The 144,179-nt window shown below is 39.3% G+C and overlaps 6 protein-coding genes across 10 annotated transcripts; 3 read left to right on the forward strand and 3 right to left on the reverse strand.

Moving 5' to 3' along the window:
* Positions 1 to 12,454: 12,454 nt before the first annotated feature.
* LOC117301020 (melatonin receptor type 1B-B-like) lies at positions 12,455 to 13,546 on the forward strand. The gene has a single exon (XM_033784903.1). It carries the CDS (start codon positions 12,455 to 12,457, stop codon positions 13,544 to 13,546), a length of 1,092 nt encoding a protein of 363 aa, XP_033640794.1.
* Positions 13,547 to 18,249: 4,703 nt separating this feature from the next.
* Positions 18,250 to 19,335, forward strand: LOC117301021 (melatonin receptor type 1B-B-like). The gene has a single exon (XM_033784904.1). The coding sequence runs from the start codon at positions 18,250 to 18,252 to the stop codon at positions 19,333 to 19,335; it is 1,086 nt and encodes a 361-aa protein (XP_033640795.1).
* A 5,236-nt stretch (positions 19,336 to 24,571) lies between these two features.
* Positions 24,572 to 29,772, reverse strand: LOC117301139 (slit homolog 1 protein-like). 4 transcript variants are annotated; one of them, XM_033785032.1, is made up of 3 exons: positions 29,443 to 29,772; positions 27,978 to 28,147; positions 24,572 to 26,734 (listed from the first exon to the last, which is right to left on the reverse strand). In XM_033785032.1, the coding sequence occupies exon 3, from the start codon at positions 26,570 to 26,572 to the stop codon at positions 25,046 to 25,048; it is 1,527 nt and encodes a 508-aa protein (XP_033640923.1). In that variant the 5' UTR covers positions 26,573 to 26,734; positions 27,978 to 28,147; positions 29,443 to 29,772; the 3' UTR covers positions 24,572 to 25,045. The 4 variants fall into 4 exon arrangements, with proteins under 4 accessions (XP_033640923.1, XP_033640925.1, XP_033640924.1 ...); XM_033785034.1 differs by lacking the exon at positions 27,978 to 28,147; XM_033785033.1 differs by lacking the exon at positions 29,443 to 29,772 and having other exon boundaries at positions 27,995 to 28,166.
* Positions 29,773 to 31,242: 1,470 nt separating this feature from the next.
* On the reverse strand, positions 31,243 to 43,188 carry LOC117300903 (androgen-induced gene 1 protein-like). 2 transcript variants are annotated; one of them, XM_033784765.1, is made up of 6 exons: positions 42,955 to 43,188; positions 38,688 to 38,825; positions 37,655 to 37,756; positions 36,482 to 36,597; positions 34,714 to 34,865; positions 31,243 to 33,666 (listed from the first exon to the last, which is right to left on the reverse strand). In XM_033784765.1, the coding sequence occupies exons 1-6, from the start codon at positions 43,141 to 43,143 to the stop codon at positions 33,623 to 33,625; spliced, it is 741 nt and encodes a 246-aa protein (XP_033640656.1). In that variant the 5' UTR covers positions 43,144 to 43,188; the 3' UTR covers positions 31,243 to 33,622. The 2 variants fall into 2 exon arrangements, with proteins under 2 accessions (XP_033640656.1, XP_033640655.1); XM_033784764.1 differs by lacking the exon at positions 42,955 to 43,188 and adding an exon at positions 40,088 to 40,289.
* Positions 43,189 to 49,010: 5,822 nt separating this feature from the next.
* On the forward strand, positions 49,011 to 77,231 carry LOC117301167 (zinc finger protein 40-like). The gene is made up of 3 exons (XM_033785067.1): positions 49,011 to 49,306; positions 63,706 to 63,768; positions 67,895 to 77,231. Exons 1-3 carry the CDS (start codon positions 49,267 to 49,269, stop codon positions 76,192 to 76,194), a joined length of 8,403 nt encoding a protein of 2,800 aa, XP_033640958.1. The 5' UTR covers positions 49,011 to 49,266; the 3' UTR covers positions 76,195 to 77,231.
* Positions 77,232 to 95,647: 18,416 nt separating this feature from the next.
* Positions 95,648 to 120,536, reverse strand: LOC117300821. Its single transcript, XM_033784658.1, has 2 exons — positions 120,324 to 120,536; positions 95,648 to 101,586 (listed from the first exon to the last, which is right to left on the reverse strand). The coding sequence occupies exon 2, from the start codon at positions 101,507 to 101,509 to the stop codon at positions 100,703 to 100,705; it is 807 nt and encodes a 268-aa protein (XP_033640549.1). The 5' UTR covers positions 101,510 to 101,586; positions 120,324 to 120,536; the 3' UTR covers positions 95,648 to 100,702.
* Between the last annotated feature and the right edge of the window lie 23,643 nt (positions 120,537 to 144,179).

Here is a 144,179-nt window from a genome sequence, read left to right on the forward strand (position 1 = left end):
TTTGCATGCAAACGTTTGTTGTGACTGATTTGGCGATTGCTTCTTGGATAACTCACAATAATTGTAAAATTGCAGATTTACTTAAAGGAACACGTTGCCTTGGATCGGTCGAGTTGTTCTTTGAAAAGCGTTTTGTAACCGTTTGTTATAAAATGCATAAATGGTTAGAAAGATGTTGTAAAAGTAGAATACAATGATCCACACAAACATGCCTCGAAATTGCGTGGTTTTCTTTTTACCTCGTCCAACAACACGGTCGGCCATTTATGGGAGTCCAAATTTTGGCTCCCATAAATGGCCGACCGTGATAGTTCACGACGTAAAAAGAAAACCGTGCAATTTTGAGGGATACTTGTGTGGATCATTATATTCTACTTTTAAAACATCTTTCCAACCATATGCAATGCATTTTAAAACAAATGGTTACAAACGCTTTTTGTAGACCAACTCGTCCGATCCACGGGAACGTGTTCCTTTAAGTTAAGAGCTCTGTTAATTGCAACGGTCACTGAATATAGCCAAATGACTACGACGAAGTTTTCCACTAATGGATGGGAAACTGTACCGTAAAACTATTGTGGCATTGATGAGCTATTTCTACCTATGGGTGTGTAACCTGAAGTGAAAACCAAGCGATTTAAAACGGTGGATTTCTTTGGTCGATGTAAGACAAGAATCACCGACTTGGGACTCCCAAATGATCCCTTGTCATAATATTATCGGTAGTATAATGCCAATACAAAGTCTATATGTGCATTGTTATACTGCAACATCAAGAACATTTTTACCAGAAAGTTAAATTTACAACCTGTTGTTTCTATACTTGTTTTCCCTCTTAAACTTTTAAACGTTTCGTATCAAAGGAAAGCTTGGGTGGACTTGAAACTACACATATATTTTAGAGTAGACATGAAAAAAATCATATCATTGGAGAGTCAGAGGCTTGACGAGAAATTTTCGTATAGGGTAAGACACAAATCTTGTTGAGGGGGGGGGGCGGTAATTAAAATTGTCACTAATCCAAGTGCAATTTTCTTGGTGGTGGTGGTTGGGGAGGGTATTCTGAAAAAAAGTTGTTTTATTCAGATGTGTTTTCGAGGATGTTTTGAAGGTGTCTGTTAAGTGCTTTTTAAAGTAACTTCAGATTGAAAGTTCTATGTTGCGACACTGTCAATAGCCCTGCGTCAATGGACGACTCGTCCTCGGATGGTAATGGGGAGCATCCCTTGGGGTCACTGCCATCAACTGTTCTCTTTCAATTGCCACTATAAGCACCTTTTTCACGTTTTAACATTATCTACCCGGCGCCTTATAAAAAGTAAATGAAAATCACTTGGAGCAAGGACATGAAGTTGCAGTAATGGGCCTTTAAACATCGACTTTAGCCTCCAGAAGCGAAATAACCATTAATGGAGTTGCAAGTATTAATTGAGTACAGGGGTCCCTCGGAATACTGACAGATGTTATGTCATACGAGAGGTCACTCTGCCAATTCATGTATTACGCATCGTCCTCCGATCGTATCATGAAGACGATGGAGCATCGATGGTGAAACGTCGAGTTGTTAACCACGGTGGTTAACAACTCGACGTGCACCGGGCCAAATATTAATATTCATGGCTCTGCTTGCAGTAAGCAAATAATCCGTATTTGCGAAGTATTTTTCACATAATCTATGAAACCAAACTGGAATCGTAGGGGGACAGTTTAGATGCCTTTCTGATATCTGAGATTCAAAATTTGTATTGGAGACAAAGAAGAGGCGATCTGTCCGTTAGGCGAGATTATAGACCAATCCGACGAAACAAAATTGGTAGCGCCCTCTATTGAAAAATTACCAACTGTGGTGTCTTTTTGTGCACAAATTAGGCGTTGAAGACACCGCAGCAGTGGCGTGCGGTGCTCAATACCTGTGCGCCCGGTGCGCGCCTGGATTTGTCTATTATGCATGAACTGGGCAAGGTTGATTACTATTGACAATAAATGGTATCATCCAGTAAGGACAATGAACATTATACTGTTGCTTTTCAATTGACAGAAAGGCAGAGCAGGTACCGGGATAATTGCCTCATGTTGCCTCCGTAAAATATTATTCTTCCCGTGTGAATGATTACCACTCCAGATTAACGGTGACACATCAAAAAACTATTACCACCTTTCAAAATTCACAAAGTGTTGTTGTTTAATAAAAAACAATTAAAACACTCATTATGACTAAAACAATCGAACGGTTAAAAAAAAAGGTTTACCCTACTTTGTACTTTGCCTCCCAACCCCCCTACTATTTGATAGAGTACTATGTTGTCCCAAAGGAATTCATTTCTTATTGCGATTATGAGATGTGCGAACGTGCACAGAGCCTTAAGCAATATCCTTGCAATCTGAATACCTAAACAATAAAATAGTAACTTAGGTGTACACAACGGTTGGTAGGATTGAAAAAATTATAAAAACGAAGGCAAAAACTTCTGTCTGCGGTTTTAAACAAAAAATCGATTTGCTCCTGTTTTAGACTTTTGTCTTTATATCATCAATTGTCTTGGGAAATATTTCTAAAATAAAGCGAGAGACGAACGTGCATGACGACAAAAACAAACTAATAAAATCGTTTTAAACTGTTTTATTTTTTGGAAATCGGTTTATAATTTGATGAAATTTCGAGATTTAATGCATTTTCATGAAGACTGGAATTTACTCTTCAAAGATGATCGTGTTTAAAACGGTATCTTTGTTTGGACAAAATTGAAAATCGCTTAAAATAGGCTGACCACGTGCTTAAAATGGGCTGACCACGGCTTAATAATGAAGGACAGACAAATCTGGACTTAATGAAGGACAGAAAGAAGGACACGAAGCCAGGCCGCAATTTCTTTTTGCTGCACACTAGTTGTCATCCTCAAAAAGTTTCCGGTTTTTGTTTATTAAGGATGGCTTTTTCTAAATTGATTTATAGAAACAAAAATCCCAATTAAAAAGCACTACGATGGCAAAACGAGGTTTAATGGATGACCGCTTGATTCTAAAATGAGTTATTACCAATGTTTGTTGCATCATCTAACTAGGGTAACACGTTAGGGAGGCTCAAGGGGGGGGGGAACCGTTTTTTTTAACTTTTTTACAATTTCTTTTTACATAGGGGTACTTCTGACCAAGTTCACTTTGCATTTTTCTTCAACAAGCCCTTGCTATGTAATTTTGTCTGTTTTTTGATAATACCAGTTTTAAATAGCTTTGAAAACACCACATTGTCACATTAAAGCGTATAGAATGTGTTTTACTCTGGAAATGTTCGGTTCATAACGTCCAGACTTCGCTATATGGCCCTCCTTATGTTAAAGGCACTGCACACTAGATCTGTTGGTAGTATAAAACATTGTGAGAAACGGCTCCCTCTGAAGTAACGTAGTTTTTGAGAAAAAATCAATTTCTCAGTAATATATTTGAATTGAATTCGAGTGCTCAGATTCAAGCAACTGAACACAACTTGTGCGACAGGGGTGTTTTTTCTTTCTCCCATTATTCTCTCGCAACTTCGACTGTTATTGTCTGTTATTTTATGCATTTGTTGACATAAACCAAGTGAGAATACAGATCTTTGACAATAACCAAACGTGCCAAGTGCCTTTATAGGGTTGCAACTTGTTATTTCAAATAATATTAAGTTATACATTACAAGGGAAATGACTTGGTATAAGCGGTTCTTGGATTGTTGATGTTGGCTCTCCATAATTGGGATCAGCAAGACGAATCAGTAGCATACATTTAATTAATTGACATAATATTGCTTTATTATTCCTCGATAGGTATAGAGCGAGATAACTAGTAGACACTACTACAGATGCTGATGTGGTTTATTAAGGAGCTGTGTGTGCATTTGCATCTGCCGTGCTGAGACTAGGCTTCAGGGTAAGTTCAATGTATTTGTTTGCTTAGCACAGAAATAAGCTAAGCAGAGAACTTGCTATGCAGTGTTTTCTGCTTAGCTGCTATATGAAATTTGGCCCAGGGCCCAATTAAACAAAACTGTTAATCGGTAATCTACTTTTGTGGGCTTCATTTTAATACGGTTCAGTCTAGCATGAAGAGCCAGGCAACAAAGTGAGAAATAAGTCATACTTATGGTAACAATACTCATCATTGGGTATTGACACTCGTTCTAACGGCTTCCACTGGGCTTTTGTGATGTCGTTCCAAAATGCTCCTGTCCAGCATACACTTGTCTAATTGTCCTCATATTAGGTTGTAGTCTTCACAGTTGGTTGATGTATGTCTTGACAGACATTCCTCTGCTCATCTTTCCATGTGTTGGTTGCCACATTACCAAATCAGACAGCACTTGAACTGTACCGATGTACACAAACTTTAGGTAGACAGACTGACAAAACTGTATTATTTTTACAAAACTGTACTAGGGATTTAGTCTGTACAGCTCACATCAAGAGCAACCTGACTTACAAAACTGTATTGGGGATTTAGTCTTTACAGCTCACATCAAGAGCAACCTGATGCAGCAACAAATAGGGACTTAAAGAAGTAGACGAGTAGAAAGAAGGAGTAAGATTTTATGAAACTCATTGACAAGTGTTCAATGACCAGACATGTTTCTGATCAGCAGAGTGTGGGTTCGAATCCCCAGTTCGTACCACTAAGTGTCCTTATAAGCAAGACACTTAACCATTGCTTCGTCCTTCGGATGGGACGTAAAGCCGTTGGTCCCATGTGTTGTGTAACGCATGTAAAATAACCCAGTGTGCTTATCGAAAAGAGAAGGGGTTCGCCCCGGTGTTCCTGGCTGTGTTTGCTGAATGCGCCGTAGTAACCCTGGAAACCCTTATAAGATACTACATACTTGGGTCTCAGAATTCATAACTTTCAATAACATAACTTTCTGTAAGTAAAACTAAGCGCCTTGAGTACCTTGTTAGTAGATTATATGTGCGCTACATAAGACTTCGATATAATGTTGATATTATTATTCAGTTTACATTCCATAAAAATGTTTATAAATACTTCAAACACGTAATTTTGACCTGAACTCAACGTTGCGTTTCGCAAAAAGCCCCGTGACGTGCTCCATCCCGGATGAACAACCAATTTGCCAATTTTTTTTCCCCAGAAATAGCATTGATTCGATTTGTTTAACTTGGAAGGGTTTGTCTTCCATTGTGATATTGTAAATACCTTATAAATTATTTAAAAACTGTGGCTCTAAATTTGATGAATACTGTGCCTGCCTTTGCAATCATGGGCTTTGCTGTAGACAGTTATTGTCAAATATGACTTACTTCAGATATAGGTTTGGCTTCAAATAACAAAAAGGGGGGGGGGGGGTTAGTAAAACAGTTTATTTTAAAGGGTAGACAGCTGAGTTTTGTCACAATGAAAAACACACACACACACGCACCCCCTCACACACAGCTGTGTTTATGGTGTAAACCGAGGACTTCTTTTTGTTCTCCCATTGTTTGGACATAGTTTATTTTTCAGACGTCCACATTGGTTTTGTACACGAAATCAAATCGAGGACGTCCTCGGTGTGAATTTTTCCCGGATCCCTTTTGTTATAACCTTCTCCAAGTCCTCGGTTTGAACGCGTAGACATGCCCACATTCACATCACGGACAGTGCACAAAATACCAGTGTAACATGCAAAACTATTTGTACATGATGGTCAATGGGCATGAGATCAAATCAGGATCCTGACGATAAATCATTAAACGTTCCTATTAACTGTCACCTTTCATTGATGAATTTGTTTTATATATTGCCTTAAATGAAAGTTGTTATATTCATTAAAATGAAAATAGCCATTTCAAATTTAACTGCATATACCGGTGTCAAATCGGCCAGAAATTGTACCTATAACATCTTCAAGATATGCATTCTTGCTTTAACAAAATCATCAGGATTTGCTTTTAGAATCCTTCTCTCTCCGAAGAAATTTTCTTTTGAAAAGGCCAAGTTTACGTACTAAACTAAAATATTATGAAAACACGTAATTTTAATTACGTCAGATAGTGATACGACAATTTGAATGCCATGGAAGTATTGATCTCTGCATTGTTTGATTTCATTCCATGGATTATTAAATTATTGGTTTATTTGAGGAAGTAGGGAGAGAGCTCACGAGACGAATTTTCTTGTTTGGCTAAATTTTCAAAAGTTCAAACGTGCCCAGAACTTTGCGCTGTATATTTTGCTTCTTTTGCAAACCATATAGTCCTTCAAGCTATCATATAATTAGATTATTCACTCATGGACGTGGTGCCTGTCGTACAAATCACTCGTCTCCAAGTTCGTCCTTATAGTCAAAAAAAGAAGAATTATAAACACAAGGAAGTTTGATCTCTGAATTATGGTGCGCAGGTAAAAAAAGTTTGGTTCTTTGGCAGAGTCTCTCGTTACGGGAGTAGACAGTCGTTATTTTTTACACCCTTCCATGTTCACCTTTGGGGTAATTTTTTACTGAATAACACAGTAAAGTTAGTTTCAGTTTGCTCTGCTTCAAGTTTGGACAGGCGAAAGAGTAAAATTCTACATACACGTTTTTACATAGCATTTTTGTGTGCATTATACACTGTAATCTCTGTATTTTAAACTCAATTCAGCTTGTGTGGCGGCGATGTTTGAATGTGTTTTAATAAACCAATAATAATAATATTGTATCCACGGATATATCACTGGTTCTAATACCTGTCTTAATCACAGGGGACCAGTGTACTTCGGTTCGAGTCCCGCCTCGGACTGGTGGTTTTCAGATCGATCAGGATTTTACAAACACTTTATTAAAGTTTGTTTTCTCCTATTCGTCGTCACCGCCCAATATTTTGCCATTTCTTCTATACACAGGTACATATCGGCATACTTTTTAACTGATTTAAAAAGTACCAATTGTAAAATAATTTAAACCAACATTTTACGATTTTTTGTGTAGAGAAGCAACCAGAACACAGCTTAATGATCAAAATTACTGACTGCGGGTTCCTCTATAGGTCTTTATAAATGACGCAGTGAGGAAGAGTCAGGCAATTTATAGGCCCAATTAAATCGCTTCGATTTCAACGAATAGAGTTATACGATTAGAATGCAGAATTTCTGTGTCATGAGTGAAGATAGTGTATTGTTTGATACGCAGATGGATTCCTTTTAATGTTTAAATGTTTTGTTTCTTCAATGACCACCCAACAAAAAATAAAATAAAAAAATAAAACAAAAATGTAAAAGTCAATAAATCAATAAACAAATAAATGGTCGATTATCTTATCTAGGATCTTTAGAAGACGCAACGAGAGCCATCTCGTTATGTCATCGACGAATCAGCTTGCTGCAATGAAATCATGCGCACTGTCATTGTGACATCATGGTTTTGGACACTCTGTTCAACCAATCAGAAGACCGAAGCCCTCAATAAAATCAGTGAGCGTTTCACCCCCGGTTTGGAAGCGGATGATTTTGGTTTACCTCAGTACGCAATATCACCAAGTCTCAGTCGGTAGTGGTTTAGCAACTGGGGTGAGCGTCGGTAGTTAAATTGCTCGCTTGGTTTCTCCTGTTGTTGTGTTGCGTTAGCGTCGATCAAAGGTGTTCCTGAAATAGCTTTGATTTTTTGGTAAGTACATGTTGTAAAAGTGTTGCCGTAAAGTAAATAGGGATTTATTTTAACATGTGATCAATACGAATTTATAATAAAATACACAAAATTTAGGGAACTAAATATTAAGGAATTAAATAAAGAAAACAGCCAGATGGCATGGGAATGATAATAGAAATATTTTATTTAATTGAAAGGTAAATACTTAAATACGTAAATAAATGATCAGCCATAAAGACTCTGCAGGGTCGAAACGTAAGGCCGTCATTTTGCTTGTTACGCAGTTTGCGAAAGCTCATTCTGCAACTTTGTAATGAAAAAAAAAACAAAAAAAAAAAAAAGTTTTATTATGGCAATAACATAATTATTTCACAACAGATTTGTTTGCGGTGACACTGCTGCTAAAAGTTATGTTCAATTGCGAGTGGTCTAAAAAAAATCCTTTATAAACTTTCATATAAATGTTGTAACTCCATATTCGTATAAACCATTATTTTGTTTTCTGTTCAAAATAGTTGTCTGATATTGGCAACTGTGATCACTAAAAATTGTTTGTTTTGATCGCGGTGGTCGTGATACTTCCTATCAAATCACTGTAAAATTTGAAACTTCGGCAGCCTCCGATAGTAAAACGCATTTTTAAGAACTATTTCACTTCAAATTCACGTGGTTATGTTAAAAGCTATTAGTTTTTATACCATCAAAGTTGAACACGAAAAGCGCAAACGCGGTAATGCTTGGTATAAGCCTACTTTTGATGCAACAGAGCTCTTCCGACCATTTGAAAGAAACAATACGGTTTGCACGCAGCTGTTATGTATTTGATCCATGAATTAGGGTCACTACGTTGCTAAGGTAACGTGAGATCAGATGATGACTTCAAAGAGGTGTTTCTGAAGCGGTCATGTATTCATGACTTTTATAGACGGCCCATGAGGGATCATCATGTGACATTAAATGTCTGTCACATATCACATACAAACGAAACCCTATTTTATGTCATTATTTATTAGAATTCATTTAGTTTGTTTAAGACGTCGACGTCACAGATGCAAACACAAATGAAATGAAATTTGAATGGCTCTGTTTCGTCATTATTATTGGGCGTTCAAACTATGATTGCTGAGGAATATTGGTCTTTGCTGCTCCGTCTAATCAATTTGTATTGCTTAATGCAAACCGTGGGTGTAAGGTAATAAAAATACAAACAATATTTTCAAGGGACGAGTTATACTTTATTAAATAGTTTATAAAGAGCAGCTGAATGGAAGGGGAAATTAATTGATTGAGTTAAGTCTTGTCGAGGCCGACATCTTGGGATATTAAGTTAATTACTATCAAGAAATAAAAACTACAACAAGATATCTAGGCCACTATGTTCCATCGAGCATGATATTTGACCCTTGGGAAATAATAGAATTGTTGATCACCAGAACTGGCCTACATTATTTGCGATAAAAGGTTTTGACTTTCTTAGGTCGTAACTGTTTTAATTGAGGGACAAGCATAGAGCCATAGATAAAAATTAAATTAAATCAACAAATCTGGAAATCGGAGTAAAATATGAAAATTATCAGGGCCCAATTTCATAAAACTGCTAAAAGAAATAAAATGAGCTATGCAAAACTTAATTAGGCTAACCAGAACAAGGTTATCCCAAATAATAGGTCAAATGTACAACTTGTGAATGGTATCCTGCTAGTTCTTGCTAAGCATGGGATTTTTGAGCAGTATCTTTTTTTTGGAAATTCGGCTCAGGTCAATTGCTTTCAGTTCTGTTGTCAAACTGGAAATCTTGATGAATGGGATACCAGTCACAAATTGAACACGCGGCGTGTTATTTTCATGGTAACCTTTATCTGGGTTGCATATTTTTTGCTCAGCCTTCGAAAAGATAGCGTGCTTGTAAGTTTTTGAATTACTTTTTAGAGTGGAGGGGGGGGGGGGGGGGTCCACGTAAAATCGACATAGGAGGGCAGAAGGACAGCGGGAAGTTCGGTCAATCGTTCCTGATTCCATTTTTATTAAATGTTTGCTTTGTGTTCGTTCACCTTCTTTTGATTGGAAACAAAATGTCAGTATGGAAACAAAAAAGCCAAAATTTAATTGGAACGTGCCTCCCAATTTCACCTTTAGATGCACCATCAGATAAGGCAATAGTAAAATCACAGGGTATTTTTTTTATACTTTCGAAATAGGATTGACAAAATGAGAGAATAATATTCATAATCAGTTCGAATCGGTCTCACATCAGACTTAAATAGCAAGAAAATATTCAGTGAGATTAGTCTATCCTTCGCTCCTGTCACTCGCACAATGGCGATTTAAATTCCTTGCGTACGGAAATAGAGAAAATAATAAGCAAAACATTGTTTCGATCAACTGATACGAATAAGTCATTGCAAATTTGTTTGTGACGTCATGTTCGATCGCACTCGCAGGAAGTATGAACCGAGCTTCACTCGGTTAAAATCGGATTAAAAAATGAAAATGAAACCGTTGTTGTTGCAGTGAACTCTGTCAAAAGTTAATTTATTCTGTACTCTGAATGCCGTGGTAAAACGCCAATTCATAATAATATAAGGGATTTCCCTTTATTTAATTCCATCCAGTGATACCACTCATAAAGAAGTATACCATCAGTTCCAATTATAAATACACTTTGCAGCCAATTCGCAAAGGTTACCAATTCCTCACTTTGCGAACGGTAAATTTCCAATCCGCAAAGGTTCCCACTTCTCGGCGATTTGCCAAAGAAGGTACCAGACCAATTACAATTATTATAATTATAAATGCACTCACATTGACTGGAGAAAACTCCGGGTCAATGAGGTTCCCACTTCCAGCGAGTTGCCAAGAAGGTACCAAATTAATTTACTTCTTTATATACAATCACATCATTTTATTACCACCATAGTTATCCATATCAATTCACATAAATTAATTTACCACTTCCTCACAGGCTGCCATGCCTATTAGCTTCTTTTGTATAGGAACAACCTAAACTTACCGCTTTAAGTGTAAGTTGTAAGATTATTAGTCAACTCAATCTGTATCCCGTACGCCGTAATACCCTGACCCTTCCATTAACCCCAGAGAGGGAGGGAGGGAATTTTGCGCAACTATACAATCTATCTTAACTCCTCGGTGGCAGAATATTCAATGACGGTTCCCAGAAATAAAAGCACCCTTTCCCCGAAATGCATTGCTTTGGTTGGTTGAAAAGAACAATGGAACCACGTCTGAGTGCGCCCTGACAATCCCAATCGCTTAGCCCCGACTGTGCAACGTGACTATTATGCATATTTCCCGGTGTTAAATCGGTTTACTGCGTTACGCATTAAACCCTATTATGACAGAGAAAAGTCTCTATATTATGCGCTTTAAATACACTGGACACTATTGGTAATTGTCAGTGACTAACCTCCACAGTTGGTGTATATGCATAAAATAACTAACCTGTGAAAATTTGAGCTAAATCGGTCATCGAAGTTGCGAGATAATAATGAAAGGATAAAAAACACCCTTGTCACACAAAGTTGTGTGCGTATAGATGGCTGATTTTGAGACCTCAAGTTCTAAATCTGAGGTATCGAAATCAAATTCATGGAAAACTACTTCTTTCTCGAAAACTATGGCACTTCAGAGGGAGCCGTTTTCACAATATTTTATATTATAACACCTCTTACAAGTATTCTGCCTGCTCATTGGTTTAGAGCGCGTCACATGACATGTCTTAGTTTTGCTAGACGACGGCCGTGTGATAGTGCGTCGGTTTGCCGTGCGCTAGTCCGAAGACTAGCACACGGCGTGCAGTACCCAGACGTCCGTTGCGTGTACGAGGATGATAAATTAATAGTCTGTAACTATTTCGGATTGCACGACACTACATGCAGCACAGTAAAAGTTTTTGCAATCTGTATTAGCGTCGTCCGTGGATTGTAGCATTCAGGTCTGTAACTTAATAATAATATAGTTCAGTAATTAGAAATGTTTGGGGTGTTATAAAACAAATATTGACTGCTTTTACTCGTGCAATGGTTAAAACTATGACTCCCTCGGTGATCCCTGTAGCGTTCTATTTCCCCTCGGCTTCGCCTCGGGAAAATAGAACGCTCCGGGGATCACCTCGGGAGTCATAGTTTTAACCATAGCACTCGAAGCAGTAAATATTTGTACACCATCAACCTCTCCCCATTACTCGTCACCAAGAAAGGTTTTATGCTAACAATTATTTTGAGTAATTACCAATAGTGTCCACTGCCTTTAATATGAAAATAGAGAAACTATAAGAAAATGGCGACAAAAGTACATAAAGGAACATTTAGTTGACACCAGAAGAAATATTTAAACGGCTATTGCAAAAATAAATGTGTCAATAGCATTGTTATTAAATAAATTCCACTGTGTGTATTTTAGCTATTTCATAATTCTGCTCAGACTGCAACAACTATGGCGCCACAGAAACAAAGGAAAGTTGAGGGCCATACTATTGCTGTTTTTTCTTAGACCTTGGAGATACTAAACCTTGTACACAGGTATAATCAAGAAATCTTTTTTCAGAACCGGAAACCAGTGTATTTCACGCAAAAGGGAGAATGTGATCATGGTATGCCATGGTACGGATTACAATAATGAGAAAGTCAAAAGTGAATCGCTGTAACACGTCTTCCCGTTAATAATGGAATGTTTGTGAATGTGCCTGGCTCTCATTCTTCTATTTACAGTAATGTTCCTTTCTTGGACCCTGGCAGAGCTAAAAACACATCTTTGTTATCTCCAATGCAATGAAGGCACTTTATACTAATATAATAATACTTTATTGTTTTACAGTGACGTGGAAGTATTTGTACCTTAAGAATAATGAATACTACTGAAGCTGGGGCGTTCTCTATTGGCCACAACATCGACTACACCAAGGATTTCAGTGCCAATGTTGTGTTCCTCATCTGTACAGTCATTATGCTGATCATGGGTTTGGTGGGGAACATTCTTGTGATAGGAGCAGTTTTGGTGCACAAGAGACTTAGGGTTCTCAGCAATGTTTTCGTAATTAACCTCGCCGTTGCGGACCTGTGCGTAACTATCGTTGTAGACAGCTTTGGTATCGTAGGAATAGCGAGCGAGGGGACATTCTTTGACGATAAACGCGTGCTTTGCGACATGGTTGGCGTGTTCTGCGTCACGTCGTGCGCATGCTCAATGTGGAACATCGCCCACATCAGCTTCAATCGTTACGTCCGTATCTGCCACCACACGGTATACCCAAAGATCTACAACGTACAAACTGTGCCGTTCATTGTGGCCGGTACCTGGCTCATATGCTTTTGCATTGATCTGCCCAATCTGCTTGGCTGGGGAGCTCATAATTTTGATGCTAGGATCATGATGTGTACCTATGATTACAAGGAGTCGTACACCTACACTGTGTTTTTCGTGAGCCTTGGGTTTGGCGTACCGCTACTTGTTACATCTTTCTCGTACGTCCGTATCATCTTCATTGTAAAACGGGCCGAGAGTAACGCAAGGCGGTCCGCAGAGGATGACGTACAGACTGTTACTGGTAACGTACAGTGGGCGAGCTCCGTAAAGGGAACGACCAATAAACGCAACAAATTACGAAATACGGATATCCGTTTGCTGCGTTCCGTTTTCACCATATGGGTGGTGTTCACTGTGATGTGGTCGCCGTACGCCCTCACCGTCCTGGGGGATGTGTACCACGTGTGGTCTCGTAATATTTATGTCGTAGCTGTAATTCTGGCCCACACCAACAGCAGCATCAACGGGATCCTGTATGCTGCCACCAACCGTCACTTCCGGGAGGGTTACACCTACCTAATTTTGCGTTGCTTCAGAGGAAGGAGAGTGTCGCCTGAGATGATCGACATGGACACCACAATGGCAGCAAAACCGAGTGGTCGAACCTCCGACGAAGAAAAAGAGACACTGTAGAAAGTTTTGGTAACTGAAATTGAAAGAAAATTACACTTGAAGTGAAGGAGAGAGGCACCCACTGCACTGCACACATTAGAAGCACTTTAGCACAACCAGAGTAAGGACTATTTTGGCACAACAGACAGTGTTCTACAGCAGTGTCTCGTTTAGACTGGTCCCCTGCTTATCCGCAAGGATAAGGACAGGTGTTGGCTTTATATGTATACACATGTACATCGAATTTTAACTGCGAATCTCCAGAAGCATGATGGACGTCTGAAATGATGCAGGGCCAATAGTGATTATGTACGTGGGCTCAACAGCAGAACTCTGCCATAATTCACGAGCCTCGAAGTGTGACGCCAGATGGTCAGGCTATAAATCGTTATCCTAAACACATTTAAATTGCAAAATAAAGGTTTGAAAAAGCCTGGATCAAGATGCTTGCCCTGTCAAGGCAGTCAATCACAGAAACGTACTCAGTTCTGTGTTACAACACTTTGTGCGTTCTGGTACACTTAAATACAGCCTTTAACACTGTATATAAACCACTGTGTGGAACTGTCAAAGTCTACAAAGAGTTTGAAGATCACAAACTTTGTGGATTTCTTTTGTTCCTCAAGTTATTAAATAAACTCACACAAAATGTGTAATTATATTACAACGATATATTGTTGTTTACAAAAAAAAACTATAGGGCTACACTTCTCAGTAAGACAACTTAATTGTTCGATGGTTTTGATTGAACTGTCATCAACTTAAAACCATAAGGAAAAAGGACGGTACAGTCGAATTGTAAAAATAACAAAAGTGTAGATGTAATTTCAACTGTTCGTCAGCGAGACGCAAAAAAAAGTATAGTTGTATTACTCTTTTCATTTCATTCCAGTTGAATTCAGATGCACTGGACGTTTATTTTGATTCGAGAAATTACATAAACCAGCGCCGGTTTACAAGAACAATTAAAAAGACAGAATAAAACAACAATGCAATCGGTATTTTGTATAATAAAATTACAATGCCTTGAAGTTGAAATTGAATTAGTCAATGTGCTTTAACCGACGGTATTGTCTGATCATATTAATGTTATATCTAGTATATTCATCGACTTTTTTGAAAAAAAAAGAGGTCGTACAAAAACCAAAACCCGAAACGATCACGGCCTCGTTGGATATGGGACGCAGAAGCGCTATATTTTTCCGTATTACACTCGCGCTTGTGTGATAACTTATAATAGTGCCCAGTGTCTTTAAACATAGTTCGATCAATTTGTTATAAAACCACCGAATCAACTAATCGTTCGCCCCATCCCTAAGAACCCATCAGATCCAGCCATCCACAAAGACTCTATCTAATCCACTAAGGCACCCAGTCCACTACGGCACTCATTCTCTAATCTCAATTGAACGGGCGTCTAAAGATATTAAATTATGTACATGTATCAGCAGCCGATTTCACGAAACGCTAGGAATAATCCTATGTTAGTTAGGACGAGTAACTCGTTCCAAATAGGATGGGCTCAGTGCGTCCTCAAGTCTATTATGGATACAGAACTTAACTCGTCCCAAGTAATACGATTAATCTGAAGTTGGGAAGAGTTTGGTTAAGTCGCCGAAAGGAGACCTAGTAACTTACCGTATAGTTTTTATTGAAATATTGTAAAATTGGGGTTTTGAAAGTGATTTTCAGTGCACAACCGTCATCTTAAAATTTACCGCGATGCGTCCTGGTAAATCGAGTATACAGTTAAAACAATAAACCAAGCTGCCGTGAACGCCCTGCCGTAGTTTACATGTAACTATCCCTCGGAGATTCTGTCCCCATGGGAAGTTAACATGGACCGAAGAAGGAGGGTTCGCAAGAGGGCGCTATCAGAGTTTGTACGCAGTTCGCCATTATCGGGAAGGGGTGGGGGGGGGGGAACACACAGAATCTACTGCCACAGTGTTGTTGCGTGGACTCTCAGATTTCATCCACAATCCATCGCACTGATCATGCGCATGGCACTTGATGTTGGCTACCGCGGTACAAGTTTTTTTTTCTGTTTTTTTTCTCTCGTTTGACTCAACTTAATATATACGTAATCAAAGTGAAAGTCAATCGAAAGGGTACATCTGTGTGCCTATACAAAACATTTTGTATCAGACACAAAGATCGACTGTGAACTGTTTCCTTATAATAGGCATAGCTTGTGTATAACGTGCGCATCCTTACAGGTGAACACAAGGGGTGAAATTAATGAACAAGCATTCAATAAATTCTGCTACACCCTCGTTACTTTACGGTACACATTAAATAAATGTATTTATTTAATCATGCCCATCATTATGACGTCTAATTTTTGGCGTCCTGTTTAACCAATCAGAAGACAGTCTTCCTCATAAGTGAATGTTCCCCCGTTAAGGATGCGAATGATTTGGTTTACCAGGTACGCAATATCAAGTCCCAGTAGACAGCGGGTTTAAGCAGTCAGTGTTGGTAAAAATTTGCTTGCTTGTTCTCCTTTATTTATGATGCATTGGTTACGACATCGACGTATTTGTGCTTCAAATAGCCCCGTGCTTTTTAGTGGTAAGTCTAACTGCAAGATTCAATTGATAAAAATCAAAATTAATAACACGTACAATTAATTAGTATTGTCTTAATGCAGATAGGAGCATGACACAATTATTGTAACTTGTATAAAATTAGTAAAACGCATGCAGATACTGAAAAGATGACTTCGGGTATTTAAAGAGTATTTCGATCCGTTTTGTTCTTATGTGATCGTCTTTATGAGCCAGAAATTTACCAATTATAAAATAGAAAAGCAATTAACTAATTTATTCAAGAAAAACAGCAAAATTAAATATTTTCAAGGGGAAATTTTCTTATGCATTTATTGCTCGAGAAATTATGTTATGGCGCTGCGACAGTTTCTTTCAATCAGAATTGTACCCAGAAACCATGGTTAAACAGTAGATAGCATGGGATTAATTTTTATATCAACAGTTGAAACAAGACCATCGCATAAAGTAATGCGATGTAGCATCTTGCACGCCTCCTACAATCTATCCTCTGCACAAATCAGCCTTTGGATGCGATATGTGTTAATGTTTTTAAAAACCAATATACTTAGGACCACTGTTTTCTTGTCTAAGGAGAGCAAAAATAAATAGGAGCAAACTTACTGCTCAACAGATGACTACAAGAGAATAATTATTTACAGAACTTGTATTTTATTTGCCATTGATCAGGCCTCAGACCCCTCGCCAGGGAAGGCATCGCAATGCACACTAGCACTCTCCACTTGTCATCATTGAATTACTATAGGACTACGTCCATTTAGTTGAAGGAGCAAATTGGAAAAAAAGATAAGAGTATGCACCATAAAAGGTCTTCATCACGTTTCATGGCCAAATACTATGCCTTTTATTTGCTTCGCTGGGATGCGCATCCACTTTCATAAGCAATCCACCTGTATCAACCATTGACATTTAATGCGCATCCACTTTCATAAGCAATCCACCTGTATCAACCATTGACATTTAAAAACTAATATTGATATTTGCATAGAAAACACAAAGCACATTTTAAGGAAGGCTACAAACTCCGATTAACAGACTCCATGCCTATCAATCACCTTCATAGCTTGGCATTCGCTCACTTAAGCTCAAAAGCACAATTAGTCATTTTCATGTATAGTTGCAAACAATTATGGCAGTCTCCGCATAATTTCATTAGACTATAAGTCGGCGAAACAGACAATGTTGTTATATTTTTTTGCCAAAAATAAAGTGCGGTGGGCGTTTTACAGGCATCTGTAATTGTTCCCTACGGCCTTGGCTGACGATTTTTTTCTTCATGTTAACCCTTTTTAATGTATTTTTGTATTGTATTGAGGGGAAGTATTGCTTAAAGCTTCATAGCACGAGTTTTTAATAAACTTGTGGTTATTTAATTTTGTTTTCCCCTGAATTTTTTTCGACACATGATGATGTTTCTATTTTTAAAGCAATGTGGTATTCAACTATAAAACCTGGCTTATAGTTATCGAAAATAAAATACAACATGACGTTTTGCAGCGCTTAGAAACCTGGTATTAAGCGCTACATAAATGCATTTTACTATTATACGTTATTATGGTGTCCATATATTGGCAGCTTGATAAATTTTGTAACTTTACTTGCTTTCCCAAGATGCACTGCGGTATTTTTTGTTAACGATGGCGCTCGTGTGCAAGTGGACTAAGCGGCTTGTTTCATTGTTTGCAAACAAATATCTGAAAACTACTGCAAGCCCGCTTCGGAAAGTGTAGACGTGTAGCCTAGTTTGTATAGTGGTCCCCTTGACATAACAGGTTTGTATAACCATGTACTTTGGATATAAATGCAAATCTCATAAAGGCCATGTAAAGTGATGGTTGTCAACGTTGATTATGTTTGTTAGTTCAAACGGCAGATCTCCCAGTGCGTAATTCACGAAGCCCCTGTACCTTTCTCCACAGGCATATACAATGAAAGACATTTGAACGCTAGGTGGCAGCACAAATACCAGGTAAATTTCCATCGCTTATACGTAGTTCTGAGCACGCTTACACTTCTAAGGACAGTGGATTTACCTATACTGTTAGTCTAGAGTCCCCAAAGTCTCCCATTTCTCGTTGCATTGCCCCACCCGGCATCTAATATTAACATAATACTTTATTATTTCACAGTGACTGGAATTAATTATCAAGAACTATGAATACTACCAGAGCTCATGTGGATGGGATGGTCCCGATAAGCGCCAACGTTGATTATACAAATGACTTCAACTCCAATGTTGTGTTTCTCATCTGTACCATTATTATGCTGATCATGGGTTTGGTTGGTAACATTCTTGTGATAGGAGCAGTTTTGGTGCACAAAAAACTGCGGGTACTCTGTAATGTTTTCGTGATTAACCTCGCCGTTGCGGACTTGTGCGTAACTATAATCGTAGACAGCTTTGGAATCGTAGGAATAGCGAGCGAGGGGACATTCTTTGACGATAAACGTGTGCTTTGCGACATGGTGGGCGTGTTCTGCGTCACGTCGTGCGTATGCTCAGGGTGGAACATCGCACACATCAGCTTCAATCGTTACGTCCGCATCTGCCACCACACGGTATACCCGAAGATCTACAACGCACACACTGTGCCGTTCATTGTGGCCGGTACGTGGTTGTTTTGCTGTTTACTCGACCTGCCGAATTTGCTGGGCTGGGGAGCTCACACTTTCGATTCGAGGACTATGATGTGTACCTATAACTACACGAAGTCTTATGCTTACAATTTGTTTGTCGTGAGCCTTGGGTTTGGCGTACCGCTACTTGTTACATCTTTCTCGTACGTCCGTATCATCTTCATTGTAAAACGGGCCGAGACTAACGCAAGGCGGTCTGCAGAGGATGACGTACAGACCGTTACTGGTAACGTGCAGTGGGCGAGCTCTGTAAAGGGAACGACCAATAAACGTAACAAATTACGAAATACGGATATCCGTTTGCTGCGTTCCGTTTTCACGATCTGGGTGGTGTTCATTGTGATGTGGTCGCCGTACGCCATTGCTATTCTTGGGGATGTGCACCGCGTATGGCCACGTACTGTTTACGTAGTCGCAGCCATTGTGGTCCACACCAACAGCAGCATCAACGGGATCCTGTATGCTGCCACCAACCGTCATTTCAGGGAGGGTTACTCCTACTTGATCTTACGTTGCTTCAGGCGAAATGTAGTGTCGCCTGAGATGATAAACCTGGACAAAGAAAAGCCGAGCAGTGCTCTAAGAAAAGAAAAAGGGGCATAAACATCGTCTCTTACTGAAATGTCTTTATACATAATGCACACACATTATGTTTACTCTATGAATCGTGAAATCCCCTTTGTTCAACCAATGTTTGGACTTGGTTTTTAGAGTGACGTCCTTACTGGTTTGATACTTCCACACACACAGCTCTGCTTTACATGCACTATATGGGGGTTCTTATGTTCTGTGCACTTCGGTAAAACATATTCTTCAACTTTGGTCAAAACTCTGTGTGGACGTGTAATATTTGACTGTAAAATATATTGACATTTACAGTTAATTAATTTTACCAAGATCATCGTTGTAAACGTTTAAAAATAACACTCTAGTGTTCAGACTGAAAATTGTATTCGTTGTGTCGTAGGCCATGGCCGGCAGTTTGTAAAACAGCTTGGACTCAAAGTATTGTTTTGAGCAATATTGCTTCGTCCTTCGGATGGGACATACAGCTGTAGGTCCCGTGTGTTGTGAAATGCGCGTACAGAACCTTTTACACTGACAGTGGCTGCTGAATGCGCCAATGAACCGTGAACCCCGGCACTAGGGGTTGCATTAAATGAGTCTCGCAATTCATCAATTTCAAATGCATGTTTGTAAATAATAAATGATAAGCGTTTTGAAACGCCCGTAGATAATAAATGTATATGAAAATTATGTATGTTTTTATGTGGGTTTTTATTCAAATATGAAGGGGCACCACCCACGCGCAAAGCCAACCCTGCAGAAAGTATCGGAATACTTTTTTGATTGATTAATGATTAATTGATATTTTTGATCTTATCGCAACGTAATATCTGTAGCTTTACGTAAATCGAGATTAACTCTCCCTTCATGATCATTTTGTATTATATTTATATATTCAAGAAGAAAACATCTTGTGGATGTTTTCTCTATACATCTTGGTGTTACAAAAGACATAGAAACTGTGGTTTTAAAACCGTACATTTGATTGTTGTGATAAATCGGTAGGTTATGTTTTGGTAGCACAACTCCTTGTATATTTCAAAATGCCTATTTATGTTGTCACATAGGCGTGTCATCTATACGTCACCATTCCGGTTGACTCGAAGCTGATTGGTCAACTGCTTTATATATATTACCACAATGAGATACAGTATTTGATAAAACATGTTCAATGAGTGTGACGTGATTTCACTAAACCACGCCGTTTGTACACAAACTGGCTCCACTGATCACGAAGCCCGCCAATACAGAAGTTGATTTAGCTTGTCTTTTTTTAAATAATTTTATGCAACTGAAATTTTACAATTGGAATTGGATTCTACATTCGTTCTTTAGATATTAATTTCCTCAGAATTATAAGTATTATTTCATTAAAAACGTCAGTTGTTAATGCTAGTTTTGGTGTCCTTTTGGTTTACAGCTTAATACGCACGGGTAAGACGCAATGACATTGCAACTGTTTACAGGAACAATCGTACAAAAAGTACTTCCTTGAACCGAAACTAACGAAAGCCAAGAGCAAATAACCTCAACTGATTTGGAGTGAAAAACGCCGAGTTTAATGATTACTGGGAAACGAGGAAATAACACAGACCTGGAAGCTATCTTCCTGTGTTGTGGAGGTTGTCTAAACCATCAAAGGTATGTCAATTTTGTCAACATCTGAAGGCATGGAATATCCGCTACTAAATAAAAGCTATTCAATCATGGTTGACGTAAAGCACGGATATCGAGATCCGTACTTTTTTTAAGTGTCCTTGCCATTGTCATCCGGGATATTAAAGTCATTACAAAGCGCTAGCCCAGAAGTTACAAATATCCTGCTGCAAGATTACGTGTTCATTAATAGGCTGATCAAAAAAGATAAATGGCTTAAGAATACGTTTACAATAATTTGTATTGACCTTTTCATCATCATCATCATTATCATCATCGGTTAGCATCATGCATTTCTGCACCGGCTGCCTGAAAAAGCACATAACGTACAATTAAAAGCAGATAACAGAATAACCTTGACTGTGATCACCTTTATACGTGCACTAGCAAGACTATCTGTATCGTTACCAACGGATTCTGAACGGACCTGTACACAGCGCTCAATTTCACAAAACTCTGCCTAACTTGAGACTAATCTTAGGACTTAGGACGAGTCCCAACCCTGCATTGTAGCATGCAGACCTTAAGATTGTGAAATCGACCCCTGGACTGTTAGTGAGGGTCTTGACATGTGTCCTCTCCCTTTACTTGGTCAATATTGACTCTAAATCTCCTCCCCAGGGTGCTTGACCCATTTGCGGGTCAGACTGACCCGGGAAGTGTTACAAAATGGGATTCTTACATGCATCATTTTGACTTGGCTTTCTGACACTACGGGTCACAACTACTGGGTAAGGCCCAACAGTATTGTCTCCATTGTGGAGAATTCAGTGCGCTTACAGAGATAGAGGAGTCATGATCCAAAACCCGGTTGTAATCCTATTGGTCATGGTAGACAACGCGGTTGGCTTTTGACCCCATACTAAAACATGTGTCAATCACATTAGTGTGTATACTCCTCTTTGGCTTCAGATATTTTTTTTGAGAATTCATGATTTCACTTTAGTACATTCGTATAAAACGGCCTATAATTACACACTATTACAACTCCATTGTTTTAGTGAAATCTGACAATCCGATAACGAAACCAGTGACGACAGGAAATCAGGTTTTGTGCGAGTTTATTTAAGTTGTTGCTTTTTTCCCCAAACTAACGCGAGTTTCACATTCAGAGTGCTTATATTTCCTCGTTTAAAACACCCGTGCAATTGATGGAGACCAATATCTCCATCATTTATCATAGAGAGCTATACCACCTTAGTAGAAGGTACTTGGACCAATACCGGTTTTGAAAAATATTGTAAAAATCAACAAAGTTTATTATTGCAGGTTCTTACTATACAAGCATTAGTAGCAAAAGGTATTACATATAATAACAACAACAACAACAACAACAACAACAACAACAACAACAACAACAACAACAACAACAACAACAACAACAACAACAACAACAACAACAACAACAACAACAACAACATAATAATAATATAAAAAAAACATTTATATAGCGCCAAATCCATTAAAAATGCTCCCAGGCGCTTTACAACAACAACATTTTTAACCACAAAAACTAAATAATTAAAAGGTCCAAAATTAAGATCCATAAAATATGTTTTTAGTTGCCATGGTACATTTTTGCTATTTAACATCCCAATTTATTATTACCAAAAGACATCAATATCTGACCCATTAATATACATCGATGTAACTGACTGTGTACAGTTTTTAATTCGTGGTTCAACCCCACTATACATTAATTGTATAACTTATGATTAGTTGAAAACATGGTTCACCCACGAAACTTTCAATTGTAATAAATCCCAAAGTAGAATCGCATTTGCCACTTATCTGTCTGTGTATACATCGCAACAGGAAACCTCACCATCTTAAACTGTTAAATTAATACTTTCTTAAAAAGACCACTAAAAATAAAACAACATGATTAAAGTTACAATATAAACACATTACTTTGTTGCCTTCAAAGTTTGCACACTAATTTAAAGAGCCATGAACTCTTACAGTTATTTGGAGAGTTGCTTCTGTAGCTCTGGCGACCTATACTTTGAGACAGATTACCACTTCGTAAGAAATTAGACTTTCTTTTCAAGAAAGTGAGATGTCCGTGTAGGTCTACAGAACATCTTAAATCCTTCAAAGTGTATATGTATTCTGTTCTCAAGTCTACACACTTGGTGTGTATTACTTACCTTGTCAATCACAACCATGATTCTTCAGTAACCACTAAAAACTTGGTATTATTTGGGAATGTTTTCACTTTATATGCAAAATAAATCTTATATCATTGATTTGTAAACAAAATCAGTAACCTTTTTACAATTATTAATTTTGGTTTTTACCCATACACCGATGTGTGTTAGCACTGTATACTCAGTACTTTCCCGAGTCCTGTGAAAAAATATCACAGGCATGTTACTCGGGTGGGATTCGAACCCACGACCCCTGCAATTCCAGAGCAGTGTCTTACCAACTATAGACTACCGAGGTTGCCCGGCAGCTAGAGGCAGTTCGAATCCTATGTTTTGGCAGCGGGTACCGCAACGATATAATAGATGTTAAATTTGCATCGGGGATAAAGAATATTAATTTTGGTTTTTACCCATACACCGATGTGTGTTAGCACTGTATACTCAGTACTTTCTCGAGTCCTGTGAAAAAAATATCACAGGCATGTTACTCGGGTGGGATTCGAACCCACGACCCCTGCAATTCCAGAGCAGTGTCTTACCAACTATAGACTACCGAGGTTGCCCGGCAGCTAGAGGCAGTTCGAATCCTATGTTTTGGCAGCGGGTACCGCAACGATATAATAGATGTTAAATTTGCATCGGGGATAAAGAATATTAATTTTGGTTTTTACCCATACACCGATGTGTGTTAGCACTGTATACTCAGTACTTTCCCGACTTTTTACAATTCTTACATATATACATGTTCATTGCTTTTACATTGCTTTCTAAAGAAAAAAGTTTACTCGAGTTTTGAAAGACCGCAGGGAAACTGTGTTTAGGATCGCATCAACACTGTGATTGGCCAAACATTGAGGGAGCCTCTCTCTTCATTCACGATCCCCGTTTCACGCAACAAATTGACGAGTATAGATATCATTACCCAGACTATATGACTCAAATCATTTACTTGTCTAGACTACATGGACCCTTTTGGGGGTAATTTCTGAACAAGCACTTCTGATAGACTATTATGTATTATATAACACCCAAGCAGATCCTTGCCATTTGATTGGAGGATTGTCCGTCACGTGATAGCAAATAAAAGTACCATTGCACGCTGAGTCACTCGCCGTGCTTTTTCGTTCCATCCGAAAAGTACCATTGCACGCTGGCACGCTGCCAGCGTGCAATGGTACTTTTCGGATGGAACGAAAAAGCTGAGTAAAAACATCACTGCGTGCGCGTGTCTTTGGTAACGCAGCAGGTGTGTTACTGCAAGAAGGCATAGTAAAATTACTAGCATTCGGCTTCTACAGTTGAAATTGTTTGTTTTGAAAGTTGTTTCTTTCAATCAAAATGACAAAGTTCTACTTGGATGTTATATAAAACAAATAATGAATGTTTTTCATTCGTGCAATGGTGCGAATATGTTCATTCGTTGAAAGCTGGAATGTTCCATTCAACTCGGCTCCGCCTCGTTGAATAGAACATTCCATCTTTCAACTCATGAACATATTCGCACCATTGCACTCATAAACATTCATTATGTGTATACTATTATGTGTACAGGTATAAGAGTAGAACAGGGCCATGATACTGCCATGTTAGTCAATGACTCCAACTGTTTTGTTTTGTTGAATACTCTATAGTTCAGAATTCTCCGGAAGACGATCAGAGCATACTGATCGAAACGTTGGGTTGTTAACCACCAGTTATTTTCAGAACCAACACTACTCCAAAGAGATGTTCACTTGGTGTTACCGCAAACCTCTATAATTTTACAAATCCAAAGTTTGAAATCCTACTCTATAGTTTATTAACTGGCAGTGGGGAGAACCGTTCGAGGTAGTCAATGAAGCATTTCAGTTTGACGTGTAGACGATTTGTGGCTCTGATTTTGAACTGTCATTTTTTTCGATCCAAATATTGTTTCGAAAGAAGATCGTTCTCTCTGGACTTTACACAAATCTTGGGGGAACTGGGGGGCGAGTGGTGGGCCTCGTCTGTGGTTGCCTAAATCTTGCTGGCCTGAAAGGCACTGGTATGTCCTCATCCGACTGAGGATCATTGACGTCATCAAAAGAGAGGTACTCAGGTGCAGGTGTTTGAGGCTCAGAGGTTTCTTCTATGGACAGCCTGAAAGCATGTCCATCCAGGGAAGGAGGCGGTGGCTCGACCAACTGGTTGGCGCTGTTGCTTGCTGTGTCTCTAGGCAAGAAGGTAGAATAGCTGTCCGGTTGATAACTATCACGTTGATCTATATCCACGCGATGTTCAGATTGCTGCTCCAGGTCGTTATTATTCCGTGATTCTCTTGACGCTGGATGATGGGATGTATGCCGCCGAATGAGCAAATAGATACACAGGGAGAGAACCAGAAGTCCAGCAAATGGTATACTGAGTAGAATTAAGGGTGAGGTTGACTCGGAACCCTCTGCGTTACCCATGCTGTCCATGCTCTGCCCGCCTGATGGCACAGGGCACGCGGGCAGAGGTTCCTCAATACTGGCCAGCGTCATGTTCAAGTATTCAGCCGGGGTTGCACACCGCGCATCGTCCGTGGGGTTCATATTTTCGCGACACCAAATCCGGAGTGTTTCCATCTTACAGGTACAGTCCAGTGGGTTCTCCTTGATGGAGATCTGTAAATCGCCGTCTTGCAACATGTCGAGAAACGGTTCGTCGACCGTTTTGATCATGTTGTCTGCGATGTCTAAAGTCACTAAGTTGTGCAGTACCGCTATGCCTGATACCGTTGTAATGTGGTTCGAAGAGAGTTTCAGCTCTTTCAGGGCGCCCAATCCCTCAAAGGCACCTGATTCGATGACCTCAATGCGATTGTACCGCAGGTCGAGACGTTTGAGCTCGCCCAAGCCTGAAAACACCCCACTGACCAGCCTCACGATACGGTTTTTATTCAGGTAGAGGTAGTCAAGCTCACCCATGCCACTAAACGAGCCTTCCTCTATGGTTTCAATCAAGTTTTTATCAATGGCCAGAATGTGGAGTTTGTGTAAGTTGTCAAACACTCCCTTAGTAATCTGCGTCAGGCGGTTGCATCGAAGCAACAACCGGTCGTCGAGACGTTCAAGACCGTCGAACACGCCACGCTGAAGGCTCGACAGATTGTTAGACTGTAGGAGGAGTTCATTCGGCCGCGTCAGATCACGAAACGCTCCCGTTGGAATGGTCTGGATGATGTTATTGGAGAGAGCTATTGTCTCCAGCGAAGTGAGCCCTGCAAATGCGTCTTGCGGGAGCGTTTTAATCTTGTTGTTGCTGACGTCAATCTCGCTGACTTGATTTCGGCAATCAGGGTCAGGCGGAATATCAGGGAATGTCTGAAGATTTCTGTTGGCACATTGAACATTTACTCCACACGTAGGACTGCATCCTTGCTCTGGGACCGCTCCTGAGGAGTCCAGGTGCGAGACTTGAAGGATAAGCCACCAGACCAACATTAAATGAATTCTGAAGTGCAGCATATTTTACTTTGCAAAATCCTGACCATAAAATGACAGAACTTGTGAAATGTTGGCAATTATAGTTTATGAGAAAAGCCTTCCAATCGGATTGATTCAAAACATTCCATAGACTCGTTAGAAGTCCAATAAGGGCCGATTGTTGAAGGCAGTATGACGGGCAAACTGTAAAAAGAAGAACAAACATCATTTGAATTATTACGTGTGCTAGCTTGGAGGAGAAAAAATACCATCGTGAGTAGTTTAGACTTGAGCGAGTCCTCCTGAGAACTATTTCTGTCTGAAATACTGATACTGTTGAAAGAATAATAGTATTAAAACTTAAAAGACCATCCAACTATTGAACGTAATTCATTTACCATTCATATGAAATGCACATTACATTCCCAAAGAATAGCGTTATATTACAGCTAAACATGCTGCTGCTGCAAATGGGTTTTCTTGTCTCGGTGGTTATCCACAGGAAAGTGTACAATCATTTCGCTTCACTTGTTTATACACTTACTGCTAGTGGTAACGGTTCGCACGCCCACCACTGAACGTCCAAATGTTGCTTTCTGATTTTGGGTTCAATAAAAACGAGCGAAACTCAATTTTTTTTCGCAGTTTAGATACTGACATTTGAACTCATAACCCATTTACTCTATAGTAGATGTATTTACGTACGAGTTTGCAAATAAAAGGGTCGTCGAGTTTCGAATTCCACCTGCTTGAGCCTGTTAGTTTTTCCCTGCAGGACTCGGCAAAGTACTGAGTAAAACTAGACAGTGCTTTGCACACAGTAATGTTATAAAAATAATGTTATTTTGGTATTGCTAGAGCTTTACTTTGAAGCACAGAGTTTTCTTTACTGACACTTTAAACCGTCAAGGTCTGACAAAAATCAACTGGCTCTTATCAGAGCCACCATGCTTCAAAGAAGAGATCGAGTACAATGTCCATCTCATACGACACAAACACCTATTTTTCGGTTTAATTTGCTCCAAGTGTTTCTGGCAGTAAACTAATTGGATTCGTGTTCAACGCCCCCCCCCCCCTTCACCCCAACTGCAGTTCTGTTTAACTGTAAGCTGGCTAACAAACTAGACAACTATAATAGGGTGACAAAAATAAAATATTGTTTTACAGTTATGCAACTTCATTAGTGCTTAAAAATAAGAGATGATTGGAATTCTAAATTTAACATTAACCGCAAACCACAATGGGGTATTACCTATTATTGTAATAGTAGTCACTTTAATATAGATTTAATAATAACCCGATTAAAGTGTTTTAGTGATCAACAATTACTTATCAAATATTGAGATGGCAATGGTAGTAAATAACCTAAACAATTCGTATACGAAACACGCCCATTGATCAATAGAAGATGTTTGAATTATGAGAAACAATTCATGCATGAATCTACCTTTAAAATAGTGTTACCTCTACGATCCAAGACTGGTCAAGATGACTCATAAAAATCACGCAACATTTGAGCTCGTCTGGTCCAAAAAACACCTCACCGCAAGCAAAGATTAACACTGACTGGCCAGCTTGGACCAAAGTGAAAGCAGGAAATCCCGCAGAAAACTTCCCCTTAGTATGAGGTATGAAATACATATAGTTAAAGCGAACCCATAACTTTTATTGTGGTGATTGTAAGCCCGCCCCGCTGAAGGGAATTTCCACTTCGCAGGCAACGTGTACACTGAACATACATGTAGCCTTGTTTTCAAACCTGAGATCGCGGTTATTCATCTGCATCAGCCAATAAAAACTCTAGAGGGCGCTATTTCAGGCAATGATGTGTTGGCTAATGTCGGGTAGGGAGACAAAAAGCCACGATCACAGACTTGGAACCAAGTCTAAAATGCAACGCAGTGCCGTAGACTGGTTTTCCCCGGCATGGTAAACGTTTCCATATATACATTTCAAGGATGACGGTGTCTTACAATAACAGAGCATTTGTAAATAACAATATTGCGGGTGCGTAGTATTCGAGAATCCTGTAATTATGAGTGAGCAACAAAATCCAGCTCGGTCAAGCTGGACAATATTGTTCGTACATTTTTGTATTCATGCAAAGGCCTAAAATTGAAAAATCGAAAAAAACCGCAACACGTCTATGAAAATACAGTATGAAAAAGCAACAATAACAACAAAATTTTATGCTATGCCAGAACGATTGTTAAAATTAAACAGGTGGGTTGGTGGGGGAGGGTACCAATGATCTAGATAATATAGCGGAGGGGTTTACCTTTACTTTGTAGGCATATAGATATTAAGTCGACTTTGGAAGATAAATATCTCGTTATTTGGAGATATTGGGCAGCTCAATATTCTGAGAAAACATGGCCTTTCATATACTCCTCCAAATTACTTCTTGACAGATAATTATGTTTGTTGATAAGACCCGGGTATGCTGATGTCATGGTTCCCGACTAGCAATGTATGATTTTTTTTTGACAGCACCCAGTCATTATGCAAAATTCATTTGTGTCTAAAAAATAAATGCCTACAACGTTAGAGGAAGGGGGAAAACACAGTACAAAACAGACTGTAAACAAATGTGTTGTATTACCATAGGCCAATAGCATTGGTAAAGCAATTTGGTGCTTATCAATTCACTTACTGTTAATAAAACCCATTATGAAACACGGCATTTTGGATGAAACCTTTGTGTTTTAGCTCAGATCTTTGTTGCTGAGAGCATTACTTGTTATAGAATCAGTGCTCTAACGCGTAGCAGGGCCTATCAAACCCGATATTACTTGGGGTATAGAATTTATACACCTCACTGTTTGTAGCTAACAGGTCACTCTGTGCTGGAATAAAATAAGGCAAAGGACAGCTATAAAAATGAATTTGAGAAAAGGCTGTATATAACTTACCGTATAGCACTTAGGAAGAGTCTTGCTCACCTAAAGTATCACACAATACTCCTACTATTGCGTGCTCGGTGAACAGTTCAAGGTACGCACACTTTTAGCGAGCTTTGTTGTCAAGCTCAAGGGCTGAAGTCAAACCAGGGCTACACTGCACATGAACTACAAGAGTTTATATAAACAGGGGAACTGCAAAACATACGTGTCGTGACATTGCCAAGGTTGTGATTTTGTAAACACACTAAAAATAACTTTTGAGGGTCACTATTGTGTGATTGAGTTTCGCATCAGAGAAGTTCTGTGCAATGAACAAGTGAGCTAGCATGCATCAAACTCGTTGAATGTTTATATGGTTTCCTTGTCATCCAAGTTCAGGATAGCCTTATAAATATTTTAAATATTTTAGTTGGTGGATTGAAATAGAAAGACAACTAATATAAAACCCATACACGATCATGGTCACCATATATCGATACTGAATGTGTACTGTAGCGGAAGCGGAACTTGAAGCAAAACGAATGCATTATAATAAAGTGCCTGTTTTATCACATAGAAACTTTCACCGTCAACTGAGATCGATTTTTTACTTTCCTTTCATTGCCTTTTTTCAGAGGTTTTTTAAATACATTTTAGTCATAAACTCCCATGTGAAATGTGAGCAATTTATTTCATGTTCATATGCGCACCGCAGTCTCCGTTTGATTATAGACCGGTCATTTTCGGCAAATAAACGATCACCAACCTCGCATTATTCGGGAGAATCCGACAGATCATTAAAACACTAAGTCGATTCCACTTTTAATAATGTTTCATCAAGCGATGGGGAAAATATATCAATTCAGTTTAAAGGGATAACTTAAAACGGTTTTTGAACCGTTCGATATACAGCAAAAAGTAACCTTACGAAAAATCCATTTCAAAATGAATTTTGAGATATCGCTAAAAGTTGTCCACACGCAGCAAAAAATAATCCGTACAATTAGAATACACAATCTGAGAAATGTTACTGACAGAAACGTTTCTCAGATTCAAATTATTGGGAATGACAACTTGTACTTTTCCCATAGCCACATTACTTCCAAATGCAACGATTCTCAACATGCATTATACCATCGAAAGCTGCAACTATAATGGATAATATTATGTATTGTTTGGAGAATCTTTTTACTTGGAAATACTGCGATAATGGAATAAGATATCGCTTTTAATCTGAAAAAAGAAAAGAAATTAATTACCAAACGTTTCTCAGATTGTGTACTTAAAAAAGTGTCACTTCTTAGAATGTTTTACAGTCTCAACAGCTCTCAAGAGTTCAAGTAGGCCTGTGTGTATGGTCATTAGTTTTTACAGAATTACAAAAGTCATTATACCCTCCTTTTTACGCAACCAGAACTTGCAATAATTTTAAAGTCTCCCGACGCCGTTGACCTTATTGACCAATACAATTTGTATCATCATTTTGCCAACGTTTGAGAATTAAGGAAACACAAAATACATGAATGGAGGAAGTATTGACATAACTATTCCTTTTAACGCAATGGTAACAGAAAGGGAATCAACTGTTTGCCCCATCGATTATTGTTTTGCAATTTTTTTATTTAGCAAGTTTCATTGCCAGCTTCATTGTCATCAGTGTAGCCTCAATATAGTGGGCCAGCTACGGGAAATATAATTGTGCCTATTGGTGGTTCAAGCAGGGAAATAATGTGTGCACAGTCAGAGTATGTCGTGCATATTGGGCTATAAATCCTATCGCAGGTTATATTTTTGGACAAATAATAATTGGGTAGAATAACAAGCAATCACTCAAAATTTCAAAATGGCTGCCATTGTTTATTCAACGGAAATAAAACAATGAGTCAAAGTAAAGGCAGTGCATGAATTGATTGCCCCTGCCTTGGCTCTTACTGGTCTCTGTTATAGCTACATTGCTGTTCAAGTAAAACAGCCCCACCCTAGCCGAACCTCGGCTGACCTGCTGTGTTCATTTGAATAGACTGTGCAAATCTTTCGTATTACTCAAACTTTTTGGGACCTTTAACGCATGAATGAAACAAGCTTGCGCACTTTAACGGGTCCTACTAATGAATACACGCGAGACTTGCACAATCCATACAGATTCACATTTCACAACCTTGTGAGTTACTATTGACTTTACTGTGAAATTACACAACACCATCCCATACACTTTTAGTGTGGTGTAATTTGTGCACATTATTAGTTTGTTATTAACAAGCAAAATCCTGTGAGAAAACTAATTCCAAACTAGTTACATTACAAAGTCTCATACAATATATACAAATTGTAAGACTTATTAGGCAACAGAAAACCACAAGCAATATTGTCAAAACTCCACACACAGTATTATGTTTACAATTATACAAAGATTGCATATAATTATAGCATCTGATGAAGCAGTTGCTGCTGTACGGAAGTTCATGCAGTTTATTTTATTTTATTTCAACTGTATGTTGAAACCTTTCTGTTTAGTACAACCAGTAGTGTTTGTTTCACTATCGAGTACTATAATGCATGTAACTTTTATAGTCCACTGAATCAAGGCAACTTCAGGGCCAAAGATGACAGTAATTTTGTTATCAATTGATAAACCTCAAGGGAAACTGACTGGGTAAACTTTAAAATAATTTAGGTTTGAAGACCGAGCTGGACTTGAACCTGTGACATTAAAACGTGGGTCGCAGGTTCAAGCCTGCTTCTAGTCATTTTTTGTTGTTGTTAAACCCCAAATTGTTAGTTGTACATGATTTGATGCAGTGATATACATTTTAAGGATGTTAGGTCAACTTTTTGGTCGATTTGATCTTAAAATTTAGAATTGAATTCAAATACATATTTTCAATGATTTGAGAAACTTGCTACAAGCTTTCATGTATTGCACGAAAAAATCAGCCAATGATAAGTAGTATTTAGTAACAATTAAAATGAATTATTGTTGGAATCCTGACGCATCTTAAGCCCATCAGCCATGTAAACACAATTTTGCGGTATATCTGAAACTTATATCGTTTTGAAACAGCATCAGCTGCCGACTTTGTTCAGAGAGAATAAACGTAACGTCTTTGACTTTTTAAGTGTCAGTCAAAGCATTACAAAGTTCGCACTGATTGGTGCTGATAAAACCAAACAGATACAGCTGTGGTCAAAGCATTTTGTCATCTATTAGGAAAGAGCATCTTAGGCTGCATGAAACAGTCTCACGGCTACAGTTATGACTGCTAATGTGTTGCTAAGAAAGGACTATACTTTAACGCATGAGTGCAGATTTCTAGCCATGGCATAGCTGTAGCTGCCATATTGTACTTAGGCAGTGCCCGAATTGGCAGCTACACCTAAGACAACGGCTGGATTTCTGCATCATTATGTGTTTAAGTAAAGCGTGTCCTTAGTAACACCCATAGAAAAAAGGGTAGCCCCAGGTTCCCATAGCTGTAAATTCGGATACGACATCAGTAAAAAATGATAGCCAAACAAGGGCTTATGTCTGGGATCAGATATCAATAGAGGGCCTACTTTGATAATGTTATGGTTCTTTTTTAAACCACAACGCTGGCTTCGGTTCCATCAATTATTACAAAAACAAAAACAACGCTTTCGGTATGGTGCTTAATAAAGGTGGAGCTGAACCCTATGCTTCAATCAAAACACCCAAGCACGCTAAATAAAGCGTACCATTTAGGTTATTCTTTAAATACTGGAATGTAAAAATTACTACTTTAGCACCAACATCAAATCTGTGCCAACTTTAAGCATGGTTCAAGGGAGAAAAGTTAAAAAGTATAACAAATTATCAATCAAAAGTTGCATATTTTAAAAAGATTATATTTGTACAATTTCTTACTACTTAAATAATTAACACACTTGATAAGACATTTAGTACAAACTCAGATTTACAAATCATGGGGACTGCTCAATAGTGAAACATTCCAATGTTATGAAGATCCTATGTTCCAATAACCTCCTGTGCTCTACACACTAAGGTTAGGGTGAGGGTTAGGGCTTTTAGGATGAGGGTAAGGAACAATAGGCCTGTTGGATCAAAGGTGTGTAACCAGCGTAACATTATGGGTTCATTCTGAAGCAAGTTTTACGATAATTTTGTTGTTTGATTATTAAGAAAGAGAAGGGTTTACAACTTGGAGGAATGTTGAAAGTGACATCTTAGCACTCAGTCCAGTTTGTCCATCTCAAAGTCATAGTCTGCATAGCCACCTGCATTAAAAACAAACAAATACAAAAATACATAGAAGTTAAATGCCGCAAGAATTATCTGCCATCTTATGTTATGTGGGCGATCGGTCAAGTGCACTGGATTCAAGCTTTGAAGTCTCTGATTGACACTAATGTGTGGACACTCAAGTTCTGGTGTTTCTGATCAGCAGAGTGTGGGTCCGAATCCCGGTCTTGACACTTATGTCAAATGTACTGGACCAGACTCAAGCTCTGGTGTTTCTGATAAGCAGAGTAAGGGTTTGAGTCCCCACTTGACACCTGTGTCCTTTTGATCAATGTTGCTTCATGAAGTTGGATGTGAAGCCATTGGTCCTATGTGTTGTGTAATGCAAGTAAAAGAACCCACTAAGAACCCACTACACTTGACTCGTTAACCCTTATTCTTCCTATGGGATAGTATAATCATGGGTTCTGTGTGTTGTGTAATGCACATAAAAGAACACAGTTACACTTTACGGGATTTCCCTTGTGTTTTTGGCAGTGGCTGATGAATGCGCACGCAGCATCATCTTTTAAACCATTAGAAATGACTACATAAATGGGTCTCAAAATCTAAACAAGGCTCTGCTTATCCTGCTGAAATTTTTTAGCACTTTGATGTGCCCTTAAGAGTGTGATTACGCACTATGTAGTTTTATAAATAACACCGGGATCTTGAACCCAGTTTTATGATTATTGTTATGAAATTGAAACTAATTTAAACGTAAGTACAGTCCTCACTCATATGGCTACATGTGGCTCGCATATTTTTGCACGATTACTCTTGTCAGAGCGAAATTATAGATTCCTTGACTGCGTGTTAGTGGAATGAAATTGGACCCACATACAAGAGATCCAAAATTAGACTCCTTATCAGTAAATATTTAGTGCATTATTTGTAAAATTAGCGCATGCATAGCTTGCACGCCATACTCCTCACTGTGTTTATATCACACGTGACCACACGACAATAAGATCTCCTCCCAACCAATCAGAAGGGATTTTCTGTCCCAGGTATTTATGAATACATTAAATACTTCTACTCACTCCAGAATATTTTGCAGAGTTTCTCCCCGGTGAAGTAGAGTACAAGAAGTAGAAGGGCACAGACCAGGATGAAGGAGCCAAACACTGCACCATTTAGTACCTTCAGGAATGGGTACACCCAGATGTCAACTACAAACCCAAGCCATAATATCCTGTTGGTTAAAAAACAAAGTTAGCATCCAGCATGAGTAATAATAATAATGACTTAGAGTGCCCACATCTCCGGACACCAAACAAGGCGCATACCAACAAAATAAAAAAATGTTCAGAACATGTTAGAAGAAAAACTAGTGAAACAAATGCGACTTCAAGTCTCTCTTGAGAATATTCAAAGATGTTGTTTGACGTAGTGTGGCAGGGAGCTTGTTCCAAATGGGATGTGCAGCATTGGCAAAGGCACACTGACCATAGCGAGAGGTTCTAAATCCTGGTTGAGCTAACATATAAAATAGAATCTGCGTGTAAATGTACGTTGTAGAAAACACAAACAAAACAAATCATAGTTGCTGGGGATACTCAGTAACAGTATACATAAAGATAGCCCCATCCAGTAATCGTCCAGATATGGGGGTGGAATAATGAGCCAATCTACAACCTTCGTTTGTTTGCGTCTTTAAACATTGTGGTTTATTTCTTACAGACTTGGGCAAGTAGTGTTGGTCGCAGTTGTCACCTTTTCAGTTGCTTGTCCAATTAGCTTTAAAGGCAGTGGACACTAAGTTAATTAATCAAAATATTTTTGAGCATAAAAACTTACTTGGTAACGAGTAATGGAGAGAGGTTGATAGTATAAAACATTATGTAGAAACGGCTCCCTCTGAAGCAATGTAATCTTTTAGAAAGAAGTAATTTTCAACGAATTCGATTTCAAGCATCTGAAAGCCCACAACTTTGTGTGACAAGGTTGTTTTTTCTTTCATTATTATCTCGCAACTTTGACGACCAATTGAGCTCAAATTTTCACAGGTTTGTTATTTTATACATATGTTGAGATACACGAAGTGCGAAGACTGGTCTTTGACAATTACCAATAGTGTCTAGTAGGCCTGGGCGAATAATTCAAATATCTGGTTAATGGCGAATAGGTTTTCCTATCCGTAACCGCGAATGCCTTTATTTTCTTAATCGTATCCGCGAGTGGCGCGAATACCTATTTATAAACCGGATAGTCGTGTAATTACAACCAAGTAACCGGATAATCCTATTATTCGCGACCGTCGGGGCGACAACTGATAGGAATGTTTTGTCTGAATTCTTATGAAACTTCTATTAAGACAGCATAACCAGCATAAATTAAGTATTTTACTATGCTCACCTCCATGAAGAGTTTAAACAATGACATTTCTGACGTAATTTGTTCAAATATTACAAAAGTTTTCATTCACGTAGAGTCAATCACTATCAAAAGTAAAAGCAATCGCCATGTTTAAATTAGATCCGGTTATTTTATGAATGAACCGAGTGACACTGTCTAAAACTAATATCAATCTGCCCATAAGATCTCATTCACAAACAAACAGCGCCCTAGATCTAGCGGCCCCCCAAAAAAATTTTTTTTCTTTTTTTAATAGCACCCTCTAGTGGCAGGAAAAAATATTGGAATATCCGGTTAATTTCGGATAGTTGGCCAGCGGTTAACCAATTATCCAAGTTTCACTATTCGCCCAGCACTAGTGTCTAGAATCTTTAATGCATCAGTCGAACTTGGGCAGTTTTCATAGGACAGATTTTTAAGAGGGTTTGGATAGTCCCTACATGTATTACTTACCAACATACATATGACAGCGCCACGAAGGCTAGTCCTAGAATACCAGTTGTTTTGGACGGATACCGATGTCTAATCATGTACATATCCAGTAACAGAATCGGTAGTACAAAAGTGTGCTGGAGAGAGAAAAACAGTGAAAAGATGGATTCAATTCACAATCAGAAGATCTTGATCTCTAGTCTGTTGTCAAACAACAATGTACGATTCAAATTAACATGACCAAAGCAGGGTTGGAAGTACATGTAGCCTGCACATCCGACACAACACTTTGAGGCTCATGAAAAACGCCAGAGACCAGCCCTCCAGCCAGCTCATACATTAACCTTTGACCTACATTTATTTCACATAGAGATTTGCAGTAAAATTCTATACCAACATTATATTCAAGTACATGTGCATGCACTGAATACACACGTGCGTGGACACAGCATGCAGACGACCACAAATAAGCTTTCCATGTCTGTGTTTTAATTGGTCGTCCAAGGTGACCTCAGACCAATCAAAACAATCCAGCTAAGGAAGTTTTTAGTCACTGCATTTATTCAATGATATATCTTTCTATCCAATGGAATCACTGGGTCTGGTGGCAGGGTACCTGTCTTTATCCTTGCGGATAAAGACAGGGGCCCAGTCTAGGTTGGAAGGGGAAAAATAGTTCAATTCCTTCCTAAATTGCAGCATACTAGTGACTAGCCAGCAAGACCATTAGTGCTTTTACTTGTCCACAAGCTTTTTCACATACGTCCATAATTTGTAATAGGGATGTTGGTCAACACTAAATTAGCAAAAACAACTTAAATAGACCACATGTGTCTTTACTGACATTTGACTAACATTTGATGTGCAATTCATTTTGCCAGTTAGAATTTAATATCTGGTTTCTACTATTTGTAAAATCTCAAGTTGCTGCTTAATTTGAATTATATTGACATAGTGGTAAGCTTTTGTGCCGATACGCAAGAGAAACACCCATACACAATTCTGAATGAATGTGTACGGCACAATGGTACAAGGGTTTGCTGATCTAAGGTTGCTATATTTCGGGGCAAGCATTTGTATAAAAAAACCTTATATAGCGCCATAATCATGTAGACATGCTCGAGGGCGCTGAACATGGCATTATGGACAAATTGAAAAAATAAGAAACAGCGATATAATATCAGATAAACATACCATCACATGATTGAGCCACGCTGGAAAAAATTGATCCAGAAACTTTGGGAAGATAAACTCTCTGTCTATTGCCCAGATGGCCCAAAATACAACCACTACCAACTGCGGGAGAGAAAAAAACAGGAAGAAAAATTATATAAATTTATCATAGATTTAGAGGAAAAGAGATCTGCACTGTCCAAACAAGTTTGTACAAAACATAAACAATACACAAAATAAGTTTTTACCGTGTTGACATTCAAGGATGATTTTGTTTGCAGGACCACTTTCCCCTTGAATGATTTTCAAAATTAATAACAATTTTAACAAATTACAGGGTTGACCTGAGATAAACTGAGTACAACATGGTTTGCCCAATTTTCTTTTAGTGACTGGCCAGCAGGACCATTTCGTTTGTCATTTCAATAGTCAGCCAGCTCTTCCAATGGTGCACTCCTTGAAAGATTTTCTATAAAAACACTGCCATTTTGTACAGTACCTCAATTTGAAACCTCTAAACATAAACAACAATCAATGTGGGATGTAGCTTCCATGTAGCGTTTTGGCCACTCAGAGTTGTATCATGATGCAGACTGTGGGGCAGAGCACTTCACCCCCCCCCCCCAAAAAAAAAAATATTTGTGCCCCCTTGAGCAAGGCATTTTGTCCTAACCGCTTATCTCCACCCAGGAGTATGAATGGGTACCGGTGAAAGCTTGGGAAGTAATCTGTGGTGGACTGGCATCCACGCCAGGGGGAATAGAATATTCTCAGTTAGTTTTCTGCCATTAAAACCAGATAATAAACACTGGCCTGATGAGCCATATTGGCTCCGAGCAGACTTTGCTTTACTAACATTCTGTTTGGGAAAATGTCTCTATCGTAGTACCAAAAGGCCAAGTTGCCTGAAAACAATAGCAGTGACAAGTCCCATGTGAAGTACATACAGAGTTAAAAATCACCTACATTTCCCATTAAAATTCTGCATGTTTAATCCCATCACTGTGTGTCCTATGAACTTGTAATTAGCGATAACCCTTTCTGATTCACTCACTGTTCCAATAGGAAAGGCAACTGCTGCTAGAAACCAATCTCTGAATGAAGCAATCTTTCTTGTGATGGGACTGTGGGCTCCAGAGCTGGTCACCAGATCACTGACGCAGCAGATAAAGAAGTAAGTCAGCTGAAACACCTGTTTATTAAAATACCAAACAAGTGATTAATTCAGTATCAATATTATATATGGAAACATAATGTGTATCTACTTTGCTGTGTAGAGATACATGTACACACATGTTTCTCCTGAAGGCGAGCAGAGTACACTGTTTGAACCGTCAAGAACACACCGGCTCTTTTCAGAGCCAACACTCCTTGAAAAGAGATTTTATACATGGTTGTAACCACAAGTTTACTTTTTAGTATTTATAGTTACTTCATCTTATGTGTATATGTAGATTTGTTCTTTGAGAATTTCTCTTCCTAACATTAGTATTCTGCCACTGAGTAGATTTCAGAATTCGGGAGACTTTAGATTCAGTTCTGCCATGCTAATTGTTCCTACCTGTGCGGGAAAATAGGGCCAGGGAAAATTATTGTAATTTCACTTTGGATTGAGGGGACTTCTGAAGTTCACTGCATGCCGCGGAGTGAGATAGCTTTCAACGGAAAAACTTTCCGCACTTTCCGTATCCTGCCGCCGCTTTAATTTTTCACAAAATTTTACAAAAAAGATCATTTCCATTTAATTTTAAACAAATGAACAAGTGGTGGCAGAATACAGAAACTTTTCCGCTGGAAGCTTTTAAACAACTTTGAATCGTTATAATCTGACATCCATTGCTTGGCCATGTTGGTCAGGCAAGCCCTAAACAATGGCGCCCCCTCTCGCGTCAGTTTCAATTTGGTTGGTTGAATTACCTGAATCGATCATTATTGCTGATATTTTAGGAAGAAATTCCTTCCTCCATGCATGCAACGGGCAGCTTGGCTTGCACCTTTGCAGCATTAGCAATAAACAACAACGAGAAAAGTGCAAACCTAGCTAGTTATTTAGTTACAAATACAACGAAACCTTGCCTTATATAAATGTAGGCCTAAAACAAGCCCCTATCATGCCTATCCACTCATTGCTCCATCGCAAGGCCTCGCTGCAGGGTCCAATTTCAGACATAGAGCTGCTTAAGCTAAAAAATTTAAGCACGAAAATAGCTCGGTTATTTTACACATGTTACTGGCCAAAATTTCATGCCATGCTTATGACTAGTATTTAGCTGTTGTTTACTTAATAGCATAACAATTGAGTGGAGTCTTGGCCGGTAATCTGATTTTACTAAGCAATGAATTTTTTGCTTAAGCAAAATGTTGTGCTTAAGCAGCTCTATGAGCTTGGGCCCAGGTGATGATGCGCCCGCCCGCCCCCCGGTGAAAAATACACTCGTTCAAATCGTGACTCACCATATTCCACATTGTAAGGAATTTGTACATGCCGTATACATCTTTTTCATCTATCGAACCAGTTTTAATCAAGTGTGCTCTCATTTCCCTGGTGCAATAAACATTGTTGTAAAAAATACCGTAGGTGTACATCAACACCCCGGTAAAGTGGAGAACAGTCCCCAGAACGAGGGGTAGACCGGTCCCCGCCATCTTGTTAATATAATCGACACTTTTCGATTCTTTGCAGGTTTACTTATGTAGTACACAATGAAGAATCGATTCTTAGTTGATGCAGAGCATACACCATAGGCTTATTCGATAAAACTTATTATACAAAAAAAAAAAACCTTGGGACTGTTGGCTGCGTGAAATTATAAAAGTTGGACTATTAGACAGCCTGGCTGTGGTTCTAAAATTAACCTCATAGAGATAAAACTACCTGCATAGGATGACACAGTGATCAAAGATTATCTACCGAAAATGCATAACCGGAACAATGGACAGAAATTACTTTGAACCCAGTGTAGACAATTCTCGTCAAGGCTTGCAACTCTCAAACGGACAGAGGACAAAGTACGCCCTACATAATAACAACACGGAAACTATTGCATTTAAACTTATTATAGCTAAATACATTATTATATAGACGCCTGCTGTAGGGTTATGCGAAACTTAAAGTAAATGCGCACCAAAAAGAAGTAGAAAAAGGTACTAGAAAATGTGCACAGCCATTACACTTTTGTTACAAACACAAATTTAATGAACATCATAAAAACAGTGAGTTTGTAGGCCTCGACAAGATTACGAACTTTGTAGACAGAATTTTAATTGATCTATACAAAACATTTACTGCTATACAAACCTTCAAACTAATTTATTTTACACCAAATTACAAATGCTACTGAACTAATGATATTCGTTAGGTGTTCCTATAATGGGCCCGCACTTGAACCATAGATCGTGGTTGCTGTATGTTTGACTTTGAACCTCTCCAACATACCATTGAGGAATGAACCAAATAAACCCGGGTGCTGAGCCAACCAGCGCATCAGTGCTCAGTTATGGTTAAACTATTTTTTCTAAGAGGGCTGGGAATTCGACCCCACCCCATTCCCCAGGTCATTGGTGGGGCACCACAATGAAATGAAAAAAATTAAGTAAAACATAAGTCAATAAGTACATAATTATACAAATAAATAAATAAGTAAATAAATCAACAAACGTTTATTTTTTAATTAAGGACAAAATAAATTTTAAATAAAAAACAATAAATAATTAAATCAACCCAACTTACCGCATTCCAAGATGTGAAGTATAAACACTTGTAAAGCAGCGTGTGATTAAACATGGCAACAACTTCTTGGTTTATTAATTTGGTCTTCATGAAGACCCCAGATGCGAAATAGCAATCGTACCACATACTAAAAATATACACGCCGAGAGCGACTACGTGGAACAACCGGGCAAGCATGGAGGGTGCAGAGGGCCATTGGTGGCCCCCTTCCCCGTTGGCTATTAGACCCTGCCTGGACCTTTTATTCATTGTGTGAACACTGAGGTCCAAACGGTATGAAGCTTCGGGGTATTGGTTCCGATTCTTTTTCATTAATTTACCCGAACATTCGCCGTCTCAATCAGTGCAAGTGCGTATTTTATAATGAGTGCCTATATAGGCTGTGTCCTGTAGTGTACGGGAAACAAGTTTGAACTGAATTAGCCCGAGAGTGACATTATTATGACATAATAAGGTCACGTTATCAGCTGCGTTGACCTTTGACCCGGATAAAATTACTGCCTGCTTCTAGTTCTGGACTTTGTTCATGCGGATGGATTATTATTTTATACCTCACCCATATCTTTTTCAGTGTAACAATAATACAAGGTGTTCGCGCTGTTTCACTTAAACAAACACCTTTAAAAATGTATGCGTTTTGAGACTAACTTGCATAATAATACAACTCAGAGTGGACGTTGGCCTTCCGTGTCATCAGCACCTTTATATATCACCTTATGTGCAATTATGTATTATTAAACCGAAAAGAAGAAACAATACTGAACGATGAAATCAGATGAGATTGATCAGTTATCTGGCTGACCTTGCTAATCTTAATTTTACAGAATGTGTTTGATTGAGAAATAATCCGTGACCTTTGACACTAGGGGACGTACCCACGTGGAAGCCCAAACTATGTTTCACTCATGCTCTAATCGATCAGAGTTGTTTGGTTGCAAAACGCACGCTTGAAATGGAACATGCCATGATGGGTCCCACATGAGTCCCCGCGGTGCTCACTCGGGAGCCCCTGACATGAGCTAATCCAGGCCTGGAATGGCGTCAGAGCTATTCGAACCTACCGGGGCAGACCGGGGTCGACCCAGGGAAGCTAATCGAACGCACCCATTCATTCTGCCACCATTATTGGTCATTCACCGTGTCGCATATAACCAAATGGATACCAAAATTCGTTGGAACCAAACTAGTTGCCCTTCCAGCCTCGGTTTGGTTATAACCAACCCGAGGTCACGGATCCCGGCTGCGCATGTTATGGATGTCTGGTTTGCCTGCATTGCACACCTGACACTTGCAAATTATACATAGGAAGCACACGAAGTCAAATTTGAAACAGGAACTAACCATAGAGGTAGAACGAATGAACACCCTACGCGAGAGCGTGCAAAATAATAGTCAACCATAATTGTCTGCATGTTCTCAAAATTCGAGCTAACCCATCACAATATTGTAACCAAAATACAGCACTTTTGAAAGCAATACTTTTTGTTAATTTGGAAGCTTAAAATCACAACAACAAAAATTGAAAAGCAAACCCCCCAAATAGTGGTATTATTTCTACCTCAATCAATGATTATGCTATCTCAAAACTTACCAGATTCCAGTACGTAAGCGCTAGCATTTTATGGTAAACATACACAGTCCCAAACGCGGCAACGACATCTGGGTTGACAAACTTGCTGTACATGAACTTAGGCGTTGAAACATTAATGTCATAGATTAATGTCATGACATAGAAACATATTACACTGAGGTGGAATATAAACATAGTGGACTCCATCATAACAGCAAGTTATGGTGTAAAGTTATGGCTGTGTGTTGTTGGAGATTATTTCCGGGATCCAAGTGTGGGGCGCAACAGTAAACTCGCCACCAACGTTTCTTTTGATAAAAGGTTCCTAAGACCGATACGGTGACTGGGCATTTACACTTTGTTGGATATGGTGCTCTTATTAACTCTCATTGAAGCCCCATCAGAGATAGTCATTTGGTGTTCCCGCAAACTCTTCTATATCTTATTTCCACCATGCAAAGTTTCAAATCCTACTTAAAAGAACATTGTATATATCAGGGGGTTATAGGGCCAACAAGGCTATCCATTGATGGTTCATCAATAATACCCCCCAATCAGATACGCCCAACTTATTGTACTAAGCATAGAATGTTGAAAAACCTTTCCCGGGGCCATTAAGCGGGCTCCCGTAAGCCAATCTGTGTTGACCTTATTTCAAACCTACAATAAGGTAATAATTATTATAATTATGGCTTAATTGGTACATGACATGTGTATGTTAAAGACCAAACTTCTCACTTGGTGTATCTTTCATTTATGCACAAAATATACCAGACAAACCTTTGCAAATTTGAACTCAATTGATCGTCGAAGTTGCGAGATAACAATATGGAAGAAAAAACACCCTTGTCACACAAAGTTGTGTGCTCATGCTTGATTTCGGGACCCTCATTCTGAGTTCTCGAAATCAAATTAAAATATTTTAGTGGAAAATTACTTCTTTCTCGAAAACTATACGTCACTTCAGAGGGAGCCGTTTATCAAAATGTTTTATACTAAACAGCTCTCCATTGCTTGTTACCGAGTAAGTTTTTATGCCACTTATTTTGACTAATTACCAATATATGAGTCGAGTGCCTTTAAAGGCAGTGGACACTATTGGTAATTACACAAAATAATTATTAGCACAGAACCTTTCTTGGTGACGAGTAATGGGGAGAGGTTGATGGTATAAAACATTGTGAGAAACAGCTCCCTCTGAAGTGCCATAGTTTTTGAGAAAGAAGTAATTTTCCACGAATTTGATTTCGAGACCTCAGATTTAGAACTTGAGGTCTCGAAATCAACCATCTAAACGCACGCAACTTCGTGTGACAAGGGTGTTTTTTTTTTCATTATATCTCGCAACTTCGAAGACCGATTGAGCTCAAATTTTCACAGGTTAGTTATTTTATGCATGTTGAGATACACCAACTGTGATGGCTAGTCTTTGACAATTACCAATAGTGTCCACTGCCTATAAGTCTATAAGATTAACTGCCATAAGCTAATCGGAAATTCTGCATCTGGAGAATGTTTTTTTTTTTACTTATTGAAAAAGTATTTATTTGTCCAAGTCTTTTTTTAGATTGACATAAAGGCCTCTTGAAAGAAGTGAAGATCCGTCTTCCGTGAGCAAACTGCTAGATTAGGCCTCGGCATTCCAAACCCCAAAATTTACAGAAAAGAACAGTAAGGGATATGTATTTGTCAAGTGCAGCCATCTCAGTTTCTCCTTGTGATATCAACTTAACCAATACGAGGCTGGAAGAACACAATAGTCTGGTTCTTAATTGCAAAATGATTATTAGCATTCATTCTCTTTATTCGATATGAGGAACATGACCAAGATGGAGGCAGCATGATAAAGGTCAATACCAAAACCATGAATAATTTCTTCTGTGGTAATTACAAAGACAGGCGGCACAGAATTACCCCACATTATTTTGCGAATTCTTGTGACACAATGATTTGCATAAAGCGAATTCTAAAACGTTTACTTCACGCAGTATTTCTGCAAACTACTTGCGCACCCTCATGACTTCAACTCAGCTAGGCTTTAACTACGTCTCCACAATACCCCTTTACCAAACTTTAGTATGAGTCAAACATTTACTACAAAAATCAGACTGTGTGAATGGGGACATCCAGCCCCGGGAGCCACGAAGCACAAAGTGGCTCCCTAAACAAGTTAAAGACAGGTGAAAAAGAACAAGCGATACCGCCCTCTATCGATGGTTTGAAATGGACCAAACGGAACATGGGTTGTCTATAATAACAGCCCTAGTATAAAATATATTTTTTCATAATGTGTACGACCCAAAGTTAGTTGCAAGAGAGAATTTTGGCTATGTGAACATTAGTCCGAACCATAACCGGGCAGCACGCTCGCTCCTCGGGTGCTGGGCCCAGGACGCGCGCCCAGGACCCCATTGTCCCTCGGCCGACACCCTGCTCTCTCCGGTTCCCGGACTCCCGACCCTTCTGCTCCCAACCAGTGGGATTATGCGAAGTGTGGAATAGCTAAACGCCAAGTGCAAAAAACAAAAAACCTCCTGGGTTTCCATGTATAAATAAAAAATGAAAGCACCACAACCCCCCCCCCAAAAAAAAAAAAAACAAAAAAAAAAAACAAGGGGGTCGCAAGGGGGCCCCAACATGTCTAAATCAAGAACTCCAAACTCAAGAACTAACGTTCAAGAGATCTAACAAAGTGAAATACGTACAAAATAAGGGGACTTCAAAATAAGCCATAATACACCAAACAATCAAAACAATGTCACAACCCTAAAATACTCCATCCCAGCGCCAACGAAAAAGGTTGGAGCCTCAATGAAAATATCCATAATTAGATTGCCACCACAAACTTTCAAAAGCTACGAATAAATGCTTAAAAAAGTAAAAAAGAAGTACATAACCATAAGGAGTGATTTTACAAGGTGCTATATATAATTATGACTTTTCACAGTTAATCTAAATTTGTAACGGCGCCTTCTTAGCAGCCTCAGCCACGAACACCAGAGCCCCCTTTACCACTGGGCATAATACTCTCACGCCTCAGGCTATGTGTTGGGCCCTGTACCCCCATCCCATTGCCCCTCCTCGGCAACAATCCTGCACTTCGGTGACCGGACTCAGGTCCCCCTCTGTCCATTATAAGAAGAATTTCACCCCAAACTATAAAAACAAAAATCACAAGAGGTGAACCACGAATTGTTCTCAAATTTTGCCCTCCAAAAATCGTCTAAAAGAAAAGAAGATGTAATGCCCCTTAACCCCACGTATGGATACCGGGCATCAGACTCTCTCGCCTCAGGCCCCATGGGTGCTGCTAGGCCCTAGACCCCCATTGCCCCTCGGCCGACAACTTCTCTGTTGCTCGGACCAATCAGACCAGTACCACTTCTGGGCTCATTATACAATTTAATTTATAGTGTAACATGATAAACTTGAAATTCAAGTTGAAAAACTAATGGGTTTCCTTATTGGTCCCCCCCCCCCAAAAAAAAAAGAACCGAGCTCCATTGGACACAAACAAGGTCTCGGAGGGGGGGGGGAGGGGCATCCAATCATGAAAGCCTGGGCATGTATGATTAAGCATGGATGAGAAATCGTTTCCAGATCCCGGGAAACCGGGGTTCGTTTTAAAGAAAAGTGTAAAACGATTAGCTTGCAAGTCAAGTTAATAAACAATGGTTTTTCTTGTTGCCCCCCCCAAGAAAAATAGAAATTATTTCAAAATTACCATAAAATTAAAATGACCGCTTATAATTAAAGATCCCCCTTCGTATGTCGACCAACTCATATGAATGGTATTACCTATATGAGGATAAGCCTTGTATTGTAAGAATTTCACCATTACGTAAAAGCGTTTTTTTTACTTTAAAAGAGGTGCCCTCCTATAAAAGAAGCCTCTAAAAAAAGAAAAAGAAAACACCCAGTTAAGCAGATAATTTTGCTTTGCTTAGAATGAGAAGGTAACCAATGACAAACTGTACAAGACAGTAGTCACATATTTTCGTTGTGCGCTGCTTTTGTGCTTAAAATAACTGGACACATTTAGTATAATATGTCAAAGATCAGTCTTCTCACTTGCTTTACATTATTATGCATACAATAACAAACCTGTGAAAATTCAATATTGGTCTCAATATTGGTCGTCGAAGTTGCGAGAGAATAATGGAAGAAAAAAACGCACTTGTTGCACTTTAGCTGTTGCTTTCAGATGCCTTGCATTCGAGACCCCAGTTTAGGTCTGGAAATCATTTAATATGTTTAATAAAAATGTTGTACTTTCCCAATAGATTCTACTTCAGAGGGAGCCATGTCTCACAACCTGTTAAACTGTCAACAGCTATCCATTACTCGTTGAAAGGTACGTTTTTATGTTCATTATGTTGGATAATTATTTTCATAGTATCCAGTGCCTCATTGTTTCCCTGGATGGCCCAGACAGTTCTGATAATTTTTTGCTGCCAATTTATCGGAAAAACTATGAACAAGACAATAAAACGTCCCCTGTGAAAAAGGACACTGAAAACTATTGGTAATTGTCAAAGACCAGTCTTCTCACTTGGTGTATCTCAACATTATGCACAAAAAACAAACCTGTGAAAAATATTGAGCTCAATCTGTCGTCTATAAGGGGCGAGATAATAATGAAAGAAAAACACCACTGTCACACGAAACTACGTGCTTTCATGCTTGATTTCGAGACCCCAAATTCTGAATCTGAGGTCTCGAAATCAAAATGGGAAATTACTTCTTTCGCGATAACTACTTACTTCAGAAGGAGCCGTTTCATGTTTTAAACTATCCAACAGCTCCCCATTACTCATTACCAAGAAAGGTTTTAGGCTAATAATTATTTTGAGTAATTACCAATAGTGTCCACTGCTTTTAAGAAAAAAATCGGAAAAAAATTAATATTCTTTATCCCGATGTAAATTTAACATCTATTTAAAGCAGTTTATCACAAAGTTTTATACGATCAACAGCTCTCCATTGCTTGTTACAAAGTAAGCTTTTATGCTATCAATTATTTTGAGTAACTGCCAATAGTGTCCAGTGCTTCTTTGGTAATTACTCCCCGTGACATTAATGACCAAAAACAACTGACTTTTGTATATAAGAAGCACTGCAGCTGATAATTTCATTTCGAGAATTTGATTTTCTAGAGAGGGGGATTCAGAATACACTAATATAGAGCCTACTGAGAAACGTTTATGTATGAAACGGTTCTCGGTTTATCACTCCAAATACAAATTCTTCAAATACGAATTCTTCCTTCGTGGTTATCGTGGGACATTATACACCTATCCATCTCGGCAATAATCTCAATTGAAAACGCGACCACATTTTTTTTGGAAATGAAAGTTTCGCAGGTTAGTTTTTTTGTGTGTATAGATTGTTGAATCAATAGAACGGCTCAAAAACTAAAGGTGTTATTTGCTTTGAAAGACGAGTCCGTTGGGCTTTAATGTTATTGTTTGGATGTCATCATGTTTTCACAGGCCCAGACAGAGCAACATTTCCGTAAAAAAAGGGAAATTTATTTGAGCACTTTATTTCTCCTAATTAGATTACTATATTATCAGAACATTGTGCATTAGTTACGTATCACACAAACCGATTAACATAATTGCCAACCAAAGACACAGCAAAAAAGAATAAGTAGTATCTGTGTTATAAGTTGAAAAATATCCCCTAATTTGAAATTGCCATGCGAATTTTGTTTTGCTGTTTATAATAATAAATTGTATTTTGTATTGCTCATCATAGTATCCAATACGAAATTTGTCCACTACAGCGATGTAGCAGCTGTCAAAGTCCAAGTACACTCTACAGTACAGTCATAATATTATAATGTAGGCCAAATTGATTGTCAGTATAAAAGCAGTGTTCTGTAAACGATGAGTAAAGAATGTATGTTGATAGAAAACCCGCGCCAAAAGAGAGCTGTAGAAAAATTGATAATACGTAGCCTCGCTCTGGGGCGTGGCGCGGCATTGCTGGCCGTTCGTCCGTGTGTGTACAGTTTGCGGGAGACCCATCAATGACGTCACCAAAGCTCATAACACACCGACTCGTCGTAAAAACCAAACAGACGCCGATGTCTGCCGAATTGATCACGTAAAAACACCGCCATATTCAACATTTATCTACCTCCCGCGAAGTTATTTCAGTACTACAATGGCTGGTGATCAGTTGCGGTAAAATTGTTCGTGTTGACGTTGTCGTAAGGAAAGGATATTTGGAGTTGTGGACGGGAATTCCCGGCTGCTGGCTGACTGATGGCGTATCGAAATTGAGCGAAGCCGCCAAGTTGCGTGTACTCCGTTGGAAGACATAGTCATGCCACGTCAAAAACAATCAAAACCCAAGGCTCTAAAACGTGAGTATTTTCACTTCAAACCTTCCTATATGTTAATGTTGTGTGTGTCAGTGTGACTACAGGTCCATAGAGGACCGTTTGGGAGTGAATTTGTAGCGTCAGTTGGTGAAAGTTGCCATGTTTTTGTGATGAATCTAGGGTGCATTTTGGGGAAATACCTCTCTCGTATTCGAGTTGGGGTTCCCTCATTAGCTATTGCGACATTCCCGTCATGACGCGTCATCCCTCCGGAGGTCACAACATTGAGGGTGATTCATGCCACTATTTCTGTGAAACAGGACAATTTTCCACAGGAATTCCACCAACTTATTTAATATGAGTATTATTAACTTCGTATTGGAGTGATTTTCAGTCTGTGGGGATGAGTTTGTGATGATTTGAGGGCAGTTTGTGGAGAGTTTTTCCCGAAGCTAGTGAGGGGGTGGATTAGTTATCCGGGCTTTCAGTCATGGAATGCTATTCATTGACTGGTCATGTGATGATGTGTGTGTGGTGCATAGGGATAGTAATTTCTCACCACACACACACAGTCGATCGTATGACTACCATACAGGACATACGTGTACTACAATGTAGTTTTCACAGTGCAGTGTTTACATGTATTTTATTAGGTCTTTTTTCAGGTGTAACACCCCAAATAATATAACAAATCGTGTCTATTGTTAATAAATTCCTTCATTTTATGATGATGTATCACGTACACACTAGTTTAGTTGTAGACTGGCTGGTCAATAAAAATTGTTAAAGTTTTTTTGGTCAATAAAAATTGTTAAAGTTTTTAAATGGTGGGATATTTTTTATTTCAATGCAGGGTATTATCCTTTTTTGTTAATTTGTATTTAACACTCCAAAAATGAACAAGTGCAAAGACTTACTTGCTAAGAAGCAGTTTAGCTGTTAATGATGCAGTAAAGCTGTTGTCTTGTGTTGATAATTAAACATTTTGAGAAACACCTTTCGTAAACATTTCAATCTGAGAAACCTTTTACTAAGATTAATATAAATAAGAAGCGATTGTCATGTGAAATTGGGTTCAGGTGATAAGCTGTGATGATAGGGCCTATGTACATGTTCTTTGATGTTTTGGTAATCACGAGTGTCCTGCTAGTCTTTGAAGATGAGACAACGTTGATTGTGCGGATCATGTGGTTCATTGCCACACAGTTCAGTAGGCCTATTTGATAATAAAATATGTTGACCCCAGTATACACTGAAGCATTTCTCGGTTTTTCCTTTGGTACTTGGTAGTTATCCTCCTGAAACTTCCGCTAGGTAACTTCACAAGGAGGTCAGGCCTAAATTGTGAATGTAATTGCTTTTGAAAATTTAGTGGGATTTGAAATCTATGAGGGATTGTTAAAATTGTTGGAGATTATTCCGTACATTCAGGGATAACTTTCCGTATGGTGCAACCACTTTTTCACTCATTTTTACAAAAAGAGGTAAATTAGATACTATATTATTTCATATCGAATGAAAAAGTGGTGGAGCCATACGGAAACTTTTCCTATTTCAGTTTTCTTGGGAAAAAAGATTGTTGGTAGATGGCAGATGAGATGATAGGTATTTGCTGGGTATTACTTGTCAAAGCCTTTTCAGCATCTTGACAAGGTGAGAAGTTAATGAAGAAATTTCAGTTTTAGAAGTGGGAGAAGAGAATTGTTCTAGGGAAACCCCACAAAGTCAAGTAGGGACTGAAAAACTCAATCCACATCGTGCCCTTGATTTGAACCGGGTCCCCAGAGGTGGAAGGCGAGGCTAGACACCACTGCACAAACCTGTTCATTTACTCTGAGTCAATACATTGTGATTGTCATCCCACTGTCGTGTCTCCATTTAACACTTTAGGACTAAATGTGTAAAGGTACATCAAAATACCTATTGTTGACAGTTCATGCATGCTTGAGATGTTAAATTTGTATCCTACCATACATTGTTGTATACACATTACCCAAATCAGAGTCCAATGGTTGTTACCATGGTGTTAGATTTTGTTATGTACATTGTAGCTTGAATTGATCCTACATTGTACCTAACTGTTACATTACATACAATGTACAATATGGTCTTGGCAGTTATTACAGGCAGGGATACAAATGCAGGTAATACTTGTCAAAGACCAGTATCCTCAATTGGTGTATCCCAACATTTGCATAAAATAACAACTGTGAAAATTTTGCCTGAAGCCTTTCTCAGACAAAGTAGAGTGTGGATGGTTAAAATGTATAATATTGAAAAGATCCAACCTGGAAATACTCATAGGCTAAGACTGGCTTTCAACTTTATGTTCTGGTTCATGTACCAGCACTAATTCGCGAGAGTTCCAGATGATTGCTGTCACTGTGTCGGTGACAAGAAAATGTTATTTGAAGTCCCAACATTTTAATATTTTGATCTGCAAAAACACTGTACAGGCAGTGTGTACATGGTGTTTAGGCCTGCGTACACAAACACAATGTACTCTACATTCATGTTGATACATTACGTAGATGTACAAAGGTGCAAATCATTGCTGGATGTACATGTAACACTGCAGTTTGGATGATGTGTTTCTGATCAGATCTATGTTTTTCATATTGCAAATTTGCAAATAATGATTTGTTTTTCTTTGTGGGTCAAGTGCCTTTGCTAAAAAGTACGCTATTTTGAAGTTTAGTACATTATGAACAAAATCTCATTTCCATTTGATAATGTTATAAGTTTTTTAGTCAGCTCGGGCTTTTTATGTTTGGTTTTGTTTTCATTTTTTAAAAAGCAAAAATGTACAGCTATTTTTTTTTCAACTCGATGTAACAATCATATTAAGAAGAACTGCATAATTTTCATAGAAATGGTAAACTGCAGAATTCCATGCATGACTCTATCGGCGGTGCCATGGTACATCATGTACACGTTTTGGATGGGCCCTGCTATGTATTTGTACGTGTTGTCAAATTATTTTGATCATCAATCTGCAATTAGGGTTTGTACCAAAATGCATCAGTCTGCTAATGTAAGTTTACAGCAACTGTATTTATATTTGGCATCCTGCCAGTAATAATAAAGAGGAAAAGATTGTTTGTCCAACTTTGCTCTTTTATTTGGGTACAATATTGATCATTTAGAAAGCATGATACATGTTTGAAGTGTACTCACTCCTTCACTGTAAAGTATGAATATGTAGGCAATCGCCGACTGGTAATAAATTTCCTTTTGGGTGGGGGGGGGGGCGGTTGGGGGTTCGGTTCAGGAGTGGTATTGTATGGAAGTCAGTGCCAAACTTTAGAGTATGACTAGTCTGCGTCGCCAGACTAATTTCTGGAACAAAGAAATTGATAGGACTGACAGACCGGGGGTGGAATTTCACGAAGAGTAAAGACGGTAGTCTTATCTCGAGATAGGACGAGTTTCCTGACTTACCATGTACATGTAGCCTTAAGTGTTTTATAACTCCTAAAATAGTCCTCGACTAAGTCCTAATTTAGGAATATTTTTGTGAAATTGACTCCAGGGCTTACACCTGCTTAATGGTCAAATGCAGTTTTTCACTCACTCAAAAATAATCAAAAAGGTTTTAAACAATTCACACCTGAAAAGGAAGAAATATTCATGAGCATTGTAGGTCATAGAGTTTTTACTAGTCTACAGGGCAAGTTATTACTGGACAATATGTATGTAGGGCTAGCGTTAAGGGTGAGCTCATCACACATTTCGCATTTTCGCCAACTAAGATTGGTACCGTTTTAAAACCAATCTATATTATGTAGCTTACATAAAGCCCAATTTAAAAGAGCTGCAAAATGCTTTTAAAAGCAAAGCAAGTAGACATGTGTTCATGTAAGCACAACATTATTTGGCTTACCAGAATAAGGTAACCAGCAAAAGTACTATTCCATGTAATGCAATATTACAGGCCTTGAACTTCGCTCTTGAAGGGGCCAACAATTTTCCTCGATAGCACATGGTGTAAGTGCCACCTCTACATGTACGTGGGGAAATTTGAAGTTGTATTGGAACCTTGCAGAGGGCACTACAGCAAAGCACAGGGCATCACGGCAATTGCTGTTGGTGCCACGGGTTAATTTAAGGCCTGCATACATTCTTTTTGTTGTTGATTAGATGATCTTCCTAAAAAGGGAACTCGGCAAACTCCCACAAGGGGATGTAAACGCCAGGCTGGCAACAGCCCATCTCTCCCATTAGACTGTATGGTGCCAAAGTATCCTGGATAATTTTCAGTTATTCCGTAATTATGTTTCGCGGTTGGCCATGGTGAGGTACTTTCCCTTTCGGTTTGGTACCAAACACTGAAGCCAGTCATGTGGTTAGCTGCTGTTGGAAATATTGTGTGATATCTATTGTTCTGCAGACAATCACTCAAGCATTGACTTGGTACAAAGTATTGTCATAGGACTTTTCGACTTGAGTACAACAGTCTGCAGACTTGTACTTGAAGGTCACAAACCCTCTTTCTTTAAATTCATTGATAATTTTTGCAAACTTTATAAAAGAAGAATTCTGCTGTTCTGCACTTTTATTGACAATTTATGATGAGAAGTGGCTGTATACTCTGTCTTAGTGCAGTTTAAGATTTAATGTCTGGTACTGTGACCCTGCAAGGTTTTAAATGGCAGTTATAGAATGAGTCACTACTCTTTTATTCCCATGGATTCATAAATGCGATTTTGGTTAAAAGGCCTGATAAAGTAGGAACTCTTATCTGTTTTTCGCAACCTTGAGCTCTATACATCTGGTGCATTATATGAGACAGTTTTTCAGAGTATGCATTTGTCTGCGTAGTATTCCCATCCTCGTATCCATGGGCTAAAATGGCACGGCGAGATCGATCACCCCTGGGAACGAGGTTGTGGGCTAACCCGCACAAATGCTATCGGAAAACAACCGGTTATATACAGCTCTTACATCTGGTCATTATCAACCATTTTAAACACCTCCACGTGACTAGCTCTCCACCAATAGGAATAGCGAAACTGTCTGGGGACTTTTGAATGAACTTTTTAGCAGGCTGCTTTGAGCATACAAGTACTGTAAAGATGTAGATTAGAAACATCAATGCACTGTACTTGTGTGCACAATGAGACAATTAGTAACTCAATCTCAGTCTCGCCATGAATCCTCCATGGCCTCACTCTGATTGCATTTCAATCAATGGCCCATTCCTCAACCACTGTCAAGGCCCGGAGTACTATAGTAGTTCTGTACTGAATACTGTGGTTTGTGAGTAACACAGTAGCTAGCTTGAAGAGTAACACAGTAGCTGGAATATAACACAGTTGCTGGAATATAACACAGTTGCTGGAATATAACACAGTAGCTGGAATATAACACAGTAGCTGGAATATAACACAGTAGCTGGAATATAACACAGTAGCTGTAAGAGTAACACAGTAGCTGTAGCACAGTAGCTGGAATAGTAAAACAGTAGCTGGAATTTTATAACACAGTAGCTGGAATATTACACAGTAGCTGGAATATAACACAGTAGCTGTAATAGTAACACAGTAGCTGTAGCACAGTAGCTGGAATAGTAAAACAGTAGCTGGAATTTTATAACACAGTAGCTGGAATATTACACAGTTGCTGGAATATAACACAGTAGCTGTAAGAGTAACACAGTAGCTGTAGCACAGTAGCTGGAATAGTAAAACAGTAGCTGGAATTTTATAACACAGTAGCTGGAATATTACACAGTTGCTGGAATATAACACAGTAGCTGTAAGAGTAACACAGTAGCTGTAGCACAGTAGCTGGAATAGTAAAACAGTAGCTGGAATTTTATAACACAGTAGCTGGAATATTACACAGTAGCTGGAATATAACACAGTAGCTGGGAGTAACACAGTATGGTAGCTGTAACACAGCTGTAACACAGTAGCTGGAATAGTAACACAGTAGCTGAAAGAGCTGACAATTTATTACAATTTGTTACATGTTTTACAAAGGTAATATACATTGTACATAAACTGTGCAGTTGTGTGATATTGTACTAACTATATCAAGTAATTGTGAACTATATACAATGCATGTATACACGTGGTGTCAATTCTGTACATCTTGAGGATGATGTTATTATGAGAATGGAGTGTGAGAGCTTTATGAAATGTGAAGCCTTTTGCTGAGTGGGATCCTGGGCACGCCTAAGAGCCGGGGAAAAATTTTGATTAATTTTTTTGTAGCTCTGAGTATGCACTCTGATGGGGTTCCTAATTGCCACTTCTTCCTGCTGACTTCTTTGAGCAAAGGTCTTCAAGATTGCATTTGATCACGAACTTACGTTACTTAATCTACTGAGCGGGTGCCACATAAATCGTGTGGTGTACCAGATTTTTTAGCATGTTGCAGAGCACTTTTTATGTACATAAAAAATAGGCTCCTTATAGTTTTTCTCAGTAACACTAATAATCTGATCAGTATAAATAATCTGCAGATCAGAAATTATTAATCAGGGGTCTTAATCCCCTGCATTGCATGGCTGTATCCATCAAGCTTAATCCCCTGCAGTACATGACTACATCAGGCTTAATCCCATGCGTTGCATGACTACATCTTGCTTACTCACTGCTCACTGTGAGAACACAATACACATCACAGTCTGATGATACACACATCTAAAAATAGACGCAGACACAAACCAATGTGTGCACTCCCTACTGCCCTTTCTCTACTACACTTTGGAGGGAGAACCTCAATGGTACTACTATAGTACTACTACTAGTCATTGACTGATTGACTGATTCAAGGCCATGAAATATTTAAGATTTTACTGACTAAAGTCTTGCAGCTTGCATACATAATGAGAAAGTGAAGTGCACTTCATGGTCAATGCATTGTAGTGTACTATGATTTATGAATGTAAAAGTGAACAGTACAAATACAACGCAGCAAGTACATTGTACATTGTACACTCATTCATAAAGCTAAACTGAATTTTGTTGCAATACTGTACAAATATGCACTTTCAGAGGCATCACTGATTGACTGATTCAAGGCCATGAAATATTTAAGATTTTACTGACTAAAGTCTTGCAGCTTGCATACATAATGAGAAAGTGAAGTGCACTTCATGGTCAATGCATTGTAGTGTACTATGATTTATGAATTTAAAAGTGAACAGTACAAATACAACGCAGCAAGTACGTTGTACACTGTACACTCATTCATAAAGCTAAACTGAATTTTGTTGCAATACTGTGCAAATATGCACTTTCAGAGGCATCACCAATGGGAAGTTATAAATAAAATTTACATACACGAATGTGGTGCTAAATTTACGTTAAAACAAACGACAAAGAAACAATTGGTTTACCCTCACATTTTATTTTAGTGACTGGCCAGCACCTTGTCATTTCAGTAGTCCGTCACATTTTTCACTTGGTCAAAATTTCATTAAATAGGGATGCTTTTCAATACTGAACTATGTATAGGCCTACAGCCGTACCATTTGGAGTGAATTTTGACTGAAAATACAGAGGCCACGCCCCTCCAGGCTTTGGTCTTTGCCGTTTTATTTTAAGATTTTCCAATTGGAGTGCCTTTACAAAATGAAAACGGCTTTCCCCTTGCACCAAGAGGAAATTCAAGGATGGTCCTGCCTCATATTGATGATGAAACACATCGACCTTCGTAGAGATGTACTGTACTGTACTGTACATGTAGACCTTTTGCTCTTTACTTTAAAAGGCACTGTACACCTTTGGTAATTGTCAAAGACCTGTACAAATTTGGATTTGATTGGTTTAAATCAAAGTTGCAAGAGAATAATGACAGCTAAACAACATCCTTGTTGCACAAATGTGTGTGCTTTTAGATGCTTGAAAAAGGCTTCAGGCCTGAGTCATATTGAGTGAGATATTACATTGTCCCTCTTTCTCAAAACAACTATGTTACTTGTGAGGTTGAGCCCTTTCTCACGATGTGTATACTTCCTACAGCTCTCTATTGCTAGTTACCAAGTAAGTTTTTATGCTAAACATTAGTTTGAGCAATAACCAATAGTGTCCAGTGCCTTTATGTATAAATAAACACCTCTTTGTTGACATCATGTACATATGTGTGGATGAACAAGAAGGATACGTACATTGTACATGTAGGCATACATTGTATGAATTCATACTATGCCACAGAAAAAGGGTCATCATCAGTCAGTTGTGCAATGCTTACAGTACATCCGACCACGGATAATAACGGATGTTATGGTTACAATCAGTGATGTATTACATCAATGGTTTCACCAATTAAGACACTAGGGTTTGCTAACATAAGACCGACCAAGCCCAGCACATTGACTGTGGTCGTCTGGCTGAATGGTATGGTTGTCCCTGGTTACTAGACATCGTCTTCCGCTCAATAAACAGGCCAGATCCTGCTCCACAATGATTAGGCCTACAATGTTATGTTTTTTAAAACATGAATTGGAACGTGAAACACTTTGGGTGTGATTTAGTTCTCCGCCTTGTGAATAAGCTTCGTCTGGTTGATTTCTTTTTCTATTTTAGGATATTGTGTAAGTTTCAGGGAAAACATCCACAGGACAAGAGGTTTTGTTGCTCAAAATGTTTACTGAACCTGAACCTAGTCAAGGGGTCGATTTCACAAAGAGTTAATTTAGGACTAGGCTTAGCATACAAGGATTTTTAAAGGCTAAGTTAGGATGAGTAACTCCTGTTACATAACTCGAGATAAGACTAGTTTTAAAAACTCTTTGTTAAATCTACACTCTAGGGCTCAAATTCACTAAGTACATTACTTAGATAAATCTATGAGTTGAACTGGCTTTCCAAACACAGTATCAACCTCTTCCCTCACAAGTACCCTCACAAGTACCCTAGGTGAGGAGCTCTAAGCAGTTATAATCATCTTGCTCTTACATGTCACATACATGTAAGTGTCGTAATAATAATAGTAATAGTCGATATTTATAGCGCTTACGCTTTGTACACCCGAAGGGCGTCTTAAAGTGCTGAAACATACAGTATTTCCTGCAAGGTATACGTGGGACTAGGTTTTTTAATTATGAGATCTACTCCTTTTACATGTAATGGTTTACTAGGTGCTGTGGCGCAATATGCTGACAATCCAGCCAGGAACACCGGGGCAAACCCCTTCTCTTTTTGATAAGTGCACTGGGTTCTTTTACGTGCATTACACAACACACGGGACCAACTTCTTAACGTCCCATCCGAAGGACAAAGCAATGGATAAGTGTCTTGCTTAAGGACACAAGTGTCACGGCTGGGGATTCGAACCCACACTCTGCTGATCAGAAACACCAGAGTTTGAATTTGGTGCTCTTAACCGCTCCGCCACGACACTTCCACTGGGATTCAAACCCACACGCATATTAAATGACTAAACTACCAGAACTTGAAATTAGATGTTCTAAACCAGACAGCCATGGTACCCTTTGCTCGTTTTATGAAATGAGGTCTAGACTAGGATTTCCAACCTGTCACTTAAATGGGAATTATATCCTTTTATTCTGTAAATTGATCTGCTGCTCTAGCTGACTTGGCTTGATTCCAACTTTCTCATTGCATATTGCGCTCTATCTGGGGCGTGTTTGAGTACAGAGGTTTAATTATTTGTACATGAATGCATGAACTTTATACTGAGCGATAATGAAATGCGTTACGTATAATGTAGTATGTAATGGCAAGGCAGTTGGTGACTCCTGAAACTAATAACAGAGCACACTGTGCATGCTATGAGGATGTATTGATAATGTTGCTGGAACATTTTTTAAAAGAGGCATCGAGGCAAAGACGATTGCATGGAGACGATTGTGTCTGATGCTGCATTTACTTTGGCTTCTACTCAAATCTGTCACTTGGTAACACTCTTGCCCTGTACTGTAAACATTGTTAATACATTCTTCAAGGCATGTGGAGCTATGTCTTTTAAGTATGGAACCTTTGCCTTTATATTTAACACCATGTAATGGTTTACAAGGTGCTGCTGGCAACAGCACAATTTGTGCACCCAATCAAACACTGGGTGAACATCTTCTCTTTTCAATACATGAAACTTGAAAGTGCACTTGGTTCTTTTACGGGCAATACCTCGACAAACGGGACCTATGGCTTTTTGTCCCATCCGTCATGTGTTGTACCTATAACGTCTTATTTTAACTGGAAAGGTTCGCAACCAATGCACTGTACCTGTGGTGATCAATAGCAACCAGTAAACTGTATCCATAGCAACAGTTCAGCTTCTTGGTACCTAGACGTCTCGGAGGCAGAAATATAGAGGCTGATAAAACAGACACTCCAGGGATCACTAATTTGTTCTTCTTTACAAAATTCAAACCAACTCAACATCAATCAAAAACCTTTATCCATACAGGCAGCAACAATGGATTTTTTTTTTTGGGGGGGGGTAAAAGTATCTTCAAAAATAACCTTAGATAAGTCTCAGATTTGTGTATTCTGAACAGAATCGTTTCTGGGCAAGTTTACATAAAGTTGCTCACAACTGCATAGTAGACAAATGTATGGACAGATAACAATTGTTAACCAGTAAATGTGCCAGATTCAAAGGTTTCAGAGCTTGTATTTTGGGGCTGTGTCTACACTGTACCATGGAATTGGAATTGGGATTGCCTGCCAAGTGAAGTGCGCCCTCTGTTGAGCAATTGTTGACCAACCAAAACAAATCCTGACACTAAGCTGTTACATTGCTTAGTGGTTTTGAGGAAGGATTCTTAACCATGTATGGTAACGCATTTTGATGAGTGATACACACGTAGTTTCTGATGTCAAATGGGATCATATTGTGTGTATGCTGATATGAGGATAGGCTGTATTGGCAATCAGGATATTTGCAAGCCTGTCCTGGATGTCATGGATGTGACGAAACATCCTCTCAAACTAGACCCATTTCCTCATTCCTGAATATAACTGTACATTGTACATAGCCTGTACACTGTAGTGCACTGACTAGTATCATGTCTACTGAGCGTGAACAATTTAAGAAGTAACCACCAGTCAATACATGTATGCTGATTTTTCTTTAAAAACCCCCACAGTTTTTTACATTGTTCAAGCGTTTATAGCCCTATAACTACTACAGACTGTTGTCATGCTGCCACACAATTTCAAATTTAATTTTGTCAATCCAATACATGTAGATCCTACTTTAAAATGAAAGGCCTATCATTTCGAAACAAACACTTTTTATACAGTATGCTGCCTACATTTATGTACATGTATGTAGCCCAATGCGAAGGCAACATGCCCCTTTAAAATTGAACTCTTTACAGAAAACTACGTACAGGCAACATTTAACACCATTCGTTTCGAAAGGGACTCTGAAACAGTGCAGTGACATGTTGTTCCCTAGGCCTAATGTTCATAGTATTGTTCTGTGGGCGTGTCAATTGCATTTTTTTTTAAAATGAGTTCAACATTTGAAATGAAAATAATATTCCAAGTCTCTGTCTTGCTAGAAAACTGGCTGGGCAGGAATATAGAGCCAACCCATGACATGTTTGACCTACACATCAAATACATATATGTACATGTATAACAAAATTATGTGTTCAGTAGGCCTAGAAAAAAAAAAAAAGTTAAAGCGATGAGCACTACAGTACATTTTATATTGTAACAGGATAATATTTACAATCAAGGTTTTTCCACAATTTGTTGTTCAGAGTTAGTTTTCAATTTTTGTTTTGTTGGCAGGCAGTCTGATAAAGGAATTTGTAATAAATTACCCATCCACTTTAATGCATCATGTACATTTGTAAACATGTATAAACTGTACATATGACAAAATTATAAAAGTGGAGGTTGCAGAAAATATTTCCAATTGGTTCAATTTTATATATAATATTTTATTATTTGAATAAATACCCATTTGTGCATTAATAATAGTTCACTATAATGTGTAGTTTTAAAGTTTTATAACACAATTTTGTTTGCCAGTACAAACTTGTGAGACCCTGCAATCATTCGGTGCAATCCCCTCTCAGTGTACAGTACACATACATGTAGCTGAATCAACCAACTGAGGAATTACCGCCATCCAGCCAGGGAGCTATTTATAGCTTGGCAACCAGATTATCAATAGGAAACCAGTCCTGTCACAGCTGACCCCAAAGCTTCCTCTCTCAGCCTCTACTGCAACAGACATGTCTCTCTACTGGGGATTCCAGGCTGTGCAATTGCCAGAGGGGGTGATGTGTGGCATGCAGTGTGGCAGGTGGCCTTGTCAGTTGTCACCTGAAGGTTCCCTGGATTGGGGAGACTCAGTTGGATGATGAGGGGTCTGATCGGGGTTTAATTTCTCAAGGGGGGTACATGTACATGTAGTTTGTATCCTTCAAGATGAAGTATGTAGGCCTATGTTGTGAGGAACATTTACATGTACTGTACGTGGTACATGGTGTGCAATTCTTGTAGTATTAATACAAAATCAAGGTATTAAAACAAAGAGACCTTTAAAGTCATGCCTCAAAATATCCCATGACACCCACAGCAATAGCCATGGTGCCCTGTGCTTTTGCTGTGGTGCCCTTCCTATACAAATTTACATTTTCATTATATTGTAATTTTGTTGAGTGGCCCTCCAAGAGCAAAGTTTAATTAACGGCGAATTATAACTTTTTGTTTCATATAGCTAGCACCCCATTACAGGTTTTCTAAGGCTTGAGAGTGTTTGGTCTCATGCCTAGAACTTTATGATAAATTAGGGCCCATTTTATACAACTAAAATAAAGAACATGCTTTTGCAATTGTACATCATGTACAGTACATGTACATTGTACATGATACGTAATGTAACAAATCCCAAAACATTTGTGTTTTAAACAGGTTAACCCATAGAAAATAAGCATCATAAAAGAAAATTTGAAATCCTGTTCATGGGCCTGTAACTACTGGTAATATATGAAGGAAACTCTCCCCTGAAATGATAAGGGCAACCGAACTCTGAAGGCTAACCCACTTTTGTAATGAATGTACTGGGTAACATCCCAGAAGGGGAAGCCTGTCTGGCCAACTCTCCCTGGCATGACATTTGAGCCTTCCCAACAGTTTAACTTGCCACTCCAGATGTGCAAGGAGTAAAAGGGTGCTGTCTGCTCTGGGTGCACAGTTGTACTGGGTGAACTTGACTGGACGGTTACACACTCTGACTCCATAGTTTGTGAATGTTTGGTTGAGTGACTCTTTTGAGAGTGTATTTACTTTGATGCTGTCTCGTTGGTCGTAAGGTACGGGGGATGTCGTGTTGGTTGTGTGACTCAAACTTTAGTCGGTAGAGACGTCAAACTGGGATGAGCTGTTTACTTAGTGGAGTGTCAGCCTGGTGTTTTTCCATTCTTTGATTTATGCCAACAGTCTGCGTTCATGTTGTAAAGTGAGTGTTTTATAAAATTGTTTTTTAATATGGGCCATGTTGAAGAGAAAGTGTTTACAGGATGTGCCCCATTGTATCATACTGTGTAGCTGTTTTTGTTAAAGCGAAAAGGTGGTGAAATTCCACTCTTTTTCCTGGAAAGCCTGCATGTGTGTTACAGCTACAATGTAGATTGTGAATTGGCAGAACTTTTTGATGTCCATTGATCATTGTGTTTGTGTGTACAGCAGTCTGTTTGTTTGCACGTCATTTATTAGTCTGTTCAATTCTAAAACTTGTCTAGTACATGGATAATATTTAATTGGTGTTGTATTAATACTACATCGGTACAATGTACATGTAGCAGGTTTACATTTTAAATTGACCACAGATACATGATACATGTATTTGTACTGCTGATCTTTGATTGTGCCTCAGAAGGTAATTAGGCACGATCGTTTTTGTGTGTGATAGCTACTCCTGCACTGGTGGTAGCTGCAGTGGTGTGTGTAGGCCCTACTAAAGCTAGTTATGCATTACAATGTAATTTGATGATGTAATTATGAATTGCGTTTGTCGTTCTTTACAGTTGTGTATGAGGATTTGTAAATTGATATTAAATTTGGTAGGCCTAAAGATTAAAGTTCGTACATCCTACATGTAGTAAGGTGTACGCACTTGTGTTAAGGCACGTACACCTGTTGCTTGAAGGAAGTGTCAGTCCCATTTGCACTCACAGGTGATTGCTTGGCCGAGTTTAAAGTTTTGTTTACACCTTTGAGAAAGACTGTGCTTGGGTCAAAATCTCCTTGGTTAGAATATTTTTTTTATAGGAACTTTTTTTCCAAAGTAAAACTGTAAAAGTTTTGTTTTTAGCCCTTGTGAAGAACTCTGTTGAGCCATTCTTTGTATTTTTTTTTTTAAATACACATGTGCATGTACATGAGTTTTAGTACAACAATTTACAGGGGCTCACAATTTTCCACATAGTGGTTATGAAATCTTTGTTTTAACTTTGGGTTTCTGTGATTGAAATTGTGTAAATAATTTTTGTTTTGTTACAGAGCAACGTGAGGAGGTTGAACAATTGATCCGTGATGGTGGCAGCACTGATACCAGTAAACAAGGTGAGTTTCTTGATAGGCTTACTCTGGTAGGGGCATATAGTAATTGGTATTTGACAAATAGCCATTTTCACACAAATACAATGTCCCTCTTATCCCTGTGGAATACAGTTTTTGGGAGTCAAGGGGTCGATAGGACTAGTTCCAACTTAGGACTAGTCCTACATGTAGGGAAAAAAAAACAAAACATGGTTAGTCCTAAGTTAGGACGAGTAACTTGTCATAACTTGAGATAAGACTAGTCCTAACTCTTAGTGAAATCCACCCCAGGGAGTTTTAACCACACAGTTACCTGGCATACTTTCACGCTGTCTTTGCCAAGAGGTACCTTTTCCACCATGTCCACAGGATTCCAGCTGTACGTTTTAAGAACACTGTGTTTTACCTCTCCATAATCCAGAGCAGGAGTCACTATATTATCTTACACTGTAGCCCTTTTCACACTGTACACTGTATCTCTCATCCCCGTGGAATACAGCCCTTGGGAGTTTGTTTACCCACAGTTACCCCAGCGAATTTTCACCGCGTAGGTCTCTATTCACATGGTGAACCTTTCAAGATGACCCATTGTTTCACTGCTTCTGTTCCAGGAGTGGCTATTCCCCATGGTTTGCCCTTATGCCAGGGTAGATCAGGGGTAAAACATTCAAAGTGTGAAAGGGCTGGTCGTCAATCCCCACTGTATAGAGTACATGTAGTGTGAAAAGGGCTACAAAAATAATATAATGCGTTTGAAATTTCGCGTGTGAAAGTTTCAGCTGCCTTCTTGCTGAGAAAGGAGAAACAAACTGTTGAGGTATTTTCACTGTACATACATGTACAGTAACACATAATACATCAGCGTCAAATTCATACATATTTACCGTTGTGAAAATGTGTGCCAATTGCATCTCTGGCCACAGAATTTGTGGACAGACACCAACCCTAAGAAATCTTACAAACGGTTCATGCAAGAATCTTTTCTCAGATTCAAATGTTTTAGGGTAAAACAAAAAATCCAAGCCATTTCACTTTGAAGGGAATCCTTTAGGCGTAATAAAAAGTGAAGCTGTCAACAGCTGTACACAGTGATTTGATTCTCAAAGTTTTAATGGTGGGGCAGTAATTGTTTGATAGTTACCAATCTATGACCCTCCCTTTAACTACTAGGTTTTTAAAATTATGTACACTGTGTAGTTCTCACAATTCCCTCTTTTTAATGTTCGTTTTGCATTGGGTTAATATATTTTGTTGTTACCCAAGGTTACGTATGTACATGTATGTAAGACACCGATGTGTATTGTACATAAAAGCAAGTCATACTCTGTACTTCTCGACTTCTATGAATAAAAATCCACAGGCAAATCACTCTGGTGGGATTTGAACCCCTGACCTTTTCATTGTAAGATAAGATGTCTTTTACCACAAGACCAGCTACCATGTACGTAGCAAGCCCTGTGGCTCGAATCCTATGTCATGTACATGTATGTGATAAGTCTACTACATGTAAATACTTAGAAGACGGTAGTACTTCTCTTTTAATAGATGGAAATTTGCATTTGAGATTAAATTACCTCTAGCTACCTGGCAAGCGGTCTACTTGGTAAGACACTGCTCTAGAATTGCAGGGTCGTGGGTTCGAATCCCACCCGAGTAATACATGTATGCGTGTCATTTTTTGTTTGACAGGGCTCGGGAAAGTACTTGAGTATACTGTGTGTACAGTGCTATTAGCACAAATCGGTGTATGGGTAAAACCAAAATCATTAGAAATCTACTCTTTGATTTACTCCTCATTCTAGCGCTTGGCATGATACTTTTCGCAAAAGCTCCCTGAAGTCTATAACTCAAGGGGTTGCAAAAAGGGGAGGAAATTTCTTTTCTACTGTGATGTTTCCAAGGGAGTTTGACATTTTTGTCAGTTACAGGCTATGTATGGTTCGCAACCCTGCCAATGGCAAAAGTAATGATAAGTCAATTGTTTTTCCCTCGTGTACACTAAGCAATGTGTGTCAGATGTATGCAAAGTCTGCCTCTAGCCACCCAAGGAGCAAGAAATGCTCCGGCCCAATTTAAGAATTAGTTGACCCTAGTCCATAGAGTTATATATAAGAACTAGCCATGTAGAGGGCGCACTAGTGATGCTACGCGCGTTGAATATGAAGTACACGTTGGAATTTGTGTTTGTTGAATGGTGACGCGATGCTGTTTTGTCAACTTACAAAATGGCCGCACAAACACTAAGCAATGCCTGTTCGTTCAACTAATAAAATGGCCGCCTGCGTGCATGCCGGGTTGCGTACATAGGCCAGTGCGCCCTCTAGTTCTTATGCCCTAGTCCAAACTTTAATGTGTGACAGCTGGTACGGCCTACATTGTACTACATAGTTGGGACTGGGACTTTACAATTTTTGGATCCCAGCTATAGTTGGGAAAATTCTACAGTGGTTCCTTGCTTGGTCACAGTGTTTTTGATCACAGCTCTAGTTGGGCTCACTAGTTCCTTGTTTGGTGACAATCTTTGGATCCCAGCTATAGCATGGTTGTCCCAAGTAACACTTGGGTCCAAACTAAAGTTGGGACATTTCTTAAGTTGGGTCAGAACAGAAATACCCACTAGCACTAGCAGTGTACATGTATAGCCCTTTTAAATCCATGGCTTTGGCTCCAGATGCGGTTGTTTTGACAATTTTCACGTGCTTTTGCATACGCGCTCAAGGCTTCAGACAAGAGGACGGAGCCTGATGCCAAATCCAAAGCCAAAGCCGTGATTTTGAAAAGCCTTGTTTTTGTGATAGCAGAGCTGCTTGTTGCTTGCTTGGTGAAAGATCTCTCGAAAAATTCTACAAACATTAGTTTCCTTTTCTACTTCGCATTTTTTATGAAAAAGACAAAACAAACACACATTACACGGGAAGTACAGTTGTACATGTACATTACATACTACATGTACGTGTACTCAGTGCCTACAATTCAATACATGTATGTTTGGAAAAAATTGAATTCAGTATTTCGATCCACCTGATTGCAATTAAACACATGACATGTTACTTTGTTACCCTGCCAGGGGAAGGATTGTGAAATCTAGAGAGCATGAATGGCTTTAGTTAACGCCCTAAACTTGACTTGTCAAAGTTGAACAAATTTTTCCACAAGATTGGTGTTTGTGCAAAAAGATGATGACTAAGACTTTGTTATTATAAATGAGCAAAATAAGGTATTAGGCTATTTTTGGTCATAACAAATAGCAATGTGGGGAGACACATTACAGTCACCTACATGTACATGTAGGTTCCAACAACTTAACTGTTATCTTGAAATAATTGTTTCATCGCATAGAAAGTTATATAAAAGAGATTTTTTTTTAACCGAACAAAAGTAAGAGGTGTTCGGGCTGTATCACGAACACCTAACAAGTATCTAAAATTCGGTATCAAATGAAAGCAAACATTCTTGAGTTGTACAAAACTAAAATCTCACCTCGGGTCAAAATTTAGGGCTTTGCTAATACCAGTCACAGCACAAGTTCAACATGTCAAAATGACAGGAAAAGGATGCAAGAAACGAGTACATTCGGAGGGTTTGCCCATAACTGTTTTAGAGGCTACTAGCTAACCAGTTAGCTTGTCATTTCACTATTCTGCAAGTTTTCCACAAATGTGTTCTTTCAATTTGTTTACAGTGATATTGGTTAATGCATTAAACTCTGACTGGAAGTCCATGGAGTCCACAGAGCTCATGGCTTCTGTTGCCCTGGTTTTGGACTTGGTGCCCCTTCGAAAGTTTGCCATAGACTCTAAGATTTTCCAATGGAAGTGCCCTTTGCAAAATGGAAATGACCTGCCCTTGTAGGCACATTCTAAAGCGGAAAATATTCTGATCTGTACATGAATGTACATGATCATACTGTTTATGTACTATACACGTGTACATGTAATTGTGTTCAGCATTTTCTTTTGCTGGTATCTGATCATTCTCCATTCCATACAGTTAAAGTTTGTTAATTGTCTGAGGGTGTTCACCTACATGTGACACGTGCTACACATATTCTTGTACCAGGTTCATGCATAGAGAAAGGGTCCATGTAAACTTGCAAAATGGCAATGTTACAAAATAAATGACATTTTCCTTCTGTATTTTCCATTGACAGATGAAGAAGCATTGGCCAAGACCTCTACACAACCTGCCATGCCATCTACCACTGAAAAGGGCAAGCACAGAGCTACCAAGAAACAGCATCGTTACAAGAGTGCCATGAAAGTGAAAATCGCCAAGAAAATACGCAACAAGCGCATTGTCAAATCTCTTCAAGCAAAGCAGTCTCCAAAGATCCCTATTGTTAATGACGGCCCTTCAAGTCTAAATCAAAACAATAACAAGGAGCAGGTGTCCGAGGATACAGAGTTCAAGTCCCCACCGTCGGGGGAAGACATCGGGTTCGATAGCAGTATCTTTGACTTGGACATTTACAAAAACAAGTATGATATGATCAAGGAGAGAAGTCTCAAGAGAGCAACCAAAGTCAAAAAAGACGTCCAGGACAAGTCAAAAGACACTGAAAGTAGCTCCAGGAAAGGTTCTGAAAGTCCTAAAAAGAGCCCAGTATCTCCAGCGAAGGCACCTGAGAGCTGCCTTCAGACAAGTCAAACAGAGGTTGAGGTACTAACATTGCAGACGTCACCAAAACAAAAAAACTTGATTCCACAGTATCAGTCAGTCAAAAGGGAAAGTGCTGAAACACTTGTTAGATTTCCAAAGATTAGCGCAGATATTGGGCAGCGTAGGCAGCGCTCAGTGTCCGAGGGACTGCCTTCTAAACAGGACACGGTCTCAAAGCAACAAGCTCTTGAGGCTTTATTGCAAATAACTGATGTTGAACTAAACACGATGAGCTTTACCCCCACTTGTGGAGACACAGTTCCTGGTAGGGTGCCAACAGTGACCAGTTCAAATCGCATGGTTTCCCAGAGTGCACATGCTGGCTTTAACAAAAGAAGCTCAACGAAAATCAGTGAATCAGATAAAGGCGTAGTGAAATATCAACTGCACTCTGACTCTCTAGAAGAACAAGGTTTGAAACTTGTTTATACAGCACCAAGCACTCAAGACTCTGTCACTTTCAGTCACAATCGCACAAGGAAGTCCAGCACGAGAAGTAATGCTTCAGATACTGCTGAGGACACCACTGCCAAAGATGCACAGAAATGTTGTAAGAAACTGGGACGGCATGTTTGCCATTTCTGTGGACGCAGGTGCACCAAGCCTAGCGTCTTGAAGAAGCATATCAGGTCCCACACTGGGGAGCGTCCTTATCCCTGTTTACCTTGTGGGTTCTCCTTTAAGACAAAAAGCAACCTTTACAAGCACTGCAAAACCCATGCACATGCTATAAAGGCAGGAAATACTCCAAACTCTGATGACCTATCTAAGCTCTCACCAGTGGAACTTGATGAAGATGATTCAGAAGAAACTGAAAGCGAAGACGAAGTAGCAGCTTGTGATGCAACCACCTGTCAAACGGAATTGACAGACAAGTGTTCACACACTACTAGCCAAGTGCAAGTTGGCTCTAAGCCACGGTCAGAGACGGAACAAATGACATCACTGACAGACTCAAATACCAATCAATTTAACATTCCCATGATGCAAGTACATAGGAGCCATGCTGCAGTACCAGATATTCCTAGGCATCAAGCAGACAGCCAAAGTAGCATGGAAACCATGTTAAGACATTCCAACAGTTTGGTTCCTACCCCAAATTCAGTACTACCAACAGCTAATATCAAAAAGGAAATGCCACTTCTGAGTACATTGATCCCTGACCAGATATCAAAGGCATCTCACAATTCATTTGCATCTGTTGCTGAACCTTCACAACAAGATTTTCAGGGTGTGTCCGGAAGTAGACCTGATGAGGAAGTGGTGATGTCAGCATCAGGGGCTTCCTCAAGCCAGCTCTTGAAGACACTACTACCTGGAGAGCTTGCTGGTTTCCGAATCGATATGGAAACAAGACGGGCCATACCTGTCCTGAACCCTCAACATGGAACTCCAGGAGCAACTCCTGCATCCCAGCCAAACGAGGCATCGACAACAACCTCTGGTAAATTCATTCCGATCACAGGGTTTAACATCGTCAAGTCAGGCGGTCAGTATCACGTGCAGATTCCTGTGCAGGGTATTCCTGAAGACTCTCTGACCATGGCTCTTGAAGGAGAGGCAGGCAACCCTAGTGTTGGTGATACAAGCAACGGTTCAAGTCAAAATAAAGGTGTGTCCAAAGAGTCTCTGCAGGAGCGGATTCAGCTTCTTATTTCTCAAAACCGAGCTATTGTGGACAATGCCGACCTTGAATCTGTAAAGCCACGCCGCACTAGTGTTTCTCGGAGGGATAGTGAAAACAATTCACCAAGGATGGACTTCGCAATGGACCCATTACATATCAATGAGAAAAAGACTACAGATGCAAGAAGTGTACCTTCTTCAATTTACTCGGAGTACACTACATTAAATTCTCCTACACATCATAAGAGGGACTCCTCATCTGAACCCCAATACCAATCTCGTTTCACTCATTCACCTCTGGCCGATTATCCTTTGCCAGGAGAAGGAAACCTGCTGGAAAAGGTATTGAAATCCCAACAGCAGAATCCAAGACATCCAGATGTACAAACAGCAAAGCTAGACACTCTAGTCCATTCATCTGGGAATCTTGGAGACAATAGTAATCCCATCAAAGACCTCTTAATGAAAGACAGACCTCATAGATTAGCACAGATTGCGCAGCAGTCTCCTGTTCATGTTTCAGGAGAATTCAAAGTTGAACCAGGCTCTCCAATGATGAAATTTTTCCAGGGAACGTCTTGGCCAGTACCGCAGGGTGGAGACTCTGCCATGACCCAGCTGCGTGGTTCTCTCCAACAGCAAAAGATTTGGCCACAGATGCAGAATCAAAGACAGCCTATATCATTTCCTACAACCGAAGATGTTAATGTCTCCCAAAGGATCTCCGAGTTGAGAGGTCACAGAAGGAAATACAAATCCGAAAGTGAAGCACTTGGTGGGCACCTGCCTATGGGACCCTCTTCTCCAAAACGACGAGCCAGAAAAATCAAGGACATTCCCACTGCAGTATCACCACTGGCCACAAGCAATGTTAAACACCCTGTGACAAATCTTGCTTCATCTTTAACACCCGCAGATGTTCAGAAGGGTCTTGACAAACATGTTGCTGCTAGTCCTCATGGTTCTCACTATGCATCTTTTCCAGGACATGTGACTTCACAACCAAGTCCATCACACCCTCTCACGGCAACTACATCTAGCTTGACATCAATGCCGAGCCATTCAATTTCTGGACAAAGTCACTTGACGTTAGTCCCGGGCCATATGATGACATTGCAGAGCCGCATGTCAACCGGTCACAGTCACATGACTTCTGTGTCAAGTCCTTCAATGCCAAGACACATGTCAACTGTTCCCAGTCGTATGACATCTCTGCCAAGTAATACAACGTCATTACCTAGTCCGATGATGTCAAATACAAGTCAGATGATGGGTATTCCGAGTCACATGACATCATTGCCAAGCCATATGACATCCAAGCAGAGAAGTGTCACATCAGTTCCAAGCCACATGGCATCTAATCAAACTAATCACTACTCTAGTCCTCTACCCTCAGTTGCTGGCATTTTGACATCAGATGCTTGTAATCTGTCTCCTTATTCAATGCTCCAGAATCAAATTCCTGGTCAAAGTACATCAGTGAATCAACAGAGTGGAGGATCAGTATCAAGTGTTTATATACCGCCGTCCACCTCAGAGGTGTCTGTTATTCAGCATACTAGAACGCAGAGTAAGGGCGAACCAACCAATATAGAGCTGAAGCTTGAAGTTAACCAACCCAGAGAGAAACAATTCGCAGGGTTTCCATGGCCATACAAGTACCCTATCTCAACAAGAAGTCCAGGGGCAGCGTCACCAGCAAGTCAAGGATTACATCTACTGGCAGTAGCTTCAAAAAAGCCCAACCTTTCTCCACATTTATCCTCTTTGGCTGGAAACAGGAAGCGGAGTTTCTCCATGACTGAAGGATTTGTTGATCCTGAGAGACATACTGAAAGGGTGAAGTCCCCCTGGCCAAAAGAGGATCCTACCAAATCTCTGAAGGGAAAGGCGACCCCAGATTCTGATAATGCAGCACCCATCGCTATGCAATTACTTGCAGCAGTTGCACACAGTTCGTCATATGCACCAAGACTCAGTCCAAGAGATATGGAGAATAGAAGCCATCTGAGTGAAACTGAACAAGTGTCTCATTTCTTGCCAGTCTCATCATCTAAAGGTGGTTCAGTACATCGTGGAGGTAGTCCTAGATACAGTGAAAGTCCTTTAAAGCAGGAATCTCAAATGCCACCTACCATAACAAGCCCCAATATTATTAGCCAGCAAAGAGAGATGGCATCTCCTGAGCCGAAAAAGATGAAGCTAGATAGGAACACTCGGAGTCCGAGATCACCACGGAATGATGGCAGCAAACAAAACAGTACAACCATACCGTCAGTTCCTGCTTCTAGACGCCATTTAACATTAGACCTGAAGTCCCCCTTGACATCACGTGTAAAATCTCCTGGTGGTACTGATTCTCCAAAACCTCTTCTACAAATTGATCCCAAAAGTTTGCTGACACCAGAAGCACTCTCCATTGCAGAGTCGGTGATGAAACTAGCATCTCCTATGAAAGCAAATACACCCAGCACTCCCGTAGAGTCGGCACGTGAACTAGGGAGATTGATGGCTCACGCTTTTCACAATGCAGGTGGGAAAGTTGAAAGCTTGATCACATCCACACAAGGCACAATGATGATAGGACCCATTGCAACCCCTACGCCAGGATCTAAGAGTGGTTCAACTCAATATTTCATCATTCCATCTCCATCTTCAACACAACCTCCGACTGGTTTCCCAGGTCCGCAATCTATGTTTTCTCCTTCAACTCCTAGTGCAGCCTCAAGTGCATTAGTTTCACCCTTGAGAAGTCCTATGGCGAGCTTTCAGCCTCCTGGAGAACAGCCAACTCTAAGTACCAGTCTTTCACCCAGATACAAGCGTGTCCAACCACAGAAACACAACTCCCAGAACAAGTACGAAAAGTATAATTTGAGTCTTGTGAAGACAAATTCTGCGCTAAAACAGAGAATCAAGTTGCCACCGTTGTCACGCAGTACAGCACGAAACCCCAAAGTCACACAGACAACATTTTGCTGTGTTAAACGGCCACAACCCATGTTTGTTCAACAAGGACCAAACAGAAAGGTATCCATGTATTCAAACTGGAGACCTAGTGGAGACTTTTCACATCCGCTTGGAATCTCTTGGAAAGCTCATCTCGGTTTGTACGATTCTGGCCGAAATAAAAAGCCTCGTTTTTACTATGTCACAACAAGTATATCTCCACCACAATGTGGTATAGTGACCGACTCTGCTGGTTGGAAGCCTGAATCAGCCATCAAGAAATCTGAAAGTCAAACGTTGGTGGAAGCGCAACAGAAGCAGGAAATGGATAGTGGATCAAACCGACCTTTTGATGCTGGATCTTCACTAGAGAAAGCTACTATTGACAGTAACTTGCTCAAAGTTAAAGACAAAAAACCAAAAGATGGTTCTGACCATGAACCAAGCCGTATTCAGATATTTGCTGGTGGATATAAATCTAACGAGGATTATGTTTATGTCCGTGGTCGAGGCCGTGGCAAGTACGTCTGTGAAGAATGTGGCATCCGATGCAAGAAACCCAGCATGTTGAAGAAGCACATCCGCACTCACACTGATATGAGACCGTATCAATGCCACATTTGCAACTTTGCTTTCAAGACGAAAGGTAACCTCACAAAACACATGAAGTCAAAAGCGCATAGCAAAAAGTGTATAAAGAATGGTCTCTCACCAATGGATGAAAGTTGCATGGAGCATCAATTCTCAGATGCTGATGATGAGGATACTGACTCTGCAGATGGTGACACATCGGATGAAGACGACGAGGATGATGAGGATGATGACATATCTGAAACTCACTCCGAAAGCGCTGTCCCAATAAACATTACAGTGCCACCAAGAGAACGCTATAGCTCTGTTCCCAATATCCAAGAGATGCGTGAACATTCAGATAGCCAAGGGAGACCTTTAGTGTGGCACCAGTGCCATCCGGAAGACATGAAGAAAGTGCACAGCGACAACCAAGACAGGCCCAGGCGAGATTCTACAGGCTCAATCCCCAGCACTGTTTCCTCAGCATCAAAAGAAAATGTTGATGAAAAGCAACCAGTGAAACTTTCCCGTTCAGAGGTTGTTGGAAAGTTGAGCCGACATTTGACAAACAGGCATCAGCTTAGTCTTGAAAAGGCTCAGAAGGCTCAGACAGCTTCATTTGGGAAATCAGAGGATACCAAAGTCCAAGAGAGTAGCTTTAGATTTGACATGTCACAGCTGCCTTTACTGTATCCAGGTACCCTCATTTCTCAGCCTGCACAACACCCAAGACCGGTCCAAACTCCACCAGACCCTCCAGTTCTAGACAAATATGGCCACATTGTGTTGACAAAGTCACCTTCAACAGCAAGTCAATATAGACTGTCAACAACTGTACAAGAAGACCTCAGCTTCAAGGCAAAAACTGGAAGTAGCAGTGACAGAGTAATTGAGACATTGCCTTCCCCAAGACCCTTAAGTCAGCCTGTTTCAAGCTTTGACAATATCTTGTCAGCAAGGCAGCTTTATGAGAAGTCTAATTCGGCAGCAATGACATCTGTGCATACTAAATTCTCTGAAAAGGCTTCGTCATCCCCATCTACCTCAGAGATGCAATCGCGAATTGAGCACTCGACGAATCCTACACAAACTTTGAATAACTTTTCTGAAATATCCTCCCATTTCCCATTTGTAACACCTTCTCAAGGCAAGTCAAGCAACAAACCTCAAGAAGCTGTTGGAGTGAAGCCAATGCACACCATGCAAAACAAACATTCTCCAATATTTCCCCATCATGCGGTTTCTAGTGATTTACAGATCGCCCCTGGAGGTAACCCAGCCTTCCCAAGCAGCTTTATGCCATATCCTCATCAGCAGAGAACAATTGCACCTCATGGCCTCCCTACTATTCAAGAGATCACTCGACCATCGGACACCTCAAGCCTCAACCTTGGACGACCACTGCATATTCAGTCACCCACACAACAAATGAAATCACAAACCTCACCGAGAGGTCATCCAAGTGCTGCTCTTGCGCACCAGTCAATCAGTAGTTTTGAGCCAGTCAAGCACAGTACATTGCCTATGTATGTTGAGGCCATTTCAGATGACGAAGATGAACACTGCCAAAAGAAACGACCAGTTGCTGCCGAGAAAAGGCAAGGGTTCATGGTATCAGGTAGTATCAATAACACAGGAAACCGTCCACAGTCCTTTCCCTCCTGGATGCCTGAATCTGTTACTTTTACATGTAGTGCAATCAAACAGCTGCTGTTGGCAAGACCCTCTTTAAACCCCTCGCAACAAGACAGCACTAAGGCCCAATTCGTGTCACCCTTTTTGCCACCATCATTAGCTTCTCCAAAGTTACCCATCGCCAATCAAGGATCGTCTTTCAGTAGTTCTTTGCCAATGCACCCCCCTTTGGTTTCCCCAATGTTACCTTCAAAGATGATGCAGCTGCCGCCGACGATTCTCTCTCAAGTAAGGACACCCACAGTTCAATCAACAACAACTTTTCCCCCACAAGATGAGAAGCGAACTTCACCCGGTCCATTTGTGCCACCTGTTTCACAATCCAAATCTCAGCACAATTGGGTGTCTCATCAACCACAATATGAAAGCTCACCCAGTGGTGATTCAATAATTGGCGAGGCACCGGAAGAGCTATTCTCACCTGTACATGTTGGGAATCACAAGTGCTCAAGCTGCAATAAGATTTTCATGAAACCAAGTCAGCTTCGGATCCATATGCGTGTCCACCTTGAAGAAAACTCTTTCTCTTGTCCAGAGTGTGTACAGTCATTCCCAACGCGGATCATGTTGGCCAAACATGAACGATCTCAAGAGCATCTCTCTAAAGTGGACGCTGTGGAATTACCATCTTCAGCTGATGATACGGACCCGCGCCCGTTTAAGTGCAAGGAATGCCAAATCGCGTTTCGGATACCAGGTCATCTTGCCAAGCATCTGCGCTCCAGAGGTCACCGGATGACCCTGGAGCGAGAAGGCAAGCTGCCACTACCCAAGGAGGACTTGACTGGTCATGATGCATTGTCGGACCTAGATCAAGGAGATCTGATTATCGACGACTCTCATCACCCACTCAGTCCAACTGGCTCATCTGATAAGACAGACAGTGCTAGTGAGAGTGGTGACTTATACCAAATGGAAGATATCAACGCAACTGCTCAAAGTATGTAGGTTTTGTTTGACAAAACTTCTGTTATCAAAACCAAAAAGCAACAACAGCAATAACCAAGAAAAATTGACAAAATCACTTTGATGGCGCTCAAAGGGAACATGATTATGTTCTATTTCATTTGTATAGTGACGTACTACCTTAAAGAAAGTTGTGAAACTGTAAATGATGTTTCAAAAAAATCACTATTTTATTTCATGAAAAAAAAAATGCAAATCATTTGTTTTTTTTGTTGGTAGTTCACTTGATAGTGTCATTTGGAACAGTCTTTATATGCACTTCCTTTTCAAACTTCAACAAATCCATCAAAACATCTCTCATTTTTGTTTGATTTGTAAAACATTTAAAATATTTTTACACAGAATATTAATGAGAATGTGTGATGTTCGTGTACAATGTCCATCAGGAAAATATTATCAGGGAAAACAATGTTTGAAATACACAAAACCTGATATCATTTGGAATCAACTTTGGAATGTGCATGTATCACTTCAGCTTTGAATCTAAAAAATACTATTGTCACACTGCAAGGGAGTTCTTTTATGACAATTTTGATTAGAAATGTTTGTATAACAGATTATAAACACAATGAACAAAATGTGAACTTGACACTCACAATGAGCCTGTTGAGGTATGGTGGACACTATAGGAGTGTACTGTTTGGTTTGGGTGTATACAGACAAATTTACCCAAACCAAATAGTACTTAGTCTTGTGTACGCCATACTTTGAAAAGGCTAATGTTTTCTAATGGGCAGCACTTTACTTTTAGTCATAGTTGATGGTTGTAACTTGTTTCAACTGCCTCAAAACTTAAACAACATTGCTCAGTTCAACTTCAGCAGTTAAGTGAACATACCTGGGTCCAAGTTCATAGAGCTGCTAAGCACAAAACGTTGCTTAGCATGAAATTTCTTCCTTGATTAAAACAGTATTGCCAACTGAATTTCAACGTGATCTTTAGGACAAGCAAACAATAGCTGAATACCACCAACAAGCAATATGCAACAAATTTAAATTTGGTTGGTAATCCTGTTTTTTTTAAAGGGAGAACTTTCGTGCTAAGCATTTTTTTTTGTGCTTAGCAGTTCTAAGAAATTGGGCCCTGTAGAGGACCCACCTTCACAAGTATAATCAGGAACTAACTTCGTATATCTTTACAGAATAAATAAAGTATAACACATTTTTCTATAGATACTTATAGTAAATGTCAGTATATTTCACCATTGAAAGAAATGTTTATATACTCGTTTGTGTGGAGAGAAGATTTATATTTTAAATTTGCGGTGTGTAGAAATAATATTGAGAGGTTTAGAATACGTACCTTGCAGATTGAACTGACAGAGTGGGGAAAGAGATTTTATGTACATGTTTTATATCACAGTTATTGTACTACTAAAGAGTTATGCGTTCTTGTAAATTCTTCAAATAAACACAATCAAATTGTGTTTTTATGTATATTGAAATGTGTATTTTTAGAAAGATAAAGGTTTTGAGGTTCTTAACAAGTAGCTTTACAGTCATCAGTGACTTTCAGAGTTAGACATCTTTGACAAAGAGTAATAATTAAACTGTGAAGTAAGATTGCACACACAATTTAGCAAGTGGCGTGTTTTTGGTACTTTATTCAGCTTGTTAACAGAAAGACATAGTAAATCTAACAGGATCCTACTATTTACAAGGCAATATCGTTGGCGAAGAAAATGTACAATTCTGAAAGAAAATATTTGGTTTTTTTTACACTGCAAAGTTTAAGGTTTTGTTGTGTTATTATAGTATATTTCTGATGTGAAGTTGCAAGTTCATAATAATTACACAAGTATTCAAGTTGTTGGGGTTGAACAAAGACGTATTAATTAGAGTGGGATTTGAAACAACAACCTGCCAGTGCTATAACCAACTCCTTACAGCTCATTGGGAGAGCACTGTCATGTTTCCAGTGGTCTTTGGTTTGAACGCCACTCTCATCTATTTTTCTTTGTTTTACCTCAATTGATTTAAAATATCTATTATGCTCCCTGTTTGTTCTGATTAAAAGTGTTTCTTGGATGCACACCTAAAATGTACATGTAACTACAGGGCCCGATTTCATAGAGCTGCTTAAGTACAAAAGGTAGCAAACATAAGAAAATAATATGCTTACCAGAATAAGGTTACCAGCCAAAATAACATTTGACTCAAACAATTTGTGACTGGTACCAGCTCAGTATCAGAAATTTGTTAAGTAGTATTTTGCCACTTTAGGCAGCTTTACCAAATTAGGCCCATGGCCCCATTTCATAGCTAGGCACAAGAAAAGTATGCTTACCAGAATAATGTTACCACCCAAAATGATATTCGACATGCACAATTTTGTGACTTACTGGTATCCTGCTCATTTATGCTTAGCAGAAGTTTGTTAAGCAATGTATACTTAAGCAGCTTTTCAAAATTAGGCACAGGGCCCAATTTCATAGAGCTGCTTAAGCACCTAGAGTAGCTAAGCACAACAGCATGCTTACCAAATGCTATCTCACATGTTCAATTTGTGACTGGTATTCTATCTTGTTTTGCTTAGCAGGAAATTCGTAAAGCAATACTTTGCTGGTTAAGCAGCTCTACATAATTAGGTCTAGGTCACCAATATTTTAATAGAGTTGCATGGTAAACTTAATTTAAACAGAATTCATGGTCAGAACTTGACATCTTAAAATGCTTGTCATTTCCTTGTGAAACAAGAATAGCGGATAAGGTCGGTTAGCAATCTAGGGAAAGGGTCAAGACGTTAATTAACAATTTGACCAAAATTTATATTTTAGAGGAGTGATATTTGTGGGATCTTCTATGGAAATTAGAATGAGCTGTTTGAAACTACTTATCAATTAAAATTACCTACATGTATGGTATAATTGGTCAAAAATATTCATGAACAGAGCCGAATTTCACATGGGCCCAATTTCATGGAGCTGCTTAAGTATAACAAGTTGCTAAGCACAGCAAAAGTATGCTTACCAGAATAAGGTTACCAGCTTACCAGGTTACCATGCACAAAATGTCACTGGTATCTTGCTTCTTTGTTCTAAGCAGAAACATGTTGAGCAATACGGTATTTTCTGCCTAAGCAGCTCTGTGAAATTGAGCCTAGTACATTTCGGTTTATGATACCAAAAATGTCTTTGTTGAAATGTGGCATTGTGTACCCCCCCCCCCCCCAAATATAACATTATTGTGTTTTGGTAATCTCAGAGAAAGAATCTCTGTTATAGTCAAAACGTCAGGCCACTAACCATTTTTTGGGCATCTTCTATAAAAACAACACAACAACAAAACAACAAATGAAATGTGAGGATCAATAGTTTGTGTTCATTCAGATGGGGTACATGCTCATTTCAAAATTTAAAGACGACTTCAAATTTTGTTCTAGCAAAGTAATGCACCAGTTCTACCACAATTACCTTCACCATATCAACTGGAACGAGAAGTTTCCATTTGTGTGTAAAAACAAAAACAAGAGTATTATTCTAACAATAACACCAACTTAAAAGAATGCTGATGATGCGGATTATGAAATAATTTGTATCACCTTTCAAATTAGACGCTTTGATTATGCTACTTTCATGTTTTTCAGTTTATATTAGTTCATATTTTGAAATGTGCTGGATTTATAAATTTATTAGCAGCGATGAAGGGCACGTTGTACATGCCTGGCTATTTTGTTTGTCTCGATTGAAATGACTCGTAATTTTACTGGTGATTTAGCGAAATAAGACGGAAGTTGGTTTAACCGTGTTATTCTTTCATTGAACCATGGAGGTAGAAGTAGATTAACAGAGTCCACTCTCTCTATAGAATGCATTTTCATTGTGGTGTTGTGCACACATGTGTGGAAAGATAACAGTTTGGTTATCATCTTGTTTAGATAGAAGGTTTAAATCTCCTTCATTACTCTTTTGTGGTGTTTTTTGAGCGAATGTTGGTTACTTTTTCATATGCCACTGGTTTTCATTTTGCTTTGTCTTAGATAATTTCGCAAGGATTCTAGAACATGTAGGCTACACACTGTCGTTTCACACGAAGTTTGTTAGGATTGTGTTAATAAAAAAACATATCGGGTACGCCCTAAATTTGTATGGGATTAAAACAAAATGTGATTAACAATTTGAAGTGAAAGTTGTAGTTTTGGAATGAAAGTTTGATAAAGTTCATATTTTTAAATATGTTTTCTGGTTTGGTAGATTAAACAGCTTTAGAGTAAACATGTAATTGTTCGCAGCTTCGATATCAAGTCCAAGTATCGATATCGAGTCTAGGTATCGACATTAAGTCTCGGTATCGATAAAACTCTTAGTACAAATAAAAAGGTATCGATTAAAAGTAACAGTTTTGATAAAACTATCCGTATCGATAAACATTCTCAGTATCGATATCAAATGTAAATTAGAGTTGTATTCTTTTTGTTGGATTTTCTCCACAATAATTCGTCTCGAAACAGAACCGAATACAGTGGGTACATTTTCCAATGCCACTATGGAGTCATGGCTTTGTTTAAATATATAACTGCCAGCAATATAATGGTACATGTGTATATTGCATTAAGAATTTCTCAATACCCTTTTGTATGTTTTCAACGGTTGCCACGCTGGTGTTTTTTCTTTTCTCTTACAACTTTTGATCAGTTTTTCAACTTAAAATAACTTTGTCATAATGATAAACCAACAGCTAAAATCTTCTTAACTTGTCCTCCCCCTTTTCAGTTTTGCTTAGCACCTCAGAAGCGCAGTATGTTTTATTTAAATATGTAATAAATTTGTTTTGCATAATACTATTACAGTTATATACGAAGTGTATATACGGGATTACTCTAACTGTGGTTCCGCACGTGGTGTTTTGTCAGCTATTATCAGATGTTGGAAATTTTATATTTGGTATTCTATTTGAACATTGGTGGTAGATTTACCCCTTGTGTGTAAGAAAGAAAAGTATACAGAAATATATTTGGCGATATTTGCAAACTATAGATTTGAGTTTTGTGCGTTTTTATGTTGGAATTCAGCCAAGGGATTCATGTCTAAGCTGCTAAGCGTAGACAGGTATTCGCTCAGCAGAGAGTATCCCTTATCTCCGTGGAATACAGCTCAATGGAGACCCGAGACTTGTTTTACCCCATGGTTGCTCCGGCGCACGTTCACACTATCCCTATTCCCCGGGGTATGCCCATTTGCCGGGGCAGACCTTGGGTAGAGCAGTCACACAGTGTGTAAAGGTCAGCTGCAATTCCCCGGGGCAACCTCGGGTAATAGAGTAGTGTGAACTGCTTTTTATCCATACCATGCCCGGGAATAGGCAAAGGATACCCCCTAACAAGTATTACCATACTTCAACACGCGATTTAAATATTCTTAAGAAGCACACCCTTTAAAAGGGAAGAAATAAAATATGTTTTAAAAAAATATTTAAAAAACTTGCACAAACCAATTTAAAGGAACACGTTGCCTTCGATCGGACGAGTTGGTCTATTAAAAGCGTTTGAAACCATTTGTTATGAAATGCTTATGGTTAGAAAGATGTTTTAAAAGTAGAATATAATGATTCACACAAGTATCACTCAAAATTGCACGGTTTTCCTTTTAAGTCGCGAACTATCACGGTCGGCCATTTATGGGGGTCAAAGTTTTGACTCCCATAAATGGCCGACCGTGTTAGATGACAGGGTAAAAAGAAAACCATGCAATTTTGAGGCATATTTGTGTAGATCATTGTATTCTACTTTTACAATATCTTTCTAACCATATACATTTTACAACAAACGAATACAGAACGCTTTTCAAAGACCAACTCGACCGATCGAAGGCAACGTGTTCCTTTAACAAAAAGAATTATATCGATAAATATTTTTTTTCTTTTTTTCTTTTTTTGTAATATAACATGATTCATCAAAATAAAAACAAACATAAAGTAATAAATCAATAAACAAATGTAAAATAAAACCAATCTGCCCCCTATCGGGCCTGGCCGAATAGTGTATGAAATATAAATGAACGTGATAGGAGTCTAGTTGTCAGAATACTTCTGGGAGCGGACTTTCTGGAACTCTCTGATGAGCCCGTTTGGTGCCATAATAGCCTTCAGAAACTTCTGTGGTTTTTTAGTCTTCGTCATTCCGGGATACATTAAGAGTTTTCTTTAATTTCCCTCTTCCGTTGCCTTTTTGAATCTTCCTGACTTGATTCTTGGAACTGAAATGATTACCAGACCGCAGTTCTAAACCTCCCACTAAAGCTCAAAGTAGTTTGAGAGAACACGAAAAGTTTGGACTTATCGTGTACACACGAATTTTAATATTTATGTTGTGGCAATACGCTTCCATAACAAACCGGGTTTCCGATCTCCAATAATTATACTCACTTGAAAATTATTTAACCATTTGAACAAATATAGAAAAGTTTGCGGTAACACCATGTAATAACATGGTGTTACCGCAAACTTTTCTATATACATTTGAACAAAGTAAACGAGCCATGATGCGTACACACACGCCTCTCAGACCACGAGGCTGTGTGCCTTATAGTTTGAAACAGCAAAAGGTGTTCAATTATTGTCAATACTTTAATATTGAAACATTCCAACATTCCATTGGGGAGAATCTGTGTATTGAAATAAATAAAACTATTACATCACTGAACAAAATGCTTTGTGTTTCCTCACAAGCCCAAATCGACTTGTGGTGTGCATTCTAGCGAACTGAAGTTGAAATTAGTTGTGGTACTCGTTACTTTGAACAGCATTCGGGCTCTTACGACATATTTGTGATGAGAAGGTGGTACTTTCATACATACATACATACAACTAAATATTTGGTTAGCGCCTTTACATCAAGATTAGGCTGGAAGAGCAAAACCAATGGAACTATTACTACAGCAAATGACATCTAATACAAATCAGTTTTGATTATTTGTAATAATGTCAAAGAGTTACGATTGCTGACGCGTACGGGGAGGTTGTTCCATATTTGGGGAGCAGCAAAGGAGCCTCAAGTCCAGTTGTGAGCAGGGGAGAGTGTTCTGATGGATGAGTGTTCGGTTGGCGTGTGGTGTCAGAAGCTGATCACAAACGATACCCTGATTATTATTGGTAACTTTGCTAATGTTGCGCTCATCACTTTTAAAGTGAAGGATATCCATACAAGACGTATTATAACCTTGCCGTCAGCTCTTCTGGCTTCCCGCCAAAAATGTGCAAATCTCAGCGGCTGAGTTCAGCCAAGAAGTTTGACAAGTTCAACCCGTTCCCAATCAGTTACAAATAACAGCTCTGACTTGACCTTTTCCACTCCTCCATAACGCTAATCACAAACTGCCCGTCGTAAATTGGCTCTTAATGCCCAGATCCTTCCGCTGACGTAGTCCAGCGACTACCCTCATTCTGTCAGACATCCGGGAACTCCCGGGACTCCTCCGGGTTGTCCACGCATGCGTGTGACGTCACGGGGACGTGTTATCCCACTCTGTTGTTTTGGGTGAGCCCTCCACTCTGATGACGTCAGTCAAACGCGGTTATGGTGCCCAATAATGTTGTTGATAGTGCTAGAAGGAGGGACTGCTCCGAAGCAGGGTTCACAATTTAAAGGTCGTGGACTCGAATTCAAAAATATTTGTAGCAAAACCTTTTTAATTAAAATTGGTAACGAGTATTAATGGGAAGAGGTTGATAGTATAAAACATTGTGAGAAAGGGCTCCCTCTGAAGTAATGTAGTTTTGAAGAGGGGAGTAATTTTCGATGAATTTGATTTTGAGACCTCATAATTAGATTTTGATTTTCGTAATTCTTCGCCGACCAATTGAGTACAAATTTTCACAGGTTTGGTATTTTATGCATATGTTGGGATACTGGTTAGAATACTGGTCTTTGACAATAACCAATAGTGTCCAGTGTCTTTAACGATAAAGTATAATGTCTTCCAATACCTCCGCGTACACGATGCATTTTCATTGAGCTCCAAACTGTCTGTCTTATTCAATCTGTTTGTCCGTCCGTGCGTTCTTGTTCCTGTTTACGTTCTGTTAGTCTGTCCATCAGGATTTAGGTATCTCACCGCAAGTCTCGGCTTCTCAAAAAGCCTTCATACTTATTTAGAATTCTAAATATTATTATTATCGATAATTCACAAATTATTATGATGCCCAATTTGCCGATTTCACCAAAATAGACCCCTCCTTTAATCTTACAAAATGCTCTTCCCGCTTTGTGGTTTCCCAAAAATTATTATTGAACTGAATGATTATAAAGAACCTTATAATAGTACACATAATGATTAAACAACCGGGTGAGGTTTGCGGTAAGTATAAATATCTTTTGAGTAGTGTTGGTTCTGAAAGGAACTGGTGGGCAGGCTCCACGTCTATTTTCTCATGAAGACATCGGAGCATACTGATCGAAACGTTGAGTTGTCAACCACCAGTTCTTTTCAGAAACAACAATTCTCAAAAGATATTTACACATGGTGCTACCGCAAACCTCACCTGAGTATACTCCCACCATGCAAAGTTTCAAATCCTACTTTTGTGTCATACAATTACTAACTTTTACTAATTATTTTCAGGATTCGGTGAGCTGTTGTATCCTGTGAACATGTGGCCATGTACGTTATTCTAGACGTAACAATCTATAAAGGGCACCAAGCAAGAAATTAGGTGAGGAAATTTATGTGGTTTTGCAGACAGTCTTCCTGTGTGCGGTTTTCATAGTCTTGGAATCTCCTGGGGCCTTCAGTGTGAACGGTCTTGACTGGGGACCTTTGATATTCAATTTTCCCTGTGGTTTTGTTTCATTTCCAGCGCGTCTTTGATCCTGAGTAGAATATACAGCACGTGTGGGTGTTGCAAATCTCTAGACTTATAAACTTGGTAGACTGGGATGGTTGGGTTTATATTAAGGTAAACTTGGGGCAATTTGGGTGCGGTGTATGCCTTGGAGGACGCAACAATTACCGTGTCGGGTTTTGATGTCTTTCTGTAAAGAAAGTGGGTACAATTATTACGCACAGCGCCTACGCACTACAAAACCACATTTTTATAATTGTTGCAAAAATGTTTAACGGGAATTTTAAAATATATGGAGACCCTTGAGGGGGAATATGGAATTAAAAAAGGCGCCATACGGAATTCTCAAGACTATCACAGCGATTTGTGTGCAAAGGATGATGTTAAAGGAAAGAACAACATAGTGTCTCCGCAGGATAAATCTGTTTTAGGTCGGGGTGTTTTCGTGTGTGTTTATTTTGCAGAGGCAATATCAAAGCTTTTTTTGGTTATATTTGGCTTCAAGAAATCATTGGTTTAATCTAATGAATAATTGATACATCGAGAGAAGTTAGATAGTTGAAGACAGTTGAACTTCACATAAGCATGCACTGGTGTATTGATTACCAAATTCACCGTATGATTTATATTTTTGTCATTAGTCATTTGCCAGGGGAAACGAATTTCTACAATTTTTAAATGTGACAGGTGTTTTTGTTTTTTGTTTTGTTAATCTAATCTAATTTTATAGTGTGGTATGTCATCGGCAAACATCCTTCATCAACAAATCCCACCCACTAAACCAAGCTTTTGAAAACTAACGAAATCCCAACAGTACAAAAGAATAAGCAACATAACCACAGACCACAAACGTGATGTTTTGCTCGAGAGAGCTAGTAATGAGCCATTCATAAACAGTTGTTATTGGACAAAAGTTCTTTGAGCAACGGACAATAGACACACTTGACCAGAGCAGTCACATGGTGGCGCTGTTTATTGGCTCACAACAGAACTCCTGAACTTAGAACTTGAAACTTTGTGGAATCTTTTTGGTCAAGTTTATAACATTTTCTATAGCAGGAACATTCTATAATGTGATGTTGACCACTATAAATCTAGAATGCATAACTATGTACCGGGATTAAAGCTTGTCGAGTTGTCCTCGAGCTGTCAAATAATCTCCTAATTTACACCGCTAATTAAGTTGTAGCGAAGATGCTTGTTACTAATAATATCTCGACCAGAAGTTGCAAAGGGCCTGCTGTATATTACTAAATGAAGCTGTTTGTCGTGGAGTGAGCAGCCTTGTTAGTTATTATTGCTACTTTGCAAACTGTGTGAACACAACCTTGAAGCTTTGATGTAATCGTCTTTGCATCAAACTTGTAATGACAGGGGATTACTGACTGAACAACGAACACGTGTCGACTGTATTCAGGACAAGAGAAGTGTAACTGTAAGGCAAAGGAATATGCAAATGGAATAACTGTTTCTGTGAGAGTCCAACCTTTGACCTTTAGGTAAACAGATGGGAATCGAACCTCATACGCATGATACAACACTCACAGGTGAGAAATATTCCTTAAAAACTCTACATTGTATTTATTAAAAGTTTACAACTCAACAATGTTTCCCTCTATAGTATTATGATGAAAGCCCCATAAATAGTGCCAAATCCGCTGGACTCTCTCAAGAAGCGGAAGGAGTCCATCGTAAATTGGCACTATTTATGGTGCTATGTGAGGTAGCGCGTACTGTTTCACCATTTTTGCTAAGCAAAGAAATTTGTCAAGCAGTGTATTTTTCTGCTAAACAGCTGTTCGAAATCGGGCCCTGATGATGACCTCTTTGAACTTGCGTATACATTATTTCCCCGTGATAGCATTGTGCCCTCTTTCCGCGTGAGTTTACTGACACTGAAACTTGTGGTGAAAAATACAAACTCTCACCAGGTGATCAGGCGGTTATGATTCTCAACTCCCGTCCTGAAGTCACCTCTCGGCATTCCCTCGAGATTCCACGAGGCTCGGGGAAAAACACACTTTTAAAATCAACTGCGATGTTGTATGATGTCACGCATTATACATTAATGAATGGGGGAAATGAGATCAGGAAAAGTGATATCAAGTTTAAGCTTGCCACCCTTTTCCCCTCTAATGCCCTTATCTTACGGTAGGCCCCTGCCTGAATTAAGACGTTGCTTGCCCGTAGTAAGATGCCGTGAGGTCGGGGGCCTGAGCTGTAATGGGCGAGATCAGACTGTAGCACATTGTGCTCTGGTGATTTCAATTAACTGACGACGGAGTCCAAAGGAAGGGGGGCTTGATCAAAACCCACTTCCGAAATTCTTGTGGAGGTTTGCGCCCAAGCTTTTTTATGCACATTTCAAAACGTTAGTTCAATCCAATAATTAAAAACATTCACCCTGAAAACTATTTTTAAATAAACTGTATAATGTCTCAGTCCTAAAGGCTATGGCCTCCGTTGCCCCTGAGCCTAGCCTTTGGTGCTCCTTCACAGGTTTCCCGACAAGACTTCAACATCTTGTTATGGAAGTGCCCTTTGCAAAATGAAAACAGCCTTACCCTCTAAAGACTGACATTGCAGGCCTGGTGTATTTGCCCCTTCTTGCCCCCTCGCCCAATGACATTGTCTGATTATGCCACAACTTACACCACTTTAGGGGCGTCTTTACAAGTCTTAGTCTAATAATACAATTTTACAAGATTTCGCCTGATGAATAACTTGTTGTGTATTATAATATATATAATAATGTATCAATACCCTGGAAGTGCCCTATGTAAAATAAAAATGGCCCTGCCCTCTCAAAGACTATTCAAGGTCATACCTTAGCTATCCATTAACCTAATTTTACGAGACTTCGCATTTTCAATTCGATATTTAAAAACTAAATACTCTTCGTATAAAGCGTATGGAAACTTGTCCAACCTTCTTCACTGTTTCCACGTGTGGTGATCTGATACACGTGTCGCTCAATCACTTTGGTATAAAGTTCACTTCCTACAAAAACAAGGCTGTGTCAAGAGAGAGAGAGAGATTGGGTGGGAGGGGGGGGGGGGGATTCGGTCACACTGGTTGGGTTCAAACACCCCGGAGCTCATGACTTGCGCAATGGGGTTCTGCTCACCTTCCTAAACGGAAACGCCTTTCTTTGCCCATGATTCGAAGAAAAATAACAGAATATAAAACTCTTATCGCCCATGTGCAGCAGACCTACCTTTAAAGGCAGGGTATACTTTTGGTGATTATCCTCACTTGGTGTATCCTAACATAACAAACCTGTACAACTTTGGTTCAATTGGCCATCGAAGTTTAAATAAAAATATATTATACCTTCACTACAAAAAGAGAAAGGCGATATGCACCTTTTTTTGAAGGAACTTTGTGGGTGAAAAATTACCTGTTTCTCTAAAACTACATTACTTAAAAGAGGGTCGACGTTATAAAACATTGTTAGAGTCATACTGCATCCACAAAGGTTTGTTACGGTCCCTATGTTAACACGGTCCCTAAAAGCAGATGAAAGTCTCAATTACTGAACCAAATGATTACAATTAGGCAATTAATTTCCTTTCAACCTCAATTTGGATACATTGAGAACAACTCAAGTCAAAATACAATGTTTTAAGCTTTCAAGAGTAGCTATAAATGTTTATCCCCTTGTGGAACTTTCAATAATGCGTGCCTCTTGTAGAAATGCGTAAATCATTTGGAAAAGTTTGTTATCAACGAATTTGTGGACATAATGCTTACTTGTTTCTGTTAAAGGCGTATGGTTGATTATAAGTCGGGTTTGATCTTTCTTTGGGGATGAGGATTAAGCTATGCATGCAAGCGTATATTTTTAAAACTCATTACTTTGTCTTTGATGATATCCATAACGAATCAAAGCCCAAAGCCAAGATCATAGGCAAACCCATAGGTTTACTTGTTAAAGTTTTCGGAATTCTAGACAACTAGAACCATCCATTGTAGTATTTATACAAGTCTCTTTGTTGTAGATGTTAGGTAACTATTCATGGATTCTAATGGTTCGGGAAAGACCAGTACAATGCTAAGTTCCAGCAACCTGTAATCATTTCCACAAATGATCGTTAATGTCAGAACAAAGTCCCTTACAGTCACAATGAAAATGTCGGTTACTGAACAAAAAAAGGGCCAGGCAATATTCCGTTTATATTATGTTTGGAAACATGTATTTCAAGGAAGAACAAACTTTGAATAAAAATTATATATAAACATGTATTTGAAGCTTTGTTTGAAACTCTTATATGAAAGTTCGGTCAGAGGGCACGCTTATACGTGTACAAAGTAAACACTTTGGGCCGTAACTACGAAAGCCGTTTAACCCATTAGATGCGTATAACTATATTGGGCTTCTTCCTTTTTTACATCCAAGAGTGCCAAGTGCCCTTTCTGTGTGCTACTGGCAGTGGTCTAATACAAAGGTATGGGGAGCAGTGACTAGCGTGAACGAACACTTCGAGATGTTCTTTACAACTGGATAACACGCAATAGTTGTTATAATACAATAGCCACAATGAACCAAGGCGTGCCCGATCGATGCGCATAGGTTTTAACAAGATGCTGTACTATTTCATGGGCTAGCCCTTAGGTTTACAAGTTGCTGTACGAGTTCGGAATTCTATAGATTGATACTGTATAACCATGACAACTGAAGCCACGCATTGTAGTATTATATAATTCTCTCTGCATTATAACTGCATGAAAGCTACAACCATCCTTGTGGGATGCAATGGTTCGGGACCAGTGCAATGCTAAGCTTCAGCAACCTTTACTCGTATCCTCATGCCTCAACAAATGTTTGTTGCGGTCCCTATGTGGACACGGTCCCTAACAGCAAATGAAAGGGTCACTTATACCATGGAGGAAGGAAGAGTACTATACAAGTTTACTGTCATGCAATATTAAACAATGTTTGGATAAATTTATTGAAGGAAGAAAGCGAATAGTAAAAAAAAGTATTAATTTGTTGTCAAGTTTTCAAGAATTGCTTTACATCTTTTCAGGAAATTTTAAGCAATGCACGCTTCTTGTAGAAATTATTGTTTGTCATGCAATCAATTTTTAAATGTTTTATAAGCGACACATTTTTACAATGTTTATTTGGTCAATTGAAAGAGGGCATGACTACATGTTTTTATAAAAATTGAAATTTATCTTTCATTTGGGTCAGGAATGAGGACACAAAATATGATAGCGTGCCAAAATGCTCGTAGAAGCTGCACACCATTGTTGTAATGCATTTACTGTGTCACTTTATGATATCCACATTGAACCAAGGCATGCCCGGTCATAGGTCAACCCATAAGCTTACTTATGGAGTTTTAAGACGTTTATAAAGGCTGTTTAAATGACAACTACAATCCATTGTAGTATTATATAAGTCTCATTGTTGTATGATGTAAGGTTACCATTCATGGATTCCGATGATTCGGGAGACCAGTGCAATGCTAAGTTCCAGCAACCTTAAATCATTTCCACTCAAAAATGTTTGTTACGGTCCCTATGTGAACACGGTCCCTTACAGCCACAATAGAAAATGTCAGTTACTGAACAAAAAAGGCAAGGCAATACTCCTTCCATATATTTGGAAACATTTAGTTCAAGGAACAACATACAAATATATACAAACAATGTATTTGAAGCTGTAAAGAATTGTTTAAAACTTTTATTGAGATTAAAGTTTAAGCAGAGGGCACACTTTACGTGTACAAATAAAAGGGACAGCGGCTCAATGACCATTTGGGTTTTATTCCTTATTACATTATTATACCTAAGAGTGCCAAAGTGCACTTTCTGTATACCGTACTACTGGCAGTTGTCTACTATACTGAGCTTTGGGAACTATGACTGACTAGCTAGAACGAACACTTTGAGATATTCTTTACAAATGAATAGCACACCATTGTTATAATACAATAAACACAATGAACCAAGGCGTGCCCGATCGATTTACAAGATGCTGTTCTATTTCATGGGCTTGCCCTTAGGTTTACAAGTTGCTGTACGAGTTCGAAATTCTATAGATTGATTACTGTATAACCATGACAACTGAAGCCACGCATTAAAGTATTATATAATTCTGTCTGCATAGAACTGCATGAAAGCTACAACCATCCTTGTGCAATGCTAAGCTTCAGCAACCTTTACTCGTATCCTAATGCCTCAACAAATGTTTGCTGCGGACTCTGTGGACACGGTCCCTAACAGCACTTGAAAGGGTCACTTATACTATACAAGTTTACTGTCATGCAAATCAACTATGTTAGGGAGAAAGCGAATAGTAAAAAAAATGTAAATTTGTTGTCAAGTTTTCAAGAATTGCTTTACATCTTTTCAGGAAATTTTAAGCAATGCACGCTTGTTGTAGAAATTATTGTTTTTCATGCAAGTGTAATTAAAAAGTGTAATTATATCTTTCATTTGGGGCTGGAGTTATGAGGACACAAAGTGCGATAGCCTGTCAAAATTTTCGTAGTTTAGCTACACACCATTGTTAAAAGGCATTTACTGTGTCACTGGATGATATCCACATTGAACCAAGGCATACCCGGTCGTAGGCAAACCCATAGATTTACAAGTTGGGTTTTCAGAAGTTTATAAAGGCTGTTTAAATGACAACTACCATCCATTGTAGTATGGATACAAGTCTCATTGTTGTAGATGTCAGGTAACTTCGTGTATTCCAATGGTTCGGGAGACCAGTGCAATGCTAAGTTCCAGCAACCTTAAATCATTTCCATTCAAATGTTTGTTACGGTCCCTATGTGAACACGGTCCCTTACAGCCACAAGATAATAGAAAGTGTCAGTTACTGAACAAAATAGTCCCAGGCAATATTCCTTCCATATGTTTTGAAACATTTATTTCAAGGAAGATTTATTATTGAAGCTTTAAAGAAACTTTTATTGATGAAAGTTTGACCAGCACACGCTTAATTATGTCTACAAATTAAAGGGACACAGCGGCTCAACGAATATTGGGTTTTCTTCCAGTCTATACCCGCATATAATAAGTCCAAAGGGCTTCTGAAATTCAGTCTTGTTCGGCCTTATCTGAAAATAATGTAGAAGTACGATGAAATAAACAGCATATCTGCCGTTTTGTATGAAAACAAATTTAAAAAGAGAAATTTGTACATAAAAAATTGCTTCAAAAAGGAAGAAAACAAGTCACAAAAACACGGCAAATTTTCCCGTTATGAATAGATTATTTCATATTCTTCCCGAAAATGTTAAAAGCGAGACCGGATCGTACCTAGCCCAGTCGGGATACAGCGATTTCCACCGTTAATCCAAAACTCCCATTACGAAAAAATCAACTATTAGACAGCATGGTTTTCCTGCACGGTGATTGGCTGACGGTGACATCATCGACTAATATGGCAGCATGCTGTTTTTCGTTGGTATGGTGCCCCGACCGCAAAGGCAGCGTTAGTCAATAACAAAAGAGCCAGTGTATACCATGGGATGAATGAGCTGATCCTCATTCAGCTCATACACGTAGTTTAGACAGGCGCTTTTACCATACCAACGAAAAACAGCTTACTGCCATATTCGTCGATGATTTAATCGTCAGCCAATCCTGTGCAGGAAAAAAGATACTGTCTAATAGTATAAAATATACTATTTTTGCCTCCAGGCCTTTATGCTTTGTTTTTAAAATTGTAAGGGCACCAATGCTTGTTCTTATGTACAGGCACCCTAGGAGAAAATTGTAAATTTCTACTGGAGCATTTCATGGGTTCCAAATGCAATGGACAAGGGAGCATGGAGGCAATCACCTTCGTTGCCTCCGTGATGCCTCCGTGAAGTATCAGCAGGCCTGGGACACACCATCACTACAATGAATCGGCAGAATAATCTGCTCGTTATATAAGATTGATGATAGAGGTGATTGACTAATCCACAGGAAATTCCTAACCCCCCCCCCCCCCACCACCACCACCACCAAATACGTATACACACTCAAGAATGACAATTAATTATCGTCATCGTGTAACACTTTCTGCACTTGCAGTTACTGCTTTGCGGTTGATCAATAAAATACACGACTGATCGCTAAATAACTTCATTTCAGAACACACATAGAATGTCATCACTTGATCGACTTCATCCGAACACGGAGCAATCCCTTGATCTAGCGCCCTCGAGTTGCGAAATCCCTGATGGGCCGTCTTTAATTGAGAGCGGAGACGCAGCGTTTCCTGTAAAGTGTTCCGTATTTGGCAGCGTGTATATGCAAAGCGCTTTAACTTCCGACCAATTGATTCCCATCCTGCCCCGTCTGTCAGGGAATATCTCATATTGAATTCATCAACATCTAAAGTTAGGTTTTCCCTTCTCCCTCCACCTGGAGGATTCCCTTTGCCAAACATTCCATATTAAAGGCACTGGACAAGTTTTGTTTTACTCAAACATACAAACTAACTTGGTATTGAGCAATGATGTAGAGCTGTTGATAGTATAAGACATTGTGAGAAATAGTTTTTGAGACAGAGACAATGTCCCATCAAAATATTTGAATCTGAGAAAGACGTCAGGCATGAAGCCGTCCTGAGGACTAAAAAGCACACACATTTTGTGCAACAGGGTGTTTTTTTCTTTCGCGAACACCTTTTGAAATTAAATTGTGTACTTTTATTGTGTACATCTAATGTATAAAGGATTAAACTAATTGAACGGTTCAAAAAACCCAAAGTATACCAACGTATACGTAGCCGGTTTACACTACCCCAAAGTAAAACATGGTGACCGTAGAGTCCCAATCCTATGCCTTCGCCAGAAAACTGTGTGTGATGCTCTGCATTACCCAACCTATTCCGTACGCGGGACCACAATTTGACGGCGAGCGCACTGTTATACGGCTTGTTTGCTAGTTGGCGCGGTATGCTTAGAGACTTGAACCAAGTCTATGATGACCGGTGTGGCTGGAGATTCTAACCCCCGGAGATTCTGTCCCCCAAACGGCAAACGGAGTACAAACTTCTTAGGGACTTGAATCAAGTCTATGATGACCGGTGTTGCTGGAGATTCTATCCCCGGAGATCTGTCCCCAAACGGGGTACAAACTTCTGTTGATAGCGCTCTCGTTTCAATCATCCTCCTCCAGCCCATGTTAGTTCAAATAAAATCATAGCACTGCTTGACTGTAACAAAATTGTCGTGTTAATTATAATGGGCAAACTTGCTTAAAAGCGTAAGCGTGTTTCACAGTCTAGCAAGAAAATTGGGCATTCAGGATTGATTTTGTTACGTCGATCATTTTCCTACAGTGTAAGCACTGGGGTTAGCATGCCTTTCGCGTGCTTACGGATGGCAGCGCTTTCAAATGGAAGCTCGCACAGTATACTTAAGCACAAAATCAGCCACTAAGCTTCTTAAGGCTGTTATAAAAAGTGGAAAATACTGCTTGAAAATTGTCTCTCTTCAGCAAAAGCTGAGTGGGCACCAGTCACAACAATGGTGTTGTAAACAACAATAGATCAACAATCAAGTAAAAAATACACCAAAACACACTGAGCATTATGCAGCAGATTTATTTATTAATCGTTATTGGTTCCGTACGAATGAAGACACAAAAGCACACAATGAGGGGGGGGGGGGGGTACACCATCCATGTCCACTCTTGAGTCTCGACCGATGTGCGGATGCCTCAACTTGCCTTGTTCATGAAGTTCGAAGAGGGCGCCCTAACACAAAACCGGTTGACACTTCTCAAAACCCTCACTTCAGCTTCTTCCCGATCAGGGAACGCCAGCCTTCTTGACATTCAGTGCTCGAATGGAGCATGGTGATACCCCCCCCCCCCCCCCCCCACAACTCTATTTTCGATTGTGTCTTCATTATGCGTTTGGAATCTAAGGAATTCTTATTGTGAAAAGTATCGGGCATGCCTTCCTGAGGGGCTCAATATGTTAAACGATTTATACAAATCGCCTATACGTACGAAGACGAAGCCGAAGCTGCGGCTTCGAATTAAGAAGACAAATATATCTTACGTAATATTGCACTTTAAGCATTGTTTGTTAAGTGCACCATTTATAACAGTGCATTGATCCTCTGGGCTGAGTGGCTTGGTGGTTGGGTTGCTTTAGCTCTGTGTGTAACCCTGTACCGGTACACATACCTGGTAATTGGCGTAAGGAGCCTCCCTTCCCATACTTCAACACACATTTTCCATGCAGGACCCCCCCCCCCCTCTCCCGGACACCCCTCCCCCTCCACAAATTACTTATTTCTCGAAAACTATGTCACTTTACAGAGGGAACTGTTTCTCACAATGTTTTATACTATCAACCGTTCCCCATTACTGGTAATCAAGAAAGGTTTTATGATGATAATTATTTTGAGTAATTACCAATAGTGTCCACTGCCTTTAAACATTTTAAGATACGTGTCCGAAATAGCAGTGCCATAGCTAGACGATTTTGCGGGGGCGGGGCAAGCGGGGGCAGCTACGACACATTAGGGGGGGTATTTCAAACCGTTTATATTTGTGCATTATTTTGTTCGATCTCAACTGTCCCGGGTAGGGTGGAAAGGTTTTTTAATTTTGGTTACGCCACTGCTGGGAAGCCCCACACACGTCAATCTGGAAAAAGCCAAAATTAAACCACAAGAACAAGAACACAACCAATGTCCGAATTCAATGTTATTACCACAAAATGTAACCGAGTTTCACAATTTTTATTTATTAAAGGGACTCCACTGAGAGTTTTTGCTTTATGCTTCCATTTTCAAATAGAGATTCCTGATGAAAATGGGGAACAAGTAACAAGTCTATAATTGTATTGGTATACCCTTCCAATGCAAGTTTCATCAAAACGAAAGAACTTTCAATAACCTCCAATCTCAAACAAATGGGTCTGTACACTTTGTACAGGATTTTTGTTAAGTTCATCCCTGAATTTCGTTGATATGCAAAAATACATTGTATTTTGATATAATAAGTGGTCGATATGTGGCATGGTGTAACCCCCCCCCCCCCAACCCATCCCTTTCTCCCATCCTCCTTCTATTGTATCTTCATTGTGTTGTGGGAATCCCCGGAATTCTTTAGAGGGATGTAGTCGGGGTTTGGGGGTATCCTGTAAAAACTGGGGTGTTCAAGTTGACACCATGGGTATTGTCACAAAATTCAATCTAAATTATGAATAAACCTTTACACCAAAGGGTGTTAAAATAACACACATTTCGGACGAAACAGTTTACACGTGTTTTGGTTTTACCCGTATCCACCGATGTGTGTTAGCACTTACTCGGTGTTATTTTTAACCATAATATGCTCTATGTTTTTAACACACAATGTTGTTAATTTTGATTCTCTCTTCGGTATATATATGTGACAACACCTAATGGCAACAATATTGCCCAAGTTTTGCAGTGTGTATCCCTCTACAAGTAGGCTACAAGGGTAAGATATGATAAAGGATGGGAACACTGGGGGACACGCTCTGCCACATATAGATAATAAATTATGGTAACTTTTACGCAGACGTTCCTTTTCAGGTATTCCCATTTGTTGTTGATTTCCAATGACATCATTTTCAAATTTTGCTCTGAATGAGTTGCACATCAAAGGTCACCATTTTAAAGATGAAGTTTGAGACTTGTGAATTTCTCCCCACCATTTTCATAAGGACTCTATCTATTGAACAACTGCGTCACAATAATCATGTCGACATCACAAACAAATCAATACGCTAGGATCAAAATGTTAAATTTTGGCAATAGTTTTATATCAATACATTTATTATTGTTGTTTGCACAAATGCATATACATATTTAATTTAGGCCAATGCTAATTTGGGGACATTGGTAACAAGAAAACGCGAGATCTTGTCAGTGAATATATGTTTGTCCTCAATCGACGTAATTATAACCCATTTCGTGTTTGACGGACTTTATAATCTAAGGGCAGTTTCTACTTCGTGTAGTCAATAAGGTTGATCAATCATGGTCGTATACTTATTTCTGTGGCGTGCAAAGATTGTTTGACGAGGAAAATTAAATATTTGTCAGTTATAAATATGTAACTATTGAAATATTGTTGCAACATTCTTTTTGTGAAAAAAAAATCCACAAATAGTAAGTGGCCTGGCGTTTCACCAATAGCGGACTAGTCTCCCTCGAAGTCCCTGAGCGAGTCTTCTTGTGGGCCATAAAGAAAGACTCTGCTAGGGTAAACGTCAGGCCTCGAACTATTTGTCTCTATTTGTTACATAGATCCTTTTGGTTAGTTAAAGTAGTTTGCAACAGCAAATACACATGTTTCAATATTTTGCCCCTTAGATTTGAATTATATTATTAAATGAATCTAAGTTGCATCAGACTTGAAATGCATAAAGAAACGCATGGTTCCATAAGGAACTGGAAACTGTCAGTTTCCAATAAATACAACTATTATAATATACCTCTTGCACTCTGATGGGAGGGTTTAGAGTGTGACTGATACAAGTCTACGAATCTGGATACAAAATTGCCAGTTCGTTTTGTGTGACACATCTTCTCCAGTAATGATTGTTATTATTGGCGACTACCTTAGCAAAATGAACGTTGCCATGCAATACTAATATAGAAATATTAATCCTTTTCTCAGGATTGCTTGTCAACTTAGCGCGCCATAATAATTTAGATAACACAGTTTTTATGTAAAAGTTGTTGTCCTCACTGCAAATGAGGACAAGGAAAACACACTATAATTCTACACACCCTCAGTCAATAGACAATTCCTAAGCACTGTCAAGATACCAGCTTCTAGCCCACACTCCTTCATCTAGTTGCTAAAACAGTAAACTTTATATAAAATAATTCATTCATTTTGTCCAATTCATCTCTTTACAATTTAACATCAAAATAAAACCGAGATACTGTGTACAATTTTAAAATACCTGAACGATAATGTAAAAAATTAAAATTTCAAATTTTACAAAAACACAACTTCTGATACACCATGTCATTCACATTCACCTACTTACCCTTTCAATTTCACACTTTTCCCCTTTTTCTAAAGCCATCCCTCTTCACAATTAATTACAATTTATTTATATATAAAGGTTTGAATGACTTTCATATTGTTTGATTTAAACTTTAAAACTTGTTTCATTCTTAGTTGGCCCACTGAAAATACACCTTTTTTTTTTACATTGCCTGGTTGACACAACAGTAAAACTGTTTTACGAGCTTTACTTTTTCAGATATGAAAAAATACAATGCTAGTGGCGCAACAATGAAATTTGGTTCACTCTTGGCCCGAATGACAAGGAACACTGTCTACGATACAGAATATACTCGTAGCTGCACATAGGGAAAGGGAGAGTTGTTTTTAAAAACGTTGATTTTTTCCAGATATGGAAAATACAATGATGTGGTGCAATGATGTTGTTGATTGATTAAAAAAAAAAAAAAAAAAAAAAAAGACCGAATGACAAGGAACACTACGATACTCGAGTTTTACCGAATATACGTAGCTTCACACGGGGAAAATGAAGTATTGTTTTACAGACGTTTCTTCAGATATGGAAAATACAATGGTTGGGGTGCAACCAACTTGTTGTTTGGTTCCCTCTCGATCTATACGGATTATCTTAGCTGCATACGGGGGGAATGTAGTAAAGATGACTGCAACATGTCAAACAGGACACAATTCTTCACAAAGCTCGTTATAATTCGACATTGCAATGTTTGTATTTCTCTACAGTGTCTTGCGTTGGCTTCGATCGTTTAAAACCACAACAGGAACATGCAACATAATCTTAAAGCCCACACAGTACACCCAGCGTGGAACAGTGTTGGTAAGTACTAACAGGTTTATAGACTTCATTTTGGTTTTACCCTTATACACCGATGTGTGTTAGCACTGTATAACTCGGTACTTTACCCTTTCCCGAGTTCTGAGGGGAAAAAAACATGCATATTATTTGGGTGGGATTCGAACCCACGACCTTTGTAACTCTAGAGCAGTGTCATACCAACTAGCCATGAGTAATAGACATTATTAGATTGATCTGCTCCTATCTGAAATCAGCTAAACAAATCACAAACTAAACTTTGAGACTATGTTATTCTGCATACAACGGTGCTGATTTTGTCCATGGAATAGTACCCATGCAGTAAATTAATCAATCATTAATTTGTGTACAGTTTATAATGGCACCAACCCATATGGTTACAGTCGTATGGTTGTTTTTACACAGTATTCGAGAAAGTACTGGGTAAAATGCCAAACACACATCCACAGTAAAGTGCTATTCACACGAAAGCAATTTAAAAGTGGTCCCTTGCTTAATTTTAGCATGGTTGTAAAAATGGTTTGACAATATTTTACCAGAGACCTTGGACAGTACACAAATTGCTGTCCTTTCACACAAGGGAACAGTTTGTAAAACTGTAAAGATATGTTAAAATTTAGCAAGGGACCCTTGCTAATTGGCTCTCGTGTGAATAAGACTTAAAACAAAAATTGTGTATTTCATCCCGGGTTCAAATTGTTTTTTTTTTTTCGTTCAACGTAAATTGCATAGGCACAGGGCGAAACAAATAATTCAAATAGCCGAGATAACATCGCGAACTTGTTACACACGCTTAACATATTTCTCGGAAATTTTCATTTTTATAATTAATGTTATTAGGGAAACTTTGGTAACGCTAGGTGGCAGCAGATTAACTGTGTAATATGATGTCCATTGTTGAATAAGTTCTGAGCATGGAAAACCATAGCCAAAGGTTAAATGGGGGTCTTTTGGGGAATCCTGTTTTTGTTTCTCTGTCTTCTAAATGTCCGTAATATGTAACTTAACAATTTGGACTTTGGACACAAGGTTGTCAGATTGATTGATGCTTACTTCAATGCCGATAACAATGCCCTTGTATTTCTTCTTATCACTTGTGTTTGCTTTGATCACATTGGGTTCCCTCTATACATGAGGGTCGAGGGAAATATTAAAGATGTATACACTTCTTAATGATCATTTCCGTTTAGCACTTGCCATGCTATCAGTTTTTAAACAATATCTTGATTTGATCACTATGGGTAAAATGTCCGCGATGTGCAATAGATTGCACATGGCATGACCATCTTTGATGTTAAGTACTGGAAAGGTGCACGCGTGAGCGCCGCGCACGACTCTCAGCCAATGCACACGTGCACGTTTTACATCAAAGATGGCGGCCAATGTAAGGGGTCCTTTATGACCGAGTCTGCAATCCACGAGTGTACGTTCTTATAGTGTCATGTATGCATTAGTGCATAAACACAATTCAACAGCAGACGGGTAATTTAGTTTACTTTAAAAAGAGACTATGCATTATTTCTTAAAAATCTGTGCACAAATCCATTGAAGCAAAGAGTTTGCATTCGTGAAATTTTACACCGATATATTTTTAATGGGGGACTTTGGGGCTCTGGGTGGCAGCAAACTTACCAGGTAAATCTATGTGTTCTTGGTTATGTGCGCATGCCACAACCACGTAAACAAAACTTTATCTCAAATACTCATTTAACAGTTATATTGCTTGCACAATGGGTATCTGTGACAGGTCTATGGACATTTGCCTGATAAGTTTGCTGCCACCTGGCGTTCCAAAGTCTCTCATTTGGATTGGATTGCTTGTTTTAATAATGGTCCATTTTTTACGGTAAAGACTGCCGTTACACCAGTATTACTTGGTTTGTATAAGCGACGGATTCAAAAGGGCGCCTCCAGCGACGAGTCATTAAATTCTGGCGCCTTATTTGGCCTCGAGAAGCTTCTATGTCGAAATACATTTCTCTGCAGCGAAATGAGAGTACTGTAAGTGACCTGCAGCCGTGCGCTCTGATCCTCAAGTTTACGTTTCAAATCACCAATGACTTTTTTCAGACGGTCCCTTCGGTGGACGACGAGCTGCTGTTTGAGTTTGGTCTTCTCGCGCATGCGCAGCTCTTCCTCCTCCTGTGCCAGGCGGATTTTTTCGTCTACGGCGGCTTTCTCGTCGCGAAGGCGTTTGACTTTCTCCTCTAAGCTTCCTCGGATCTGGTTTATGGTCCTGGAGTGGTCGAAACACTGACCACTGGCGGTGTTTCCGAATCTGTCCTCCCTATCTCTCACACTCGACGAGCTGGACTCCTCCGAGTCGGTAACTTCATCCAGTGACTCCGCCCTCTCTGTTATATCATACAGACTTTTGTCTGCTTCTATTTCGTCAACCAAACTGAAGGAATTCTCCGAGATCCCCGAATCTTCTGTGATGACAGAGCAGACCTTTAAGCTGTCCGTACACACTGGGGTATCCTCACTCCTGTTGTTATCGACAAAACCGGCATCGTCATACGGCGATTTCGGTGACGTCAGAGAATCGTGTGCACAGAAGGACGGCGGTGCGTTTGCGTTCACTTCCAGGTAGTCGACTTTTCCCGCCATGTCGAATTCCACGCCGTCTGCGCATGCGTCATCGTACCCGAGACGAAACTCTGCTCTACTGATTTTGTTTTCCATTAAGTGATGAAGTTTCATGGTTCTTTCGCCCTGTAGTGTAATGTCGATGGGTGCTCCACGTTGTTGTCACATGATACGAATTACATCCATTAGATCTGTACACATAAAGAAAATGGAGACACAAATTGTTAATGGTAAACCCAGACATCTCATCGAATGGAACAAGGGCAAGAAGTTGCCTTTAGACTGAACATCTGACGTCACACTTCGAGCCTCGTGAGTTACACCAGAGATTGGCTTTGAGCCTACGCCAAGATCCTGACGGTCAAGTGGTACGGATGTACAGTTGAGTCGCATTTATTTCGCAGTCAAATTCTACGTAGTCAAATTCTACGTATACACGTTTATAAAACATCATTATTTTGAACTGAAACTTCTCAGTTCTGAAAATAAATATCCTGCTTTTTATCTACTATCTACTTCACCAAACGTTTGAAACTACAGAGCGATCTCTTCTGAATCGAACACGTCCCCCTAACGGCCCGGAACATTCATCGTGATTCACGGCAATTACCGCGGCATAAATTAAGCCTCGTGCCCAAAGTATCGTATTACGCCCTGTTCGATATCTGCAGGGGGTCGACCACCTGTGTGGGTGGGTTGAAGTCTATACTTAATAAAGCATCAGGCGGGTTTCTTGGTAATTCTTTTGACGTAATTGTGGAGCATTGATGGAGGGAGACGCACGTTTAGTCATCCTCATCGCCCCCAAGACATCGTTCAATCTATTTTTTATTTATTTTTCTCAAGAACCCAACCCCCGTGTTATTATTGTGCTTGACGCAAATGCACATATTTTGTGATTACTAATTTTGTTATCTATATAAACCACAAGGGAAACTGAATAATTGATTTGGGGGTTGAACAAAGAATTGATAAAAGAGTGGGAATCGAACCTCCGGATTAACGTGCCGGCGCTCTGCCAACTGGGCGCTCGGCCAACTGAGCTATCTAGCACTAATAATTTGTTTAAACGCAAGTGAATCTGCTTAGGATGGAATTAATATAATCTCTCTTTCACGAGATCCTAATTTGAAGAATTTCTTCAAGGTATTAGTGAACCTCAACCTTGCCCCATGGTTGCCTCCCTCGCCTTTCATCCCGCACACCAATACAAGTGTCTGGCTTCGCGATGAATATCGCCCTGTCTTTATGTTTTCCTGCATCCCATTATCTGTGACATCTTAAACAGCGATCGAAGAGCACATAAATAATGTTACAGATATTCCTGAATTCAGCCATTGCAGGGACTTAATTAAGGCTCTATTGGGGAATCATTATTTACAGCATGCAGCACAATTGTACATAAACCACTTCATTAATAAATTACAGTCCGTTCATTTGAAGAAGAACAAAAATCAGTCACTGTCAATCTTATGGTAAAAAATTATTACACTGGAAATGATCAAAACTGATCTCGATCAACAAAAAAGGACATTATAGTTAAAAGGATTTGAAAACAATGTATTTATAAATGTCCTGCCGTCGATTTCACCAAACTCTTCCTAACTTAAGATTAAGCATAGGACTTAGGACGAGTCCCAACCCTGCACTGTAGCATGCAGACCTTAAGATTAATCCTAAGTTAGGACGAGTAACTCGTCCTAACTCGAGATAAGACGAGTTCTAGCGTTTCGTGAAATCGGCTGCAGAAATTGTTATGGGACATGACTCAAATGATAACAATAATATTCCTCGTGATTAAATTATCATAACTTGACATTTCTCCCTAAGACACAGTTTGCTAGTCAATTATATATTGTAATCCTTCATACAGGATCAAATAAAAAACGCCGCAGGTTTTTTGCCCTTAAATGGTCTGGGTACTTTTGGTAACGCGTCCTCAAATTCCAACTAAACTTACGCGTTTTGACGAATGATAGAAGAACTATTCCCTTAAAATATCACTTGCTGAGGTAAGGAGTAATTTACGTCTCAGTTTTAGGATGTAAAACGTATTTACCAGTTATTTTTGTTATCGTGGGTTGAACACGTTTTCGGTTTACTCCCCTTTTGAGCAGACCAAATCCCCAATGTGGTATAATTAGCAGTCATGCATTTCGTACAATATGGTTTTCCTCATGTGAACCCACGCATGACGTAGCTAATTAATGCAGATAGCAATTCATAGAATGATGTATTAGTGTCTGACGTCATATAATAATGTTATTGCCTTAAATGTCACTCGAAATGTACTCCAGAATCAGTTCCCCTTGTGATTTGTTACTTCATGGATAAACTCATTAAATAAGTCGTTAATGTAAAAATGAACTCTAATTTGAAATTCACGTTGCAATTAAATAAATTTTATAGGAAATTTAACAAGTATAGCAAATGAAAGAAGTGTGTAAATTTGGATAATTATGTCAAAGAGCAAAATATCAAACAATAAACCACAAGTTAAATTAAATGTAGAAAATATGACACAATGTGTATTTCGTTATTTGTTAAATATTGATAACAAATAACAAATTATCAAATAATTGTATCCAATAACCAAATATTACCACGGAGACGTCAACAAGACAATGACTAGGTAAGAAACTCTATTTTCAGATTTCACAATTTGCTGAATGTCATAAAGTAACATTTTCTAATCTAAATGTCAGTCCACATGACAAGTACGGCTCTCATAGCTCCCCTTATTTGCTTGCAATTATACCTCTGAGGAAGGAAGTCATCCATGGCTATATAAACAATTAAAAAAACATCCGGGTATGGCATGAATTTAAAGGGATAGTTTTTGTCTACATTTGTTTCTTAAAAATGTGTCTGCATGTTCTGGTAATCATCTGAAAATTAATGGCAATAACAACAACAGCTTTGGTTTAGGTCAGGCCACAAAGAAATGTTTTTCCTGTATAATATTTGTATTATAATATACATTATAAAGCTGCTTATGCAATGGATTTTGTGTACACATCTAACGAGGATACTTTCATTCTAAACTCTTCCGAGTTAACAATGACCCGGATCCGGGTCCCGTTGGGATAGACCCATTTCTGGGTAAGTATGACTTAAAGTCTATGTCAAAATGACCAACAGAAAAGGGTTAAAATGACGCAGCATCTGAGTTAAGTTTTCCGGGTGTCATCTTGACCCAGAAATGGATCAGCCTGACATAAAAATGGGTCAGAATGACAAAAAAATGGATCAGCCTGATCAATAACTTTTTGGAGCGTTCCAATTGCAATATTTCCAAGGAGCAATTTGAAGTGTGGGTTATTTACCTCATACTTTAAATCTTCAGATACCGATCGTCAGTTAGCCCACGACACTCACACAAACTCAATTATGTCTTTAACAAAAGGGGATGCTATGCCTCCATGGGACATTGACATTTTCATGAACAAGTTATCGAGCCCGGGGCGCAAGGAGACTCTTCTATGATAACATCATCACGATCCACTTGAAACCGGCGAAGTGTTCAAGACAAAACCGCCTTAAATTTACCTCCTTAGTTTTCTTGTTTTTATATTTGTTTGCGATAGCGTGAACTTTAGTACCCCTTGAGGGGTTCCTTCAAGATGTTTCATTTTCACTTAATTAAAAACAAAAATGGAAGTTGAATGGAGGTTTAAATTTAACACAAGAAACAAATATATAGCTCAACACATAATTGTTTTTTGTTTTTTTGTGGGCCAGTGTTTCTTGTTTTTAAAGCAGGGTATACTTATTGTTGAAGCAGTTCTGAGCTTGCACACAAATCTAAGACTGTGAGTTTACCTAGTAATTGAGTCTGCTGCCAGCTAGTTTCCCTAAAAACGTATCCCTATCAGTTCGTCGACTCACACATAGGCCTATAGCAAAGATCTTAAAGGGTGGGGGGGGGGGTACACGGTTGATTATCACTCTTAAAATGAATGGCAGAAGCCCGCAGCAGCTTGCGATACGTGTATACATCATTTTGAGAAATATTTCACTTCGAAGTATTGTGCATGTACAAACATTTTTATCCCACAAAATTTGAATATGACCTGCTTACTATCGTAACGCTTCTCAAATTTTGTATAACTATTGGGGATTATTCTTCCTGGTGTGGACATATTCGCTCCGGGTTTTAGTGGGTGATAACTCAAAATGCAACCACCCTTTAAATTGAAAGTTTCACAGGTTGGTTTTATTATACACAACCGAACAGGTTTCAAAACCAAAAGTGCACTTTGCATTTAAAACTGTTTATTACAGTTGCAATATTTTCTGTTTGATCGAAATATATCATGACATATCAAAATATTGACTCGCAGGAGAAAATCCCCAAGAACCGGCTTATGGTTCTTAAAAAAACGACATCAAGAACAAACATTAATTTTAAAATCTGATTTACTCCCGGCTCAGATTTTACGCACGAAGTCCCCCATCAGAGAACCTACACAAGTCTAATATTCTTTGACAAGCTTAAATTATTGACTCGAATAAAATAGGCATTAAAATTTGCATTATTTATAAGCCGTTTCCGTAGCAACCGCTGGATTCGCGACTGTATATTCGCGTCACACAGCGTTTAATTTAACATCGAGGCTGCAATTTATGGGACTGAGTTCTGCAGCATGCCTTGTCAAGTTTAATACATGGTGTTAGAAACAGAGTCTTTCATTCTATGATGTATCGCCGTTTATGTGACTTTTAAAGGGCCAATTCTCACGAGGCAATTTCCAGGCAATCAGTTCTTCATTAAAAAAGGAAAATGGGTCACATTTCAATGATCGCCTCTTTTTTATGTGGATCGTAGGAAATTGTACGAAACTTGACTCATGTCCACAAAGTGATCCTTCATGTAGCTTGCACCAGTTTGTTGCCTCCAAATTGTCTTTAAAAGTTGCATGTGTGACAAGGCTCTTCAACTCAGTAATTACAATCTTTTTCGGTGAAATCATGCACTTTGTTTTTGCCGTTTGTTTTCTTCTTTATAGACCTGGGTTTTGTTTCTCAAAGGGCTAAGACAGTACTTAACTGCAAATCACTATGACTTTGTTCTTTGCTAAGCAAAGTGTGATGTCACAGTACATAACATTACTGACTAGTGACGTTGGCCCAAGTAGAACGTGTTCATTGAATGTGTTATAGGCCTACATGATTAGTAGAAGCTGACAAAATACTCGCAAAGTGTTTATGCTTTGTATAACACATGTTATCATATTCAAACCTGTTAAATTTGTTCAAATTGTCACTCTCCAGGGGAAAATCACGCAGGTTTAGTTTATTTATGGGTTTATTGTTTGATTCTACTTCAGATAGAAAAAATTACATGATGGGATCTTGTTGCACGTTGCAGACCATTCCAGCACAGTTCAATTTGGTAACAGTATTTGCCAATACAGAAACAAGATGATCTTTCCGATCATTCAAGGAGTCTCGGCACCAAGCTAGCAACAGCCAATCTCTCTCATTCATACAAACACATTTTGTTTAACGTCTTGATATGATGATTTGCATGCACAAATCAGTAAATTGTAATCTAGGAATTAGACGACCGTACAGATCATTGTGAAACCAGCAGTTAGCTGCAACCTTTCGATTGCACGTCCTACAGTCTTACCACTTGAGCACCCTGTACAGTTAAGCAAAACGATTAAGGAGAATACACAATGTACGATAGCTACGTTGCTTGAATGGTGTACCATGGTAATAATCAATGACGTCACGAGCGTTAATGACTCAACGTCATTAGTCATTTGGATGAGTAAACGATGAGCGCATCGGGCGTTCTTCAAGGCTCTAATCTTGGTCCTAGAAGCAATAATGTCGAGGATACGTTTGCGTTTGATTGGTGAAATTAATCTATAATTTCTGAATGATGTCGAATACTCCTCGTCGTGTTTCCTGTTTTACGATCTCACGATAAATTGTGTATTATATAAACACCAATATTTGTGTTTGCTATGTCTGTCAAAACAGTATTTTTGTTGTGGAACTCCTGTAATAATGATTATTGCTGTTACACTGCTTTTGTTTAAGTGAATAAATGAAGCTGTATAGCTCAAAGCAATATGGGAAACACATATAAAAAGGGGGAACAAAAAAAGAACAATACTTTACAAGAAGCGCAAAACTCCAACCAATGAATACACTCTAAGAACGCCCGGTCAGATTTGACCCATATTACGTTGAGTCTGACCTATATCTCGGTCAGGCTGACCCGGAAACTGCTTTTTGTGTGAGGTTTCTAATTGGATTTCTCTGATTCAGCTTTAGTTTGACGTTATGTTTACACAGATGCCGGGTCACATTGACCCATAATGAGTCAGGACTCCGTCCGGACCCAGAATCCGAATCAGTTTTGACACGAAAGTGGTTAGCACCATGACCCATTATTTGCCGTTTTCAGGTTACCAAATAATTTAATTGATTTCTTACAGGTTGGTTTTACGGTGGCCTTGTTGAAAACTACCGGATGAAACGTCGACAAACTGTTTTGCAATCCTATCATGTATCACACCTGTGGAGTGAGTCGGGTACAATCATGCTGTCGGACTGTGCAACTGAACCCCGAGGTAAGCTTTGTTGAACAGTTTTACAATTCTTTGCACAATTATTTTTAACATCAACTGTTTATCACTTCTAAAATTCACACGTTTATGTAATGCGTTTGGAGGGCAATGTTAGTGTCATTAAAGACGTGTAATCTAATCATGGCACTTTTGTTGTTTCTTTGAAGCAGACTATGCGATGTAAACGTTCAGAATTGGGCCATAATTGACCCAGATTTGGGGTCCTGGGGAGGGGGCTTATCCATTACTGTGTCAGGCTTGCCCAGAAAATGGTGTGTTTTTTACGAGCTGGGTTGCTGAATCAGTAACTGAGTTTGACCCTATTTGTGTCACTTTGACACAATTACGGGTCATATTGACCCAATACTTGGTCAGATTCCACGGTACTCCGATTCTGTGTAAATTGAGAGTGCATTGTTTATAATTGTATAAAAACAAAATGGACTATGTTACAATTTTGTTCTCAACAAAAAAACAAAAGTAATACAATATTTGCACCACTTAAATGAGCACATAGTGGACGTGCTTTTATGTCCTATCTGAATATCCCTTGGGGTACAGGCATAATATAGCATCGACTGAATCCGATACTAAATTATTGTCCCTGTATTCCTTTAAAATAATAATGCGGCAGCGCGAGAGAGAAGGGGATGGTGGGGGAGGTAGCCCATGCTCACACGTGACGGCGGCGATGCGCAGACGAAACGCCGCAGGCCGCACTTCCGCCGTACCCGGATTTTCACCGTCAGGGAGACCAAAACCCGCTTTAGAAAAACAGAAGGTGCACTATCGGCTAGCATTGCATCATGACATTTTGTGCTGGGAAGGTTTTTTTTTCATACACGCCACGCACTTTATGATTGTAAGCCTGCATCACACCCACACAAACGGCTGCATTCAAGACTATCTTGGGTAGATAAAGCGAGGTGTTACGTTTGACACGTGAAGTGTCACTCGCTGAACCCTTTCAGGCAGCTATCGTAAAGCGACGTCTGGATGCAAGACTAGCTTCACGCGAGCTTTATTCAAAAATATTGGGAACAAATAGCAACTTCTTGAATTGTGAATATTTTTTTAGCAAAGACATGTGAGGAAGAGGCACCGTCACTAGAAGAAGGTTTCACAATGTAATTTGATTTTAAGACCAAGCAATACATAGTGATGTTCTTACAGTTAACATCGAGCGTTATGCTAAGCAATTAATAGTTTCCCATTGATAGGACCTTGTTTGTGTGTGTTGTTATATATCTGCTGCTTATGTTGTGACCTCTGCGTTTACTTTCGACAATGATATTGCTTAGTTGGGTTAGAATGATAAGAACTTTACTTAATGAACATTTTTGGATATTTGAAATGTGCTTATGCTCAGCCGATGACGCAGATATTCCTTTTGAAACATGACATAGCGAAATAATAAGTATAAAGCTTTCTTCTAGATTTTCGTTGGCTATAGCTTTTGATAACTCACGGTTAAGACATTATTCTTGGCTGCATTATAATATAGTATAAATGATTAGCCTTAAAGGGTCTATGTACTTTTTGGGGGACAAAAAACACAATGTCCACAGATTTATATTAAACTTACACAGTTTGAAGAAAATGATAGTAGAAAGCTTCCCTGAAAATATTACTTGCTGAGGTGCTGTAGTTTTTGAGAAATGAGTAAAACAATGTCATTAAAATAAATTTCGTCTCACTGATCATGAGACGAAAATTATTTTAGCATGTAAACATATATTATATTTTGATGACGTTGTTTTACTCATTTCTCAAAAACTACAGCACCTCAGCATCTAATATTTTCAGGGAAGCTTTCCACTATATTTATCTTCAAACGGTGTAAGTTTAATGTAAATCTGTGGACATTGTGTTTTGTGTTACAAGTACCCAAATCCTTTAAAATAACCAAAGTTGCGGTTATTCATTTTACGCAAAATGTTTGGGTGTTTTTTTATATTATTAATACTTATGAATTTATGGGGTTAAGTTATTAATAAATGATAATCAATACATTTCAGAGCTCATATTCAGCTCATACCGGTGGAAAATCACATTTCATAGAAGGCTGCAACAATTAACCTAATAATATATCCAATAAATTAAAACTGGGCCAACCTTTTCGAACCAGAATGTGTTACCGTTGAAAACTGTAATTCCTCCAATCGCCATGTAATAAATAATTGATACGCTTCGGTTAGTAATAACTGAGAAGCACTCTCTCATTCGCCTGGTATCGCTAAAAGCCCTAACGGGGACCATGATAATATCGAACTAGGCTTTTATTAAAGTTCTTGGAACAGGCTGCCCGTGAAGAATGCAAGCCAGTGATGCGCGAATGGCAGCTTCTCTGTGTTATAATGCGGACTGTCTGGGGAAAGTGTGATTTCAACTCAGGTGAGGTATAGCCCTTCTCCTGATACCGCCAAGGAGATTTATTAAAATTGTAAAAGATAGAATAGATAAAACAAGGAAGGTGTAGTGGTAGCACTTAAAGAATGGAGCCCGTCTCATACTTCTTGCGAATTCTAATGGCATACGAATTAAGTAGGATTTGAAACTTTGCATGGTGGAAATACGTTATGGAAAGGTTGCGGTAACACCATCTAATAATTATCTCGAAATGAGTTGGAGTGGTTCTGAAAAGAGCCGTTGGTTTCAACTCGACGTTTCGATCAGTATGCTATGGATCAGAGCATACTGATCGAAACGTCGAGTTGAAACCAACGGTTTTTTTCAGAACGGAGCATACTGATCGAAACGTCGAGTTGAAACCAACGGCTCTTTTCAGAACCACCCCAACTCATTTATAGTCATTATATACATGGTGTTACCGCAAACCTTTCCATATGACATACGAATTGTTGACGTCACAGGGCTTTTGTCCGCAGGAGTTGAGCAAATTTCCACTGATGCGAATTATTCATGACAGATTTGTGACGTCAACACCATACAAATCTGATTTTTTTTTAAGACAGTATGTTTTATTGCCAAATGTTTAAAGTGCCATCTTTATCTGCGAGCTATATAATAGACGATGAATGATATAACCCACCCATAAATTCTTAAGTTGTATTTTGCATAATGTATGGTGTTAACGTACGGGCATCCCTTTCCGCAACCAAGTCTTTGCTGTACGTTTATCATTGCTCTTGATATCTCAGACCTCATGAGAAGAATTTTAGTTGATTTTGTTCTTATTCTGCTCCTTGTTTTTGTACGGACGGAAATGCCTGCAAGTACTTGACCCAACCATCGGGGGAGCCTTCAACCACAATCGCCCCGCGGATAGATTCTCAATCGGTTTCGATGACGGCTCAGAAGAAAGAGCCTGAGTTGAAATTCTGATCATGAAAATTACGGCGAACACGAGATAAGAGTCCTTTCTTTCGACTTGCATTATTCAAACACCGTAAAGTGTAACATAAAACACAGAGAAGAAAATGGTGTAAGGAGAGGTTTCTTGTGCAAAGGCTTATTTTAAAGGCAGTGGACACTATTGGTAACTACTCAAAATAATTGTTATCATAAAACCTGCACCTGTTGGAAGTACAACACATTATGAGAAAAAGCTTCCTCTGAAGTGACGTAGTTATCGAGAAAGAAGTCATTTTCCACGAATTTGATTTCGAGTCCTCAGATTTAGAATTTGAGGTCTCGAAACTTCGTGTGACCATGGTGGGACAAGGGTGCTTTTTCTTGTATTAATATCTCGCAACTTCGACGACCGATTGAGCTCAAATTTTAATATATGTTAATTATTTTTTGCAAAGGGCTAAGGAGAGATACACCAACTGTGAAGACTAGTTTGCATAAGTCTGCATTGCTTCGTGTATTGCTGCTTATGCTTGACACACTTTCGATAATGAGAATGAATGAAGTCTTCTATTATTCAGTACAACACACTTCGCCATTTGCCTTTGAGCTTCGAATGAAAACCTACATAAGATGACTGTACGTACCGTAGTTCATTCCTATGTCATTATGCGACACACTGTGTCTCATGTATTTATGTACACATTGCACACTCTTTGTCACAGTGTATTTAGTCGTCAAATATTTTGAAAGCATTTTGTGCGGCTACCTTTTGCATGTTTCTGGGCGCTATTTCTCAGACATTCCCATAAATTCTCAGCCAACCTTTTTCAATTCTCAGTTCATCCCTCTGAAGCCGACATTTTATTTTTGACTGGTATTGATTCCCTATAAAGCTAACACGCTATACTCGCAGACAAACATGCCATGCCGAGGGGCTGACAAAACTCAGACTTATTACATTTGCTGATTGATTTTTGGGATGCGGTGGTTTCTATGCATGACCTTTCCACACTACATATATTTTTTGTTGTGTAGGGCTCATGGGAAGACCATAGAGAGACAGAGGAAAACAAGAAGAAAAACAGAAATATATGGAGGAAAAGCACAATGGCTCACGTCCCAGTTTTCTTTTGCAGTAGTTGGAAAAGGGTTATTCAGATTTCTGTGTGTAATTGTACGGCTGAGGTTTAAAAGTGATCTGCAGCCGATTTCACGAAACGCTATAGGATTAATCCTAACTCGAGTTAGGACGAGTAACGCGTCCTATTACTTAGGATGGGTTCAATTCGTCCTACGTATTTGGATACGGAACTGAACCCGTCCTAAGTCCTAAGATTAATCCTAAGTTAGGAAGAGTTTGGTGAAATCGACGGCCGGAATGTTAACAGAATCAGCCGAAATCAGGATTGTACACAATATTGTGCAATCAGGGGCCGATTTCACAAAGATCTAAAATTGATCGTAACTGCAAATCAATCGCAGCTGCTTAGTAAAGTGTATGTCACAATACAAATCACTATGGTGATACTGAAAATTTGTCTTGCGATGAATTTTATTGCTTTGTGAAATCGGCCCCTGGTTTTTATTGTAACATGATCACAATACCATGCCCGGAACCAATGGTATTGGTTGTGGGACTCCTTGTAGTGGACCCCTGGCATCCCGGACTAGTATTTTGTGTTATCCGGACTCCCATTTCGTTTAATCCGGACTCTTATTTCGTGTATAATTTTATGTAATCCGGATTCAATTTTGTGTACCGGGCTCTTATTTTTGTGTAATCCGGACTCGTTGTGTAAACCGGACTCGTTGTGTATCCGTACGCTCACTTATACGGACTACCACTTGTGTATACAGGACTCTCAGTTTGTGTCATCAGGAAACCCGCCCTTTTGTACTTACCGGACCCCCCCCCCCCCCGATATGGAATCCGGTCTCCTTTTGTGTATAACTTTGGACTTTTGTTTTGGTAGTTTGGCTGCAAACCTTATTCTGGCAAGCATAATGTTGGCTTAGCTGCTCTTTGTTCTTAGCTCATAGATTTAGAACGCCGATCTTTAATCGTGTGTTAAGCACCTAGCTCTCCAGACTAATAAAGGCTAAGTGCACTTTAAGGCGGGAACCTTGCATCTTTAGCCCTGAGTTTATCTCTTACCTCTGCATCAATAATTAGATGAGATCACGTGAGATTTTAAACATGTAGAGCACGCATGGCAATCGCGTCCCCGAAATATAACTCCAGACACTTCTTCCTAATTAGCATATCATGAATAATTCAAGCTTGACACGCTGCTGTGTGTCCCCATCTGATGTGGTGAAATATTAGACTTGTTGTTAAGGAAGCAAGCGGCTATCGAAGAGGTGATTTGATTCCACAGTATGGAGGGGATCAGATATGACTCAATGTGTTAAGTCCTCGTGGTTTATTTGAAAAGGTCATTGTATGAGTGTTTCCTAGTCGGTCCATAGCTATGAATTGACTAATAAGCCTTTTGCATGAAGAAGAAAAAAGAACATTAGGGAGGTTAAGCTACGCGTCACGCGAGCAAAAACGTGAACGTGAACGTCAGAAAATGTGTCGTTTCTATGTGGCGTACCACTTTTTACTAAGCATCTGATAGCACACACATTTTGTGTATATAACAAGGGTGTTTTTTTTCTTTCACTCTTGTAACTTCGAAGACCAATTGAGCCCAGATTGTCACAGATTTTTTGGGATACACCCGAATACTATAGTCTTTGACAATTACCAAAGGTGTCTAGTGCCTTTAAGGACTTCATGCGAGCTTGAAAACATAATAACCGCGTGGAGAACTATTGTGCAGTCATGAAAAATATCTTGTCCGTATAACTATGACTCTATCCTTGCTACCTTTTAGTAGCGAATGCCAAGACTCACAGCTTTTAACAGGATGGCAACGTTGTTAACGTTTTGTAAGGAGGCTACACTTATTTAATTATGTGTAATTATGGTATCCTTAGCGACAAGTGAGAGTCTTTGTATTTGTAAGAGGGTTTGATAAGTAGTCAGAGTCTAGGATGTTTGTGAAGCGATATATAACGGTCTCAAGATTGTAGGATCGAGCTATAGGATGTCGATGCTATTATTATAACGCACCTCAAAACACAGTTCCTGGTGAATCATACATTTATAACGAGCAATTTTGAAAATAGTTTTTTTCTTTCTCATAAATTAATCAAACTTTGTATTTATCGGCCTGACTCATTATGGGGTCATACTGACCAGGAAACTGGTTTAAAAAAATGTTACTCTGTCATCAGTTTGACCTACATCGAGGTGATTTTGACAAAGATTCCAGGCCACGCTGACGCATAAACGGGTCTGATCCCACGGAACCCGGGTCAACTCTGACCCGGAAGTGATCAATAGGTCCCCCTTTCAGCAATATTGGTTGAAGCAGGTATAGCTTGAAGATTTATATGATGTCGATTTTATGAGACGGTATTTCCATCGCCTTTTAATTAAACCTGAAAGAGAGGGGTTTTGGATTGATTCACGGTGGGTTGGAGATGAGTTGACACCACACCATCTGCCAGTGTTTCGTGCCGAGTCGTAGTGTGTACGTGGAATGAAGAAGGAAATCTTACAGGAGAAAGGGCGAAAGCAATTGATGTGCACAAATTTTGTTTTAAGACAGCTGAGTGTGAAAGTTTGTGAGAGTTTTCTGCCAGTCATAGGAAGGTTAAATTCTGGCAAAGTGAAAATACCTCTGTAAGGCATAATTATCGGATCTTAATATCAATTTGATTGCTTTTGGAAAATTGTGCAAGAATAGCAGCGTCCCGCCCAGTGAACTCGACAAACTCACACAGAACCAAGCATAGCAACAGTCAATCTCTTTCATACAAACATTGGTTTATGAGTTGCACAAAACAAGAAATGGTGATTCAGTAGTTAGACGACAATACGTATTCTAGCAATTGTGAAATTTGTGCAACAAAAGTGTTTGTTTCCTTTAATTATTCTCTTGCAACAGACTTGTTTTCAGACTTGTAATATTCTATATATGCATTTTGATACACCAAGTAGAATGTTGGTCTTTGACAATTACCAAACATGTCCAGTGCCTTTAAAGGTGTAATATTTGATTGCCTTCGATTGTCAGCGGTTCTGACCGTTTTAAAACACCCCGACATAACATAAAGAGAACACGTAAAGACGTGATACACATTTGCTTGCATCATGAGACCCAACATGTCTACTAAACATGTCTAGACTGGATTTAATGCCTCCCACCTACCCAATGCGTCAATGTAAAGGACACATTAACATTTCCTCGCCCACGAACTGTGAAGTCCTATTCCTTACTCTATGTTCCTGGCAAAACATTGATGTGTTTCGATATCCATTCTGTGAGTGATCGTGCAGTAACGTACGCAAAACTTTGAAGTGATTTTCTGGTAATTTTAACAAATATAAGCGGCATATTTAAAGGCAAAGTATACCTTTAAATCGTTGAACCGATCGATTGCTTTAATCCTATACAAATGTACAATAAATAACATGTGAACATTTCAGTTCAAAGGGTAGTCGCGTTGTTTAGATATCGCCGGAAGTCCGGAGCGATTATGACCGTGGGTACACACAATCTGAGAAGCGTTACTGCAGCAACGCTTCTCAGATTCAAATGTTTGTGCGCAAAAACTGATACTTTTACCATACCCACATTACTTAAAATGATAAATACATTACTATCAACAGGTGTTGTTGGCTTCTTACTTTAGTTTGCATCGCCATTCAGTTAAGAGTGATTACCATACGGTCGTATACCTTCCTCGTGTTACTCAATTTCGTACACGATATCTCTACGCGACACAATAACTATACGTACACGATTATGATAACTATACGTACGTACATTGCAAATATGTACATACGTGATAACTATATACATACGTACATGATAACTGTACGTACATGATAACTATAACATGCAAACAATACGTACATATGTGATAACTATACATACATACATGATAATATACGTACATACATTGCAAATATATGTACATACGTCATAGCTTTACATACGTACATGATAACTATACGTACACCTATATATACATACTTGCAAACAATACGTACGTATGTGATAACTGTACGTATATGATAACTATACGTACATGTACGTACGTGTACGTACGTACATTGCAAATAGATGTACGTACATGATAACTATACATACATACATGATAAATTTACGTACGTACATGACAACTGTATGTAAGTACACACTAACTTTATGTACATACATGATTAGTATAATGCACACACACCCTATTTGATCCGGTGTGGGGTAGAAGTACCCTACCCCGTATTTTGTACTATCAACCAAAAGATGGATTCCAGTTCTTTAGTTTTGGTTAATGGACTTCTTTAGAGAAAAGTAAAAACCAAAACCCAGTCAATGCTAAGTATCTGTACCCTGCATATACATGCATCATGCATAAATCACTCAGTCAGCATAATATTAAAACACATTTACTGGTTGTATTCAAGCTCGCACCGAACCATTATTATACATCTCATTAAAGTACATAATTAATCTGGCTGAGTTGATTTGAATTGGTGTCAAACGAGCCGCTAATTTGTGTTTCACTGAGCATACGGGGGTAACTTGTTAATTGTGATTAGATAACAAATATCACGGCCATTAATTAACTATAGTAGTACCTATATAGTGCCTGGATGATCTGCCGAGGTTTGGGCAATTCGGAATCGCACAGAAAATTAAAAGAATGTAATTCAATTCAATTCAAACTTTCTTGAAAAAAATAAAAATAAAAAAATGAACAATGCAAATGCGGGAATCTTATATAGACCTAAATAAAAGCAAACTGTAGTAAGTGTGAAAGATAGCAGACAAAATAAGTATGGAGGCATCATCTATACGCGACCATCTTTTGAAATGAAATTAATTTTCAGATGTCAGTTTTATTGTACACATCTACATTAAATAATAGGGTTGAAACATAAGAACGGTTAAAGGCAGTAGACACTATTGATAATTACTCAGAGATTTATTAGCATAAAACCTTACTTGGTGACGAGTAATGGGGAGAGGTTGATGGTATAACACATTGTGAGAAACGGCTCCCTCTGAATGCCATAGTTTTCGAGAAAGAAGTAATTTTCCACACGCACGTAATAAACGCACACAACTTCGTGTGACAGGGGTGTTTTTTCTTTCATTATTATCTCGCAAGTTAGATGACCAATTGAGCTCAAATTTTCACAGGTTTGTTATTATATACATATGTTGAGGTACACCAAGTGTGAAGGCTAGTCTTTGACAATTACCAATAGTGTACACTGACTTTAAGACCAAGTCCTATATAATAATGCCCACCTTATTTCACCTTGTGTAGCTGTCAAAGATCAGTCTTCTCACTTTGTGTATCTCAACATATGCACAAAATAACAAACCTGTGAAAATTATTTCTTTCTCAAAAACGACGTTTTAATTTTAGAGGGAGCCGTTTCCCACATTGTTATATACCATCAACAGCTCTCCATTGCTCGTTACCCAGTAAGTTTTTATGCTAACAATTGTTTTGATTAGTTACCAACAGTGTCCAGCGCCTTTAAAGGAACAATAAAGGCACTTTATGTAATCCACCATAATACACAAACTGAAAATCCTGTAGAAGTTTGAGATCGCTCTAAGAGACACTTGTGGACGCTAGGTGGCAGCAGAATTTCAGGATTTATTGCGCATGTTCATGAATAGGAAACCATTTGCAATTTTACTGATACGTTATGCTGCGAGTAAGTCTTTCAGCGTCTCCCATTAGGAGCAATGGATTATCATTTTATGCAAATGATAGTCACCAAGTTAATTACAAAGGAGCAGGTGCTGGATCAGTATGCTGTTTGTGATTGTGTTAACGGTAATGAGTTATATCAAGCGTTTTTTTAATGAGTCATGTTGGTGAGTTTGGTTTACAATCATGAAGTTCAAGGCAAGCTCTTTCATCCTTGAACTATGGTTAATTTTTCTTTCTAAGTTGTGTTGTTGGTGACTTTTGTGACATGGAATACTCGTTGAAATCTTCAGAGATCTCTGGTAACATGAAGTCATGACACCAAAGTGCATTGCCCTTTGGGAGGGGTCAAAGTCTTTGATATCCCAGACTGGATCCACATATCTAAGAGGGGCTCTCGATCATCCTCAGAGTTGTTGGTCTCTTTTGTGTGTTTTGTAAGGTGCTTATAAAAGATTTTCACTCATATACTTTGTACACATAATTGTCCAAACACTCAGACCCAGGTCTAGCCCACTTTTACTGATCTATTTCGAAAGATTCTGTATACAGGCTTCTAAACAAAGGTTTTTGTTGCCATTAATTTTAAGAGTGACTACCAAACGTATACCCGCCTTCCCTTTAAACATATTTTGAATAATTTACTTTTGTATTTTGTTCTTATCTCAAAAGTCAAAATTTCAAAACACGGGGCGGGGAGGGTGACGGCATCGATAAACTGTGCGAGGCACTTTATTCTTCCACATTCTGAATGTTATAATTACCTACGGTAGTTTCATGACACATTATTCCCTTACCTATTGAATCATCAGGTGCAGAATGCTCGGCTATAATGACAGCCATGGCATTATGGATGACCTTAAATTATTCATCCATGACTCACGGTATATCCCACAGCGATTACTAAAACACTTAAGCGTCAATTGGAGCTCTTATCAAGGAAGTTGCTTAATTAAACGGCTGTTTACGCTGGGGTCAGAGCTGACCCGGATTCATACTGGGTCGCAGAGGGCCTGACTAATTTATGGGTCAAGACGACCCGGAATATTGTTCAAACTATCACTAAAAACTGTGACCAGTTAAAGTAGAATCTGACGCATGACCCACGGGTAAGACCCCATGTGACTCGGGTCGAGTCAGCCTGAAACACGAAGGCACATGTGACTCGGTTGAGTCATGCAGCACAGGGTAAGGCTTCATCGGCCCGTTTCGAGTCACGACCCACAGTTTAAGGCCCCCTGTGACTCAGTTCGAGTTAGCTTGACCCACACTTAGGGCCCCCTGTGACTTGTGTCAACCCATGACCCACATGGTAAGGCCCCCTGTGGCCGGGATCGAGTCAGTCTGACCCACAGTTAAGGCCCCGTGTGACTCGGGTCGAGTCACGACCCACAGTTAAGGCCACCCCCTTTGTCTCGGGTCAAGTTATCCTGACCCATGGTAAAGGCCCCATGTGGCCTAGCATAGGTCGAGACAGCTTGACCCAAAGCTTCCTGTGGCTCGAGTCGATGTAGCTTAACCCACGGGTAAGGCCCCTGACCCTGGAGTTCTTAAGAGTGTATTGCAACAGTGGTTCTTCGTAGACTTATTTTAGCCGACTGTTTTCATCCAAACATTTTGGGTTGACTGGGTAGAAAAAACTGGGTAGAATAAAAATATCAACTGATAAACAAACTGTGCTGCAATTGAAATTAAAATAATAAAATTGTCTACTTGTCGTTTTGAAAATGCTGCTTTCTCCACTGTATTATGAAAGTGTTTCAGAGCTGTGTCCTCGTGGGTCTTGATTTTGAAAATATATTGCATCAATTCAATCGTTTGTGTTAAGACAAGTCGCAGGGACTTGCAGCAATACACACAAACAAAATTATGGTATAGAAAACACTGGTGTTTGTATTGGTTAGAATAATAAAGCACATTCATGGTTTTGGCAAAAGAAGGCAGGTGTTCCCGTTTTAATAGGAACATGCTCTTCTGATTATGTATTTTTACAACCATAAAGCTTGGCATTCAGCAGTATAACAAAATAATATAGGTATTCAGTGTAGAATTGCAACGGGGTAACAACTACATTGACTTGAGAAATGAACATCATGGTGTATACAACCTATTGAGAAAAGCTAAGGCAATTTATTATGTACACAGTCAGATGGACTCTCCCCTCAGACAGGCATATTATAAGGAAACAATATGCAACCTGTCTGGTAGGTTACGTCTGAAGGAAGAATAATAAGTCTTACCTTTTCTCATGTTAACGTCATCATCATCATCATCATGCCAAACGTCTGGATGGTTATCTCACAGAAATATCTCGTCAGTGTACGCTTGCTGTTTGATTAAATGACAGACTGGTATTTCACGCTAGGCGCTTGTCTGTTTTGGTTCTCTCGTGTACAAACCTCCAGTAATTATGCTTAGGCGAGGACACTGCCGCGCGGGCTTCGCTACTTGACATATATTTTGGTTGTACTCATCACGAGCCCTCTGACATTGTAACTAAATCCTGCATTCGTCCGTTTCCCGCCTAATGAGACACGCCGTCCAATCAGCGACGGTGTTATATGGGCGCCACGGCCCTGCTTAGCTATTCACGCACAGTGGTCTGAATTTATAGCAGACGGCAATTTACGGCCGTACGCGTGTCTGATTGTAGGTTCGGGTGTTGGCCAATGGGAGATGGTCTCTCATGATAATGAGACCAACCGTTCGTGTCCAATAATGAACACGATACCACTTTTCGCGCTCTCCCATCGATCAAAAATCACCCGGGCTAAAGCTTACAGGCTAGTGTCAAAATTCAGCCCGTCGGGGTCAGATTGTGTCAAAGAAGCAGTGATATTATGCATGTTCAATCATAGCAAAATATATGTGGGTTTCTTTTAGGAAGACAAGGATTTAAAAGAAAGGTATGGGCCCTACGTTTGGTTATCACTCTCGGGTTAGAAGCACATACATCTTTCGATTTTAAAGATTTTTTTAAGCATAGAATTCCACTTTGAAGTAATGTAGTTATGCAAAAAAATAATTTGGTTATTCTTGTGCCCCAAAATTTAAATATGAGTTGCGCGACTGCTGTGTGATGCAGTCCTGTGTGCTACAATCAATTTATCCATTGAGTTATTATAGGGAATAGAATAAGCCTCATTTTTAATTGAATTTGTTTTTGTTTTTTTGCTTGTTGATTGTTTATTGTTGATGGTATGGTTGCTGTTGTTTATGTTTATTCGTTCTTTATTTATTGCTGACTTAAAGGCAGTGGACACTCTATTGGTAATTACTCAAACAATTTATTAGCATAAAAATTGGTAGCAAGTAATGGGGAGCTGTTGTTAGTATAAAACAAGTATGCAGAAACGACTCCATCTGAAGCAACTTAGTTTTTGAGAAAGAAGTGTTTTTCAACGAATTTTGATTTCGAGACCTCATAATTAAACTTTGAAGTCTCGAAATCAAGCATCTATTTAAAGCACACAACTTCGTGTGACAAAGAGTATTTTTATTTCATTATTATCTCGCAACTTCGACGACAAATTGAGCTCAAAGTTTCACATGTTTATTATTTTATGCTTGTTGAGATACACTAAGTGAGGAGACCGGTCTTTGACAATTATTACCAAACGTGTCCGTCTTTAATGGGAAAGCGTGCGTTCTATAATCAGTCTTAAAATTAATGTCGTTAACAAATTGTTCGTTAGGAGCCTACAACAGATTTCGATAGTGGCATTTTAAAGACAAGAAACACTTAATTGTGTGCAAATTTACTTTTTTATTAAGATTAAACAATCGAATTGTATATTATTTGGACCATCGATGCATATAGACTCCCAAAAACGTGATTGCATTTCATTGTGAAAGTAAATTTTTTAGTTTGCGAACTAATATTTATATTTTGAATGAGACGATATGCAGTAGAGCAACAAAGATTTTTATACAAACTTCACTATAAAATGCCCACCATGAGTTACCGTGCGTATTGCCTCATCCCCAGTTGTTCTCCGAAAATAATTTTTGTAACAGCGCCCTCCATTGTTGTTGAGAAATACAAATAAACATACGGCGGCACATGTGCGAGAGTAATATTTTGACAGGTAGGTTTAGGAGATGAAAATGTGAAGTGTTAAGTGGTATTGTTGCAAGTATAATATGATGCTTATTTTTGTTTAATACTAAGATTTGTTTGGGTGTTCCTGTCAGTCAAAAGTGTGAACAACTTATTTGTTTTTGACTCGACTGCACTAAGTTTGTAGCATCGTACGTGAACAAGGTACGTCTACTGCAATGTACGGGACAGTGTCACATGCGTTTGACGGTGTAGTCCTAGTCCGAATTACTGCACCCAACAACGCATTTTTAAACACATTGACATTATCTGGCGGAGGTAGGGTCTAGCTAACCAACAATTCCATGTATTTGTTGGGGAACCTTTGTTGGTACCACTGGCACTGCCACACTCATGGCTGCACATTGTTATTGTACAAAACTGTAATGTCAATGTCATAGTTTATTTACACCAACAAAAACATGACTAAATAAATCGGAAAAATTTTACGTCGTCGCCACCAACTTCCGGCGGATAAATTGGTGGCGACGTCCAGAAGATTATCCAATAAATCAAACAAGGAGTCAAATGACACAGTCAAAAATGCTCCAAATTAAAATCCAACAGACCTCTATATAATTAAAATAACTTTAAACAATGTACACTAGTGTTTTTATTACGATTTTGCCATACTCAGTATGCCTATAGTTACCTGTAGTTACCTGACCTGTCTTTACGGGCTCTTTTAAAGGCAGTGGACACTATTGGTAATTACTCAACATAATTATTGGCATAAAACCTTTCTTGGTGACGAGTTATGGGGAGAGGTTGATGGTATAAAACATTGTGAGAAATGGCTCCCTCTGAAGTGCCATAGTTTTCGAGAAAGAAGTAATATTCAACAAATTTGATTTCGAGACCTCAGGTTTAGAACTTGAGGTCTCGAAATCAACCATCTAAACGCACACAACTTCGTGTTTACAAGGGTTATTTTTCTTTCATTATTATCTCGCAACTTTGATGACCGATTGAGCTCAAATTTTCACAGGTTTGTTATTTTATGCATGTGTTGAGATACACCAACTGTGAAGGCTAGTCTTTGACAATTACCAATAGTGTCCACTGCCTTTAAGACCAAGTCCTATATAATAATGCCCACCTTATTTCACTCAAAATCCACTGCATGGGTTATCATGTTGTACAAGGATTATAGTTTCAGTTCATACTATTACAAATCTGAACCATATCCAACTTGGATTGCCTTTGTTGTGTGTGGTTAGTGTAAAGTTCCCTGTATACAGTTAAAATAAATAAATAAATGAGTGGTCCTTGAGTTCATGTTGTGTAGGCCTGAGCAACTTTGACACTATCACACTCATTTTTAATTCCAAAGATGCATTGCGGCATAATGTTTGTTGCCGGCGCATTAGTCATGTTAGTAAAATTCACGCTGAAAAAATCAATGGATTGTGTCAATGATGTCAGATTGTGTTTTGTAAGTAATTTATGTTGTCTTGACCAGTCCTGACCTGAGCGACACATTGGTTCACCAATAGGTAGTTGCGACTATTTTTGCAGCAGTCACATCTTTTTTTGGTAGTATTCAAGGCGGCATGATTCCCCATGTAGTTGAAAAACAGTAATCATGTCTTAACTAGTAAAATACAACACTAGTCACCAAGGCTTAATGTTGTGCTGTCTTTGGCACAACATAAACTGATGGCACTGTTCAAAATGTCCAATTTAAAAAAAAAAAATATTTGTTTAAGTTGGACATTTTGTACTGCCCCTCAAAATCTTGTTATTTTGTTGATGTCAAACAATGTTATGACTTCGTAAGCAATAACTCAGGAAATTAGGAGGTTTTTGCATACTCTTTCCAAACTTGGTTTGTGGACTGATTTTAAAGACCTTTTATTTGTTGACCAGCCACAGGCATGTAATTTCATATTGGTCAAGGCCACTTTCATTTTGCAAAGGGCACTTCATTTGGAATATCTGAAAGTCATGGGAAACATTTGAAGTGCACCAAGGCCTAACCCAAGGCCAACGGAGGCCTTGGCCTCTGTCCTCCGTGGCCTGCGTGTAACTCCAGGCCTGCAGCTAGGTTAATTGTCAAGGAGATACTGCAGAGCATTTGTGTTTTCCATTAAAGGCAGTGGACACTATTGGTAATTACTCAAAATAATTATTGGCATAAAACCTTTCTTGGCGACGAGTAATGGGGAGAGGTTGATGGTATGAAACATTGTGAGAAACGGCTCCCTCTGAAGTGCCATATTTTTCGAGAAAGAAGTAATTTTCCATGAATTTGATTTCGAGACCTCAGATTTAGAACTTGAGGTCTCGAAATCAACCAACTAAAGGCTAGTCTTTGACAATTACAAATGGTGTCCACTGCCTTTAACACAACTTTTGTTGTTCATTTATTACGGCACTATTGCTAACTTGCGCACCAAGTAGTGTAAGATTTATGACTGTGTGTGTAATCATTGTCGATTTGAAATTTGTTATCACTTCAGGAATTGGTTTGCACTTCGGTCAGGAATCAACAGGCATGAGACTCAACAGACTGTGGACTGGTGTTGGGCGCTTCAATGCCAAGATGTGAATGTGGAACCTTGCGGAGGATCCAGCCTGAGCCTCACACAATCACACTGCATATTGACCAGCAATATCTCATGTGTAACCTACATGTAAGGTGAGTTTACATTTTTTTAAAGAGATGGATTGTTAAACAGTTTTTTTTCACCCCCTGAACAAAATATAGTTTTCAACTAACAAATGACTTGTTCTCAATATTTATTCCCCCTCCTTTTGCAGAGGTCTCAACTTTAACCCTAGCCCTAGCTGAGCCTGTAAAATCCTAGCCCATATAGCCCACTTTATCCAAACCTCGACCCAAACCCTAGCCATCGGCCCAAACTCCAGCCCTCGGCCCAACCCCCAGCCCTCAACCCAACCCCTAGCCCTCAGCCCAAACCCCAGCCCTCAACCCAACCCCTACCTCTCAGCCCAACCCCTAGCCCTCAACCCTACCTCTAGCCCTCAGCCCAGCTCCTAGCCCTCAACCCACCTCCTACTTTTCAACCGAACCCTAGCCCTCTTCCAAACCCCTAGCCCTCAGCCCAAACCCTAGCCCTCGGCCAAAACTTAGCCCTCACCCCAAACCTTAGCCCTCAACCCAAACCCTTGCCCTTAGCACAACCCCTAGCCCTTAACCCAACCCCTAGCCCTCAGCCTGAACCCTAGCCCTTCCAGCCGAAACCCTGGCCCTGAAGCCGAAACCCAAGCCCTCAAACCAACCCCCAACCTCGGCCCAAACTCAAGCCCTCAACCAATTGCTTAGTCCTCAACCCAAGCCCTAGCCCTCAGACCAACCCCTAGCCTTCGACACAAACCTAGCCATCCACCGAAACCCTAGTCCTCAACCCAACCCCTAGACCAGAGTCCATCAAACCCCTAGCCCATGGCCAAACCACTAGCCCTCGGCCCAACCACTAGCCCTCAAACCTAGCCCCCAAACCCTAGCCCCCCTACATGTATAGTCAATAAAAGTCGGATACTTAAATCTCTCTTTTTCGTCATTTTGATTTAAAGGCAGTGGACAGTAATTACTCAAAATAATTATTAGCATAAAACCTTTCTTAGGGACGAGAAATGGGGAGAGTTTGATGGTATAAAACATTGTTAGAAACGGCTCCCTCTGAAGTGCCATAGTTTTCGAGAAAGAAGTAATTGTCCACGAATTTGATTTCGAGACCTCGGATTTAGAACTTGAGGTCTCGAAATCAACCATCTAAGCACACACAACTTCGTGTGACTACAGGGTGTTTTTTCTTTCATTATTATCTCGCAAGTTCGATGACCGATTGAGCTCAAATTTTCACAGGTTTGTTGTTTTATGCATATGTTGAGATACATCAACTGTGAAGGCTAGTCTTTGACAATTACCAATAGTGTCCACTGCCTTTAAACATATTCCCGTCTCATTGTAGATTGTTATGGCCCTCATACAAGTTTTCTGCAGTTGAAGCCTGTGACTTGAGACTCAATTATCCATATGAATACAAGTTTGTTTTTAGCATAGAAAGTGTGCTACCATGTAGCTCACCACTATATTCCTCTGTATAGTTTTTTCCCCATTTACATTTTTTATTTTACTGTTATTTGTTGTCAATTGCAGCAAAGGCACCCACAGCAGGCGATCTAATTGTATGGGGCAGCAAGTTGCTTCACACTTTTTGATATGGAGTCTGCTTGTTGATTGTTCACCAGATGGATGGCACTGTGATCTATTGGAGCTCCAAACAATGACCCTAAAGAAAGGTAAGTGTTTTTTTTAGTAAGTAAGAGTTGTAGTCGAGACCCGATAGTCCGAGACCATTAGACTGAAAACTGACGGTCCAAGAATGAGACCGGCAAAACCGACCTCGACACCGTGTCTGGAGACCTGCGACACTGTTTGTGTGGTGCATGAACTGACTCCTCAGCATCTTCCAAATGATGTTTCTACAAGTTCCTTGTCTTTAGAGGTTGCAATCAATCTGCTGCAGACATACACAAAGACGTATGGGATAAGACCACTGGACTCTGGTATTTCTGATCAGCAGAGTGTGGGTTCGAGTCCCGGTCCTGACACTTGAACTGAGTCCCGGTTGTGTGTCCTTAAACCAAGACACTTAACCATTGTTCATGTGTCATTGGGATTGGACATAAAGCCAGAGGTTCTGTGTGTTGTGTAGTGCGTGTAAAAGAATTCAGTGCACATTTTGAAGAGAGAACGGGTTCACTCTGGTTTGATAAGCTGCAAATTGCGTCACAGCACCATTTTCATCCTTCAAGAGGCACTGAATTATTCTGCCAAACCTCCAAATAAATCTGAAGGTTGTAGGAAAAGTCCATTGAAACAGTGCAGTATATTGTTGAGAGCTGGCTTTTAATCTTATTACTGCTGTTGAAAAATCAAAAAGAAGAAGAAATGGGGATAAATAATAAGTTCAGCGCCACTGATCCCCACAGTGACATCTGTGAAACATAAATAGCGCCCTCTGTCGTCACACAGCTTTAATTTTGCAGCCTTTATTTAGCCCCAACCTCTTGCTTTGTCCTCTGCTAAAACACTCTCCCTTTTTAGAAACCTTGGGCTCCCCTGGGTTTAATTTGGTCAGCAATTCAGTGAGCACCTATGGTTAGTAGTTTAAGTAGGGTTTTTACATTGACTATTTGAAACAAACATAAAAGTATGCACCAGAATTTATTTTTTCGATTTTCAGAACATGTTTTAAGGAGGGACATTTCTATTTCTCAACACACTTGAGAGTTTATTTTTTCATTTCTCATGGTCTAGCCCATGTATCAGTTTATATTTGCAGCCATTGCACCTGTGCAGCCAGTCTATTAGGCTGTGTGACATTGGTCTTTAAAGTACCCGCCTGTCTGAGATTACCATCTGTTTTGGGGCACTTATTCCAAGCACAAGGGCAATTCCATCGTTACACACACTAGGATTTTGATGTGCTTTTGAGATTCCCTGTAATTAATTATTGGCTGTAAATAGACGATGTGACCTGTGACATCACATGTTTACAAAAGAGCCACAGAGCCTTGACTTCCTGCGGGCAGGATTTGTACACAGCCTAATGGAAGAAATCATACAATCTTATATATGGAGATTGCGCTGTCTAATTTTTATAAACTTTTGATATGATGAAAGGGGGCACATCTCAAAACTTGTCCAGCTTTTACTTTCATAACTCTTGGTTTATGTAGAAATTATGACACAAAATGTAAACTTTCCCATATGACCTGTGTAGTATCTTGCCCGCAAGAATACTGAAAGAGTGTACAAGGTCACACTTATTGTAAACAAAGTTCACATGGTATATACCAGAATACTAAAAATGTTAAATCACTGTGATTCCTGTTATGGCAGACAGAGTAAACCTAGACCAAGGATGACATCTAGAAAAAAATGTGTCATGTAAAAGACAAACAACAATAATTGTTTTCTCTCGAAAATGTCCGCAATTATAACATGATTAACCAGGTTTGTGTGTGAACCCCTTTCTGTCTTGAACCCCTCTCACACAAGAGCAATTTTAGCAATGGGTAAACATGTATAAATGGGTCCGTCCACACTTATATGCGTCTTTTTTGTATCCAAAAGATCTTTTTTGGGGCTGTGACTGGGAGGGCACACATAGGCACAGTTTCCCCTTTATTTTAGTATTTTGTATATTTCTTAGCTGATGTTGATTGTGCTTACCAAACAGTATCAACAATTTCTTACTAAGATACAAATTTGTATTGGGATCGACTAGAATGATGACAGATACAAATAGTTAATGAATCGATTTACTCAAAAGTTAATCTAGTTAGACCCATTGCCCTGATTTTCTGTTGTCCAAGACATCTTTCTTGACATGTCTTCAAGGGGCTGACCTGCCAAAAATTAAGTCTGAAGTTTAGGGGCCTAGTTGTCGAAAATGTTTCAAAAGAGGCTGAGCGATTTAAATCTTAGCATTGGTTGTTATGGGAAGTAGACTAGTGTGGTGCACACAGACTGTAAGGTTGCCAGGGAGCCCTCTGTTGTCTAACACGGGATAGGCAGCGGCAACTGATCCTCACTTTGAACAAGTCAGAGACTAGACTATCATTAAGTATGAACAGCGCCCCCACTATCCACTTGGCACTCCATCCACAGTGTTCCCATTTTTTAACACACAGTTTTCCTATTGTAAAGAAGTAGACCCACCCCCAAGACCTGAATATCATTCACGAGATTCTAACCAATGAAGACTACTTTAGCAAGGGGGAGGGGAGGGGCGGGGGGGGGGTCCACCTTGCTCCCACATCGAGCGCCACATGTACACTAATTTTGAGGGTTTGTGTTTAATACTTATTTGGGTTAGTTAAATCTTCACTTTAATTTTCCTCGTTTTACCCTCTCATATCGACGGTCAACAATTTTATTAACATCATCAATTTGTTTACTGCTCCCAAAATTACACTTGAATAATTGATAAATATGATAAAAGACCAGGCAGTAATGGAAGTAAAGTGCATGACACGAGGATGGGCGCTTGTATGAAACATGGCTGCCTATAAAGCTTTGAAATAGTGAATGGGTTTATTGTCAAATGAATATCTTCGCAGTAGCTGGTCCCTTCTCCTTAGGGTAGTTGATAAAGTTGCTTCATGTGCCCAAGCAGCTCTTTGGAATTGGCCCCACAGGTAACCTCCACAACGTATTTCGAGTTTAAGTTCTAACTAAAAGACTGTTTATAAAGTTGGTACTGAGTTTGCTGGTTCAGAAACGTTTATCTATAGACACCTTTTGCAGACTTGCTAGAACCTGTCCTATTGGGGATAGCGTATGTAGATCAGATATATCAGATCAGAAAATGTTGGTGAGGAATAGTGCCTGTGATAATACAAGCATGGCATTGGAGAATCAGAGAATGTCGAAAGGGCCGTCGCAGATTGGAATTGTGAGCTAATTTTTGTGTTGAAACAGCTCTGAAATTGGGCCCAGCTTTTAACTGAAAGTTCTATTTTGAAATCCAGTGACGATGGTACAGCACCCCAAATTCACTGTGAGAAATAACAATACTTTACGTACAAAGCAAACCACTGGCAATGACAAGGGTGCAAAAGAATGCTTCATGTTGCCAGAGTTAACCCCAAAGATCCTTGGATGACAGAATGGTTTCGCAGTAGCGAACTATACTGCCAAAGAAATTCGTCCTTCGTTTTTGATATTTTTCCTGAGCAACAAAGTAATCAGCCGGACCTTTCAACACTATAAACAGTTCCAACCCTGAAAAAATGCACATCTCGTTCATGCTCTCTAAAGCTCACTTAAATAAACCACAAAGATGTGTTTTCGGAGCCGAATAATACAGTCTTTAATGGCTTGTCACATTTTGACAGCGTTGTACTTAACCTGTGTCAATAAAATCAAACGTTGAGTACTGTATATAGAGGGTGTGCCGATTTGATCTTCTCGTAGACAATAATAATTCCCATTTGACGAGAGCGATTTGTGAGAAATTAAAGCAAACCCTTTGCCTCATGGGGGAATGTTGCCTATATACAAGCTTTACTTCTTAAATGGATCCCTCGATCGACAGTGTCACTTTTGCTTTGCATTATAGTTTTTCAAACATATTATAGAATATTGAGAATTATTACATTTGGTAATGACTTCTAGTTTATATTAACATCACAATTTCGCTTTTTGATAGTGTGGGCATAAATTAACATTGAACCTTGAAAGTTGAAACTGTGCCTACTCATAGTTTCTTAGTTTGTATGTTGGAGAGAAAATTCGGCAGCATCCCCCAGCATCTCGGGTTGGCTTTCAGGGCACCTTCTGGCCACACCAAGCGACCGGTAACATGTATCGATCACAACCTTTCTCAGGGTATATTTTGTTCGGGTGGGAAGTGCAAATCGACGGCAGCGTGAACTGTGTCTGGCCCCCACCGGGAGCTGTGCCACGTCAACTTACGTGATCGGTCATGTGATGTCTGATTTATGTCTGTTTTAGAGCCATGGAAAAAAACAGACAACCTCAAGATTATCTAGTTTCTAAACCTAAATGAAAGCCTCAAAACGGAGGGGGAAGGGGGGGGGGGTGTCATAGTACTAGTACCGTAATCGTGACTTTGGGATGGTTGGCTTCCAAGTTGAAGTATTTTGGATGACTTATAGGCCCTGAACGGTAGTCCCATTTGCACTTGGTTTTGAATTAGCTGTGCTCAATTTGAATATTGGGCCAGTCGTTTTTACAATTTATGTTTATGGTTGCCCTTTCTGAAGTTGTCACTTTCTTGATAACATCACCAAACGCAATGATTAACTGAAGTCATCATAGCGACCATGTGCCCGTTGTCTCTTGCATGAATTTCCTTTGGCCCAGTCAGAGTTGATATTTCTTTTGTTTCCCTATTTCAGCGAGGACCTTAGCAGCTATGCACACTCAACAGACTAAAAATGTTTCAACGGAGGAGTCACCGTCAGACGTCCAGGACACCGTTTCTCGCAAACATGGGTGAGTTTTCCCTTTTTTAATTGTCACTGAAAAAGTATGATTCATTTATTCTGTTGTTTGTATTATCAGTGTTTTTTTTTTAGCGCTGTTGCCATACTTTTTTTTGAATCAAACGTGTCCAAAGCATTGGTGGGGTACATCCCAAACCGTGGTAATAACTTAAACCAATGGTCGGTGCAGATTTATTGGCTGTGCTAATAAGCGAAGCACTTTACCCTAAATCTTACCCAAAATCTAGCCCTAAACCAACCAAAGCCTTAAGTTTAGCCCAAACCCTAGCCTATCCTCACCCCCGCCCTAATTAATTATATCTCTGACCCTAACCCATAAGTCACCGCAATGGGTCAACGATCGACGATAGGGGCAGTTTAGTTGGTGTTGCCATCCTGAGGTTTCCCCGTGTCCAGTAGGTATTCATTATCTGTGTAATAGTAACATCGCAAGTCCGGATGGCCACTTCAAATGAGTTGTCACTAGGGGCACGTTGCCACCTATTCTGGGGCTGAAACAGGGTAACATCCTTCCCAGTCCGTTATAGGTATGGGTATCATCCAGCCTGGCTGGTATGGAGCAGAATGCACTTCACCTTTTCCAGCAACTTTTCAGCATTTCTTGTTTGTAAATAATAGAGAGACAGTCATCGCGTTTGTAGAAGGTGTGCTTTAGGGAATAATTCACGAACATGATTCGTGAAGAATGGAAGAGTTTTATATAAATAATGACAATAAACATCGATATATCCAAGCTGGACCCGTATCTTTTCATGAAGATGTCATAATTATGAACCAATGTCAACTAAATGGTATTATGTTTAAATCAAAAGCCGAGGATAAGACCGGAAACTCTGTCACATTTTTCAAGGATCAGTTTCACTTTTACGTCATGTGCCTTATGTTTTTTTACGTTGTAACTATGTCCTTTATTAGTTTTTCATCGTTGAACCCTTTTCGTCATGGTTGAGTTGAGCCGGTGCCGTCTTCAATTAGTAGCAGGGCAGACTATACACTTCAAGTTGGGCTGTTGTTCCAATCATCTGGTCATTTGTTTATGGTTATTACCGCACCATTAAGCACGTCAGGCAGGATGGTGCCTGCAGCCTCCATTCACTTTGTATTACTCGTGCTGCTGATCTCACATGGTTTGCATTTTGCAGAAAATAAATGCCACATTTCTGCAGTTTTTTTGGTTGTGAATTTGATCCTATAATAATCCATGCTGAACCTGGGCCCAATTTTATAGAGCTGCTTTTATTTTAAAGCACAACGTGTAGCTAACGAACAACAAAATTATGCTACCAACCGAATTACCTTGAAACATGTACAATTCGTGACTGGTATCCTGCTCATTTCTGCTTAGCAGAAACTTGTTTAAGCAATATGCTCTGCTCTTATTAAGGCATGCTTTATGAAATTTGGCCCAGATGTATTTTAAAGTCAGTATAAAACCGCCTGTATTTTTCTACTTGCAAGGTCTGACTCATTTCATTTAACCTTATAAGGTAGTGTTTGTGGGGGCGGGAATATCACTTGTAATTGTACAGTAACCTTGTGTTTGAACATTGTATGGATGTATTCAAACCGAGGCTTGGGGATCTTTAGTCTGGTGCATTTTGTTGTGAACATAAGTGCTTGTATTTTCATCGTCAGGGGCAACGACAGGTTTGAAAAAGGTCGCCACATTATCTTGGGGTCAAGTCTGTCAGTTCCTATCCATTTACATGTAAGATTAGCATTTTGTTTGGTCCGTAAATGTCATTATAAAAGGTGGTTTGAGACCAGCATCGGAAAAGCAACTGACATCTTAGCAGCGTCCCAACGGGCGCGTACCTCAGCGACGGGTAACCCTCGATTCAAATTGCCCGTAAAATGCCGTCCGTTTGAGTTTGATCAGAAACCCTCCAGAGACCTGAAGTCCGTATAGCGGGGATTCAGTTAAACCTTAATTCAATTCAACGATTTGATAAAGCACCCACGCAGAGGTCTAGTAGTTTATTTCTTCCTGTATGGTGGCGAGACGGGCTTGGAAATTTGAGGGATTGTGGTCAGGTTGGAACCCTGTAGCCATCAAAACAGCACACAGTTTGAGCGATTTATCTCAGGTTTCATTTTGACGTTGTAGTGTTCACTGGGAGAGCTCCCCGGTACAATTTACGAGAGGGTTTGCTTGAAAGCGCGTAATAATGATGAAATTTACATTCATGACATCGTGGCGACCGCTCATCTCCCAGGGAGAGCTAGCCGGCGTCGGGCCACGCGACTGCCCCGCACACGAACCAACTAAAGACACGAGCCGGTCTTTTTAAGGCAGCCCAGAGTTCACGCACCAGTGAAATGATACTATTTATACTCTAACTAAAATATCCCGCGGGACTGATATATAATATGTTATGTCCATTAGTTTACATAAGGTCACGTGGAAAATCCCGTTCCGCGGCATGCTAATATGATGAATTTCTCCCCCCACAAAATATGCCAGGGCTTCTTTTGACGTCAGAGCGGTTGCCAGGCGACGGGAGTCTGGTTAGAAATGATGCCGGCCAAGGCCATGATGCTAAGGCGAGCCCGTGAGTGCCGCGTACAAACCGGCAATGCCGGAAGAGTTTTAACACTTGCAAGAACCCGTGTCTTTTGTCCTCGGAAGGCGATGTAATGAAAAAATACTCACCAGTCGCTGTGGCCACACCTCAAACCAGAAAACACCCCCACCTACATTCACACGTATAAACTGTATCAATATGATGCCGTTTTATTTAACAGACCGAACGGGTGAAAATAGGCAAACCCATTTTATCGTAGCATACCAAGCGCCAATTTTAAGCAGAACTCACAATTTGTTTCAATTTAATAGATGTTGAATTTGCATTGTGGATAAAGAATATTAATTTTGGTTGTTACCCACAACAACGATGTGTGTTAGCACTGTATACTCAGTACTGTTTATTACGTTATTACTGTTTCAATTTATTGGGATCTCGCCATTCTTTCAAAACGATGTTTGTTTTGGCATCTTCTATGAACCCTATTTTAGAGACAACTATAATATGCGAACGCTCGTTTATGTTAAACCATACAAAATACAAACCTAACAAAATTTGTTGGTGAAATGGCACATGTTATTTCATCAAAGGTTGTTGACTTTTTTATTATAGGAAAGCCGAGAGAAAAGTAGTGTCTCAAAACATGGCATATACGTCACAAAAATAAAGCATTTCAAGTCAAAGTTTGCCTATATATATTTTTTTTTTAAACGTTTGGTTGTTTTAATCTGAATAAACATGTAGATACATAACATAAAACAAACCTGTAAAAACATCATTTCGAAAGGTGGTCTCGCTTTTAAGATATTGTAGAAAATCCTCAGCGAACATGTCTATGCAGGAAGAATAATAGGAATTTACACTATGAAAAACGTATACTGTAAAAGTGCTGTAAACTGATATGTTTTTTACAAAATAACAATACTTCGCAGTGAAATAATTCTCAAAATGTTTAACACTATCGAAAGCTGGCGTAGGCTTCTAACCAATAGTTTGCAATGCCATTAATTTTGAGAGTGATTGATGCCAAACGAATGCTTTCCTTTTAAATCAATCTACAATTGACTGATGCAGACTTGAACCGGACTGACTTGAACCTTTCCGGGTGGTCGTTATTGACATTTAATATTCAAGATAAGATAAAGTGCCAGGATAGTCAGACCGCATCAAATGTTGTCTTGTGTATGTGTTTGGGAGACACCTAATAGTGTACGAATGCTGAATTTGTTCCTAAGCTGATCACAGACCCTCTCCCAAACTGTAGTCCTAAATTGAATATAGCCCCAACACTTTACCTAACTGTATCCTGGACGTAGCCCAAACCGTGGACCCAATTGTAGTCCAAGCCTAAATGTAGAACCAACCCTGTCCCTAACTGATGTAGTCCTAAGTTGGATATAGCCACAACCAGACAAGCTTGTACCTAAGTGTAGTCCTAAGTTGAGTATAGTCCTAACCATGAACCAATTGTAGTACTAAGTTGAATGTGATAGCTCCACCATCCTTATACCAAGTTGTCCAAGCCTAAATGTTGAGCCAACCCTATCCCTAATTGATGTGGTCCTAAGTTGAAAACAGCCACAACCTTGGGACCTAATTGTAGTCCTAATTCTTGTACGTATTGGTTTATTGACTTTCGCTAGTCACAATTCACTCTGACAGTTTATATTCAAATTAATGTCCGTCAGTTTGACAACCATGTAAAGCATTATGGAAATGATGAGGCGCCCCTTTAACCTAAAAGAATGTCCAAAACATGTTCCACAAGTCTATCCATCGATTTAAGAAATGCCATCATTCGAGTGGTGGTCTTGATATAACGAATACGTTACACGAGTCTACACAACGTCATCGTTGGCTTTTTCAAGAGACGGTTTTATAATGGACGTTGCGTGCGACCAATCATGATCAGTCTAAACAGATAGTTGATGTATCTGCCCGTTTCAGCTCCCGGCGTCTAAATGACATCATTAGCTTACAAGCTGACTGTCTGGCAGAAGTATTTTGTGCAATGATAATTGAAATAACAGACACGTACATGTATATGGGACTCCTCTTATGTTGTTTTTCCCCGGAGGAGGAATTTTATTTAAACTTCTTTTAATACAAACTACACAAACTGTTTGTGTAACTTACTACTTTAAGAACATATAAAGGAAAAAGCAAATGGCAAAAACCGGACATTTTATGAATGGCATTTAGTTAGCACATTGCAACAACAAAAGACTCCTCTATTGTTATCAATCGTTGACACTCGTAACAAAATATATTTTAAGTATAAAACTTTCGGGATAATCGATGTTCACAAGTCTTTGGGGTTTTTTTCATTCAAAATTGTGGGTTGAGGTGAACTGAAAATAAAAAATCAGTGTACTTAATAACAAGGAAACCTTTTCAAACATTGTTAATAAGGGAATATTAATAAGGGTAGCGACGAGTTCCTAAACTGCCGTTTAAAACCGGCAGGGTCGTGGCCATGCGATAAAAGGCTCGAGCCTTTATCGCACGGCCACGACCCTGCAAGGTTTTTAACCGCAGTTTAAGAACGAGTCACTACTCTTTTACTCCCATTCATAAATAAATGCCTTTTGGGTTAAAAGGCTTAAAAGGCGTAATAAGTAAGAAACCCTGTAAAATTTTTCAATTTTCCGACGTCCTTGAGCTTTGTACGTGTGTTGCGTTTTGATAACTGAGACAGTTTTCGGATATGGCACCTGCACTCGTGCGCGTAGTTAGTGGTGGTGCAAGACGTTTCTCGTTTTCCTTTCACGCGCAGCGCGGCCAAAACACCAACAGCGCCCGCATCGCCCGTAACGAGAAACGTCTTGCACCGAGACTAGCGCGTGGTAGGCATCTAAACGTATCCGAAAACAACCGGTTATAAACAGCTCCAGCTGGTCTTTATCAACCGTTTAAACACGTGACGCGCTCTCCACCAATAGGAATAGCGTAACTTTGTGAGGTATGTATGAATAGAAGTTAAAACCCACAAGGAAAACTGACTGGGTATTTGTTTTTATTGTTTTGTGTTGATTTTGTGATTGGACAGAGAAGTCGCTGGCTCCATTCCCACCCCACTGTCAATTGCCTTGTTCAACCCAAGTACACTACTTTTTTTCTCTATTGAGTTTTGTATGTATAATAACTAGTTGTTCACAAACTAGAAATGGAAATTTGGTGTGGGTAGTTGGGTGGATGGGTTGAAACAAAATCGAAGAATCGAAATAGTGAAACATACTCACATGAGGACAGATTTTGCTAATTTCTACCAAACTTAATTTCAGTTGTGCCTTCAAAGATTCGTTAAAACTTGAATCAGTTTGGTTTTACTCCCTGTTGTGTTTATCATGGACGACGCACTTTAAGCGTGAATCAAATCCCATTTTCATGTTGGGACATTGGTTGTCGGTGAACCCTCCTTTGAACCTGATGACAAACTTTTCCTATGCGGGTAGGCCTATTTGCAACACTGAGCTCGTAATGATATTTGAAATATATCAAACCAGGAACACTGAGGCGAACCCCTTCCCTTTTCGATTAGTGCACTGGGTTATTTTACCTGCGTTACACAACACACGGCACCAACGGCTTCACGTCCCATCCGAAGGACTGCATGCTATCGAGGCTGCTTTTAAGTTTAGAATGTACGTACTTGTACGCACTTGTTTGTTCAACGTTCAACGAAGCACAATGCCAAGTAATGACATGTCACCGATGGTGTTAACTAATTAGTGAATGGTACCTCCACGGAGACGACCCAATCAACTGTGTGAGTTGGAAGCTAGAATCGGCGGTTAACGACCGTACAGTTTCCCGTTTGGCTGTTGATTGTGCGCGGATCGGAGATACCAACAATTATGGTAACTCTAATGTACCGTTTCTCCTCGCCGTCTTATATCCGACCAGTAACACACCGTTGTGTGCAGTCGGCGAGAGAAATTAAGAATAACTATAGCGGGCATTCGATGAAGAAGAATAATAAGAAGAGGGGGGGGGGGGTTATTGTGATGCGGCAAGTTGGACGAGCTAATGAGATAAGTGGAGATTAGATCGCGTTTCTATCTATAGATCGAACGGAAAGAACCTTGTGGGGTTGACTTTGGACGATTCTTGTGTGACCAATGATAAGGGTGAGGGTTTAATGTGGTAGTAATTTTCCACTCGAATCAATGTTTATGACTCGTCTATGATTGAAATAGTTAAGGCACTGGACACCATCGGTAATTACTCAAAATAATTGTTAGCATAAACAGTTAATTGGTAACGAGCAATGGAGAGCTGTTGACAGTACAAAACATTGGGAGAAACGGCTCCCCCTGAAGTAATGCATTTTTTTTTTGGAAAGAGGGTAATTTCTTACCCAAATAATAAAATGCTTCAGTTGAAGCCTTTTATTATGCATCTGAAAGCACACAAAGTAATGCAACAAGGGTGTTTTTTCTTTCATTATTCTGTTGCAACTTCGATGACCAATTGAGCTTAATTAACCTCCAGGGTTTGTTAATTTTTGAATTGGTTGGGATACACCAAGTGAGCAGACTGATCTTTGAAAATTACCACGTGTAATTTGAAGGAACAAAATTATTCACCGAAATGAATACTAATGTGATACTCGAGGCGGTTGTTTTGGAAGGCAAAACGGGACCAATACTTAGTAAAGAGGGTTTAGAAAGCAGGCCAGTACAGCTAGAGGTCTGGTGCCTAACTGACCCGGGAAAACCTTACTTTAAAAAGGTTCCCGGCACGGATGAAAAACTAGACAGGGTAAATGGAGCCCCCAAAATAGCTGCAAAAACAAAGGCTTTGCGGTCCTGAAGCTACATGACTTGTCCACGACCTCGACAAAAACAAGACAAGCGCTGCGACGACACGAGCCTGATGCTCTCAGAGTTGAAGGATTAGACATTTTATCTCGAGAAAAAAAAAAAAAAAATAGAACAGACTTTTTGAAGAGCATTTGTAAGTACACGATCCAAGGACATTTTACTCCGTGTGCATATTTTCAATGGGGATACAGCAGCAAGACTCGAGTCAACAACTTAGCGAAAGCTCCCTCGCGTCTTCGTCCATATTCACTAATCCCGGACTTGGATTATGTCTCAGTTTATATGCCCAACCAATAGCAAGGGGCGGATTAAAATATTAAGTTTTAAACAGTGAGGGATCAAACTGGGTTAATGAAGGCGAGTTAAGGAGATAATCATACATGATATCATCAGACAGGCCATTGATGCAAACGAAAAATGTAATTTACCTCATTGCCTCAAATTTAACTACAGTTAAATTAGATGAGGAGATAAACGGTACCAAGTTTAAATTAATATCAAAACAAGGCAACCTGATAAATAATTCGACCTCTCAGACAAACGGATTACAAACTCGTGAAGCACTCCTCCCCTAATATAAACCATCTAATCTAGGCCAATGATTCAGAACATCTTATTTGTTTTTGAGCATCTATTCCCGGGTGTTCTATTGTTAATCCATCATAACAGCTTCCTATCAAAAAGCAAATCCGATCACAACTTCTAAAATAGACGACGGATGAATCGCATAAATTTATGACCTAATAACATCTTATATTTTTCATACGAAAAAGCAACATGTCATGACCCGCCATAATGCGTCAGTTAAAGACCTGCTTGAACGAAAATGTCAAGTCGTGAACTTTCTGAATTCCACTTAAAATGTTTTCGATGAATAAACAAATCGAGTCATATGATTATAAATAGGTTTCAATTGTGTAAAAAACAATAATTTCGTATGCCCTTGTCCAGAGCCTTTCTGCGAGATTTGCGAAAAGCCCCGTGGCGTAATCACTCTCAAAACGTCATAAGTAGATAAAGCCGCTTTGTTGCAGCGTGGATGTATAACAAAGCAAACTCCCACAAATGACGTCAGCGGCATTGTCCTTTGACGCCCGCTCTCAACGGCAGAAGTGTTTTTAGTTTTTCAAAAAACCTTTAGGTAGGGGCCTGATTTTTTACTCGATAATTACGAAAAGTTCAGAAGTGTACACATATCAAAATTACGTTAAAATGGTGAACAAGTGCATTATAAACAAGTAAAAATACCATTTCTGTTGAAAACATTCCGCTCAGGTAGCTGTTTAAGGCAGTGTTAAGGGGACACTATTGACTTCGGATTAGGGCGCTTTGGGATATAAAAGCATGTGCTTTAGGGGTAAGTTCGAGTGGCGACCATTTTGTCAACCACTATAGTCAATTACCCTTGGTAAGCTACGCGTGCAATCGACCTGGGTATCAGGCAAAATCACCCATAATGGTCGACTTTTTGACTCCACAAAATGGCCGACCGTGTAATTGGCAAAGTAAAAGGAAAACAGTGCAATTTCGTGGCGTATTTGTGTGGATCATTGTATTCTATACTTTTAAACCATCTTTCTAACCATACGCATTTCATAAACAACGGTTACAACACTTACACAAAATCGCCTTGTCCAAGGCAACGTGTCCCTTTACTACCAACTCGACCTTCTTCTCAACCAATCCTTTGCACACTGTTATATTGGGATGTGTACATGTTCAACGATTTGTGGCCGTACAAACTACCCATTTATGTAACCTTCACATTGACATAAATGTTACTGTGTGCAAATAAATATTTTGATAGTTTTTGTTGGAACAAAACCTTAAATTTTTCCTGTGGAATAAATTTACCGATATTGATGACTAAATGTATTTGATATAAGCCAGCACAATAGTATTCGATCACAACACGATCCGCCGGTATAGAGTTGACTCTTTATAGTTAACCAAGAAGTAAGCGATCCAAATTCAATTTCATACAAACGAACGCTCGCCTTTCCTTACGGTAGCCTGGTAATACAATTGGATCGTGATATTACACAAAAGTATCATTTTGATTCAACCGTGACCTTAATGCCATATCCACAATTATCCAGTCAATACCTTCCTTTGCTAAACAGTGACTCATCAGAACATAGAGGTAGGATCAGAATTATCAGGGTCTGTTTAGAGCTCAATTTAATTTTGTGTCTGTATGTTATTCTGTACTTTCCGGCTGCGTGCCAAGCCGGTAGTTTTACCCGTAGACATTGACTGAGTGCAGCATTAAGGTAACCTAGAAAAAGACAAGACGATAGCAAGCGATGGAAGCAAAGTCCACACGCTCACGGATTTCTGCAGCCGATCTGTTATTAAGACTTTTTCCAAGGGCGACAGCAATATAGATTTATGGCGCAATGTTTGAATAAGAATAAGCACGAGGGCCGGAGAAGCAAACAAAAGGCAGGACTGGGCAAGTTGAGGAGCTAATGAAATACGTCTGCGTGGCGTCGGGTATCGTATGACGATACACAGCAGTAGTCACAGTGCAAATAGTCATGGAAACTCCCAATGGACTGGGTTATGTCGAATAGCGCGCACTTACTAGGTCTTACATGGTCTTACAAGCCCAAAGGAATCAAAAGGGTTTAAGAGATGAGGCATAGAGATGACAACTGAAATATGGGTTAACGTATAAAGAGACCTTTCGAAGACTGCCCACGTTCTCGCCCCCACTGTAGTGCTTTGCCGTCTATCATACATGTTTCATTAAAATGCTAGGTCATGTTCTCGTTCTCGTACACTCACGCGACATTTCAATTATCTTTGTGTAGTATAAACTAGTAGGACACTGCGAAACTGAATTGTTAAAATAAACACGAGGTGTGGTGTCATTCGACTCTGGTGTTTCTGATCAGCAGAGTGTGGGTTTGAGTCCCAGTCGTGACATTTGTGTCTTTAAGCAAGACACTTTAACAGCCATAATGATTCGTCCTTCGGATGGGACGTAAAGCCGTTGGTACCGTGTGTTGTGTGACGCACGTAAAATAACCCAGTGCATTTTTTTCAAAAAGAGAAGGGGTTCGCTCCGGTGTTCCTGGTTTGATTTGCTGCATGTTGCGCCACAGCTCATTGTAAACCATTATGGCGCCATGTAGTAAAGGAGTAGTCCCACAATTCAAACTAAGTCCCACATACCTTGTTGGAAAATACTGACTGTTGAAGCGCCTTGAGCGTCACTGAGTGACGGATATGAAGGCTTTATTTTAAGAAGCCACTATTTATATTATTATTATATTATTAGGTTGACTGAACAAAGACAAATGTATAGACATAAGGACATGTCAGTTAAGCTAACCCTAACTTTCCTTTACATGACAAACAGACTGAGAAAGTGGATCAAGCAGTGGGCCCTATATACATAGCAAAACGGAGAACTACCAAACAGAGAAGGGCAATACACGCGGGCAGGGAAATATTTGTTTGCCTTATTTGCAGTTAGCTCATACATGATATGGTGTACTGGTTAAACTGGTTTACGGGGATTCACAAACATAGACATAAATCGCCTGGCCATGCTACACCGAGCCCCGGCTCTAGATTCCCCATGACCCGATTCCCGGAGACAAGGAAAACCCAATTTTCCGACCGCAAAGTTTCAGCAATTTGATAAAAATGGATTTCTGGAACGTCAAGCCCGTCGGGTGTCAACCATTCAGGGGATTATTGACTCTTTCCCCATCACCTTTTTTTTGGGTTGTTATAGCTACTGTTTTTTCAAATTCATTTTGAGCTTGCAATCATCTTGGGTTTTTTTTCCAGTTACCGAGGGAGAAACACAAACACATGAGAATGTAAAATAATGAGCGACATTTTAGGATGATATCTTCGAGACAACTGGACTGTGATTTATAAAAAGAAAAAATTACTTTGAAAGCTCTCGTGGTTTAAAGTCAGTGGACACTATTGGTAATTACTCAAAATAATTATTAGCATAAAACCTTACTTGGTGTCGAGTAATGGGGACAGGTTGATGGTATCAAACATTGTGAGAAACGGCTCTCTCTGAAGTGACATAGTTTTCGAGAAAGAAGTAATTTTCCACGAGTTTGATTTTTGAGACCTCAGATTTAGAACTTGAGGTCTCGAAATCAACCATCTAAACGCACACAACTTCATGAGACAATGGTGTTTTTCTTTCATTATTATTTCGCAACTTTGTTATTTTATGCATAAAATATGTTGAGATACACCAAGTGAGAAAACTAGTCTTTGACAATTACCAATAGTGTCCAGTGTCTTTAAGTGACAACGATAGTCTTAATCCTCCATATAAATATTCCCTCCTAAAAAAGCACTCTACTACCAATGCTGTTCACATGTTTTGCTTTCGCGCGTACTAAAACCAAAAGACAGAAAAGAAAAGTTGAAACATACGTTTTCTCGCCCTTCATATTTTTTTTAAAGCACGGTGTATTTTGTTGCGTACAGCTTATTTTCTTTGAAGACAACGTATCGACAATCCGCCTAAAAAGTAAGCCACACGGACAAGGCAATGTTTAGAATACGCAATATGAATAAACCATTAAACAAATTATCAATCATAACGTACAAATTAATAACTTGTGACTAATTTGTGAATAATCCATACACATACAAAAACTAATGTTCGTATACAAAACATTTATCCGTACGTATACAAATATTAGTTATCTGTATAACGTATGAATTAGTAGTAATCCATAACTCAGATTTAAAATTACCCCATACGTAAACAATTACTAGCCTGTACTAACGAAACAGTAATCCATGTTTACGAATTAGTCATCCGACCTTGCGGAACAGTCATGCCTTTGTGTGAATTTGTGTCTCACTCCCCTCTTTTAATTGCAAGGTTTCCCCTATGTCAGTTGTCGTCTTTTAGAAGTATTAGTTTTGTGTTGTTCTTGTGGCCTGTTATCTCCACTGGCTCTCTTTTTGTTGCTATATTTGATATTATCGGTATTACTTGATGATTGGATATCGATGCTATCTATGCCTTCCCAAATAATGCGAATGTAATTTTAGAAAAGACCCTCACAAAAACAAACCATGTTGTGCCCCGACATGACGCTCCGGCGTGTAATCTGTAGATTAGTTTCATCAAACAGCCGCAGGGCGCAATTATTGGCGACTATTCTCGCTTGACCGTGAAGCGCCCTCTAGAGAAATCAGCACGCAGAATAAACGTTGTAATTGGCCGAGCCCTGGGCGTATCCAGCCGGTTGAGGATGAGAGCACTGGCTCCGCTCGGAGGACCTGAACCACGTAGAACTAATTTTAACTGTTTTCAGAATGTTCCACCGATTGGCAGCTTCTTTCATGTGCTTGGCTTGTTCGCGCACTTCGGTCCTCCGAACGGATGGGCACTTGCGCATTAAACCATTCCCCATTTTTAAATCATTAAAACATTGTCATTTTTACACGAAATGTGGTTAGCATGTAGCTCTATTGAAATACATTGCAATTGTCATTGTCTGCATTGTACTTAAAACGCATGGCTTAATTACAATATTCTTCATACTCCAGTTTAAAAATGGAGGCTCTATGCTTTTTCAGGATCATAATATGTGAAATTTTATGTTTGGGCTCAGTGCGCTGTCGCGGCATAATTGC

Source organism: Asterias rubens, chromosome 16 (genome assembly GCF_902459465.1).
Source record: "Asterias rubens chromosome 16, eAstRub1.3, whole genome shotgun sequence".
NCBI lineage: Eukaryota > Metazoa > Echinodermata > Asteroidea > Forcipulatida > Asteriidae > Asterias > Asterias rubens.

Coding starts and splice junctions, on each gene's coding strand:
- LOC117301139 (XM_033785034.1), bottom strand. CDS start 26,572: ATGCTGCACTTCAGAATTCATTTAATGTTGGTCTGGTGGCTTATCCTT.
- LOC117301021 (XM_033784904.1), top strand. CDS start 18,250: ATGAATACTACCAGAGCTCATGTGGATGGGATGGTCCCGATAAGCGCC.
- LOC117301020 (XM_033784903.1), top strand. CDS start 12,455: ATGAATACTACTGAAGCTGGGGCGTTCTCTATTGGCCACAACATCGAC.
- LOC117300821 (XM_033784658.1), bottom strand. CDS start 101,509: ATGAAACTTCATCACTTAATGGAAAACAAAATCAGTAGAGCAGAGTTT.
- LOC117301167 (XM_033785067.1), top strand. CDS start 49,267: ATGCCACGTCAAAAACAATCAAAACCCAAGGCTCTAAAAC. Junction 49,307..63,705: donor AAAACCCAAGGCTCTAAAAC/GTGAGTATTTTC, acceptor GTTTTGTTACAG/AGCAACGTGAGGAGGTTGAA. Junction 63,769..67,894: donor CACTGATACCAGTAAACAAG/GTGAGTTTCTTG, acceptor TTCCATTGACAG/ATGAAGAAGCATTGGCCAAG.
- LOC117300903 (XM_033784764.1), bottom strand. CDS start 40,279: ATGGCGGGGACCGGTCTACCCCTCGTTCTGGGGACTGTTCTCCACTTT. Junction 36,598..37,654: donor CGTGGCTCAATCATGTGATG/GTATGTTTATCT, acceptor TTCTCTCTCCAG/CACACTTTTGTACTACCGAT. Junction 34,866..36,481: donor GCGCTGTCATATGTATGTTG/GTAAGTAATACA, acceptor TTTAACCAACAG/GATATTATGGCTTGGGTTTG.